Here is a 144,179-nt window from a genome sequence, read left to right on the forward strand (position 1 = left end):
TTGGCAATGTTACTATTTGGTAGTTACACAGGTAATAACTGACATGCCCCTGTCCTTTTCTAGCCTCTTCTCTACTATTGCCAAACAGCCCATTACAGTCCCTTTACATTAAGTATTGTTCTTCAATATCCAATCTTTTCTTTCAGTGTATCTGCAGCAGCACTAGATGTAATTACGCCCCAGTCTCACAGCTCTGTTCTTTTCAGTCACATCTTCCCTCTCCTTTTTCTCCTTCCTGCAGACATTTCCATGTGTAATAATTCCTCCAAAGAATTTTCTTCTCCACTGCGCTCCTTTAAAGTTGGTTTTCCCCTCCATTTTTGTTGAGAGGAATTTAAATTGATGCTAGCTGGGTGGAGAGAACATGTTTGAACATAAATACCAGGTGCCATGAATAGCTAAGAGACTTTCTATTTTGTTGTATCATATGTTTAGTACCTGAGAGTAACTGTCTGGCCACAGGCTAAAACCATTTAAGAATGGCTGAGAAACGGTGCAAGAAAGTTCCTGATTAATTAAGAAGTACTTGGATTAGTTTTGTTTCTAATCGGCTGAAATGAAAGGCTAGGCAGTTTCGCTGAAGGCAACAGGTAAATGAGTAAAGGAAAGGTCAAAGTGAACAGGAAATGAGTACAATATAGAGTGAACTGTTGGAGCTGCATGACTGTTACGCTGAACTGGTCACTGTAAGCTCAACCCTCAGCTGAGCATTGTCCATAACTGAATTCTGTGCTTCTCATTCTTTGCCACTAAAGATTAATTAATTTGCTGCATCCATTGGATGTGGTGCCACCAGCATGCCAGGAAGACTGGAAATGTGTGAGTTCTGTGAGATCCATGAAATCTGTTTGGAGAGGAGGTAGAACTGAGGGAAAAGTGGAGAAGTCAGAGGCTGTGATTGAGAGAGACATGCAGTGAAGGTCTGTTGCCTTCACAGCGATGACTAAAAAGTTAACAACCTATAGTACCTGGAGGTTTTACAGGGAGTAGCCTCATGAAGGTATCCCTCATGATTTCTGGCTTTTTGCATGAGAGAACATGTTTCAGCTGGTTTTGTAATGGTGGTTTGCCGGGCTCTGTTCCCATCCTTTGCTCTCACAGGAGCTGTGCAAGAGAACAAGATCTGAAGTAGAAAACGATGGCCAGGCTCAAATATTAGTCCTTCCTTTTTCTGTCAGCATCAAATGTAAATACTCTGCAGTTTCTCAGACAGGAATTGAACACCCTTTGTTGATGGTGAAGGTCGCCACGAGTGGATTCCTGGGCCAGGTCGTTACGATGGGCAGGAATGTAAAACATCAGAAATTCTAATGATGTGTCTTGGCTCAGCCTTGAACCAGCCCTTTGCAAGGCGATTGCTAGTGAGTAGCAGTGGGAACACAGGCATTCTGCACCCTGCCAGACCATCTACATAGTCATGGACCATTAAAGATGCTTCATCACCAACAATTTGAGGGATAATAAGGATAATGCTGAAACACTTTATATTTTTTAAAAATGGAAGATTTTGGCTGTGGGAAGGAGAGGGGTGTATGTTGTCTACACTCCCATGACTCCCTTTGCACCCAGTATCCATTTTTAGCTTGGGCCATCTACTCTCCGTCTGGCCTCAAACACATCCTGAATTGCAGTAGCAATACTTTTTTTTCCTCCTCCAGTCCTAACTTGTGTAGTAATGGAGTCATGGGAATAGGTGGCTTCAAGTTTCCAAATGCCACAAACTGTCCTTTTCTCATCTCCCAGTGACTGAATGCTCATGATGTAAGCTGGGCACAGATCACCAAGAATCCTGTATTTTCCAGTTTGATTTTTTTTCTTTTATGTATTTGCTGCACAAAACTTTGCCACACACTGTCACAGGCCTAACTGAATGGGGTATGCTACTATTGATTTCTTTGTGTTTTTCAGCATCTACAAATTACTTTGGTGCTAAAGTCTGTGTACTGTATGTTATATGCTTACATCTTCTATTCCTGAATGCATGCTAATAAGAATCTAATGCCATTCTTGGGGCAGGGAGTTAGTGTATGGCTTCATTTCCACCAGGTAGGAGTGACTTGTCTAAAGACATTGCTCCATGATCCGCATTGTAGTGATAACAGAAAATCAAGTGGCAAAACAGGAAGTGCTTTCTGGCAGCAGCCTAGTGTATTTTCTAGGGCGGGGACTGAGCTTCAAAGCAGAAGGTTGCTTCTGCTCCCTCCCCGGTTGCATTGGTTGACATAAATAACATATCTCATACCCTGGTTGTCTTTACAAATATAAAGGCATGTTGGATACATGCACATTTTCCAGGCAACAGTTGTAGTGCCAGGCGTTCTGGTAACACGTCTGACATCTGAAATGTATGGCAATATGTCAGGGATATCTGCATGAGGACAGTGAAGGCCTTTTCCTGCTTTGGTTTTCCTTCCCCAGGAGAAAAGTAACACGATATGCTCTTAAAGTTTGAGTGCTTGCATTGAAGATCTTGGGCAGAACCATACTTTAATCCCTGTATCTGAGGGGTCGGCAGGGAAGTGAAGAGAAACTGTCAAATTCAAAAGCTGTTTGGAGATCTGTAGCTGGAAGCAAGGTAGACTCACATTTGTGTCACCTAGTCTGCCTTTTACCTGGTTGGACTGCACCACATGCCAGCGAGCTTTGGACTTGCAGCTTTTAAAGAACTTACCGACCTAACAGAGCTGTTTGTTTCTATAATTCTGAATATATTTATTTGTCTGTTTTTTCCTTTCTGTTCTTTTCTCTTCCTTTGGAAGACATTTAAAGGACATGCAGACTACATGTCTCTCCTCCAGACAAAATCCTCTCTCTCATGGTATAAAAAGTAGTCGCCTTTCCCACTGGGAGTTCCTATTGCTATAGTCTCTCTTATTTAATCCTTTTTATTTTCTTTCTGCTTAATTATGTTAAGCTTCAAAACAAATAAGACTTGCTCTGGCCTCGGAGTTAGAGGTCACAGCACTGAAGTGTTAAAAGAAAATCTTTTCTAGAGCCTGGGCATTCAGAACTTCAGTAAAGTACTAGGAAGGCATGTCTAGTGCAGCAGCAAGGGAGCACACAAAGTACGGTGATTTGTTATTGCCTCACAAAAGACTAAGCATTTTGCTCTACTGCTGCATCCTTTTTTTTAACACCCCAGCCCTCCCATTATCCCCCGTGTTTCTTAGCACAGGCAAGAAAGGGCTGTTGAAAGAGCTGTTGGCCGTGGAGGGCGCGTTGCAGGCACGGCATATGGCATACCAATGGCTCCATTGTCAGTAGGCCCAAGGCCACAGAGGAATGAAACATTGCTGACTTTAACTGAATAGTGGTCCTGGCTAATGAGAAGGAATCCAGGGTAATTTATTCTCTCATCCCAGGGAGGGGGGGTGGGAAACAAACAACAAAATCAGAGAACTATTTATTACATATGCTATTTTTAACCATTTGCAGAATAAGACAGAAAAATTAGTTTTAGTCTGATATTGATTCTATAACATAAAGCAGAATAATCATCTAGAGTTTTTAGAGCAATAATGGTAGAACTAATTTAAATTCCGGCTCTTTTTCATATAGTAAGAAAGATTAAGTGTCAGCTGAATTAGCATTTAAACTAACCGTTGTAGTCAATATAGTAGGATTAACTGCAAATTACAGTCTTCAGTTCACTTTTTCATTGTAATTCATCCATTGTGAGATTTTGTCCAGTTCAATAGATGTTTTGTTTAATACAAACAAGATCCTTTTCATCTAGAATACAGCTAAATTCTGCTGTAAGAGACATGGTTAGCTGGTGTAAAGCTGTAACGGCTAAATCCATGCTTGAACATATATAACAGAGACTTAAAATACATTGGAATGTATTTTTCAGTGGGAATAATTGGACATAATTTTAATAAAGTTATTAAAACATGATGACACACATCAGTTGTGCTGCTTTTGTCTTTTAAAGAACTGTATTTAATTTTGTGATTTGCATCTGGAAGACATCAAAAGTGTCCAGTCAAATGTGCTTAAGTGCACATACGTGCTCTCCTAAATACAATTAAGAGCAACAGAGGAAGGAGAATAATAATTATTGAACGCTGCATGGGGGTCTTTCTTTTAAAAAAAAAGTTAGGTGGTCTTTGGTAAACCAAGACTGAGAAACTATTCTAAAACATATGGCTGCAGCTGCTTTCTCCCATCACTAGGTCGAGCTATTACCTCAGAATGAAAACCCAGCACCCTGCTGGTATTATTGTTACCAGAAACAGATGCGTAGAACAAATACAACAACGGTCTGCAACCAAATAACTGGACTGGCAAATGTAACACTTTGCAGTGTGGAAAATAGACAACCGCACTGTCACATACTCTAAGCCAATTACTTTCTGTAAAAGAAAAAAAATTCATAGTGAAAGTAATTTTTTCCTGTTTTCTCACAGAAGCACACACTAAAATAGAGCTCACTTCACAGTATGTATTGGCCTCTTACTGATTCTGTTATATTGAGCAGTATTAATCCCTTCAAATGATTGCCTTGTTTCTTCATTATAGCTCTTACTCTGCTTTTTTCCTGGGAATTAACTCTGTACAGAGGCAAACTTCTGTTGCTGCTACTGCTATCAGAGAAACAGTAACATGGAACGTCTCTCCTCCCTATTCTTCCCTAGCTAGAAACTTTAACAACGGACTTTGTAAAAATAGCTTTGTCTCTTTACATATAAAGAGGAAAGAGAATACTTCCTGATTAGAAAAAGAGAAGAAAACCCCGAAGAGAAGAAAACCAATTCTAAAGGAACTCAAAATGCAGTATCAATTCAAAAGGATTAAAATAATTAAACAATTAATGATTGCAAAGTAGAAGAGTTAGTTCTGCATTCTAATTCTTACTGAACAATGCCTCACCTCTTATCACAGATGCCAGATAATAATGTGGGTATTTCTACTAATTTAACAGGATTATTTTCCATACTAATTCCAACATGTTTATTAAGCTTTATTTTAGGGGTTTCTTTTTTTTTTGTTAAAGAAAAGTAAAGAAACATGAGCCAACTGAAATCTTCTATCAACTCTCATAGAAATACAATGACACAAGAATAATGTTTCATAGCAGCATTTCTTTGAATCTCATTTTGGCTGACAAGAGTCCCCTGAACCTCTTTGCTTTTGCCAGGAACAGGTATGAGATAGGCAAACAGAAGCATGTACCCGCAAGTGTTGGCTACACCTCAAGCTGTTCTGAAATGCATCTCTTTTATTAGAGATTTTATTATGAGAGAATTTATTTTACTGTTATTGTAGGATTTGACAGAGAAAATACTTGTACTCGCCCTGGCTAACTCTTAAGTTGCATGCATATGTAAAATAAACGTAAATATATTTATCTATACAGAAATATATCAGTAACAAGAATAAAGAGATATATATTTTTCTTAAGTGCTTGAAGTAGGTTTTCCAAGGCCATGTCTACAAACAAATTGAGGCCAGAAAGTAAATTTAGGTATGGGAGGTTGACTAATTATTAGCGCACTCATCGGTGTGATTTATGTTCTGGCCAAGTAGCATTCCTTGAGAAAAACTCTGGGCAATGTTTACAGAGTAACACTTGCCAAGAGCTATTTCTAAAGAGCAGTACAGACAGCACTGAGGTTTCAGTCCATCCACAGTGCAGCCCTCCAAGGGAATCCCAGCAGAATTCCTAACCCATCAGTGCTCCTGCCTGCCTTCCCACCACATCCCACAGCGCTGAAAATGAGTGTCGTTTTCTCAGTTTCATGATAGGAAAATCTCATTCCGGTGGGCTCTGACACAGCCCTTAACTTACTTTGAACTCAAAAATTGTAAAATAATTACGCCAAAGAATGGTCCCTGGCACTGTTTCATCCATAGAAATATGGATGTAGCCCTGAGGAATCTGAAGTCGCCTTTGGGGCACATCTGTAAGCAGGATAGAAACATCATGGGCAGTGCTTTTCTTGCAGAATTTACAGATAGCTTATTACATTTTGTCTGATATTTCCAATCAAAATACAAAGACATTTAATATTCTTTAATCTCAGTAATGAACAAACCCCCTTTACTTCAAATTGTTTTAAAGTGCTATTTAAAATATTACATTTTTAGCAAACTCCAGTAATTAATTTCTGATTCTGCCACTCAAAATGTATTACTCAAGTTTTTGGCATACGCTGAGAACTAATCTGCAAGATATCAATGGCTTAAGTTGATTATTTGTTTCAAGCAGATCTTATTAACAGAAGTGTAGAGACGGTACATTGATTAAACGCAGACAGTACTTCTAACTTCACAGATCAGGAATGTGTATTCTTACGTGGCAATTCCACTATTGTTTGTGCAAGACATACAGTGGGGAAAGTTCCGTATCGTAACAGGATGTCAGACTTTCAGCCAGTTGGTGTTCTTACCAGTAAAAGGAAGGTGGGGTACTTCTTTATTATATTATAATCTGCTTCATCTCACAGAGTCATCAAACAGATTAGATTAAATAAGGTAAATTAGCTCTACAGCTCTGTATATGGTTCTGACTGTTCCAGGACACCACAGCACCACATCAGTGTGTTCTGTCCCGCGTTAAGTGGGCAAAGGTGTGGTGGTAAATTGAAATTCCATTCACTTTCCTAAAGGCCTTTGCTCTACTCTAGGAATTAGGGTAGGCATGGGTAATACTCGTGCTTGACCTGGTCCAGCGGTCCAGCGTGCAATTTGTGGACCCACCAGGTGACACAGAATGGGTAATAAGTTCTTTGGAGATGAATGGTCTCACTGAATCTGAGCAGTCAAGTCAGTGGGACTTTTTTATAAATCATATTAAGCAAATAAGGCGTTACATTTAACCTGGTTGTCTGTTTGAACAAACAGGAGTGAACAGAGAACAAAAAGTAGCTTTCAGTCCAAATATATGGAAATTACTGAGATATATTTTCACAGTCTTGCTGATGATCCCTGAAAGTAATGGCATAAACAGAGTCAAGATAAGACAATCTGAACAAAATTTTAAGAAAACAAAATAATTATGAATGGAAGTATCTAGAATTTGATATGGTAAAGCTGGTTCCTGGTCAGCTATTAGCATGTAGAAAGCTGCTTACAGAAGGAAATCACAGTTTCAACGCAGATATTTATTAGATACCCAATGACATATTTAAATGTTATGTGTGTAGTTGATGACTTGCCAAATCACACAGCCTCACAACAGCTGTAGCATTTGACCTTCTGCCTTAACTTTATATCAGCGTTCTTCTTTAGAAACCTGTATTCTCAGACTCCCTTGCATGGAAATGGAGAGCTGAGAGCAGTAGCTGATCTGTGGGTGGGCTTTTATGGCAGGCACGTACTCTGGAGTGCTGTCCCGAAGGCTTAGGGGTGAAGATACCCAGCCAGGTAGCTCATGAAGACCTTCTTAGTGACAATTAAAGGGATTAGGGGCCTGCTACCCTGCTTTTGCCCTGCACCTTTTGGAAGCATGTGGGAAACAGCCTTTATGTCAAATATGGCTAGTCTTCCTTGGTAGGGAATGATCTTATTCTTTCGTATAGACCAAATTGATTTATTTTTAAATTAAATTTCTAACAATTTAATTTCGCTCTCATTTGTTCCCAGCCACACATGCCAGAAGGTAAGTGATGTGACTCTCATTGCCATATTACCACAGTGTCCTCCATCACTGCTGGTCTTTCTCAGTGGCACAGGAGAGTCTCCTGTGGAAGCAGCACATTTCTATAGAGAGGGACTGTGGTCAAGCAGATCTGCACGCCCTACAAGCAAGAGAGTGCACGAGGCCTGCCCCCCTTCCCGACCCAAGCAAGAGAATGGTTTTCCCTCTGCATAACCACCCAGAGGCAGTTATTGAAAGCAGCACTGCACAGCAGGAGGTGTGGAAGTGTAGTTGCTACCGCTGCACATGCAGGGCAGCCTCTTGGATGGGCACGTCCCCTTACTCCGAACTGACAGGGATTGCTCATCTCTCCCCAAGTAAAACAAAACCTGCTTGTACATGTGGTATGTAAATATCTCCATAAAACATTAAACAGCCATTATGACATGGCCAAACCAGTCACATTTGTTAAAGCAAACACCATGTACGCCAATACTAATAAGCAAGCCATGAGTGACTTTTACTAAATTACAGTACCTTCCACTTTCTCTCTTTGACATTTTCCTTTCAAACTAGCCTAAGAAAGAGTGAAACAGCTCAACAAACATGTCAGTATGTAACACTGTAGCACTTCATGCATACATATACATGTATGCAATATACACGGGCCAGTCCTTGACAGTAGAACTGCCACGATGCAAGACCAGGCCTTAGAGTCGGCCCAGCAAAATGAAGTCTCACATTCAACTCAATCACACTGCGTTATCTGCAATACAAGGCATTTAAAAAAACTTCACTTAACCTATTTCAGAATTTTAAGGTATGCCCTGGACACAGGTAGGCAGAGTCCTACCAAAATTAGGGGGGGGAAGGTAGGAAATAAGAAGGCAGATAGCTGTTTTTTCAGCCACCTTTACAGTTTCCATTGTCTTTGTTGTTGTTTATAGTTTAATTTCTTAATGCCAAAGCTTCACCCGTACAACAAATGTGCTCACCTCGCTTCTGCCCTTTCTTCTATGGTGAAACTAGCTCAAGGAGGTACCGTTGACCAGGTTGCTTGTAATTTTTATTTTAAGGGGGCAGCAAACTGTGTGACAGGGCAGGAATGAAAAACTATGACCTGGAACCATATGGAACACAGGAGCTTCTTAAACCAGTACAAAAGCAAGTGTCTCCTGAATGACCAGTCATCCAGAAAAAAAATAACTAAAAACAGAGGAGGAAAAGGCACATCTCCAAAGGGGTAATTGTTTCAGAGCGAGAAGAGGCAGAAAGCAAATGTACAGCTCTGTAGCCATGAAGAGGCAAAACTATGGTTTGGACTGAATCCCTGGACAGGCTGGGGAAAGGACTGAGAACCACAGGGCAGGAGGAGATACGGTGGGACATCAGGAGCAGTGTGTCCAATGGCCTCCATGTACAGAAACACTAGCAGCTCGCAGCACGGACCAGTTCTTGTTTCCACACATCTGCACCCCAGTTCTTTTAAAAAAAACCCCAAACCCCTCTGTTAACTGCAAAGCTTTGTTAACTACCCACTGTTTGCAAAATGCCATCCTTCGATTACATTGTAATGTAAAACACCTTTTACATCTATAATCCCTCTTCACATTTAATAGATTTTTCCTAAGGAAAGATATTAAGCCAGAAACGTCACAGATGTTAAAAAGGTAGGCAGCATTAGCACGGGGAGATAAGGAATGATTTCGGAGGGCTCTGTTACCTAGCAACGTCCCTTGCAGTTGCCTAATGGTATTTTGGAAGTGCAGAGGCTCCAGACGGGCTGAAGCGAAGGGAGTGAGGCGCTGGAAGGTAGCGGAGCTCCGCGGCCCGCCCTGAGCACACGGCGCAGCTGCCTTCAGGCAACATCGGGCGGACAAGAGCAAGGTAACGCGATGAAGGGGCGGAGGGGCAGTCCTGCCCGCCGCATTGCTTTCCCAAACGTCCCCGAAGAAGAGGCAGCACCGCCAAAATACCTCACCGCTTACGAGCCTTTAGGTGGTCAAGGGGAGGCGATGCTCGCCCCTCTCCGGCCTGAGCCATTTCCACCCCACCTCCGCCCGCTATGCCTCACAGCCCTGTGCGGCAGCCGAGCCGGCCCCAACCCCCTCCACCGCACTGCAGCTCCAGCCCAGGGCACCGGCCTTCGCCTGCCACCGCCGCGCCGGCCGCCTCCCCACACGGGGGGCGCGGGCTCCACTCGCGGCCTGCCTGGCGTCGTGACAGTGTTCCCGGCGGGCAAGCGGGGGGAGGAAATGAAGGGCAGGGTAGAGTCCCATCCCCACGCGTGGTTCCGCGCTGGGGATGCCACGGCCGCCTCCCCTCCCCCGTTCCCGGGAGCGCGCGGGGATAAGAGAGCTGCCACGCGGCGGGCGAGGGTTAAAGGCGCGTGCCAGGCCGGTCACGCCCCCCGGCGCTCGCCACCCAATGAGCAGGCGGCGGGGCGGGGCGCGGCGGCGGGATGGTGGCGCCGGCGGTGGTGGCGTGGGGCGGGGCGATGGCCTCCCCTGCGCGCGGCCCAGGGCTGCTTGCGGGCCGCGCGGCTGAGCGCGCGCCGGGCCCTGCCGGCCGCTGAGTTGAGCTGAGCTGAGCTGAGCTGAGGTGAGGCGGTGAGGGGCGGGCGGCGGCGGCGGCGGCGGCAGCAGCAGCAGTGCTGAGGGGGCGGCGGCGGCGGGCCCCGGGCCCCGATCCGGCCCGGCCCGGCCAGTCGCTGGGGGCGAGGAGAGAGTCCCGAAAGCAGCCCCTCGTCTGGGGAGGCGACGTGAAGGAAGGTGCCTCCCTGCGGTAACGGGGCAGGAGGAGGTGGCCGGGGCGGTGTGTGTGTCCCCGGTGGCGAGAAGGGTGCCCGCGGGAGCCGCGGTTGAGGGGGCAGCAGGTGCCTGGCTGCCCGCCTGGGGAGGAAGGAGGGGCTCGGGGAAGGGTCTGCTTGGAAGGCGGCGAGTCTCTCGGAGCCCCGGCGGAGGGAGCAAGGTGCCTCCTGGGGGCGGGGCGGGGGGGCTGGGTGGGGGTGAGGATGTTGCTCGCTGCTCCCTACTCATCCGCCTTCAGTGCCTTGTAACGGGGACTTCCTGGACTGACGTCGCAGTTCCCTTTAGTAAGAACTAGGTTAGCAGAGGTCAAGAAAGCCACGCTTTGGATATGGTAACTTGTTGCTGAAAGAGGGTGTCAGCCTTTGGAATGAGGAAGGAGATTACTAAAATCTTTTTTCCCTCTCACCTGCGCTGTGGATTGTTGCACATCTCGCTTCAGTGCTGTTGTTGTCCACCTGTACCAAAATACCTTGCTTTTGTTGTCTGTATTTTTGGGTAGAACAAGAGTTTTTTATGGAAAAAGTTCCTCTCCAAGGAAATGCTTATAACGTTAGATTTTTTTTCTTGTAAAAAGTAAAATATTTTTGAAAGTGAAAAATATAATCTGTGCTTAGTTGATAGGAAACTGCAGCAGTTCAAAGTAATCCTTGGTGCAGGCGACATTGGCAAGTGTACAACTGTTTTGCATATAGCTTCATTTTAGAAGCATTTGAATATGTATGTATAAAGCTTCTAGAAATAATGGGCCTTAGTAAGCAGAAGACCTTTCTCGGGTGTTGCACAACTAACTACGTCTTCTACATTTTGACTTTAATTATTCTGATGTTATTTGACTGTTAAGGACACGGTAGTAGAGATCAATTTCATTGCTAATTATGTAGCCCTCAATTGACATTTACATTCTGTTTTGTTCTGAGACCCCAGAGCTTCCCCCTCACTTTGTAAGTAAGGGATGCAGGGAAGAGCCAGCTGTGTGTGTAGGCTAGCCATATTTCTCATTATGAGAAATAATGAATTATTCTTATTTCTCATAATCTTAAAGTGATTATGGTGGGATGAAACACCTACAAAAATACCTAGGGGTATATCCTGCATTCTGTAAATTGCAAAATCCCAGATTTGATTTTTTTTTTTGTTGAATGTGTTTCCTTTTGAAACACGTTCAAGAAGTTATATGGTCCGAGTTTCCTTAGAAACATTAATTTGAAATGTGGTTGGGTTTTGGTTTGTTGTTTTTTTTTTTTTTTGAGGGGTGGGGATGGGGCAAGCTGCAGTATCATATGTTCCTAGTACATGGGAATTCCCTAAATTTGCTTTGGCTTAGGAAGGTGACCTTTACCCTTGTTGGAACAGGTAGTAGAGTGAGAAAGTATTTTAGATTAATGTGTCAAAAGGCTCATCATGAGGACCGCACAGAGGCACAGCGGAGGCGGGAGGGGGGGACGGACACCCTGTTAATCTCATCAGAGGAAGCAGCCCCTGGTTCTGCCACTGGAGAGCCGTTAGCCCCATCGCTCAGGTGTGACACACGTTAAGATAAGTCAACAGAAAGGCTCTCTGGAACAGCTAACAGGATTGAGGGGGGTAACTCCCTACGGAGTATGGGACATATTATGGGATGAAGGAGAAGAGCATCTTCTGACTGTACAAAACTACTTATGGGATGCTTAGGGGAGGGACTAAAGGGAGGGAACAAGGTGGTTTGAGGAGGAACAAGTGTGGAAAAATAGAAGGATAAGGGATAAAGGGCCTGGTCAATTGTAAACAAGTGGCTGATCAGCATGTTTGGCCACGCCCTGTGCCAGATTACCTCAGTCTGATGTCTTTTCTCATTAATTTCCATTTCTAAATGTTTTCCTGGATGAGAGGACTCTATGCTCTATTCATTCATGTGTGCATACTGAGGTCAAAGTGCCAGCTACTGGAGCAGCAGCAGAAGTTATAGGGACCTCTGTGTCTGGTGTACCAGCAACTGGAGAGACTGGAGCGAGTGAGGATCTAAATGCCAGCAACTGGAGTGGAGACCGTAAGTCATAGAGTCTTGTGTGTCTGGAGTGCTGGTAACTGGGGAGACCAGAGTGCATGCAGAGTGCATGTTGTCTTGACAAGTATGCCAGAGTGTGGTTGCTAGTGAATGTCATGCAGGGCTAGCGAGTGAGTAGGGTCGGAGGCTTGGGAGCTAGGTTTTGAGGCAGCTGTAAGTGTGGGACAGGTACTAGTGAGATCAGAGGGTCTTCAGTTTGGCAGTATGAGAGTCCAGGAGGTCCGAGCCAGCTGCTAGAGGGACTGTAAGATCTGGGGGTTGTTTTGGAGGCTCATTTGCATGTGTCTCTGAGCAAGGCAACTGGAGACAAAAGGATTCAAGTTACTGAGCAGGCTGAATGTCTAAGGCCATTTCCTGGGGATCAGGGTATGACTGTGGGGAGCTTGGGTCTGTACCAGCAGCTGGAGTGGGGCTCTGGGGAGGCGGAGGACTTGGGGTTCGTTCCCAGTCAGACTGAGTGTTTGAGGCCAGCTACTGGAGGGACCCACATTGCATCTTTGTGTATATTCCCCACTAATGGACTTTTGTCCTGGTCAGCCAGGGAGAGGAGCAGCATAAGGCCAGACCAAGTTTGTGTTCGCATGAACACTGTTTTTAGCTGTATTGATCTATATGGTCAGCCATGTGTATATGCACATTTGCGTGTGCAAGTATTGCGGAATACATCCTCAGCCTTGTCGCTGGCTGGACCTCAGGATGTGGAGTTGCAGCACCCTTCTCCCCATTGGGCTGCCAGGTTCACAGAAAGTGATCTTGGGCACAGTTAGTGGGCAGCCACTAACAGAAAAAGTAAATTTTCTGTGTAAGTTTGAAGACGCAGAAAACATTGGGTCACAAAACTTAAATTTGGAGCCAGGTCTACAATGACTGCTAAGTTGTGACAGAATTTTAAAGCATTTGTTGGACTGGTTGATGTGAGTAGGACTACCTACATGAATATCAAAATGGATATATTTGTTTAAGCTGCCATGATAGAGCAGTAGAGCATAAATTAAATTTAAACCTAGGCTTCTGTTGTAGGTGGCTTTTAAAATAATGTCATTTTTTGAACTAGAGAAGTAAAAACAGAAATCGAAATAAAAATGGGAATCTTTTAGTGACCTGGTAGGTTTTGCACTTATCTTTTTCCTCTCTGTATGTCACAGAATCGTAGCTTCACAGAATAGTTTGGGTTGGAAGAGACCTTTAAAGATCATCTAGTCCAAACACCTGCCATGGGCAGGGGCATCTTTCACTAGGTCAGGTTGCTCAAAGCCCCATCCAGCCTGACCTTGACCACTTAAATGTTTTACATGTCTTGCCCTGTATAGAAAAGAATGTCAGCAGAGTCTGAGTGGGCATGCTTATCATAAGTCCTGTTTACTGATGGAGTTGATAAACATATGGTTACACACAGATGTATACAGTGGTCCAGTCTGTTGATATAAAATTGATAAATGATGAGCAGATTATTTCAGATTGAAAACAGTAACTAGAGGCATTTCCTATCAAGTATGAAGTACAGCTTCAGCATCTGTCCCTACCTGCTCCCAGAAATCCTCTTTGCTTGTGGAATACTGCTGAATCAACTCCTGATTTCCAAATGTGATGAATGTACTTTTTTATCTTTTAACATTTCCAGTACACTTAAAGTTTTTGCTAAAAAATCTAACTTAACATAATTCCCTAATAAGCAGCAGTTATTTCCAAGTGATTTTCTTTTTTTCTCTCCAAGCAAGAGTAATTTTAACAGCTGCTAGAGCAGATAATGGAAATTGTATGGCAAAGAGACACCTAATATTGAAAAGTGGAACAATGGAGACTTTCTTCTAGAACATGCTGTAGCTATGCGGTGTGCATGTATGAAGTTTTATTTTTCCCCTTTTTAATATGCTTAAGGAAGGTATTGTTTTATTCTGGCCCTTTCCCTTTGTGTATTGCAAATTTTGAGGGGAGTTTGTGGTGATAGATGGGGAAAGTGAAAACTAACAAAAAAATATAGTATATTTAGTACAGTACTTTGTACTGAAAAGTCTCTTTTCACTGTCATGGGCTGCTTGGGCGTATTGGCTTTAAATGTTTGGGTTTTTTTGCCTTTTTTTTGTATTTCTCCTTTATCAATTTTATACTTTAATATGTGATTTCTAAAGGCAATTGTTAGTCTTCATCAAGATGTAGCACTGAATTGAGGGAAGACAGGCTGTGGACATTATCTGCCTGCACTATAGCAAAGCCTTTGACACTGTCTCCCACAGCATCCTCCTAGAGAAGGTGGCGGCTCGTGGCTTGGACTGGTGTACTCTTTGCTGGGTAAAAAACTGGCTGCATGGCCAAGCCCAGAGAGTTGTGGTGGATGGAGATAAATCCAGTTGGTGGACGGTCATGAGCGGGGTTCCTCAGGTCTCAGCGTTGGGGCTGGTCTTGTTTAATATCTTTATCAATGATCTGGATGAGGGGATTGAGTGCACCCTCAGTAAGTTTGCAGATGACACCAAGTTGGGCAGGAGTGTTGATCCACTGGAGGGCAGGAAGGCTCTGCAGAGGGATCTGGACAGGCTGGATCGATGGGCCAAGGCCAGTTGTATGATATTTAACAAGGCCAAGTGCTGGGTCCTGCACTTGTGTCACATCAACCCCCATGCAACACTACAGGCTTGGGGAGGAGTGGCTGGAGAGCTGCCTAGAGGAAAAGGACCTGGGGGTGCTGGTTGACAGCCGGCTGAACGTGAGCCATCAGTGTGCCCAGGTGGCCAAGAAGGCCAACAGCATCCTGGCTTGTATCAGGAATAGTGTGGCCAGCAGGGGCAGGGAAGTGATGGTGCCCCTGTACTGGGCACTGGTGAGGCCACACCTCAAATACTGTGTTTGGTTTTGGGCCCCTCAGTACAAGAAGGACATTGAGTTGCTGGAGTGTGTCCAGAGAAGGTCAACAAAGCTGGTGAAGGGTCTGGAGAACGTGTCTTACAAGGAGTGGCTGTGGAAACTGGGTTTGTTTGGTCTGGAGAAGAGGAGGCTGAGGGGAGACTTTGTCACTCTCCACAACTACCTGAAAGGAGGTTGTGGCAAGGTGGGTGTTTGTCTCTTTTCCCAAGTAAGAAGCCATAGAACAAGGGGAAACAGCTTCAAGTTGTGTCAGGGGAGGTTTAGATTGTATATTAGGAAAAATTTCTTTACTGACAGAGTGGTCAGGCGTTGGAACAGGCTGCCCAGGGAGGTGGTAGAGTCACCATCCCTGGAGGTATTTAGAAGACGTGTAGATGTGGCACTTCAGGGCATGGTTTAGGAGGCATGGTAGTGTTGGGTTGATGGTTGGACTTGATGATCCAAGAGCTCTTTTCCAATCTTAATGATTCTATGATTAAAAATCATGTGATTTTTTTCATATTAAAGAACTACAGCTCCTTATCATCCACAGTTATAATTATGTGAATTTTATACAACCTTTAAGTTTCTTGATTTTTATTTTGGTGCTTCGTATTTCCAGTTTTCTTTCCTTTTCCTAGCAATGTGGAAAGAAAACCATATCACGTTAGAGCTGTTTTGCTCTCAAATGATCTCGACCTGCATGCGTGCAGTAAGTTTGATGATTTCTGAGAGTGCCAGCCTAACAATGTGTATACTTGCTTTCTGTCCTCTCTGCTCTCCCTTCAGGAGAGCGCTCAGTCAGACAGAAAGCTGGTGGTTGGAGCACATGATGCTGCAGAGTGATTCATGCAGCTTGTTTGGGGACAGTCTTTTTCCAACAGGCTCTGCACAGCCAATGGGAGAATTGGGTGCAGGCTAAATGAGTTGTTCTGGTGGTTGCAGCTCTTTTCTGATCGATGGTTTTCATCACTGCTCTGTTCATTCCATAATTTTCTTTCTTTGTCTCCCTAACTAAATTGGGTTCTGCCCATTGACATTAAGAATGACCCTAATGGAGGGAACATCATTGACTTGTTTATAAGGCTCTGCTTTGAATCCAGTATATGTTTAACAGTCAATATTTTTATAGTTTATTCATGAAATATTAGAAAATATCTCAACCCTTTGCAAAGATGAAAAGGCCTCTGGCCTCAACAGCCTGAAATTGGTTTGCAGGTGTTTAACATATGAAAATTCACACTTGTTTTGGATGTATAAAGCTCATTTTATGCAGGCGTAGATGCTGGTTTTGTTTAGTTTTATAAAAACAGTCAGCCAAGTCCTTTAGCCTTTGAGGACCAAGGGTATGGCTGAAGTGAAGAGATTTATTACTGAAATACAAGGTTTTTGATACGTAAAAGAAAGCTTGAGGCTGATGCATTTTCTTCTCCTCTTCCTCCAAATGCCTTTTAAAAACAGAGGTTTCTTTATGAAAATTCAAATGTTGTCCTATTCTTTCTTCTGAAAGTTGCTCAGCGCTTCCTAAGAGCGGAAGGAAAACTGCCCTACTTTGAGAGTAGATTTTCTTTATAACTCTTCTAGAATCTGCTTGTGTTTGACATTTTTAAAAGAATTCCTGTAATATACCTACTCCTGGAGTTTAAGTACATCTCATGACTATATTCTATCTTAGGCTGTAGATTGCCTTTGATCATCATCTTTTAGCTCCATAAAAGACTTCAGTATTACATTTTGATGTACATCTGGGATGAAGAGAATAAAGAAGTGACCATATCTTACAATTTTAGAATTAAGATATTAATCTTTAAATGTATACATTCTTGTATAAATATTGTATATATAAAATTAATTTTTTTTAATGTACAGTCACTATTCTGAGTTATGACTGCCCTTTATAATTTTAAGCTAGAGAATATATGATAGGCCTTTTGCACTAAATTTGTCAATGGTTGTACAATTTTATATGAATATTTGCATTGCTCTTGTACTTAAACTTCCACGCAAGCCCAGGGGAGCTGAATCTGAGCTAGAACCAAGATCTCTACTTTGATAGATTTGGTCATTGATTTCTTCCTGTAGTTTTAGATTAATTTCTGTGCTAAGAGGCTTTAAGCTTAATGTATTTTTCATTTGGTTTTGACAGTGTATTACCTTCAGGAGATGGCCACTTCTAAGTCCTTGATGAACCTTCTAACCTTCACTTTTGGATCAGCAATAGGATTTTTCGTATGCTATCTTCTGTTTAGCCTTATACTAGAAGAACAGGTTAAGATCCAGCCTCATATCCTTCACAATGATCCACATGGTCAACACTTGGCAGATACCGATAACAATCAGCTGCAAGGACAAATGAATTTCAATGCAGACTCTGGACAGCATAAAGGTATTTTGTTACGCCTGACTAATTATGCAATGTCCTTTTCATGCATTGCTAAATGTTGCTTTCCTCTGGCAAGAGTTGGTATGAACCCTTTCCTTTTGCTTTCCCCACGTTCAGGTTGTATCTAAGTAAACTTTGTTGTCCTGAGCTTACTGAATGGTGGTTTTCTTTGTTTACATTTTTATTACAGTAGTGATTTTTTTACTTAGACCCAACTGGTCATCCAGTTCTGTATCCAGACTTGTTTGGAGCAGGAACTTCTCAAAATAACTAATGACAGTGCTATTAGCAAATGGTGGTTTTGCTAAGCAGATATATTTACTAGCATTGTAGATGTGGCTGAATTGATTTTTAGCTTTAGAAAGCTATTTTTGTACCACTTCTAGCTTTCCTATCTAACCTCTTAGATAAAGCTGAAAAAAACAAAAGAAATTCACTTTTTGACATGATTAGTAAAACTTCGAATCGGGGCGAGCTGGGGGGCAGAGGAGTTCACTGTGGGCATTGGTGGCCAAGCTGATCATGCAGCAGTCCAAACTGCCGTTCGCAGTCCAAACCAGAGAAATTCTCTTGCACTCTGATTTTTTTTTTTTTTATTTGTTGTTATTTTTTTTCCAAAGAAGTTAGACCCTCCTAATATTTCAGGCATACTTTTAAATTTGACCCATCTCATTGCATAGTCCATTCTAAATCCTAAATACAGATAGTGTCCGAGTTGGGACAGTTTGGATGAGAAAAAATGCACATTAATGCATTTTCTGAAGAAGTTAATAAGTAATTCACTATTTAAATGTATTTAAACTGTAAACTTTGTAAGACAAGTTTGTGAATGTTTCACAGATAATTGTAGAAAATGTTACAAAGAAATCTGATCTGTTGTTGCCTAAAGTGTAAGGAATATTTTAGGACCAGTTATGCAGATCTCACTCTCCATGGAATATTCTTGTACATGAGTTAAAATCACTCCATATGTATCAGGTGAAAAATGTTTCTTTGAGGGAAGAATGCTTTGGCAGCTTGGCAAACGTTATATTACATGCCTCAGATAAATTTATCTTATTTATTATCTTGGATTGTCTGCAAACAAAAATATTTTAGCACAACAATAAGACTAGTTTCATAGTATCCTAACTTAATCTGATTTTTTTTTTTTACAGATAAGATTTAACTTGATTTGGTGATAAATTCTTTCTTTCTGGCTTACCATCTGCTTTTTCCTTCAAAAATATGTTGCCATTTAGAAATATTTATTAGGTTTTGTTAGTTAACATGAATATATATAACAGAGCTTATTAGCTTTTTGACCTTTCTCTGTTGTAATCATTAAGTTATGTTCATTGTGAATGGTGAAAATCAGCTTTTTAATTTTCATTGGTTCTCCAATACCATAAAGAAGTTGCCTCCAAACAGTTTTTATGTACAAATCAAGGTTTTTTATAAAGCCACACTTCCCTGAGCAGATATCCATTTTGATACGGCTCTTGTGCTCGCCTTTATCCTGTGAAGTTGAAGTAGCTTTAAGAATTTTAGTTTCCTGGTTTTGGGAGTCTTGTTTGTTTTTCTTCCTAAATCTAACATTAATTTCATTAACTGGTACATGTGGAAGCAGATACCTCTTCTCCCTCTGCATGTCTTTTCTGATCTAGAAACAGAATGTCTGGGGGGAGGTTGCTCTTATGTTTGTTTTGCAATCAAGTCTAATATTGTTTTGGAACTTTCCTCTTTTTTTAGATGAGAATAAAAATATCGCAGAGGGCTTGTATCAGAAGGTGAAAATACTGTGTTGGGTCATGACTGGACCTCAAAATCTAGAAAAGAAAGCCAAGCATGTTAAGGCCACTTGGGCCCAACGTTGTAATAAAATACTTTTTATGAGCTCTGAGGAAAACAAAGACTTCCCGACTGTGGGCCTAGAAACCAAAGAAGGCAGGGACCAACTGTACTGGAAGACTATTAAAGCTTTTCAATACGTATATGACCATTATTTTGATGATGCTGATTGGTTTATGAAAGCAGATGATGATACGTATGTTATATTGGACAATTTGAGATGGCTTCTTTCAAAATACAGTCCTGAACAACCAATATACTTTGGAAGAAGGTTTAAACCTTATGTAAAACAGGGCTACATGAGCGGAGGAGCAGGATACGTTCTGAGCAAAGAAGCTCTGAAGAGATTTGTTGCTGCATTTAAAACAAACAAGTGCTCTCACAGTTCCTCAATTGAAGACCTGGCATTAGGAAAATGCATGGAGATCATTAATGTAGAAGCAGGAGATTCTAGGGATACAAGTGGTAGAGAAACCTTTCATCCCTTCGTTCCAGAACATCACTTAATCAGGGGATACCTACCAAAAACATTCTGGTATTGGAATTACAATTATTATCCTGCTGTAGAGGTAAGTCCTTAGGATTCTGGTACCCATTTTTTGAAGCATATCTAATGATGTGTAAGTTAGAAGCAGCTCAGTATATTTTAGAAAAGACAATTTTTTTGTGCTGTCCCGTGATATACCTGTGCTTAGATGTGTTAAATACAATAGTCATCAACTATATGTTGATGCTAAGACCTTAATATTCCAGAAGAGCTAATGAGTTTTAAATTACTGTTGTGGTTTTGCTATGTTCTGTGGACAGCAAAAACTGATGAAACCTTTTTGACATGTTTGTCTAGTGTCACCAGTACTACCTTCATTGCTGAGTTATCATCCTGTTTTGTTCCCTCGTATCTCACAGACAGTGTCCCTAGCTTCTCCAGCCACCCAAGTTCCCGTGTGCAGTGAGAAGCGAGACCAGCGTGGTTCATTCCAAGCTGTGTGTGCCGACTGTACAGAGCTGGGTCGAACAGTATGGCTTAGTTACAGTACAGCCCAGTGAAAGGGAAGGTGGTGCTGATACATCTTTATCTTCTATTCAACAGCAAACTTTGCATAAAACCTAAGAAATAGAAGTAGTTTTGAGACTTGCTCATGATTGTAGTTGGTTACCATTGGCTAAGAGATTCCTAGGTTATTTGGAGGGGCTGGTGGGTAACGGCATGCGTGAGTGTACTGCCCGCTAGTCCTTTTCCTATCAAATGGAGATGTGCTGCGATAGACTTATCACTGATAGCTGTGTGCAACGTCACCTTGCTCGAGCGCTGGTAGCTGCCCTGCCCTGCCCTCGCTTTTTCATCGAAGGATGTTAAAACATACATGTAAATGAATTGCATTGAAAAGATTATAGAAGAATAAATGTCACCTAGAAGTGAAATAAAAGCATGACCCAAACAAGGAAATATGATCAGATTTCCTTGCGTAGTTGTACTGGACTCTTGTCTACCTTCTGCAGAAGTGGAGGCAAGCATGAGAGCTCGCAAAGCTATTTTTAAATTTTTTTTTTTTATCGTAGCAACAAAAATAACATTTACAAGCTGGAACGTTCTTACTGCAAGAACTTCAGGTTGTCCTTGATGTTCCACATCTGAAATCTCCTGTTTAACAAAAAAAAAAAAAAAAAAGGGGGGGCAGGAGCAGAGCGCTACTTGAAATTAAAGCAATCTGAAGGTATTCTGCATTGTAAACTTGAATGATCATGTAATCTGTGATGTGTCTTCTTTCTTAGGATTATAATCTCACTTTTAAAGGTATTATTTTTCAGCAAGCTTTGAGATCAGCATAAGTGGCCAAAATCAAGGATAGGATGTGGGATTTTTTACACAGTAAAGCTGGAAAAATAAAAAGCCTAGTTCTTCAGTAGACTTTTTTCATTGCAAAGCCTCTATGTTTTTATATTTGTATTCAGTGACTAGAGCATTTATGTATCTTAAAACAGCTATGATACTGTGTTTAGTGTGTCAGGATGCAGCACCTTTAGCTATGGCTGCAGTTCATGGGTGGCTGAGCTGTGGACAGTTACATCTGTAACTGACACAGTGGTGGCGGGGGTCCAGAATGGAAATGGCATATTTGATCGTGTGTTTGGATAGAGACTGCTTCGTCTAGTATCAAAACCGAACTATATTAGTCAAACCTAGTAAGTATTGAAAGAATAACAATTATATAACAATTGTTCTCTTCAGTGTCTTTAAATGTTGACTCTTAGTTCCAATTAGAGATGGAATATTAGCAGCTCTGCAGTCAAGTCTGATGAATTCCACCCTCTCACCCCCCCAGCCAAACTACCTTCCAAACAATTGCTTTGAGAGCTGAATTTGAGCTGTAACGAATATGTTAACAATGATCTTTTAGCTGTTAAAAACGCTTAATAATGTCAATGAAATTAATAAACTAAAAAAAAAAGTTACAAAATGATTTATTACAATTTTCTACATGTCGGAAGTTAGATACCGAGAGTTTTGCCAAAATGTATGATGTGTGAATGCGCACACACATATACTCTGGCATATATACTCTGGACGGATGCTGTTATGGATAACAAGCATGTATTGTTCATATATAAATATAATGCATTTAGACCTGCTTGCTGCTTCTTGGTTTTATTTAAACACCAACATGAAAAAGAATGGAAAAGCAAAAAACCTCTGACATTAATCACTGGCATGATTACAGAAGCAAAAGACTTTGTCTAGCTTTATTTTGGAAAGATGCTTTGGCAGATATGTCTGATACATCTTGCTTGCCTAACATCAAGTTTTGAAGTATATGAATGACTGATGATAGTGAATTTCTTACCATGAAGTCAAGTATGTGTTTGAATTCTCCCTGGATCTTTAATCCAGGGCATGCTTTGCAATTCTTGCTGATATTTTGACTTATTTCATATTGTAGGGTCCTGGATGCTGCTCCGATCTAGCAGTTTCATTCCACTACGTTGATTCCGTGACTATGTATCATTTGGAATATTTGATTTATCATCTCCGTCCATATGGGTATTTGTATCGGTACAATCCTGATTCGGCAAAGAATCCAGAAGAGCAGAGCAAAAATGAAGCACTGGAGGATAATCAAAAGTTAACGCAAAAGATTTCCGAGAATTAATTGGACTTTGAAGAAAACTAAAAGAAGCCAGTGCAATGAATAAGACTCTCCTCGAATTCCTGCATGAAGCTTGTGGACTGAAATTTCTCTTGGTGATTCTTATTTCAGAAATCACGTTGGCGGTTCCTTTCACTGTCTGTGTACAACAGAGTCTGGTGCTGGCTCTGACTGTTTGGGATGGCGTGACCTTGCAGCCCTACTCGTGAAGATTTGGGGCCCTAAAGCTGTGAAATAGGAGGTTGTTCTGGCACACTAATATCTGGAAGGATTTGTGTAAAAACACCATAGTAGATGGGTTCAGAGATAATCATACAGTATTTTTGTTCCTTTTTTGGTCTCTGTTTTCTTCCAGATGTTTTGTTAAGTCAATTCTAATATTAGAGATTGGATGTTGCACAGCCACATACTTCATGATGGCTTTCTCTTGTATTCTTAATGTCTTGAAGTTACTGTGTGTAACTTCCCCTATAAGGAAGGGAGAGGGGTGAAAATAGTCTCAAGTCTGCTTTGCCTTAACGACAGACTGGTTATTATGAATAGGCAGAGATCCACCCCAGAGAGTAATCTGAATTGTTTCAGAAATGGAATTCACTGCTATGAATTATTTTTAAAATTTTTAAGTCTCTGTTGTACAAAACAATATGAAGTTGGATCACTACTGGTTTAGGGAGAAACCCAGAAGTAGTTAGTATTGTTTAAATTGCTGAGGTGATGCAAGCTGCTTACAGATTTGCCTGTGGCTTTTTTTTTTTAATTATCCTATTGGTTGAAAGGATATAAAAATTAATCTCAGAATTTCTCAGCAAAAGGTAGATGCTTTTTGAAATAGAAGTCTCTCTTCCATCACATCTTCCATGTAAACCAGAAAGAGTAGTATCTTAGCAAAGTTAAAATGGCATTATAACAACTTGGGTTCAGCCAGTATTATAATTAGTTTGTTTCCATTTAATTTTCACACCACTATACTTTGAGATTGTGGAGTTAATTTATTCATTAAAATTTTACAGCTACAAACAAATCTGATTTTAAAACTGCAGCAAAGCCAGTTTGATGGCATCCCTGCACATTAGCTTATTTGGCTCAGGTACTTCGTTTCACTTTTCTGAACACTCTTCCCTCACTTTTAAAATTTTTTCTGTATTTGCTTCTTGTTACCTTTTTCAGAAGAAAGTGTTAAATACTCCTTATTTCACTCTTTTTGAAGCTGAAGTATATAGTTATTCAGGTAAGCCAGCCTGAATGCAGGAACCTTTCAAAGTGCATTAACTTTCTCCACTACTTTATGAGTATCTCTGCCTCTTAACTGAAAACACTTTCTTGGTGTGGGACAAAAATAGGTGTTTTAATTACTGAAAAATTTTCAGAGGCCAAGCCTATGTTTTATATAGTTACCATAAAACTTTCTTGTTTTCTCTTTTTCAAGTTGAGTGAGTAGCAGTATGGGGGATAGGGTTAAGCTTGACATGTAGTGCGCCTATTCCACGCTTGAACAAGAGTTTCTTCATCTTTTTGTCACTTTTCACCTTCATCATATTGATGAATTTGGACATAACCTAATTACCTCCAGTCATTGCTTTGGAAAGGGCACATACTGGTAGCAGACAGCCTTATTTACTGCTGCTGTCCTTCAGGATGTTCCTGGAAGAGGATGTTACCATGTAGTACTGGAATTTTTTTTCCAAAGGTAGTTCTTGTACAGATTGGGTTTCTATCTGTTGTCCAACCATAGAGTCTTGACTTTCTTTCTGACCATTGCTCTGCAGCATGATGGCAATTACTGAAATAGCTCATGGGCTTGAAATATTACATACATCTTGTCTGCCTGAATGTAGGCAGGGTTCATATATCGAGTGTTGGTTAAACAAATAGTTCCTGCAGGGTTAAATCTGTTGGTCTTTTATGAGCAAGACTGCCTCTGAAGTACTGAAAGGGACATGAGCTTTAGTTTATGTTGATTGACGTAAGTAGAAAATTATAACTGTATTTGTTTAAAAAAGGAAAAGGTCTCTAGTTTGCTCTAGTCAGACAGATGCTTGTCCAGAGGAGAATACGTGGTACCATGCTGGGAGGTGCTTCCTTCTGTGAGCTAAATATTTACCCCATGTGCAACAAAAACCAAGAATATTGTGAAATCCGTATGGTACTGATAACTCCAGTGGCATTGTTCGAACATGGAATTAAAATTTTCTGGAATACTTAAGGAAGTTATAAAATGAGATCAAGGTCCCAACTTAATCTCTTTGTAAATTCAGCCCATGTAGAAGACCTGCTGAACTACTGTACTGCTCCTTTATTACTGCGTTCTTCAGCAGTTCGTCTGTGGGGATTTAAAGATTTTTCTTCCGCAATGGGCAGAACTAATCTTGCCTGTTTTCTGCAGAATTGTGTCCTATGTTTGCTCTGTGCTGCCCTGTGAAGTAACATAATTTTCTCTTCATGTTCCTGACTATCCTGTCTTTGGGTTTTCAATTCTATCGTGCGTAAGTCTCAGCTGGACAAGAGGAGGCAGGTAGAGGTGCCTGAGCTCTGCACAGCTGTGGTTGCTGAGGTGGCAAGTCAAACCAGCCACTGCTGGGCTTGCAGTGAACCCTTTTCTCAGCAGCAGTTTTAATTCTCATCTGCTGCCCAGCTGTGCCTTGTGGGTTTAGCAGAGTGGGGCAGGAATGTCCCTTTCCACAAAACTTGCAGGACCTCAGAGGGAATGGAGAAAACCAGGAACAAGTTCCATTTCTTGAGGAAATAAGGCTAAGAACGTAGTACTTTGATAAATAGGTGGCCTATCTGGAGAAATCAGAGCAGCCTTGTCTTCAAACATCCATTCTTGCTTTGTTTTTAAGTGTCCTTGCTCTTAGGCCTCTGAATCTGTTTCTTTTGCCTTTCTAACAGCACTGCAAAGAGATTATTTTTTTCCTTCCAGACAAGCTAGAGAAGTATTGGCTTTTACATTCTGTGATTTTAAGAGGACTGCAGTTCTCTGTGGAATTGTATTGCCATAACAATGAGCTGAAATAATTGGTTTGTATCTCACTCCCTTCAAAAGCTTCAGTGGACGAGGTTGGAATGTGAACAGTTAGTATAATTTTCATGTACAATATTACACTACTATTGGTCGTTTGTTATTTCACTCTCAGGTCTTTGTGCTTTGAGAAAGTATTTATTGAGTTTGAGTATTTCTGCAGCCCAAGAAGACTGCTGTGTTTCAGGTGGAAAGACCTTTGTGAAGCACAGCAGCGTAGGCTCTCGTAGGCTGTCCCGATTATTGCTCTGTGGCTTGACTTTGGTTTGTTTCTAAAAGAGGTTTCTTAATTTTACAAAACCTAAAAGCTTCTATTGGCACCGTAGTGATTCAAATGACCCACCTAAAATTTTTGAACTGGTTTTCTGGAAATTACTAGGCAGCAATTGTTTGCACTTGGATGTGGGAATGTCACTTAGTGTAACTGAGTAACGTTTTAGCCTGTGTTAAGTGGTTTTTAGCTCAGAATGAGAATGCCAAAAGTTACCTTCTGATCACCGTTCTTAATCAGAGGATGGTATTAATCTGTGTCTGCAGAAGACGACCGATTTTAATCTTTCATCCCCAGATAGTTCTGGTAGTCTATATTGGTCTTGTTGAAGAGGTTAAATGCTGGTCATGTTGGTGCCATCTCTCATTTCGTGGAAGCTCTTTTCCCAGTACGTTTTAACTTTAAGGACGCTTTCTCTGTTTTGCTTTGGTGGGCTATATATTAAAAATTGCTTTTTCTTCACATGTTGCCATTTGTTCTGTTACATTTCCAGAAGTATAAATTTTAGTGAATAGCTGAGAGACCTCTTAGAAGCAGTTTGCTACTAGAGCAAGGGGTTTTGTCCTGTACAACAGGAAGGTGCAGGTTATTTCTGTGATGTACCCGCTACTGATGTTGGCAGCGCACGCACAGGCGAATTTAGATCCCTCAATCCAGGACCACTTGGAAAGGCAATTTTGTCCTTTTTCTGTCAAGAAAAACTTCTGTGGAACTCCAAAAGTGTAATTTGCTTTGTTTTACCATATTGTATTTAAAATACTCCACAAATGTTATCAGTGCTCTAAAAGAACTGAAGATTGCTGCTGGACAGTATGACCCGCTTGAATCCTGTGAATGTTTCACTCTGCAACTATAGGTAGTCATGTCCCTAATGACAGGTGTAAGTTGGTGACTTGTCTGGAATGATCTCACCATAAGGATTTGTTTCTTAAATACCTTTTTTGAAGTGCCTTTGACCAATTTTTAGCATCAAAATTAAGTTGAGAATTGAATAAATAAGTTATCTCGTACATGGTGCATGTTTGTCTTCATTTACCTCTCCCATATGCGAGTAGCAGAGCACAGCTAATAAAAACATTCTTCCTGTTTTTTCTTGGGTGGGTACAGGAAAGTCATTCTGCTATTGTATGCATGCTATTAAGAGATAGCAAAATACCTTGAAAACAAAGATGATTTTTCTTTTGAAGTGTAAAATTAATCATAATTGCTAGTGTTAGATTCACATAAGCGGGCTGTTGTTTCTGCGTTGTCCTGATTTTTCAGTGTCTCCACCTTGTTACAGAGTTCTGAGCGAACTGGCTGTAGCTGGTACCTCAAAGATAAAGCAAAACTGTTCAAAATTAACCACTTTTTTTTTAAAAGGATTTCTTCTTTCAGTGAATCTCTTTCTTCTGAAAAGAAAAACAAACCCCAAACCAGTTAAAATTTCAGTGTCGTGCTTTCTAACGTAGCTTTCATGCAGCATAATAATGCTCAGCAGTGAAGAATGTTCCACTTACGCAGATGGAAGTGTCTTTACGTGCGAAGTGCTGGTTGTTGGACGTGGTAGGCACAAGCAGGGTGCAGCTGTTCCATTACCTTCAGTACTGTAACAGACCCTGCTAATACTATTAACCTGGATTAATTAACTGTTCCATTGCTTTTGACCGGAGTGCAGTCATGTCTGCGAAGCGCAGGAAGTGTGCGAGGACCAATTTAACTGTGCTCGAAAGCTGGAGTATTTTAGCTAAGGAGCAAGAGCCAATTGAACAGATGATAAAAGCTCCTCTCTGAAGTTCAGAGATAGGTTATGCCTTTATGTGATGACGCTGCTCTGACTTCCAATTGTCAGGATCAAATTAGACTCGGCAAATGGCAGGGCGATGCGAGTGCTGGAGCAGAACAAACTGCAGCTACTACTCTGGAGAAGAACTGTTTTGTAAGCGTGTGTTTGCTTTTTTGATAAGTAACCGACTCTGCCTATTTCATGACCAGAAGTTCTAGACACAAGTGAAGCGTCACTTGTTGAAGATGAAGGTAAGGTCTCGTAACCTGCTCGCGTACGGAAAGCTTCACTGGCTCCAGGGAATTTTCCTGGGTTCTCTCTGCACTAGTATGAACTAAAAAGAAATTTAAGTAAATGTCTTACACCTTGGGCCTGCTAACGTTTTTCTAAGCTGTGGGGAAGATAAGCCTGCATGTGGCTGGTTCCAGCTCTCGCTGCAAAATGTTCAGCAGTCTTTCCTCTGCTTTGACAACGTCTCACCTTAACGAGGCCCTCCTGTGTCTTCCAGAAGCTTGGTAGCGAGGGACTGATTCTGACAACTATTATGAGGAGTAAGTGGGAAAATCGCGGCCCTGCAGCGAATGTTTTCACTGCTCCACATGTAAAGTAATTGATCATAGATGGGAAAACAGCCGCATCGTGGGATCATGCTTCTAGGCGTTACGGTGGTATTTGGCAAAGCATTTGGAAAAGTGGTTCTTTAATTCAGAACTGTAGCCTGAGCTCTCAGTTTTTTCAGCTTTCTAATATACATTCCTGCAAGACTGTTTGAAGTGCCAATAAAAATAAATCGTAGAGATGCCCTCAACACTGGTTAGCCAGCAAAATGTGGCAGGGAAGTCTTCTGGGTATGAGATTGTTAGCACTGGAGTTTGGATCTGATGTGGTTTTGAGCTGCAACCTGCACATTTTCATTCTAACTCTTCCTTGCAGACTCCCTCAGCCCCCTGTGCCATGGTGTGTAACGCTCCCCTTTTGTGGTGAAACTCCAAGCCAAGTCAAGGTCTTGACTCTTTCTCCTCTGCCGAAGAACTGATCAAAAGGACTTAAAAATTAAAGTGTGTTAGTACCCTGCACCTTTAAACCCTTAGTTTATGATTTTTTCCTTTCGCTGTCCCCCATGAATCCTTAACTAGGAATCACACCAGCAGTGCGCCGTTAAGGGTTGTCTTCCTGCTCCTGGAGATGGAGAGCGTAACACTTAAGACAAATGCTCGCTTAGGGCCGAATCCCAAGTACTTCTTAGAAAGCAAAACAAATAGATGTCGCTGTAATAAATTTTAAAAATTTTGTCTCCAAACTTGTAGCTCTACTAAATTTGGGAGTATGGCAACATTGTTAAATGCCTGTTCTCTGGCTATTCTGCCACAAGTGGAGGAGGTGGCTGTAAACTGGGGTCCAAATCCTTCCTAGATTTATAGCCCAGGTGAGCACCCTGCGGAGATTAAGCGCGAATCATGTGAAGATCACACCTGAGGGTCCGAAACGTTCCCAGCACAGAAGAGTGCTTCACCAGCACCACTAGTTCAAACATTTACCGTTGAAAACAGCGGGTTTCACATGTTCTGCTGTGGATTCTGTTCAAATCATAGCTGAAATGTGATTAGTGTTTCAAGGATGGGTGGGGTAACCATGTCTAAAACCAATTTTCAAACACTGTTTAGAAAAGCAAACTCCTGTTCAGGAGCTGGCAGTGCTTCAGCACGAATGATGGAGCCTGTGTGCCCATTTGTCTCTGTTACCCCATTATGTAGCAGAGCATGAGCAGTGTCTCTTTACCCAGATGAGAGCGTCATCTGTCAGTCTAATCAACAGCATCCTACTTTTAAAGTATTCCCCTCTCCGCTGGCTTGGGCTTTATGAGCTTTATCAGCTTCGAAAGCTGTGTTTCATGCATCTTGTTCAGACTGACTCAAGAAGGTATTTCTCAAAATGCATTGGGCATGTTTTCATTTTAGGTAAACTTTGTGATGTCTAAATGCAGAATTCGTCCTATCAAACGTAGATCTGAATGTTCACGAATTCACACCAATCCCAGAGAGAGAAGTCTCATGCATCGGCTGTATCCTCTTGCTTTAAAACCATCATTATAAAAGTAGCATTTGGGTCTTATTAGTCACTGTACAACTACTAATACTTTCTCCAGGATATTGAGTTAGATTCGTGGATGCTTTATTGTTTTACATAATCCTATTGTAACTGCAGAAAAATCCCACTGTAAACGCAGGTGCGCCAGTCCACGCTTTGGCAGCGCTTCTTGCGCAAGGAGCTGTCAGTGATACCGACTGAAAAGCAAAACCATATAGGTGTGTGGTGGCTCTCTGGTTTGATCCGGTCTTTGCCAAGCCATCAGTCCTGCAGGAAAGAGTTTCAGTATTGCCAAACGTATTTTCGGGGAGTCAGTCATGAATTTCATGTGCTTTTTCAGCAATGCTTTTCCGAAGATCCATATGTGCTGGTGCCAAGCTGCCACCCTGGATGCTCCGCCCTCCTGAGCCCCAGAGAAGTGGAGGGAGCATGAGTTACCCATACGTGTAGCCTCTGGGAATTTTATTCCTGACATCACTGTAAAATGAGGAAACTGTTACAAATGTTTAACAGCATGAAAAAAAAAATTAAAGGGTGGTTGGAAAAGGGATGTATTTGTTGTGTCCTATTACCTCAATATACTTGTGGGCTAGATGTCTGGCCCAGGAGCATGAGAAAACTACTGCAGCACATAAATGAACCAAAAATTTTGGGTGGCCCTATGGCTTTTGCGATTAAATAGAGGTTAATTACATACATTCAGCAGGACCGCCTAGTACTTTGACTTCTAAATATGAAATTGTGTACTGTAGAGGTAGCATCTCTAAGATGAGCATAAAAAAAGAAAATGCTGGTATGAGGAATGTGGATGTCCCACTCTAATATATCAATCAGTAGCTGTAGAGATGTTCTAACATGACTGAAGAGAGGACAAACCTTTCTGATTTTCCACTTTCTTATTATGCTGCTGCCTGGATTGCTGAATTCCAACAGATGTTGGAATTTTAGCTGGAGCATCTCATCAAGGGAACACCTTCACAATGGGTTTTCTGTGTCCAGCTGCAATGCTTCGTACTTCCTGCTGCCAGGCAGCACCTTCTCTATTTAACAGCCCAGGTCTTTCCATCTGACTGCCCTCAGGAGCTTTGGGCTGTTCAAGATAGCCAGGTTTGAGGATGAGGCTCACTTTCATAAGATACTTGCCTGTATGCAGCACTGTAGGGGCTTGCCAGTCAACCTTGTAGTTGAATTGCCTTTGAGCGGGAATCCGGGATGGACTAGATAACTTCTGCGGTCTTTTCCTACCCAAGTTTCCTACCTACAATCCTAAAACGTTTTGTCAGCTTTGTGGGGAGATGTTTTGGCACCTGCATGTTTTCCCTTTAGCTCTCCGGGTCCTGTCAGTCCCTGCTGCTGCTTTGTGGTCCGTTCCCTTCTGCAGCCCGGAGAGCCCCTGCCTGACCACTGGCAGGGCTCCGTCGTGCCCATCTCATCCTTCACGCGTTTTCGCTTTCTCCCTTTCCTTCCAGAGGAACGTCGGTGTTGTGGAAATTCTGCTTATCGTTCTGAATAGTACTATGCAAAACGTCTCTTTTATGTCCCATTTTATAGACAGGTGGTTAGACTATTCTGTTTCATCTCAATGCTAATGTGTACTATTTCTCTCACGTGGGGAAGGGACTGTGCTGCACCATATAAGTGACTAACTATAGGCTGAGTTTGCCCTCCTTCCAATCTCGTATCCTGGTTAATGTGCAATGGGCTTTATCAGCGTGGAGGTTCCCTTTTCTCTCTCTTCCTGTACAGTAGTCGTGCCTCTTCCCTTGCTGGCTGAACTCAGAGATCTCATTTCCTTGGTATGCAGAGCTAGAAGGTAAACGCTGATATTGGCACCGTTCCTTTCTCTGTTACAAAAGCTTCTAATTTCTGATAGCTGGCAGGTAGGTGCTATTAAAATGCCATAAAAAATGGTTATAGGCCAGGTGAGAACAGGATGCAAATGAGTTCTTCCCACATGGAAGTAATAAAGGGGAGCCTGCACTACCTGCAGCACCTGTGCCTGACTTAAGCACAGCGCTTAAGAATTACTTGTAATTCTTAAAAAGCAAATATGTGAAGAACAGGAAACAAGTGGAACAAGGCAGGGAACACTTTTCCTTGATGTTCAGTTCAGCATTACGCTGATAATTAGCGTTTCACTGCTGTTTCACAAATACATCTGTTCTGTGTTAGAGGAGGAAGCAAGCTGGTTAAAGAAACACAGCCAGTATCCAAAAACTTTACGCCAAGACCCACAGGAGGAAATGTCCAACCAAATGCTTGTCACCCCACTATAACCAGCTGGCAAGTAGAGTGCCTGAGAACTGGCAGGGGTGGAGACAAGGAGGGGCTACGAGCATGTCAGGAGAGTGAAAGGTCGACATACACCTGAGAGTGAGAAAGATCCTGATGCAATGGTTAGAATGAGTTTTACGTCACAAATAACTTCTAGATCCGATGTTACTGCTGCCCTCTCCCATTGTGGCTCTTTGATTAACAGGCGCTGCTCTTCTGAAAGCTGGAAGGGGCTGTCATTACAGAACAGGATGCTACAGAAAACAGTGTAAGATACATAAAAGTAAAAAGATATCCTTGTGCAAAGTATACCAATTAAAAAAAAAAGGAATTTAGTGAAATGATGTTCCCAGAATGAAGTCTTGTTCTCAGGGCTGTAACGTGAGAAAGCTTTGCAGAGAATGGCTGTGTTGGGGCATTGCTAGTTTGAGCTGACTGGAGGGGTAGGAAGGTCATTCAGCTTGTATCCCACGTTGTAGCCAGGAAGGGTCTTGCTGGGTGCATCGAGGCACCATCCAAGGCGGAGACCAAAGTCTTTACTCCGGTCTCAGACCTCCTGCACCTCCCTGCACACCAGCTCACGAGCTTGGGAGCCCTTAACCTCGGATCACCGGGATGAGTAATCTGGCAAAGTAAACGTCCCTCCTGTGTAACAGCTTCATTTCTGGCATGACATGTTCTCCTGGCTTTGTACTGGAGATACAGCTGGGGGCCAGGGACTCTTGTTGGCTACCACTGCTATTACACTGAGCCCTGCCTTCCCTGGGCACTTCCAGAAAGTGCTCCTGGGCTTGTCCTTACCTCTAGATGTACATTTGATAGATTCAGCAGTATCGCAGTGGTTATATATGAGGTGGGGTGCTGCAAGGGGATCTGTGATGTGATTACGGGGTATGTTGCCCTTTGGCTTTCATACTATGGTATAGTGTGCATATGGGCCCTTTTTATAGCTGTGTTTCTGCTTTAGTGTAGTACCATGTAAGACTTGTCCCTGCAATTCTCAGTATCTGGTTTGCTCACCATCGTTTTCCCACAATGTCCAGTTTAAACATCAGTGATAAGACAATTTATACATTTGTCAGAGACTGAGGAATATAAGGTAGCTACAATGGCCAGTAGAAAAAGTAATTTTGTGAGGTGAATTGAGAGGTGATTTAAAAAGTCCTCACCCAGCTACTGCTGCTGAACTGAGTTTTGGCAGTTGTGACTTCAATATGATTTGTAAAAACCTGTTGATGTCTTGCTATGTTTGTTTTATAGAGGCATTTTGTTGCTTTCCTCCTGGTGGCACTGTAGGAGAAGCTGGGGTCATTCGGGCCCCGTACTGCAGCTGCATCATTTAAGATGCTGGGATTTCTTCTCATTGACATGACAAGTTTTGTAATGCTTGACTTCAGGACCAGTACAACATCCTTACTGCATGTTAACCTAAATTACTGATGTGGACTTTAACTTATCTAAGGGAAATTTTGTTGGGTGATTTTCTCTTCTTAAAAAGGAAAGTTTCAACCAACTTGTGAATTGTAAACAAATCCAACTGAGTGTGTCAAAAAAATCTCAAAAAAGCCTGACATCTGACTACCAAATTCTCAAGGATCCTGCTCAAAGAGTGGTGTTCACTCCCCCAAGTTCACCTGTACGCTCTAGAATATCGGCGAGTACCGTGACTTCTGGTTGACTGTATTGTACAGTTCATCCAGAACAGAAATGGAAGCTTTCTGTTTGCAGGCACGACACTCCCTTCAGGCAGAGCGCCGTTCTGCCTCCAGCACCGCCCTTGTCAGTACGCTTTCTGCTTATTACAGCGACTTGTGTATTTTGGCAGCCTGTGCCTCAAGTAACTTATGATCTGCAGTTACGTGGCGTGCAGCCTGATGGAGTCCCAGTCGTAGCTCTCTGAGGGTCGCTGCAATGCAAATATTCATTTTCAAACCTGGATTTTATATGTGAATCTCATTATGCTTTAATTAACTGAGAAATACGGCCTTTCTGGTCAGCAGAGATATATTATACCTATTAATTCACAATGTAGTTAAAACTGATAGAAGCTATCCTTTGAGAACACACGCTGCCCTAGGGAGTTGCCCTGAATGAAATCAGAGGTAGCTGAAATTGCCAATGATGTCACGATGGTAATTCAGAAGAAATTCTCACTATTTTCTTTCCATGGAGAAATCGCTTCTAACTGTCCCCAGCCTCCCTCCCCTGCCCTGCTCTCTGCACCCGGGCCTGTGTGCTCAGCGAGCCTGGGGCACCGCTGGGCCAGCAGGCAGCAACCAGGCCACAAAATCCCTGAAATCCTCCTCCAAATCGGTGCTTTCCATGCACTGACCGTCTCTCCCCTGCAGCCCCTCTTCCCCAGCCCTGCTACTGAAGGGGACGTACCCAAGCCCATCCTGGGCCTGGCGCTGTTTTGAATTGTTTCTCATGTATTTACTGCTCTGACAGGTATTTTTTTAAGCATCCTGAAAGCTTCAAGCCGCTGAGAGAGGAGCACCAGCCCAAACACTTCCAGCAGCACCTGGGACTGGCTGAGTTTGCAACAATTTTAAAGCTAATCCAAAACCCTTTGCGGGGCTTTACTTGCATGTTGAGTCTTGTGGTTGCTAGATTTATTCTTGTCAAAACTCTTATCTACCATTATTTTTACAATAAGAAATGTTTTTCTTTGTGTCCCAGGGTCAACCGTGCCAGATGTTGGACAGATCCCTTTTGTCATGCCAATAAAATGCAAAAATCTCTCTTCTCCCTCCCTGGCGGCACAGAGGGAGGTTACAGCTGCTGAAAGCAGAGATTGTGAGATGAGGGGAGCCCATGTGTTCTTCCTTTTGTCTTAGAAATTGCTCTAAAATAGGTCTTATGGTTAGAAAGCCAAAATAGAAGGTCTTTATGGATGACATTTTAGAGCCTTACATTTGGCTGAATTTCTACATGTTCCTGGTTAGAAAAAAAAGCCAAGCTTAAGTAAAATTTGGCTCAAAATCTGGGTTTTGTTTATCCCTGAATCATAGACCTGATTCTGTCCCTACTAAAAGATGCGATAATACTCCTGATAGTAAAGACACTTTATCTAAGGCCATCTCAGGTAAAAATCTAGTAACTAAATATAATTTATACCTCTGTGTCTAGCTGCCAAGTATGATAGCTGAGATGCCTGCTTATGTCTGCCTGTGTGGTTTCAAAACCTTGACCTGCTGCAGATTCAGCTTCAGCAGCAGCTGGAAGAGCTCTGCAACTGGGGAGGTAAAAAGTAAGTCTGAGGAGACTGAAATTATTATAAAGGGTGATTGATAAGAAGCTGTGGGGGGAATAACAGTAGATAATGGGGATGTCAAAGATCTCAGTGCTGGACCTACAGTATCTCGTGTCAGGAGACCTTAGAACAGTCGCTCTGCTCACAGGTAGAGCTGGGGTGTCCCAGCCCACACACCGGCCCATGAAGACTCTGGCCCTTTTGCTGAGAGGTGGAGGAAGAGGAGTTATTTGTTTTTAATAAAAGTTCTTTTTTAAAAATTCACCAAGTTGCCTGTGAGAACTTGCTTTATACTATGTGCTGGGTGCGGGATGCTTTTGCAAGCTTCGAGAAGGGTGTGCTCTGTGTAAAAATGGCACCAGAAGAGCTAAGAAAGCAGCTAAACAAGAGAAGTGCGGGAATGCTGTGATAGATCTGCACTGTCTGTAAAATTTTTCCATATAAAAAGTGGATGCTGGTCTGTAAAGTGTTCCTTTTTTTTTTTTAATCCTCCCCCCTCCCAAGGAATGTCTTTGACAGCAACTTCCAAATGAGGAAACGTGGTCATCAGTTTTCTGAGGGTGTTTGAAACTGCAGTGCAGGAAATGTTGAATATCTTCCATCAATTTAGGGTAACAGAGAGGAAATGTGAGGATGTAGAAGAGACGGAGGAGTGCAGACAGCAGGAGAGGCGATGAGCAGGCAGCGTTATTAAACAGTCTGAATGGGCCGTAGGGACAGACAGCGACCGAACCGGGCTAGGCAGAAGATTAATTCAATTTGCTAGTTGTTAGCAAGAGACTGGTAGAGTTTCTCAAAGTGAAAAGCTGCTGCTGTTCTCCGATGAGCAGATGGGGTTGTATTTTCTTGTTAATTTTCCGAGTCTTTTTCTGAATTGTTAGAAGCAAGGATGTCAGAAAAAGAATTCATCTTAGAATGATCAATTCTATAGAAAAGAAAAGCCTGTGTTATTCTCAACCATTTTTAGCTTTTACGGTTTATAGCATTTGGCCTCGTCTACCAGAAGACTTAAGGATTTCATGATTAAGGTATTCTTGCTTTTAAAATTTCCCTGTGATGTAAATAAAGGGTTTGTTTGTTTGCCGGTGGAAACTGTAATGATTTCAGTTAGTAATGATGTTTTATGATTTTATACAACTTGAGAATGAAGCAGTGGACGTTTGGCAAGAGGTGCCCTCTCCTGGCTTATTGACCCATGGCACCCCTGAGGATGCAGAGCTGGGTGAGGAGACGCAGGCGCCAATGCCGCTAGTCAGTGCTGGTGCAGATTTGGAGAAGAGCTGTCCTTTCAGCAGGGGCTTATGTGCTTTTTCGTGGCTTACTAAATAACAAAGCATACGTTCAGAGTTTGCAGTCTGGGGAGTCACAGAAAGACCTGAACAGACAAGGATGCTTGTCTCAGGATAATCTGATTTGAACAGCATACGACTTCTAAAAAAAACCTTTCTAGCCTTCACTTTTGCTTCTTTGCTACAACAGGTTTAGTCAACCCTACATGCAAGTGGGAAAGAAAGTGACCTTCTGGATCACACCGGTTTAACAGCATTAAGAATATTCTTTGTCCACATGTTAAAGAGTAACTGCTTCTTTTTAGCATTGATATGTAGCAAATGGTGTCGCTATTTGTACTTATTAAAACTTGTCAACTTTACCAGAAAGATTTGCATTAAACTTTATAGATGATATCATTGCAAACCCGTAACTTTATTCCCAAATTCATTATCCCCAGTATTTCTTAGACAAGACGTACTCTTTGTCTGGAGCTCTGGAGCTGACCACAACAGCCAGGCCCATCCCTGAAGCAATTGCCCAGGCACAGAAGATTAGAACAGATTTGACAGATCCTGCAAATTCCTAGGCTTCCTTGCAATTCCAGTGGGCTTTGCTGCTGTGGGTTTCCAGGAGCGGCTAAACTTAAAATAGTCCTGGTAGGTGGGAAATGAACTGGATCTTGGAACCTGCTGCTCAGAGGGTTTTCACAGCTATCCATAAGGTAATCTACGGTAGAGTTTAACCGTGCAAATTTTACATCTTTTCTGGATAAAAAGATCTTTCCTCTAGATCTTCATCTGGATATGTATTCTTTATCCCTGGACCTCTCTCTCTAGCTGTCCTTATCTATCTGTGTCTCCAACTTAAATAACTTGCTTGCCTGTATCGGTGCGAGGAACCATTCCCACTGAAGTGCAGGATATCACGCTTGCCGTTACTGACCCCAGGCTGCCTTGGGGTGAGAGTCCTTTTGGGGTGGGGGCGATGCTGGTGGGTTTTTTTTTCTTCTTTTGGGGGTCATATTTTGTGCTAATCTTTTTCTTAAATATGTTTCAACTGCCTCTTTGTTTTAATATTCCTTACATTGCCTTTGTCCTCTAACTGAAGTGAATTCTGAATACTGGATTTGAGTCTAGAAAAAGTGTCTCTCAATACATCTTTCAAGTTTGACATTGTGTTAGCATTGCATTTTAGTATGTTTTAAGCTTTGAATCTATGGTTTCCAGCTTATTTGAAAGCATCATTGTCTCTATCCCTCTTGCCCTTCTTTTTCCCTAAACTTTTGTGTTTATTCCTCTCTTGTTTTGGACATCTGCTCACTGTTAAAGGTCTTCAGCACATTGATCTTCTTGGTATGGTGGCACTGACTTTATTACTGAACAGTAGTTTGATTCTTTCCATGATCTTTTTGCACCACTAGTAGGCAGTTTGATTGCCTAAAAGAAGCAATTTATTTTTCTGATGCAAAAACCTTAACAGACTTATTAAAATTTGTGTCAAATTTTACTTTCTGATTTTTTTTTTTTCTGTGAAAGGAAGCTAGTTCTTGATTTCAACAGTTTGACTTTTGTTCTTCACCGAGTCCATTCATTTTCAGGATATCACAGGACACATAGTACAAGGTAACGTCCTTGAGTTTTACTGTTTCATGTCACACAGAAATTAATTGTGCCCTCAGGTGTTTTTTTTTTTTTCAGTGATCATCATATTAGTGCTGAGTATAATAAGAGCAGGATGGGTTTTTCGGGGCTGCTGTCAGTTTTTTCTAATTTGAAACTAACAAGGCCAAATTTTTTTTTGGAAAAAATATTTTAAACTGTACTTGAAGCACACCTTTCCATAGAATTAGGTTTGCATCCTATCTGCTGCAAGTAAGTTCATTTTTCATTTATCTGGTTACATGGTGGGGGATGGAAATTGTGCAAGCAATTGTTAAACATATTCAGAATTGTCCATGCTGTCTGTGTAAATACTAGTTTTTTGTTTGCAAAGAAATAACAATGCAGACTCTTTATCAAGTATTGCTTTCCATTTTAATCACATGCTCATCATCTTCAGTTTTAACAATATGTTTATACAGGATTATGGGTAAAAGTAGAAAGGATATAAGGAAACATGTATATACATCTCTCAGTGCTTTTCCCTTTTTAAATTTAATAGCATATATTAGAGAGAAATCACTTTCTTTTTTAAACACAGAGGCCCTGAGAAATTGAAATGTGCTGACTAAAGGACATGAAGAATCCTGTTTTTAGAATAATTCTGAATTGAAGTCCTACCTTTATAACTGAAAATATTATATTGATGTTAATCTGAATGTGCTTGGATGGAGGGAAAAAACTTCCCTCTAATTGCCTCTACCTGTGGTATTTACATTCCAAAGAGGTACTCTAACGAATGGAAATCTTAGTTTATGTGTCTAAATGCTGTATGAAGAGTGCTAATTTCAGGAACAACCTACTCCTGTTTAAAACTAGAGCATATTTTATTCTTCCACAAGACCGAGACCTCTGTCATTAAATGCCAAGTGTAAACACTTTTGACATTTTAATCCTAAAAATAGAATCTCATCATTGCTGTGTGTGGTAGTAACAAGTTAATATAAATTTGGAGGGAAAAGGTATGTTCGCGTGTGTGTGTATGTGTGATTTTAAGTTATTGCTATGGTGTTGCAGATAACATACGTTATACAGGAATCTAGTCAATGTGAATACCATAGTGGAGAAAGCAGTAGAGTGTGGTAGTAATATATTAATGTTAACACATCATTTTGGATTCTTCTCAGTCAATTCTTCCTCAATACACATGAACTTCCAGCTTTAAAAGCTCCACACAGAGCCATTTCTAGAAAAAATAAGGAATTGATTAATTTTCCTGAAACATTTAGTTCAATAGAATTTTCCTGTACTGAAAGATGAAATAGAGTATTTAATGCAATTTACTGGGGATGAGCTATATGGCTTTTGTAAAGGAAGTTATGCACTACTGATAAGCAACCTCTTCAAAGTCCATACCTCAGTCACTGAGCATGTGGCCCTAAGGCAGTTAGAATAGTCTGCATGGACTTCCAAAACATAAAGTCGCTCCCCAAAGGAAAGTTATGCTGGTTTGAGAGGGACAGTCTTCTAATTTGTAAGTGGTGAAAAGAATAAAACAAAGAAAAGGGGATAAATGGTGGAAAAGGAAAACTGAGTTTTGATAAATGTGAAATAATATGCAAGGGGAAAAAAGATAATAAATTCACATATAATATGATGGTCAAAAAATCAAATACAGTGTAAGATAAGGAACAGAGAACGAAGTAGAAAACCTCACTGTTTTACTGTAGAAATCCATGACTACCAAGTGCACTTCTGGTCCCACCATCTCAAAAAGGTTCAGACAAACATACCAAGGTTGATCAAAGGTGTAAAAGATGATATAATATGCATGCATAGCATGGAAGACATCTAAACAGACTAAATCTTTTTACCCTGCAAAAGAGGTAATCGAAGTAGGACCTGATGGAGGCAACTTACTTATCCATCAATCAACGCAGGCTTCTTGACATTCTTTTTCTGTTTCAAATCTATTGTTGCTACCATTACAACCTCCGTACCAGAACCGGCCACAAGAATTGCCATTCTTGTCATAATACCATTTCACCACGTAGTCCCGACAGTCCCCTGGTTTCATAGGTTCCAAGCACCTTGGATCTGAAAGTATATCAGTAAAAGTTAGCTTGGATTCTGGGGATAAGTTTTGTTGTTCTAGAAGTGGCTCCCTCAGTAAGAAGAGCACCCCTTTTTTTATTTCATTGTAGTGCCTGGGAGTATATATGCCTTTCTAAAATTTGTAGCCAAATTCCATTTCTATTAATGAGTTACCTGAACGGGCCTAAACAAATACAGGATCAGTTTGAAATGAGACTGCCTAAATCCTGATGTAAGGACCAAACTTCTGTTTAAGCACCTAAGCACACAGTTGGTACACAAGGGTTGTTTGTCATCTAGGTTTGAAAATCTGGCTTTCATCGTGTGTGATGTCTGCAAACAGAGCACCCAGAAAAACAAAAGGGGATAAAATCTAGTAACTATATTTGGGGATGGAGTAGGGTTTGCTCGCTGGGGTTTTTTGGTGCAGACTTGCTACCCAATATCTGAGGACAGTATTTATTACTTACCTTTTTGGGTTGCTGGTAACTGTGTTTGCAACACAGTTAGGTGGTGATCTTCAGTAGCAGTTACATTGAACAAAGGATTGACAACTGGACTCTGAGGTCTGATTTCAGATATGTCATAAAGCAGGGGAAATCTCGATTCTTTGTGAGGAGAGGAGGTCACAGTGTGATCCTGAGCAGATGGCACTGGCTCAGTGTATCTGGTCCTCGGCGGACTAAGCTGCGAAAGGAGTCAAAATCTTATATTGTAAAATGCTGTCTGGCCTCAGATGCTGAGGAAAAAAATTGAGAGAATGATATAGGAAACTTTTGCTAAATAACATGTGAAAAAATGCCATGAACAGCAGGTGGGTTTGGACCTCGTTCTAGTGATTACTCACTACATGACCATAATTTTCTGACACTGAGAGCTGAATGAAAAGGCAAAGTAATGCCTTCACTTTAGTTCCTAAGCTGAATCCATTCTATTGAAGCAAAATTTGAGTCACCACTTATTCTGTAATGTACATAAAACAAAAAATGGAAGGAACTCTGGGGTAAATCACTGCTTCTTAACATTTAGTGTACTCACTGAGAATGATCTGACATTTTCAATCTGTCAAGAAATGGAAAATGGCAGGCAGGAGGAACAGGGTACTTGTTATTGATAGAAAAACACATGTACATTATGCTCCTCCAAAGATCTTTTTAGTTGTGGAATCCCTTGAGTACATAAAAAATTTTCAAAATTTGTGTTATGGGGACCATGTCCTATTAATAAGGTTGTCTCATAGATGTGTCCTTGCCTGTATCAAGCCAAGTGACAAATCACCTATTTTCCTGTTTCTAGCTAACAGCCAGTTCCTAATAATTAGATTTTAGTTTACCTTGATAGAAGTGTTAAGAAGCCAACCCTGCTCTGCTCTTCAAATCAAGACTATCATATAAAAATTTGCCTCTCTAGAATTTCAGTATATTCAAGAAGATTTACAAGGATCTTAGTACAGTATAATACAAATGACTGCATTAATCCCACACATTGATTACCTACAGAGAACAGGAAGGAATTTGATACTATTCAATGTCTTCCCATTTACAGGCCACTACTGACAAACTCAGTCAGTTTAAGAAAACTCTTCAGAGTCATTGGCACTCTGACAATTGAAGTCTAGGTGAAATGTAAATGTGCAGACAATTCATCAAATCCTTTGCATACTGCATTTCTTCTCCAGGTCTACAAAAAGGTGTTTATTTCTGATAGTAATTCAACAGTTTTGAAGATTTAGCTATAACCATGAACGTAGTGTGTGTGCATGTAATCACTTAGAACTAATCCTACCTGTGATCTTTATCACGTGCTTCATAAAGTCCACCTGTCCTGTCTACCTGTGCAGCAGCACTGTGTTGGAGGGCAGAACCCTATTGTAAGGCAGGAGGAATTTAAAGCTGGAGAATGAAGATTTAAGACGACTGAGGAGACCTACAAGTACAGTCTAATATGGAAAGCAAAGCAATACTGAAGGCTTAATAACACCTGGGAAGTGTGTGACCACAATAAGAAGCCCTGTACTCACAATCAGCTTGCACGTAAATAAATGCCTTATACACTATGTATCTGCCTCAACAGAGACAGATCTGTAAGATTTCTGACTCACTTCCAAGATGAATAAGAACTACAAAAAATACGAGCATTGCTGGCATTTATTGCAACTAAGAAACAGTATTACCCTCTTTCTTCTGTAAGCTGCATTTCTCAACAAACAAGTTTAACTTTAAAAGTTTTGTTCAAATCTTTTGGTCTAGCCAATGACATATTATTTGTATATTAAAAGACTGATGAATGGTGAAATGAAGAGTATTTGAATTCAAATAAAGACACACATCCTTTAAAAACTTTTGATAACTGTTACTTCTTTACTTACTGGGTAACTGATTCCTTCTGTAGGGAGCGTATAAATCTCTGAAGTAGTAATTTCAGGGAACTGGCTATTAGTATTTTCACGAGCAATTTCATATTCCGGACTTGGGGATGGAGAGAAAACATTATCTTTTCTGATGACTTCAGACACATTCGCACAGATTTTTGTGATCAGTTTACTTTCAAGAGCTGAAAAGATTCAAAGGATGATGAAATTTCTTAAGGGTAATGAAAAGTCCTAATAATTCACCACAAGCTTTTAGTGCAGTATTAACCCTAAATTGTTGATGATAGTGACTTGTGAAAGACCATCTTCTAAAGTTATGTCAAAGTGCAAATGAGAAGTAATGAAGTGACACACTCTCTGAATTATTTGATGTTAAGGCCCTTTTGTTCTCTTAAGAATAAACAGATAAAAATACCAAGACCCTTTTTTAAGCAGAAGTCATAGCTCAACAGTGAAGACAAACAAAACCAGAATGAAGGAAAGAAAGTGTTTATGTGTAAGAAGGAAAAACAAAAACTGGGTGACACATTCTACTTATTTGCACATAAAAAACTCAGTGACTGGGAATATGTTCATGTTGAATGCTGGAGCCTCAGTCAGAGCCTTCTGTTTAATCCCAGCTGGGACCAGAACCTTAGCTTGGACTCTCTTCTCACTGTTAACACCTTAAATCCAGACTTAACTCCATCCACAGGCTCAGCATAGCAAAATAAGTTTATGCTCAGGAAAAATACACTTCATAGGGCTAGTCTGCAGTTAGTCTAAATCAATGTACTTTTTTTTTCATGGGTCATTGTAGGTTGCCTCTGGATTTTCTCCTGATTCCAGCTGTGGCCATATGATTTTTTTCAAGCCACAGTTTGAAATATACAGTGTACTATCAGACCCCATTCCCTTGTGTGTTGTTCCGCCACTTTTCCTCTAGAATCAGGATGAAAGCGTATGTTTCCCTAAGGCTTTCAGAAAAAAAAAAAGCCAGAAGAGAGCTTGCAGGAGATGGTAGAGGGACTCCAATACTGTCAAGAACCATATGAGAGAGAGAGATATGTTGCATCAAGGTGGAAGGAAACATGCACCTCTCTGCGATGAAATCATGGCCAAGCACAAAAGGACTGTGAGGGAGGGCTGACGCAAGCACTGGCAAGAAAGGAGTGCCCCAAAGAAGGCCTCTGCGCAGAAAACTGATGTTCATTGTGTTTTATTGTTTCCGCAAGAGGTAAAAATTTGGCAAAGGTTTCATTTGGCCAAAGAAGAAAAGAAACAGAAGAAAGAGCTGCAACCGAAAGAGAAACATAAGCTGCCATTCAGCAGGCTGTCTTGCCTTGCTATGGGAAAGGCCAAACTCTCTTATATGCTTATTTCAAGTTTCCTCTTACCAAAATAGTTTCTTTTACCTGAAAGCGTCATGAAGTCATCTATCTGGTAAACATGTTCTTCATGAGGGTCTGTTGCAATAAGCTGCATTTCTTTCAGAAAATCATCATAATGAGGATCGGTCCTTTGAACAATCCCAATGACAAATATCTCAATATTCATAGCGTGGGCCTCTCTTACTACAGTATCCAGTTGTACTTTATCACGAGAGTCTGCTTGTCCATCTGTTATTACAACAGCCACTTTTCTTACTGCCGGGCGTGCTGCCTGAAATAACTGAATGGCTTCTTGGATAGCAGAAGCTGTGTATGTGCCTTCTCCTAAGTACAGCATTTTATCAACAGCTGATTTCAGGTATTCTTTGGTTGCGTGTTGCTTCAGAGAAGACACCAACTCTACTTTATGGCTGAAGTTGATAATGCCAATGCGGGTTGTAGCATTGTTGGCCAATACCTTGTCAAGGACTGTTTTCATAAAAGTTTTGATAATATTGAAGTTATCTGGTCCGACGCTTTCTGAACTGTCAATGACAAACACTAGTTCCAGTGGTGTTACTCTACAGCTGATACCACAACCTAGAAGGATAACCATTTCAGACATTTTATGAGAAACCATCTTCACAAAAACAAATTGAACCCATATATCAGATTTACAGTCAGTTAAAGCTCAATTAGTGAATTAATCTATAGTTACTGATAAATAGAAACAGACCTGGACCAAATTACTTCCAGTATAGCTCTGGCAACAGAGTGAGCATTGTTTTCACATCAGTGGTATCCTCCCAAACAAACATGCAGAGGACAAACCCATTCAGTCAATATAAATTCAGTGTGTTTTATTAGAACTATTATTTTTCCATACAGGGATGCTTACCACATATTTCACTGATAAGCCTGATAACTTCTTCTCTCTGAAAAAAGAGTATTAATTAATTTGCCGTGTGTTCTAGTTTTAAGAATGCTGAAATCCACCTACCTATTTATTTGCTTATAAAAATACAGGCAATGCAATGTCCTATAAACAACCTTGCATAACATCACAGAACCTGTAAATATTTCTCCAAAATAAACTTCTATCTTTTACATTAATTCATGTACATACTTACTGAAAGACCAGGTTCACCTTTTCTTCCCCAAATTCCCTGAAAACATGTAGAGTGAGATAATTAACAAAGACAAAATTGTCTAAATTCTATTATGCAAAGTTAAGTAATACGAAAACGTGTTTTACCTTTGGTCCTGGAGGTCCTGGGTCTCCAATCTCTCCTTTGGCACCTTTGCTCCCTGGGTCACCCTTATCTCCATAATCTCCCTAATTTAAAACAACTGTATTAAACACAGTCAGTAACTCAAGTTTTGTTGATAGTCAGAGCTGGAGTTATGGTTCAATGAGCTTTCAAGATAAATGTTATGGGTTTTTTTGTGTGTGTGGCTGGTTTATCCTGTAGGTATTATGAAGAGAACGTCTCAAAGCAGACTCCTAGAAAAAGCAAGATGGGCACTAAAAACATCTTTAACAAATTTCTATGAAAAATTACCTCAGGAGTGAGGGGTAAAGACATTTTCATGCAAGTGTCGAGAATATATAATTTTTTACTCCTCTTTGATTTTCTTGAACTCTAAACCAATGTTTATACAGGACCTATGTTAATTCAGACCTATGGAGAGACGTAACTGCCACAGATCAGCCAACGTACTGAAACTCACACAGCTTTGTATAAAACCCACACAAAAAACTGGGAGCTTGTAAAGAAAAGAGGAAAAGTCTTGCTTGGACTATTACATCCATTGGAAAATAGGTGGTTTCACATTCAGAAGCAATTCTGCACTTTTTTCCTCAAGTGTCTAGACCTTTTGATTTACAAAAAGAGAATGTGTTCAGCATTATGGTATTTCAAGAGACAGTTTTCACATAATGCAGGTATGAAACATACTCTCAAAAGATTCAGGTTCTAAATTAGACATTTCTTCAAGGAGATTGTGCAGGACAGTTTTTCACTTCTCTCTGGAAGTTACTGACCACCTTACATTTCACTTGAATGCTTAGAAATGTATCTAGATTACTGGCCATTTTTATTATTCCTCATTATTACTGTGCTGGTTTTGGCTGGGATAGAGTTAATATTCTTCACAGTAGCTAGTATGGGGCTGTGTTTTGGATTTGTGATGAAAACAGTGTTGGTAACATGGAAATGTTTAGTTCCTGCTGAGCAGCGCTTACACAGAGTCAAGGCCTTTCCTGCCTCTCACCCCACCCCACCAGCGAGCAGGCTGAGGGGCACAAGGAGCTGGGAGGGGACACAGCCAGGACAGCTGACCCCAACTGACCCCAGGGATATCCCACACCATATGGCATTATGCTCAGCAATAAAACTAGGGGTAAGGTTGGCTTGCGGGGCTACTGCTCGGGGACTGGATGGGCATTGGTCAGTTGATGGTGAGCAATTGTTTTAATTTGCATCACTCATCTTTCTTGTGTTTTATTTCTCTGTCTTCGTTATTTTCCTTTTCATTACAAATTATTATTATTACAATATTTCCATTAGTAAACTGTTCTTATCTCAACCCATGAGTTTTCTTACTTTTACTCTTCCAGTTCTCTTTGTCCCCACCCTACTGGTGGGGCGCAGTGAGCAAGTGGCTGTGTGGTGCTTAGCTGCTGCTTAGGGTTAAACCACGACAATTACCCAGCCAATAGAATCACATAGATACCTCCTGTGTTACAGCATTCACTGTGGTGACTATTATAAATTTTAAGGAACCCTTTTGACTCTCTCAGTCTGATTCTTATCTTATTGAAACTGGTATAAACCTGAAAATCGTGCATAGCTCCTCCACAGCATTAAGTAAACCAGTCTCCACTAAGTAAGCTCTTGGAAGACAGTTTCTATTCTATTTCACAAAATCATAGTATCTAACAAAGGATATTACTTCCCATTACCTGTCCATGAATTGGCCCTGTCCTCATCAAAGTTAATGTCAGCATAAGGGAGAGCAAATATGATCTACTGACTGCGGTGGTGCTGCTACTCTCTTACACATAAATATAGTAAAACCTGATCTTTTTGGTATTTGCACTAATACGAAATTCCTACTGAACTAAACCATTCCTCTTCATGTGTGACAAATCTGCTGTATTAACACTAAACAGAAAAATTGTGAGTAGTTGGAGAGATTTACACTGGGTCATGAAGATTAGTCAAGATACAAGATGAAGAACAGCAAAAATATTGAAGTCAGTTATTATTATAGTATGTAGCATTTGGCATCTGAGAGAAAACAGAATTAGGTGGCAGAAATTTGAGTCTGTGTGAAAGAGCTTAATATTCACTGATGCATAAAAGCTGCAAGCTGTAGTAGCTTGAATAATACAGAAGTCTGAGAAAGTGCTATATAATGTGAGCTAGCGTAGACCATAGTACCATGAGCATTATTAGTGCAGGCAACAAAATGGCTGGGGCTCTGGATGGCTACCACCTACATCAGGTGACTGCAGAGGAGATTGAACTGGTTTTTGGGTAACTTCTTAAAGTTAGGGAGCCTGGTCATCTCTGCTCTCCCATGAAGACCGCCATGGGTTTTTTCCTCAGGCTTCCCTCAGGCCTTCACAATAAATTAAATATTTCAGCTATGTTGTAATTATTGCAGGGGGGCTGCCCAGCTGGCCCAAGCACATGCTGTGAATTAAAGGTGGTGTAATGCATCATGGCATCGTGCATTTACATCAACACTCATTCTGCCTGGGCACACTGTTCTCATGTGTACACACATAGTTGGTCTACACATCCGCATTGACCACGAGCCTTCGTTTCCTTTGGCTACACTGCTCCTATCAGAAGGCGCACATCTGAAAATCACTAATACATAGCCAAAGTATTTAAATTCTCTTTGTGCAAATGTTTTAGACGGGAATAGGTATGTGTAGGAAATTCTTAGAATTTTTATACCAACCAAGATATTGTTCAGTAAGGAGAGATTCAAGCTTGGGCTTTAATAATTGTAAAAAAAAAAGGTCAAATAAAACAAAGCCCTTAAAAGACATTAGTCAAAAAGCAAAAGCAATTCTTTTTTTTTTTTTTGTCAAAGCTTGGCAAATAAAAGGATGTTTTGTAATACCTGAAAAAATATCTAAGATAACTGAATACATAATTTGACTAATATTCTCCTGCTAACAGGTATGATCTCATTCTAGATCCTACTTCAGAGCCTGGTCCTTAATGACAACTGGGATTTTCACAGACTCCAAAGCTGACAATAAGTAGTAGGCACTTACCTTGCCAGCTATATAAGGCAATGTCTTTGCCTTCTGTTTATCTTCAAAGACCCATCACACCAAATAACCAATAAAGGAATAAAAAATTACCTTTTTTTTTCTTACCGCAAACCTAGGATTTACCTTTGGTCCAGGAAGGCCAATTCCTATTGATCCCTTTAGTCCAGGTAAACCTTGATTTCCTTTTTCTCCCTGAACAGAATATGGATAGTAAGTGTACTGAAAATTGAAGTAAAATCTATGCTGCATCCATTCACTTCATAACATTCTGCATCACAGAGAAAGCCAGGCATTTGTATTATGCAGTGAAGCACATAATTTTCAAGACAGAAGTGGTCTGAAGCTGGAGAAATAACCAGTTGGGTATAATTCAGAACACACATGAAGCCTTTATAAAGTATATAATGAAGAATTTTTTCCTGATTAATTAAATGACATATTGTCATTTCACTGAAACAGATGAAAGACAAAAGTAACCTCACTGGGGCTCAGAGAGAGTTATTCATCCAGTCTATAAGCAGTAAAATGAGGTCCAACACAAAGGTTCGCTAGAAATACACATCCAGAATCTCTGCAGGGTTGACTCAGGTTTTTTGATCTTAAGTAATTAAAAAGACATCTCTTTTTCACAATGTGGAGAGCAGAACATCCTTCTGCTGATACTTCAAAAGACAGTATCAGTCTAGCTACAAAGTTCAAATTTGTTTATAATGATTGCTACACATGCCCTGCTGCATGCTCACAGACTTGAAAAGCATGTTCATGCTAGCAGTGTAGGCATACAACATGTTATAAAGCACAGCTATTATAAAATACATACAGAAAATTCTTCACAGCATCTGGCTTCCAGAAACTTTCCTGCTTTATTTAATAGGGTGACACAAATATTTTTTTCAGATCCACCACCGTATACATTTTAAACCCAGCTAGAGGTGATTATATTCCCTGGCACATGAATGCTCCACTGTAATTCACATTACATACATAATTCACGTAACAGCAGTGCCCAGTGCAGATACCAAAACCAGGTCCAGAGACTGTCAATGAGATCAGGAGCAGTCATCACCTGTACCAAACCTAGCCCAGGAGACACAGTACTAGGTTAGTTAGTTTTATCTTTCAGTCAGGAGCTCTCAGACTGTCTCAGTAAAGCATCTTTTACTAATAGTTGTATAGCTGCTGACAAATGAATCTAAATGGGATATATTCCTCATAATGAGGAAAGAAATACAAAAATGTTTCCAAATTTATCAAGACTCCAGCCTTCACCAAAGGCACACTAGTGCGGAAGGACTGACCACTGACCATTCCTGCTGTGCTGAATAGGGGCTTATGTGCTGGACAGGCGGAGAAGCAGCTGCACAGTGCACAGCCAAGTCAACCTTCTCTTCCTTGTACTCAAGGCTCCTGAATCCCATGAGCTGGGAGATCATCCAGGAATTAGACAATGAGATGCAGCTCCTAGAAGAGGCAGCATACTACGAGTCATGGTCCATGGATGGTTTTCCCTGTCCAAATCCCAGATTTGACTGAGATCCTGCTGAGGTGGGAGCTTCTGCTTGCACATGGGTGCGTTGTGGTCTTGCCCGCTGCACTCCACCATTCACATCTCCACTGGAGCAGTGCCTTTACAGCTCTTCCATGCAGGAGCCTCTTGGTCCACTAGGCCTATCTTGGGGAGCTTAAAATACTCTGCTCGTCTTCAGGGCTACCTGTCACTGACCTGCTAACTGGTAGCCTCTTGCCTCTGTAAGCAGAACTTCTCCCCTTCCCTTCTCCCCAGTTTCTCACAGCAGCAAAAATTCAGACACTGTTACATAGACTCTGGAGTCTGGAAAAGAAACTGTGACGCACCAAGTTACATAGCTGATGCACCAGGGAGAAAGATATCCTGCAAATAAGAAATATTCCTGAGACAATGGGATGCACAAAGCAATTTATTTTGCACTGTTGTAGGAACGCACAGTAACTATTTAGTCTCATTTACTTTAAGTCACTTTTTAGCCAGGTTGTGCTTCCTGGGTCCTTCCTGTAGGTTATTAATGCAAATGGCTTCTAAACATAGTGGAACACTATGCCAGCTTGTTTCAATGCTTGCTGTCCGGCACTGGGACTGACTATCCTCCCTGACTAGGGTCATCACACAGCTTCCTGATTAACACCTTTGCAGACCTGTAGAACGCATACATATGAACCAGAATTAGGATATGCTGTGTATTCCAGTGGTCCTTCAATAATAATAAACATCAGATCTGACAAAACTTTAGATTTATTGCTGCCGTTTGTTACAGCCCATTTGACATTGTTAGGATGGTGTTCAGGCAATGAAAACTGAATAAGATGTACTGCTCTAAAAACTTCGTACCTGTACAGTTGACATTTCTCACAGGCACACATGTGAGTTTTATCCTTTAAAATGTCAAATGCAGAACCAAATCCTGCTTCCTCTACTTGTGCAATCAACATAAGAAGGATTTATCATAGGTACCATAACTGAACATTTAGTAAAAACCAAGAAGTATGCTGTATTAATTTAAAAATATTTATTGCCTTGCCAGTTCAATCCAGGTACATAATTAAATTCAAATCTGACCACCAGTCTTATCATAAAAAACAAAGTGGTATGCATGTAAAAATGCAGACCCTTGGGTCTCTGACCCTAATATCCTGCTAGATTATTGATCAATAAGCAGAATTCTATGTAAAAATGTCATTCTGTGAACTGAGTGCAGATCTGAGAATGTCTAGACTGTGGTTTTGAAAGGAAACCAAGCATAAAAAAGAAGACCTGTGAATGTAGCTATCAACATAAAGTTACTCGAAAACCTTCTCATTTTTGACGTTCCATTCTTACCATTTGCAGACTGAGCTCTCTCTATACATATAAAAAAATACTTAGAGAGATATTGATAGTTCAAATGTAGGAGTATAGTAGCTTTAGGATGATGAAGAGTGGCCAAAAAGAATGCAGCTTGACATGGCTGTGAAGTGACAGAAGGACAGAAGAGACAGACAGAAGCTCAACAAGTGTAAGTGTATGGATGCAACAGGTACTACAGGAGCAAGACAGTTACCAAAGCTGTTCAGAAGGAAGTTGTTCCTAAGAATTATATAAAAATAATTGCATATTAAAAAAGCAATTGTTACTGGAAGAAAATTTAAATGACAAGACTGTACTACACAACTTGTGGAATGCTATAGAAATAACACCAGCTGAGTTTGATCCACCACATCATTACAGTTTTGGTTTCCAACCCAAAGACAAAGACCTTTCATAACCAGAGAGCATGTTACTTTCCTACATCCCTAAATTTTACATCCCTACATTACAAATATGCCTTAGTCTGACAGCATGTGTCAGTGCACTGTGTTCTTCCACTGGAAATCTTTCATGATGAAACTGAGCTCTCTACACTTCTAAAATATGCCTTAGATATTTATTCATAGCAGTGCAAACATAACATCTGAAACTCTGTGCAGATATATATATATATATATATAGATAGATAGATAGATAGATAGATAGATAGATGGATGGATGGATGTATATGTATACGCTGAGCATATTTTGACTAACCTTTACCTTTTTCAGGAACAGAAAAAATATTATATGATCTGTATATTTTTTCATGCATCATCAGATTTTAATTTCATTCAGCATTTGATTGCCGAAACATTTATGTTCAGAATGGCAATTGTGCTTTTCTAAATAACCTCACATACCCATAGAATTAACAAAGATATATCCCAAGTATTAGATTCTGGAAATATATCAGAAATGTCTGTTAAAGCCAGGCAGGAAATAGTTTTCCCATACCATAAAGCCATAAAGAGATGGCAGAAATTCTTCTATTTTCCACAAGGATAGAACAAAGAGCCTTCAGAGATTCAGCAAACAAAGGAAGAAGAGAAAAGAAAAGAAGTTCCTTATTCTCTCACATTAAAATACATAATAGCTTTGTGGTTACTGATAATTAATTCAGAAGAAAACTGCAAACAGATCAGAACCAAAGGTTTACACAGTCATGACTCTAACCATGTAGACATCTCTGTCTAGGAAAGTCAAGAGATGAGATAAATCAGAAGCTGTTAAAGAGAGTTATACAATAAGGAGGAAAGAAAGAACATAGTAAAAGTATGTTTTTATGCTATGAAACACCTCACAGTGAAAAAAGGAAGGGCTCTCTGCAGTCTAAAAAGGGAAATTATTGAACATGCATATAAAAATAGAAGACATTGAAGCTGCAATCAGAGCAAGTATTGAACAAAACAAATTCAGAAGGAACTGGTAAAGCTTATATGAAGTAATTCCATGGTGAACCAAAGAAAGGTTCTCCTCTGAAACATTTTGCCAACAAGGTGCATTTTAATGATTTTTTTTTTTGTTGCTGCTATTGTTTTGGCATGTCACTATTTTCCAACAGAAACCTATTTTATCAATGAATTCCCTGGTGGCTTTAGTGTCTACAGCCAACCACAGTATAGAGAGGCATCCTTCCTAACCCAACTAAAACAGTGCTCCTCTTACTGGTTGTGTGACAACCTTGAGCTGGAGAGCTGAGCATAATCCTCCTGATCTAGGGAAATATTCAATCATATGCTCAACTTTAGGCACACTGATTTAAGAGAAATAGGAGAAATTTGCGGTGTTCTCCACTAGACCCTCCAGTTTTAATAATTTTCTTCCCCACATTTATGACAAAGCAATTTACTAACTTCCAATGTTCAGAGTATGTTATCATGTTTGTGTTTATCCTTATAAGGAGAAAAGTTGTGGTTATGGCTGGAACTGGGTGAGTAAAAACCTGATGAAGACTATATGGGAGACCGGCTAATTTCTTTCATATTCCTATATGTGGTGTTTGACTTATTTTGATGTGGTAGATCTCTGTAACCGTCTTTTACAAGGGCATCCGGAAAAAACTCTGGTTGTTTTCTCTGGAGTATTCTTTAAATATATGTGAATCAGTAAGATGTAGCAGAGATGAGACATTTTTCCAGGTTAAATATATTTGTAACGACAAGAATAATAGGAGAGCAACCGGGTGCCACCAATACTGAAAACTCAACAGTTAAAGTAAATATTACATACCTTATGAACAAGAAACTTAAATATACAATGAAAATTTGCAGGAGTTTGGTGACTCAGTGGCAAAGAGAAAAACAGATATTGAATCTCCTTAAGAGACAGTTTTGAGAAGAAACTGGACAGATATCACATTAAACTGGATTACCTTGCTTCCTTGTATGCTGTTGCCAGGGGGCCCGGGTGGACCAGGCAAGCCTTTCTGTCCCATAATGCCCTATAACAGTCAGTGGGGCAAAACAAGAAGAATTAGGAGGTAAACTGTATTCTTGGTAACACTAAGGAAGTCATCTCAAAGTCAGGGTGAGCAAAAAATAAAACCATGTCAAAGACTCTAGTTCTGATTCTTCTTTGATTTATGGTTTCTCACTGTGGGCCTTAGTAATTATCCTTGGCAAATTCCCAGGAAAGCAAAGGAACAAAGAAGCTGAAAATAATTTAAGAATAAAATTTGCCCATGACACATTGTGACATTTTCCCCAGTTTTTCCCACATAGACACCAACAGAAACCATCTTTATACAACAGCTTTGTGCAATCGCTCCACACAAGGGAGGCACAACAGTTGAGCCACAAAGGACCAGAGCAACAAAACCCAATGTGAGTAAATCTGCCAGGCATGTTAGCTAGTTCTTGTGCACCATGTATATATTGCAACCCCCTGTGGTGCCACAGTCTCTGGGAGCACCAGTCACTCAGAAAATTGTTAAGTGGTAGAGGAAAAGAGAAAAGCCAAAGCAGCACCTGCTGATTTGTGTCGATACAGTCAGCGCCAGGTAAAAACCCTTCTGCTTTGGAGCCAGGCTAATCTAACATTTCAAATGACAAAGTGAAACATATCCCTTTGATTACATCAAAATTAAATGTCTGTTTTTCCTTTTTTGTTCTTTATTTTTAGTTGGAAAAAGCTTTTGAAATTTAACCAAGCTTCATAAAAGTTTCTGTAGATTTCAGGTTGGATTTTTGATTACTGTCTTATAATAAATAATCGCTGTGCTCTAATACAGTAAATGGAATTCATTCAGTGGTATGTAAACTACCGACATTTTGCATATGTTGAATATTTAGGCAGAAGTATATCAAAACTTGATCATCATTAAATAGAAATATAAGGTCTAAATATTTAACTTCTAGATATTGGTGATACTTGAAAAGTCATCATTCTCATGTGCATAGATAAAAAATTTGCCACAAACTTTGACAGAATCTCAAGTGAAAAATACTGTTAATCTATATATTTATAAGCAGGGACTCACAAAAAACCACTGTGCTAAATAGCTCATCTCAAGAACTAGATGCTACAAGCAGGTCCTCACCCATGAAAACAAAGCATTGTTTCCCCACAGAGAACATATTTTTTTATTCTCAAAGGCTTTGTGGAAGCAGCACAAAGTGTCACACATTTTTAGGATTTTGACACTCAGTCCAAACTTAGTTTTTTTAAACAGACACCGTCTGTGTGATTTACCAAGGTACTGATATTGCTGCAGCTTTCAGAAAGCAAGGCAGTCAGATATAAGTCCTAAGAAAATATTCATGCTCTGTCACTCATTGCATTTCTGTAACAGGTTGGTAATAGCAATGTTTCTTTATTCAGATACTAGTTTATTCAAAATGGCAGTGGAGACTTCTGCTAATCTCTGCTAAGGAAATCACAGAAAAAGTTACAAAGGCATATTTGTTTTTAACTTGAAGTGGAGAAATGTACACTATGTTTCTCCTCATGGCCTTTGTAAAAATAATTGATGGGTACACCTATAATAAAGAAATCCAGGCATGCCCTCAATTTCTTTTCTTACCAGTATGTCTTTTTTGAATTTTAAATCACTTTAGTGGAGGGAGGAAAAAATTGCCCAGGTGTCACATGCTGGCTGCCTATAGAATTAACTTTTTTTTTTCATGTTTCTTTCCTAATGGCTTTACTAATGAAATAAATTGGATTCAATTTCATTGAGCAAAAATTGCACACATAAACATTTAACATATTTTCCACCACAAAAGAATCTCTTGGAAATAGAATAGATAGTAACAGGAGAAATGCATCATTTAACTAATTTATCAGCCTGATAGATCTGTTCAATTTCCAGCTGTAATCTCATAAAGTTTAGTTGCAAATGCAATTTTCATCCAGTTAGCATTCCTTCCTAATCCAGTTGGTAGAAGCACATGGTCAGTGCCCATGTTTTTGTGCTTGATTTCTCCTGCAGTTGCACCAATGTAAATCATAATGGAAGAAGATATTTTGGTGTCTGAGAGATCAGAGCCTGGTAGCCGGCTTCACAAAAGACCACAAAAACATCAACATGGCATCATACCAACCTTGGGACCAATCATTCCGCTTCCCCGTGGCCCCGGGGGCCCAGGATAGCCTTTCATTCCACGGTCTCCCTGAAAATAGTCACAGAAATGCCAGTAATTTATTACCTATTAAGTGTTAAACCTTTCATCCACTTACAAGGCAGTCAAACTACTGAGTTTAAAAAACAAAACAAACAGATGTTACATTCATAAACATTTGCTTTACAGATAGATAAAGAGCCCCAAATGCAGACACCCATATTATTTAAACTCTAGGTGAAGAACATTATTCCCCAAGCAAAGGTACATGTAATCAAAATCACCAACAGACTTCGGACTCTAATTTGCAAACTCATCAGCTACAGAAGAAAAAGAAAAGCAAACTCATTTGGAAACACCACCATTTTCCCATCATTTTCTGCAGGGGCTTACTAGGATGGACAGGGGGCACAACAGTGGGACTAGAGGGAGACAACAGTGATGGTACCCTTTCCTGAAACTGTGCTTGTTCTGAAACTAGTCATTTAATTTCTGGAACTGTCAAACTAATGTGTTTATGAAAACTAAGTGAATTTTATTAGCATTGATGTAGACGAACAAAAAGAACAGCTCTTTCTTTGCTTTTGTGGGTTTTTTGGTGTTTGGGGTTTTTTTTTTAAGCCTTAATGCATATATGTTTAGCTTGATTTCTTAAGGGAATGAGGCTTAAGTGATACTCTGCCTGCATTTCTGCTTGTGTGTGCTAGTCCTCTTTTTTCTCCCAGTATATTTGGAACTCATCTGTTGATTTCAGCCAAATTAATCAGAAATGTAGAGGCCTTGAGCATATTAATTTTCAACAGTTTTGCTGTTATTTGGACGCTGGGTAAGGAAGAGAGATTCAATTTATGCTTTTAGTGGGGAAAAAACCCAGAGAGGGCTCATCCCTTAACCATCAGGCAGACAGAAGGCAGCAGCTGGCTGACCAGGGGAACGCAGGTAATGCTGAGGCTGGTGCTGCCCCTCGTGTTGCAGATGAGCCCAGCGAAGAAGATGGGGGTCAGGGGACATTACTGGCAGGGGGAAGGCACGGGGACAAAAGAGGCAGTTTTGTTTTCCTCAGTCCATAATTGTACAAATGAGGGAATAGGCACCCATTCAGCACATGACACTAGAAAACTCCCATCAGGTTTGAAAAGAAAAAAAAAAATCTATAACTGATAAGATGCAGAAAAGAGATGCAGATAGTTGCAGAAAATTCTGAATCAGGTTTAGCAAATGTCCTTAAACCTATGCCTGTGCAGGCAAGTGCACAAGAAAGAAATGTTCTGATAAGCTATTGATCATCCAATACATTAACAACAGAGCCAAGAAGAAATTGTATTTCTTTACAAAATAAAAAATTTCATTATAAAAACTCTTCATTGTACTTGTTTTTGCACTCGGAAAAGCTGTAGAAATGGCTGTGCCTGAAGAGGGAGCATTCTAACTAGGAGAGAGCTGCAAGTATGAATCACACAAATCACAGATGACGCTTGAGTTGTATGTGAAAAGCAACAACACATCAAACTGATTAAAAAGGAAGGAAACAGAAGTACAGAATCTTTCACTGACTTCCTTCACTTTCTGGGAGGAATGAGTGCAGTCATTATAACGACTGCTTTTAGGTGAAACACCCAAGGTTCAATCGTGAGCAGGAGATCACTCCAGTCTGTGTTTTTTATGGTATCTTAGCTATAACACTCTCGTGCTAAGCCCCAACATATGTGCTATGTATGTAAATATATTAGGGTACAAACTATGCTCAGGTTTGACAGATCTGGAGACGTGGGAACTCTGAATCCAAAGGCTAAGACTTAGACTGAGCTTATAATGATTTCCTTCTTGATGTAACATGTGGCTTTGGAATTTATTTTCAGTTCCTCTTTCTTCCAAAGCACTGGAGACAGTCGGGACGTAGGCATAGTGTCTGGATTCTCTTAGCTTTAAATTGGTGTGCCAAGCTGATTGGGTTAAACTGATTGCCATGTTCAGTCGGGAGGAAATTTCTCAGTCAGATTTGATCAGAGAGTGGAGTTTGTTGGTTTTGCCTAGTCTGGTTCGGAAAAGGGAACTAAAGAAAGAGCCACTCTCTTTAGTACTGTTCTTCAGACGACCTGAAGCTTTTATATCACACCTTCCCTATGAATGGAAAGAGCCAAGATATTGGCAATGTCCTTGAACTTTTTGCCTTTTTTCCCCCACAAATTCTAGCTACAAACTGTTAAAGATTACAGTCTTAAGTACGTACAGATTGCAGCACTTTGGTACATGGTGCTGGGAAATGTCCCCTGCAGTGGGATGAATGGGAGATATTCCTGAGCCTTTTAAAACATGCCCAGTTTCTCAATTCTTCCTTCAATGCATTTTCTTACAATTAGCTTGAGAATACTAGGAAATCCTGAGAGCCTAGGCAAATGTAGTTATCTTCCTATTTAGTACCATCTATTATCAAAGGAATAATTGTTGGTCCTCAATGTCCTTGTAAACCATAATACTAACTTAAGCTGTTTGTAGGAGCGCTCTTCATGAGCAGAGCAGCCAAAGCTGTCCCTGCCCAAGGCTCCCTCTGAAACCTGTCAGAGGTGTTAGAGTTAGAGGTGGATATACAAGTAAGACTTTGCATTTTAAGTTTTTTTTTTAGGAGATCCTGGGCTGCTGTGGCCTGTGAAACAGCCTGTAAGCTGCTGTGATGGAAGCTGAACAGGAGGTTAGCAAAGTAAATGATTCCTTATGGTCCAGTATCCAATATACCTACAACCTGCTCTTAGACCAGCCCTGACCAAAAAGAGCGTGAGGGTGACTTGAAGTCATCTGCCTCTTCCTCCCATGGGTAACACATTCTTACACAGGGTCGTTGCAGGTGAAGGATCGAGTTTTAGCCTCACATGTTTAGTTAATACCAGATGTCTCACTGAAAAGCTCTTTTGTAGAGCTTTATCATAATCCTTAAAGTTTCTGTATTTCTTGGCTTAGAGAAAGAGACTTTTATTTTGCTTTATGAGTTGCGAAGTGAGGCAGTTCTTTTTTCTAAGGTATGACACTAAACTGTCCTCCAGGGAATTAATTTCAAGAAGGATTAGTACTGTTCTTTGATGAGGTTTAATTTATTTCCTGTATTGTGCTTGTAGACAAGTTTGTCACCATCAGCAAAACAGTGAAGTAGAAAAACACCACTGAAATAAGAAATAAAGACCCTAGTCAAGACAGTGTGAAGTATGGGATTCCAATGTCTATTCCATACCCTTTGTCCAAGAAAATTCATTAAATGACCTAATGGTCACCTGAAAAATAAATCTTGCCTTCCAAATACATACACCTCATATACTGTGAAGCATGTATATTTGATACTGAAACATACAACAGACACTGCAATACTCTTTTTAGTAAGAGATAGTGGATGTAACAGTATTTATAAGAAGAACATATTAAAAAAAAATAATTTCATCTCTACTTTCCATATTTTAGTTCAAACAGACAGGGTCGAAGCTGCAAAAGTTATTTATATTGCAACTGGACCGAGCCCAAATGTTCATGCACTAGGGAGTATGCTAGGGGTTTTAATAATCCTTCTGCTATCCAGTTACTGAGAATGAAGCTTGCTTTATTTCTAGTGCTGGACTCTTGCTCTTGAATGTCTGTAACCCACCTCCTAGTTGGCAACAGTGCTTTTAAATCAATTTTTTATTATATTCTGACATTATATGCTTCTGTTTTAATGCTACAGAAAACAGGGTGCTGCCAGGATTGAATGCATCCCACATGTTCCAATTTTGTTTTCATGTCAATTTGACCTCTGTTACATAAAATTCCTATCTAGCAGCGTGCACATATGTGAGCCATTTCTGAAAGTGGGGAGAACAGAGCTCTGATTCAGCTGAGTGGAACATTCCTATATAATGATACTCACAGGAATTTCAAATTAACAAGTGTGTAAATTTATGAGTCTCTTTTATCAAATACATGTTCTTTTTTATATGCAGACATTGTTGTTGTTCTTATTTTCTTTTATGTGGAAGGGATGAGAGGTAGCCAGTGCACTTAGGTTTTATTTGAAAAAAAAGAGAAGATTGCCCATTTTATGAACTGAGTTCTGGGGGAATTCTTGCAATTCAAGTGAATTGTTTTCCCTTGTGGCACCTTTGCTACCAGGAAGTTGTGTAGAGACTAATGATTCAAAACTTTGTATAAGCAAAGAGTAACAAAAAATCAGACAGGGAGAAGAGTTGTTTATATACTTTGTTTCTTTTTTCCCAGTGTACCCTACACCATGCCTAGTGTGATGCATGGAACTAAATCACAGATGTGACTATCTATTCAGATAATGCATGCTTCGATGCAGCAGTCACACACTGCAAAAGCTACAGATGCTCACTGTTTACAGAAGCAATATGCATCTTTCCCACCAGGGTTAACGCACCAGTCTAGGTGCATCATAAAAAAGAAACTTACCTGTTTTAAAGTAAAAAATACAAATTAAATTTTTATCAGATGTTTTTAACTCTTAGGGTCTTTTTTTAATTTTCTGACAGAGACTGTTAGATAAGCACCACTGTGAGAAGCCAGATTTGATGGGCAATATCACACTGCAGCACAATCAAACCTGTAGATCCACACAAAACTTTTCATACAAAATTTGATATGAGCATGATTTGCCCTAATTGTGTTGTGTTACCTGCAAAGACAGCTACTCTGCAGGGTTCTTTGTAATACAGCTCTTCCTAGAGCAAGATGCCACTACTCCATAACCCATGGATATGGTGTGTTCTGAATCTACCCCACGACTGGTTATTACGAGTAGAAACCTCTGCTTGATAGGCAGCTTCTAACTCTACCTGTCCATCAACGAATAGTGCCCAATAGCAGTGATTTGCAGCCTGATGTTTCCACTGTATGCAATATGAGGAGACCTGCCTGGTCTGCTCCTGTGGACTGATCCCCCTCTGGGGGTAGAGGTACATTAAGGGCACTTCCAGATCAGATCATGAAGTTTAGCTTCATCTGAAGGAAATCCATTTCCTGGGTTGTGGGACCGCTCAGACCTCTTTTTGGTCTGGAACCCAAGGAACAGTAAATGGGTTCACTGGGAGGTTCGCTCCGACAGCACATTTCTGATCCGGCCTAAAACACCCATGCAGATCACCCCAGAAGCCCCTGTGTTTGAATGTGGCTGCCTGAACTAGACTGGCTGCACATGCTGAGTTCTTGCTCCTTAGGCTGTATCATACCCAGCTGCCACAACCACAGGAGGCCTTGTTCTATTAACCTGAAAACACAGCCTCCTTTGTATCCATATTTTTCAACAGTTTGGTTCTTAGAATCAAGCTACCTAATTCTGACAATTTTTGTGACAATAGAGATGGCTTGATGGAAATGAGGAAGATGCTTTTAATTTACATGACAACCCTGATCTGACCTGAAATTGTCAGAAAACACATGAGAATAGTGATAACAACTTATCAGTTTGCTTTTGGCTAATCATTTGCTGACTTCTTTATAGATAATTAGTTAGGATAAGAGTTTCTATCACTAGATATTCCATTACACTATTTCCTGTTGTAATTAAATACTATTAAGTTATAAGAGCCTCACCTCTCGGTCACAGCTATTTCACTTTTGCTCAGTCAAATTCAGGTTGAAGTAATGGGCTTACTGCCAAATTTGTTATTAATTGGTAATGTTCAACTAATACAACACAGGTCACTTGTGTATAATGTGTATATTTGTGATACTTTTCAGAAACACAACCACAATCATTGATTTTAAAAATTCCAGTTGTGAGAAATTTCACTGCAATTATTGTAGTGGTTTCCTTTCACTTAAAATATTTTATTTCCATTTTTTATTTAACTCAGATTTCTTTATATTAAACCCCTATATTCCCACTGAAATTCTGAGTTATATTTCTGGGGTTTGTAATTTTTCAACCATGGCATCACAGTGGGAGATCATCTTATTTGATCACCTGACATGACCTTCCAATTTCTTTTTTTTGGGAAACACTACTTTCCAGAATTACGCATTTAGGAAGCGATAGGGAATTCCAGACATAATGATGCCCCAAGATATTCTTTAGTCATAAGTTACATTTTTATCAATATCTGCCTTAATAATTTAATACAAGATTCTAGGGTTTTAATGAAATGTTTTTCTGTCGTACTGTCATGGTTTTAGCTGGGATTGAGTTAATTTTCTTCACTGCAGCTGGCGTAGTGCTGTGCTTTGGACTTAGTACGAAAACAATGTTGATGATAACGATGTTTTAGTTGTTGCTGGGTAGTGCTTATACTAGTGAAGGATTTTTCTAGCTTCCCATGCTCTGCCGGGTGCACAAGCAGCCAGAAGGGGGCACAGCTAAGAAAGAGGATTGAAACTGGCCAAAGGGATATTCCATATCATGTAACGTCATGCCCAGGATGTTAACTGGGAGGCGGCAATTGCAGCTTGGGGACGGGCAGCATCTGTCAGTGGGTGGTGAGCGGTTGTACCGTTTGTGTTTCTGTTTTTTTCCCTTTTTTCCCTTTTCCTTTTTATTATATTATTTTTATTTTTATTATAATCATTATTATTTAATTCTAATTATTAAACTGTTCTTATCTCAACCCACAAGTTTTTTTTTTTACTTTTGCTCTTCCAGTTCTCTCCCCCATCCCACAGGGGTGGGGGGAGTAAGCGAGCGGCTGCGTGGTGTTTAGTTGCTGACTGGGGCTGAACCACGAGAAGTACCAAGAAAAATGTCTTATAAGACTCTATGACATCAAGTCTCTTATCTCTATTTGGAAAGATATAATCTCATCTAAAAAAATCTAATTGGTTTAGCCATATATATGAATAACATAATTGAAATTACTTTTAGTTCTTCAGTAGTTTGTGTCATGGGCCAGACCTTGTATTACTTTATGTGAAATCTTTTAGATTGATAAGTAGTAATTCAGAATAGGAGGACAAAGCCAGGTTTCCTAGACCCCGCTGTCAGGCCATTCTATGCTCATTCTAAGGTCAGGTCATTCTAAGGATGAATGTCCTTCAGTTTCTCCCTTATTGTGGGTATGTTTTTAAGAGGTTATTGTTGTTTATTTTGAATGGGAATTCTCATGTCTGGGAACTGAAGTTGAAAGTTCCTTCTGTTTGGGAAAAAACTTGTTTGGGCAATGTTTATTTTGCTTTCTCCTGCAACAGGCTGCCTGTTTCCTATTTCACATATGTAACAAGGAAATCATTAATAAAACTACCCAGCTGGATATTTTAATTTCTTGTGTGATTTTAGTCTTAAGTCTCTTTTTTCCAACTTTTTATAACATAATTACAATGCAACTTTTTAGGTGAATTACATACTGCTTAAAATTTTATAACACTTTAGCTATTCTGTGTTTTATGAAAAAAACTTGGAAGTGTTTCAGTTTTGTATTTATAATCCCTTTATCAGTTTTGGTTTGGGGTTTTTTTTTGCTGCCAAGTTTTGCCTCTAAACTAGTATTAATTTTCGATGAAAGTTTACAGTCTTCTCTTAGGAACTTAAAAAATATCTCACTAGCCCCAGGTAACCACCATTCCCCTGACTCCTTTGGGGCCTCGTCCCTTGCACTTCTGTAGGAGAAAGGAAGTGCATAATTATTAGGCAATACTCTGCCTGTGTTGGATTCTGACTTCCACATGAAACTCCAGCATCTAGAAACATCCTGGGTCTTTGGATATATGGAAAACCTGCAGATTTGCATCAAATCTGGGGATAAAGCAAGAACTGATTTGTACCTGTCATGGCAGAAAAGTCTATTGCAAGCTTTTCTTCTAACTGAAATAGGAAGTGGGAGATGAGATCACAGCATTTTGTCATATATATGCCATTCTAACCTAATGCATTTTTCAAAAGATGTTTGTCTACCTTGTCTGCTGGTCAGATGCATGTACTACCATTGTAAAAGTACCTTTGGTCCAGCATCTCCCACGCCTTTTGGGCCTGCTGGTCCTGGGGGGCCTGCTGGTCCTGGAGGTCCCTGGTACAGCAGAGGAATAAAGCATGTCAGTAGTTGTCCTAAAGGAAGAGTACTGTGTTCTTCAACAAAGAAAAGAATTTCAGCAATAGTAACTAATCTCTTGGGTTTGCTGTATTTTGTCAAACTCTTCATATTTCCGATGTGTGCTGAGCAACAGTCATCCTCAGTCCCAGGTGAAAACCTGAAAAGACTACCAGAGTGGTGGAAAAAAAAGTCCAGCTCCTGACTTAAGAACACTGGAGCTGTTCTTAGCTCAGAGAAGCCAGTGAGAAAGCAGACATTGTTCCATGATCATATACTGTGGACATTACATATCTGGGATACTAGAGCTAACCCATCTAAATTTGGGGGTTGGGTAACCCCAATATACTTTGGTGTATTGGTGTTTGATGGTCTGTTCTTCTGAACTCCCCACTCAAACTGTCACAGCCCCTTGAGCTGCCATTCATATAGTTGGAGGCATCCCCAGCTTTCCTTTCAGCATTCATTCATAGGGCAGATGTCTTTGTCCCATCGTGCTACAGAGACATAGCTACATAAATCTTGTCCATGTCTGCCAGTGGTTTATGAAGTTGGTCTTCCCAGATCATGTGGCATGGAAAGGTGGCCTGAGAAGGGGAGACATGCATGCTACAGCAGAACAGAACCTTCACACATTTCAAGGGCATGTACTCATGTGGCAGGGAGAAACACAGCCAGCTTTTACTGAAGCCTGAGATTGAGTTGCAGAGCACCATTACTCTTATGGCAGTTGCAGACGGGAATCCTAGAACAGACATGATTTCAGGACTACTACTGCAGAGCAAAGCCTTTTCTTTTTCCTGTTGTGTAGTCACAAATAGATATGCAGGAAGTGCATACACGTAAGTTTGTCATCCTGTGACTGGGCAGACTACAACCGGCATTTGTACAGCTTTATTACTGTATCTACCAGTACTTCACAGAGTTTAAACAGATATCTTAACTTGTGAAGCTAAAAGCTCCAGTTCCTATGAGGCATTCTAAGGTTTGTCATCTGTTTGCATCACTGCCTTCTTCATGATTGCCTTTGCATTTGCTTTTCATTTTTATTTGGGATGACAGTAGGCTTTCTTTAATTTGTTTGCATTTCCTCTATTTAATGGGTCTGGGTCGGTTACTGGCACTCCTTGACCCTCCAAGGAGTCTTGCGCTGGTCTAGTGTCCCTATGTGCTGTGAAATGTGTCAGGTACATAGCATTATACCAGGAATTCTGAGTGAATGCCCTCTGAACTAATTCTGATCCCAAAGGATCTTCCCAGGATCAGCTTGAATGCTAGGAAATTGGAGCTCAGCTGTGACTTATTTGGAAGCACTCAGGTCCCACCTCAGTGTATTTGGGAGTGCCTTTGTGGTTTTAGTTTGAAATAAAGGTGGATTACAGACATAAAGGAAATAGTGGTAATGGAAGTTTGACATGGTGGTTGAAGGATGGCAAGGGTATTTTCACCTTCTAGTGAAAGCTTGGTCAAACATGTCTGCGTGGCTTTGGATGACTGAAATTTAGGATGATATGCCCTTGTAATGGAATGTGCCAGCTGGAATACTTAGGCATTAACCCCCTCTGGAGCTAACCATCAGAGAAACGAGGTGGGGGAAAATCTGCAGAAAAAAGGATTTATCCCCCCGGTATGAAAAACAGCTGAAAAACCAAGGAATTGAAGGCTGCAGTATTTGGCCAAGCAAATGTTATTAGATATCCTGAACAAAGAATAGCAAAGAAAAGGGAGGGAGGGAAGAAGGCAAGGAAAAGAATTCAAAGCAGTGATTGTATTAAACACGTATGAGCAGCCACGAAGATTTTTATGGAATTACAGGGTATCCCTTTCATGATGCTGAAATGAGAACAGTTTATACCTGGTTCTGACTGCCCGTAGAACTGGCACTGTATCTAGGACAGGAAAGGACTTTAAAATACATTTATATATTTAATGTATATACTTAAAATATATTTTATAAACTACATATTATATTATTGTATATACTATATAATTATATTCTAGAAAATCATTAATTATTTGTATTTAAATATTTATATATTTAATATATTTAAATTAGCTAAAGGATGAAAGAGAACATTAATCGCACTTAGTTAAGTAGCTAAATATTGAGTTATTGCACAGTAATTTTTTTTTTCCTTTGGAGAACACAAAATACAGAATTAAAATCATACTTACAGCTTCACCTTTGTGGCCATCGCCTTTTGCTCCACGGGGTCCAGGTAGTCCAGGTAGTCCCCGGTTACCCTAAATACAAAATCGTAAGTTAGGCATCATGCCAGTAACCTGATAACCATAATGTAACAAATATTAACAAATATGTAAGGAAAATATTTAATACCCCTTTGGAAATACAGAATAGCAGTTATGAGCTCTTGCAAATTGTTCCCAAAGCTCAGAAATTTTTGTGCTTTTTTGTTGTTGCTTCTAATGAAACTAACATTTCAGACGGATAAGAGTTCTCATTAGGAAATTATTAATTTCTAGATTTGTAGTTGCAGAGAGAAGTCTTCAAAACATTGACTTTAGCCAATAGAGAGTTAAATTTATGTTTTAAATTTATGTTTTAAAAGTTAAACTTTTATGACTTTGGGAGTAAGTCCTGACATTTGAACAATGAATTTAAACAATACTGAAACATAATATGTCAGGCTTAAGTTATCATATGTTGCACATTTTGTGCTTCCAGGTAATCACATTGGTTCTCTCATACAGTAAAGCAAAACTGCATTCTGCAAGGGAAAGAAGTAAAAGAAAGAAATACAACTGGTTATAAGAAATACATAATTTCTCTTAGTGTAGCCTGAAATGTTCTGTATTAGGATAGTCACCCCTTCTGTTGACTCTTCCACTGACTCCCACTAAAGATTTCTGCATTTGCAAAACCTCAATGCTTCCTTTCATGACCAGAAGAGAAGCAAAGAGCAATCTTTTCCTCTTCCCTCATTGCAGTGATTGCTTTCCTAACATTGAATAAGAAAATTAACTGAGCTTGCAATAGACTGTTATTCACAGAACCAAGAAATAAAATATACTGCTTTGAGATATCCCTCAAGATACGCTGGCAGTCTGTACTGTAGCTGTTCACATGACAGCACCGCCAACCAGAAATTCTTACTGATACTTGCAGGTCATACATCCACCCCACTCCTAAGCATGGTATGTATATGGCCACACAGGGAGAAGTGTACACCCTTCACTCAGTCCCACAAAACCAATAAATGTAAATGGAGTCTCCTGTAGAGTGTTGGAGGGTCAGTTGTCAATATACATACAGATAACATGTCCTGAAGAATAATTACATACAGTAGCAAGTATTTCCCTGTCTATTCCAGTAAAAATAAATAGGTAGAAAAAAGAAACTACAAATGACTGAAAACTGCTGTTTCACCAGTGCATTGTTTCTGGCAATTTCTGCAATAACATAATGTTTCAAGAAACCACAAATGGAGTCCTGATAGCAGCTCAGATCTCAGCAGCTGGTCTGTCCAAACACAGTGTCTGTGGCTGGAGAACCACCCAACTCATATTCTAGTTACATATCCAACTAAAACAGACTTCTGGTCCAAAGTTCCTGTCCCATAAATGTCTCTACCAGAGACACAAGCAATCAGATCTTTTTAACCAATTTAGCCCTGTCAAGGACAAATGAAAGAGCTGCTTTGGCTCTCCTAAAGATATACATGAAAGGTTTAAGTTATGAGATAAGTGAATGAAGAAAGACAAGGTAGACTCAATGTTCTGGTTAAGATGAAACCCTGAAACAACTTCAAGGTGGAATTTGGGATGGGGATGCAAGCATGCCTTATGCTTAAAGAAAACTGTGCATCATAGAACACTCCTGTATGAATTTCTTCTATTCTCCAGGCCAAAGGGATAGTTTCACTGCAAGACTTAAACACAACCTGATCATCAGACTCAAACTGCATCAGCCCAGGAGAACCTTTCTTCAGGTTTCCTAATTTTCAAATGATGGAATTCTGATCCAGTTCTGTGAAAATCTAACCAACAAGTGCGCTTCAGGTTCATGAATAGCTTTATAATGAAAAGCCAATTTTACCTCTTCCTCATTCTTAATATCCATAGTTCTTAAATTGTGGATCAAATGAGAAATGTTTTAGAAATATTTAGTAACAAGAAAGGTTATCAATTTTTTAACAAGAAAGGTTACACTTTTTTAACAAGAAAGGAAATCATGGATCATGAGTTCATCTCTACTTTTACTTCTAATTCCTCTACAGTAAAAAACAGCCAAACAGGTGTTTTCATCTAATCTTAGCAGACCATCGTAAATACCAAACACATTTTAACATGTTCTTCTCTGTAAAAATTGGGACTTTGTCAAGTGGCTGGTTTTGCCATTAGTAACACAGCTATAAATCTACTTAAGTCAAATCTACAGCCAAATCTGCTACAAGAAACAGTTCTCTAGTCCAGATTATTCAGTTTTAATTTTTTTTAATAGCTGCATCCAAAATAAACAGGAGATGGCCCAGGAGCAATTCTGTGATTGCTGCTTCCCACAGTTTTGTGGGGTCTGGAAAAGTCAATCACAGTGACTCTAAGTCAGGGCACTGGCAACAAGGCAAGTGCCACTGAAGTCACAGATGGCATGCTGAATTAATTCATCTACTTTTCCAACCTTTCCAGGGCAGGTTTTAAAGTGATTTTCTGAAGCAGTAATATAGAGATAGCTGCTTCTACACTCTTTCAAATAAGGAAAAAACAAAACCACCAGAAAATAAGCATAAATCTTGTGACCATGGTCATTGTTAAGAAGAAAAACAACTGCCATCACCAAAGCCTAAATGATTAACTATAGGACTGGACAATAAGTCATGTTAATCAATTATTTTTATAAGAAAAACAGAGTGAAGTAGCATTCTAGACAAAGTAAAGAAATTTAGAGTTTTTGAAAATTCAAAAATACAAGCTACCACATGCATGTGGATCAATGTGCTCTCCAGCATCCTCTCGTAGGTGTACTTGTAGAAATCTCTCAAGCCAGGAGTAAAGCATTATTGGTATTCCTAATATGTTATCACACAAAAGTTACTGCATTAAGTTGCTTTATTTTGAACGACATTGTTTTAGGTACACATAAGCTAACTGGTCTCTGAATTTGGGTCTATCAACTATACTCCCAAGAAGTGAAACAGTGGAATTGAGTGGAACATTTTATGTGCAGATATAGTAAATGCAATTAAAAAAAAAAAAAGAGGTTTACTAAGAAGGTTCCTGATTTCAGCCTGGAAAGGAGATGACACGAATGGTACCTTTCCTAAACACTGAAGGAAGTCTTCTGGAACTATTCCCTTATCATAAGTGGCAGAAGGCTTATAGAAAGTTTCAACCCAGATCATGACTGACAGAAGTATAATATGATGTCATAAAATGCATTAGAGGGGAGGAAGTGAAAACTACCAAGTAAAAGGAGATATATCCAGTTTTTGCAGTAGAGGACATGGAATCTGTTCTAGGGACTGCGCTTTTCAGTTTGTTCTTAAATAGTGTAGAAAGGTGAGTGGTGCTGTTTTCTAATGATGCCATATTATTCAGGTTAGTTAAATGAAAGGGAATTCCAAGGAGTTGGGAAAAACCCCTACTAAAGTGTTTGACTAATTTGGTGATAAAATATCAGACAAAATTTCATGCTGATAACTGTAATGCATCATGCAAGGAGAAATAGCCGTCATAACTTTATGTACCTAACAGTCATCCTGAACTACTATTACCACTTAAGAAACAGGAGACATAGAACCATTCTTTGAAAAAGTCACTTCGCTGTTCAGCAGTGGTAAAATCCCATTAATTTGCAAATTAATCTATATCATTTTTCTCTAACTTAATTCACACTGGCAAGACTACAGTCCTTGGTCTTACCTTATTCTTTGAGCAGCCTTATGTCAACTCATGTGTACTCCTTCTTTGTGTTGAAGTTAAAAATGTAAAGGATATTATCAAGTAAATCCTATTCTGTAACTTATATGCAAATAAGTACTTCCAAAAGATCTATTTTTAAAAGTCTTTATTTTGGGTCTTACATTTTAGAATGTGCAAGGTTGGTAATACTGAAACACCACTGTTAAAATAACTAATACCTCTCAATTTATACTCAGTAAAGAGCATATTGACCTTATAGAGGTATAAAAGACCACATGAGATAATGAAAGGTGGAGATAAACTTGAAGAGCTACCTTCCTAATGAAGACTTCCTGAGGGAAGTTTGCAGGGTGAGGTACACTGGACTAGTTATTTAATCTATTTTGTGTTTCTTCTTTGAAAAGATAGTAAGATTATTTTAAAAAACACACTTAACCTGGAATGATGGAAAAATTGAAGAATAGGCCAGTTACTTTCCTGAAAAAGTTGTTCAAGTCGTTTTTACATTTTCACAACAGTTTTGCATATGTCTCATTTTTATTTATTTTCCATCTTTTGCCTAAAAACTCCTACCGTTGGTCCCATTATTGAATTTCCAGGAAGTCCATCATCTCCCGGTGGCCCCTTGGGTCCTGGATCCCCCTATCCAGAAAGAAAAAAATCCAAACATATATTAATTATTTTAATTTTTAATTTCCAAAGTTTTACAGAAAAGAACGAGTATTCAGTTCCTTCTGACAGTGACAATTATTGAGCTAGGTAATACGAAATCAGTATTTCTAGAGGAAGCTTTTACTACCTTGATCCTGAACTCTTTTATACTTTTGCGTCTCCACAACTGTGTTGAAGACTTTGTTGTGCCTTGGTGAATAACTTGATGGCTTTAGTTTTCAACTGAAGGTTGAATATCATAACTCAGTTTCAGTGGCCAGATTCACCTCTGGCTTCTGCCTGCTTTTGCCCACACAGGTAAGGCTGCATTACCTTGCTTCTGCCAGAGCACATAGAGAATGCCAAAAAAATTTGAAGACAAGTGCTGACAGAGTATGTTTGGAAAGGCTACGGATGCAATGGCACAACACTTCAAAACTGCAAGCTCCACAGTCTGAAGACCCAGGAAGAAACTTGAGTTTCTCCTCAAATATTACCCAGTCCAACTCTTTGGTAAACTTAGCTCTGTCGGTGGCTTTCCTGGAAAGCAATCAGGCTTAGAATTCAAGTTTGTCATGTTATCCCTTCACAGAAGAAAACTTGACTCCTTCTAGTGTTTAATCTATGCCAACAGATGTTTTATTTTATGTTAAGGATCTTAAACAGAAAATTTTAATTTTCAGTTCAACTTTTGCAATTTTTACATTAGTGATAAGGACAGGCAGTATTTCTGGAAACATTCACTCGGGAATGAAGATCAAATGTTCTATCAAAACCACTGAGCAGCTGTGACCATGAGAAAGGAATATGAGAAAAACAAGCTATCTAATGTTACTGTCTCCATATTAGTAAAAGCATAATGGTTATCAAGGGAAATAAAACTAGTCCCCAAACGTGGGTGTAGCTTAAAATAAATAAATTTCCAGTGGACACAACCATGGCTGTCTAGGAGTTAAGACCTCCAGCAATCAGCCACTGCTACATCAAATACTTAAGAGATGTAGTGAACAGACCTCAGACCGTGATAACTCCCAGCTTTGAAAAACATACAGATTCCCTGCATTAGATATTTTTGATGTCTGGCTTTGCTACTGCAGATACCAGGATGTTCCAAGAACACAATTACTAGTAATCACTGTACTTTTAACAATGGAGAGAGAAAATGGACTTGTGCAGCCTGTTACATTCTTGAGCAATTGTCAGAAACATAGCAGATATTTGTTTAAACAAAGACATTGTTATGGAGTTTAAAAGTTTTTTATATTTTCTGACAATCAAGTTGCATTTTATAATAATGAAAAATACTTGTTTTCTTGCATCAGCCACTGCACATAAAAAGCCCTGATCTAAAATTTAGTAAAGGGTTTGGAAAAACTGCTACAGACTCCACTGGATTTTTGATCATGGCCAGGCTGCTATGAAAGTGATATAGACTGTACTGAACAGAATAAAATCAGAATGAGAAAGGCAATAAAGTCTACAAAGTTCTTATTTTTCAGCATGAATTTTATCAAAAAGTAATCTTGACTCACTTACTGGTATATTAAAAAATGTCACAGTAACCAGGAAATTGTGAAGAAGGGAGATCAGTATAGTGAAACCTGTCTTCATAGAAGTTGTGCCTTATAGCATGCCACTTAGATTTTCCTGACATAAAGTTTGGCACGTTATTATGGTTTTAAACCACTATAAGAAATATGAGCACCCCTCTACCCCCTCCTTCCTTTCTTTCTTTGTGGTCGCATTTTTACTTCAGGTGTACCCTGAGCTTCTTCCATTCCCTTCTTCCTTCCTCCTCCATGCACAAACAACTCCAAGCCTCATCCTAGCCCTCTGTGATGTCCCATTGCCAGGCTGACGAGTACATTGTACGTACAATACCTGCATGCGCTTGTGTGTGGGGGCACACATATTTTTAAGGAAGAAGAAAAACAGGGATGAAATTACTTCAGAATGATAGGATGTACATTAGTGATTTCTCTACCCTAAAAACTATCACCAAAGCTGAAAAGCATCATTTAAAGTCGAAGAAAACTGACATATTATAAAAAGAGCAACTATTTTATTTTTAAAATAAAAATGGGGTAGTAATGAATTTTCAAATTTTTTTAAAAACCTTTGATGTTAGCTTTACTGTTGCCGAATCTGCTGGTTTTACTCAGTGGGACAAGTCCCACTCGTTTCAGGTACGTTTTCCCTGAGAATGAGCAAATGGGGTGGATGTAGATCTAGCTATCTTGTATATAACATTTCATTTAGAGTACTATCTACAGGCCAGCTGTTCACTTGGAAGTGACATACAAATATTCATCTCCAAAAAATCATCTAGTTCAGCATATAACCCCCTAGAACTTCACATAGACACATTTCTGCAGGGATTTACTGCCACGTTCAGGAAACCTTTAGTCTAAGAAACAAAATGCATCGTAAATTTGAAAAAAAAAAAATTACTCCAAAGTGATTAATTTCACAGGAGGGGGCAAAGAACAACAGAAATGTAATAAAGATTTTTTTTTTTAATAAATGGCTTCAGGAGGCAATAACACGCACTAAGTTCAGCATCCCATTAAAGGGCCCCCAACACTCTGTTAATTTTCAGTACTTTTCAGTCCTTATTTCTAAAATTCAGTCATATTTGTTACTACAATAAGAAATTTTAACTTCTTTAACTTTTATTCTTTTAATTTTGACAGAAGTGTGCAGTAGACATTTTCCAATCTCTGGTCCCCAGCAAACACATATCAGATAGTCACCTTCGGTCCAGCAGGTCCCTGAATAGATGATCCAGCGACACCAGGTGGTCCTCTCTCTCCTGGTTCACCCTGTTAGAAAATGGTATCACAGTAGCAAAAAGTTTTTTCAATACTATATTGTAAAAGTATCTACAATATAGATCTATCTACAATATAGACAATATTTGGGAAAAATCATAAATCAACTTATTGTTCTTGTGAAACCTGGTCCCAGTTTCATGTTTTAAATAACTACTGGTTGAACCGTGTATTCAATTTTTCAACTTTAATTTTTTGTGTCCAGCTTACAAAGCCAACGGAATAACCAGAACACTTGTATTATTTCAATTTCCATATCATTCAGAGTGACACTTAAAAATATTGTAATAGAGAGTTAATGTTTCAAAGTAATAATTTGTGAAATGCTTATGGTTAGTATCATTTGGACAACTTTAATTTAGCTTCTCAGTACTCACACATAACTATAAGGTCTGTAATTATATGTTTACCTATTCTTTTTCTCCTTGGGACTTTTGTGTCATTCAGGACCGAGGATGGAAATATTTCTGCTTTTCCTTTGTTCTTTTAAGTCTCCGAGCATCAGATGCTTGAGAAATTTCTACATTACATAAATTCCATAGATCCTTTTATAAAACACAAAGTGAAGGGTTACCCTGGAGCAACAAGCTTACTTTTGGTCCAGCTGGGCCTTGTACTCCTTTATGACCGGTCAGTCCTTGGGATCCTTTTTCTCCGGGGTCACCCTGACAAAACCAAACCTTTATTTTCAATCACAGCAAAGATTCATTCACCACTGGGAGATACACAAATAACCAAACCCATGACAATTATGATGCCCATAATTAGAAGGGTATTTAGAAGCTCCACTCCAACAGAAGTCCCATTCAGTTCTGGAATCTGACCCAAATGTCCTAAATTTAACCAGGTGGGAGATAAAAGCTCTGACTACTAATGCATCTTTCCAGCCTTCTAATTTAATATTTGGATGTCTAACTAGTCACCTAATTTCTCTTTGCTCCTTCTCTCTCCCTATCAGCATACTGAGATAATTTACTTCCTCCTAACTTTAATGAAAATGCTGTACTGAATTTTTAGGAAATCTCTACTGCCCAATTAACTTTAGGGTCTATGTTTATATTCTGACTTTGCTGCACTTGTTCAGGCTAAGGAACACATCGCTCTCTCTTAAATCCTTTTAAATCATCAGTTAAAATACAGTTTCTACTTAAGATATAATGAATGAAAAAAACAGGCCAGAATCTGAACCCTTATAAAATGGGTCATTCTAAAGTCTATAGTATTTCTCCAGTGTGCATGCCAAGCCATACCTTTTGGCCTACATCTCCTCTGCCAGGGGGTCCTTCTGGGCCTCTTGGACCTTGATCTCCCTTTTCCCCCTAACAAAGATTAAATGGTTAATTAATTTTCCTGTAGCTAATTTTATTGAATCAACAGACTTATGAGAAACAATGCTTGCACAAACCCTTCTCCCAAAAATGTCAGTAAATATCTGGTTAAGTTTTTTTTGCTGCAAAACCCAAAGTATTCTGTCTTCTTAAAACCCTTCCACCCTCCTGCATTCATATTCCTTATTTTCACAGACATTTGTAATAGTGCCATTTGCAATTGCATCAACATTTTGTAGGAAGAATTGCATGCATATCCTCATATGAGGAAGAGAAATGCTTGCAAAGTTATCCGAAAAGGTCTTGGTTGACCAATTCTGAGAAAAAGAACTTTCAGGAAGCAAAAATTTTAGGCAACTCTGTAGCCAAAGGCCAATCCAGGCTGCAAATATTTGCCAGAAACATTGCTTCAAATAATTCACAAATAATCCACATAAAACATTCCATTAAGGAACATTATCTACAAAGTACTTATGCATAATAGAAGCCAGATCAGTATATCAGGATGCCTGTAGGTAATTTAGAAAGTGAAAAATAGATTAAAATGAAGTTTAAAAATCCATTTGTGATTTGAGCTGTTGATGGAAGTGGCATTACAGACCCTGCTGTTGATAGGCATCAGTCTGTATCTCACTTCTGTGAGACAGCTTCACACCTGCAAATAACTGCCGTAACATCACTGTACTACTCACTGCAGGCATCAAGCTGTTCTTTGCACTCTCCTGAATACCCAAAGTAGCTGCTTGGTACTATTATTTTAACTTATAAAAAATTATGACAGTTAAGATGACAGCACCAAGTTGATCATCAGAATAAAGGCAATATGCAAGAGAAAAAAGACCCCGGCGTTCCCAAATACAAAAGCAACCTGTAACTTTAACCCAACATTTACTCTTAATTCTGATGTTTCTCTTCTGATACATTGGGATCTTCATTTCTGAGCACTTACATAGTAGACAATTTTTTTTTTTTTTTTTAATAATTAGGTAGCATCAGGAATGCTACATATTTTTCTACAGCGGAAGGCTTACTGCCTCAGGCTGTAGCTTGTCAAAATGGTATTTGCACTGCCCTTGTAAATGAAAAATTGTGAAGCTGCATTGTTAATAGAATTACAGCCATTCAGATATTTTCTGATTAAAGACCTGCAGTCAAAAAATGCTGATTTGCTTACTCCGAAGCCTGTTCAGTTTATCGATTCTACATGCTGGCCAGCTGCTACCCTCATTTAAGAGCTGCACAGTATCAGAGTTTGGAGGCACCCACCTGGATTCTTAGCAGCAATTCAACAATCAGCCAAAGCACTGAATTTTGCTCACTCAGCAACTCATTCTATTTGGAAAGACTAATATTAAAAGCCACCATTTAACCTACTCTAAATTGACTGGTTTTGGCACTCTGCTTCTACTTTGCACCCCTCTAAATTCCGTTCCACCATTTTGAATTTATGCTTCTTTTTCCAGGTGTGGCAGAGTTTCTCTTAAAATCTCAGAATTTCCCTTGGAAAGAAGCAGCCCTGGTTTCAGCTGTTTGTGATGATTTCTGTACCAGACTGACAGGTTTCAGCCACAACTCACCACCCTGCTAGATGCCCTAAGTCACAGTAATTTGATCATGACTTCTCGGTGTCAGGAAAAATCTGAACAGGCTGTAAGAAACATGCTAAAGACACAAGCTATCTGTTCTCCAGTAAGATCGTGATGTTTAACAGGAGTCAATAGCCCACAAAAGGCAGGGCAGCTAAATCAAATGCAGATTCAGATGGTAGCCACTATTAGTAAATTTTGTTGGAAACATCTCAACTAGCCTAGGCCCTTTTCTCTGGCAAAAGTATTGGCACATGCCGTCCTCTGGAATGAACCCCCTGCCCTTGCATACCTGCAAAAAATGGTTTGTTCTTTTTTCATCTACACCTTTTACATGCGGTAAAGTATATTTCCTTACCTTTTCCCCTGACTTCCCAGGATCTCCCTGCACCCCTTTTGCTCCTGGGAGTCCTGGTAGACCTATATCTCCCTTAAAGAAGAATAAAAAATGATATCTACATACGTCAATAAATAATTTATTCTGCAAAATTGATCTAACAGTGTGTTAATATATTAATGACACACGATATTTTTGCTCAAATAAAGGTTGTTACTGCCAGTAAGTTAAATATTCTAAATTTTTCTACTCATTCAATCTAAAATAAGTAATTTAAATTTCTTTCCAAGCTCCCCACCTGCTTCTTAAATCTTGATTTTGTATTAAATAAATTTACATTTATTCAGTGAGTAAAAACATGATTGAATGCTGTTTGTTATTCTGTGCACAAGAACAATACGATACAAATGTAATTTACTTGCAAAGTCAAACATCTGGGTCTTAAGGAATGGTCAGCCAAAAATGCCTAAGTGGAGTTGTTGACTGGAGACTAACACCTCACTGGCTGTACAAACTGGTCTAGGCATTACTTTTAAGACTTGCCACAAGGAGTTGAAACTATCCATAGGAACTAGTGTTGCCAAGTGCTTCTTCCATGATCCTGGGAAAAATCACCAAACCCAAGATGTCTCTGTCATCTTACCCAAGATTTTGGAATCCCTACTTAAATCATTAAGAACATGGTATACAGTCTTCAAAATGGCAGCTGATGGCAAAGCTTTAAGTGTTTAACAACTGTCCTAACATGTAGGCAGTATGACCACCACTGTCACATAGACTGTTTTGGTTTTTTTTTCAAATCATTGCAGGGGAACAGAGGTAGTAATAGTGAATATCTGTCATTGAAATTCCTTCTTATTTTGATCATAGTCAATTTATACCAAAAAATCTTCTACTTAGTTCATCAGCAACTAATGAAAGAATTAGAAGGCCCTGTAATAAGCAGTTAAAAATAAAACCACACTCACTTTAAGTCCTCGTACACCAATTCCTGGAAGTCCTGGTTCTCCTTTTTGCCCAGGTTCACCTGGCTGACCCTAGTAACAAAAAGTCTTTTAACAGAGGAACACAATTTAGCTTCATTCATTACTTGCACTATTTCACTAACTGCTTTACACATATAAGTAGACTTGATGATCCATACAGGTCCCTTCCAACTTGAGATATTCTACGATTCTATGATTCTAAGTGGACAAGCTTTCAACCAAGCAGTTTCAACTGGAAAATTCTGTTCTTTAAAAAACCTAGTAACTCGTAGGACTGCATCTATTTTATTTAACCTTGCAGTGGTCAGAAAGTCAAAGTGAATAATCCCAACTTTCTCCTTTTTGTTTTAATACATTTTATTTTTTACTTTATACCACTATATCAAAACCTCTTCGGTCACTGAATGAAAAGTGAGTCCAAATAAAGAAAATCCAGAACTTCTGTTTAAAAGTTTTACCCTTATGATTCTTCCTCCCAGTAGTTCTAAAATAGTTTAAAAAATGGAAATTCCAATTTTCAATTTTGCCTTTTAAAATACTTTTTCAAGCTAGGAGAATTGCCCTCAATCGTAACGTGTCACAGCTACCTATACATTAATATTAAACATTGCTGCTGTAACAGCTACTTACATGCCAAAGTAATGCCCAGAAAAAAACTATTGGAGTTCTCCCTGCTTTTGCTACAGTGACTAACGTCTTCCTGTTGTAAATCAAGGTGATTACAAAGCACACTTCCGCTTTACAGTTCATCACTTGATTCCACTTGCTCTCCTTAGTATTTCCGCAGTTCCCTTTTTCTCCTCTTACAGTGCTCACCTGACACTGTATCACTAGAGGCTTGGGCTTTGACAGAAGTGGTGGTTTACCCCACACTCCTGTTCTCTTCCTGCCTTCCCGACTTCTGCTGTGCAGTGTCAGCTACTAAGTACACTTAAGCTCTTTTTTCTCTCCTAATGTTTCTATCTTTGGTTTTGGTTCTTTCTCATGATGACCATGGAAGGATGAAGAACAGGTTGAAGGCATGGTGGGACTAGACTTAAGACTCAAAACCATTGCTGGTTTACAGCTAAGTTGTTTGGTAAAATGCTATACTTGAACACGATGTGTGTGTGGCATCAAACTCACTCGATATAAACATGCCTGAAAGATAAATTGTTCATAAATTTTTGTTTATTTAGAACCTAAAATCCACATTCATACAGGTGAAGGGCCGATGCCATACGCTGCATTTTGGGAACACCTTGATAACGTGGGTGATTTCCCTCAAGGATTCAAAAACAAATTGTTATCTCCAATGAAGAGTTATATTTTCATCTCATCAAACACGCTCTTGAAAAGCCTGGCAAAGATACATTACTTGTTGTTTCTTGTTTGTGCTGTTTTTGAAAAATAATGTTTGAACCATTACCTTTGGACCTGGCAGACCAAAACCTTTAGATCCTTTTGGCCCAGGGTTTCCTTGTGGACCCTGTATACCCTACAAAGCAAAATGAGTTAGTGCATTACACTCTTTCCACATTTGAAATTCACCATGTGCCCATCTTTCAGCTAATAATGAATTTATCTTATCTTTAAAAGACAACAATTTGCTTGCCTGTCCTCAGGCTTAGTTCTGAGATCTTTATTTTATTTTCCTTTGTCACCATCCTGTGGATTTCACTGATGTACCGAAGTGTAATGACAATTACTGTTTAGGGAGAAAACAAATGGGAAGTGTCTCTGTATCTGCATCTAAGCCCTGATTGTGGTGGAAGCATGAACCCTTATCTTCTTTCCAAAAAAAAAAACCCAAAAACCAGAAGATCCTTTGGGATGTTGCAGTTTTTCTGTATCCAGTTGTTAAAGGCTTCAAAGTTTCAAAGGGCTTGAAATTCAGAAGTGATGGATTCTAACCTTGTGAAACTCTTACCTACAATATGTTATCATCCAAGCAATGCATCTGATTTATCTCCTACACAGATTATCATGCAGATTAGACCAAACTTCTGTTTGTTTGATTCTAAGAGCATGCAAATCAGTTGGAATCACTTATAGTTACAAGCTTTGCCTAAAGACTACCTTGATATTTTTTAAAATTGAAAGTCACTGCGAGATTTTTAATGTCTTCACATCAAAATTAGAGCTCTGATAAAGTATAAAATGAAAACTACATGCAAATGCTCATTATGTGTCCAAAATATAGACTTACCTGGCTTCCTGGACTGCCTATTCCTGGTGGTCCTGCTGGGCCCTGTGGTCCTACCTGGCCTTGTTCACCCTATACAAAAAGTAATCCCAAGAGCTAAATTGCAATAATCCATGCTAGCTGATTAACATATTTAACGAAACACAGAGCAAGAGACCCCAAGCTGTATTATTTTGAAGTTTGCTGCTTCTATTTGAGTTAAATGTGTTTGGAATACCTGAAAGTTTGCCTAAGGCAATTGATCTAATAAAAAGAATACCCCTTCCTACCTAGAAACTCTCTCTCATTTATAACATTAGATGATCACAGCTGTAACCTTACTATTAGAAGGATCCATAGCTTATCTTTACACACTGAGATTAATTTTACAGATTTCCTTGTACAGAAGTATAAACAGTTTCTTGCACAACAGACTAAAAACTTGCAATGGTAAACATTGCAGCTAGAGAGTATTTTTGAAAAATCTTTGTCACATGGTATTGTAATGGTATTTTACATCACTTGGGGAGGGAATAGAGGATTTATGGCAAAGGGAATTACAGGAATAGAGTAATATGGGGAGGTCGTGTGGGTACTGAAAGTGGCACAGACCCATGAAGGTGTCAAGAATGTGTGACACCAGTCCCTAGAAAACAAAAAACCATTAGTTTCACTTATGCCAGGAACACGTATTTACTGAAACAGTCCCAGACACTTACTGTCCTGGCCATCACTGCATTCTTCCTATACAGTCATGGGAATAAGATGACACATTTCCTGCGCAGACAACCAATCTTCCTCTAACTAAGGCCTTGAGCAAGTTGGTCTGACAGGCGCTCACCAAGTCTCACAAGACAGGCCAAATCAGACGACACCACACCACCTAGGTTGCTCTGAAGATTTTGAAGAGCAATTTGACTGGACAGTGAGATGAGTAAGTTCGAGTTAAACTTCCCACATCTGTGAAGCACTCCCTACTGAGCTGTCAATGACTTTGGATGGGAGTGCTGCCTTCTCCTCTCACTGAAGCTGAGTGTGGGGCAATGAAGAGAACAGGAGTTGTGGGGACAGGAGGGAAGGGAAACAATGGAGAGTAGGAAGAGGGCTATGGCGCTAAACCATGAGAAGGAGGATCTGGAATCACTGCCTCTGTTCTATAGGACCTCTGGGTGTGTTGCATCAGTCACTCTCTGGGGATGCACAAGATACAGGCTGGAATTTCATCAGGCCAAGGGAATCAAAATTTTTCTGGATCCATCTTTGGGGGACTGGGCACCAAAAAGCTAATAAATTTCAAAAGTCAGAGTGTTCCTTTGACTGTTCCAGGTCCACTAGATTAGATGACTCAGATATTTAAATAGTTAAAATAATTGAATAAAATGTAAAATATTTTAAATACAATATTTGTGAAATAAATTTAGGAGGAAAAAAGTCCATTTCTTCACTCATACTCCCAGCTGCACAGAATACAGTCTTTAGCACTCTCAGTTAATATGAACAGGCTCAGCTACTTGTATAGATGAGTGCAGACTATGGAGCTGCATGGAATATTGTAGTATAGTTCCTCAGATTTCAGGTAAAACATACCTTTGTATTGTGATAGTGTGTGAATCATTCATCTTTAATTTAACTACAAATATAAGTAACTATAGATACGATTAGGAAAATACTCTGTACCTCACCTTGACACCTTTGATTTCCTGACCTGGTGGCCCAGGAGGACCAGCTGTACCTGTAGAGCCTTTTTCACCCTAGAAATATGGGACAGATTTGTAACTGTGTTTGGAAATTTACAATGAAAAACATCCTAGACAAACTGGTCATCACAATGTGGATAATGAGGAAAAAAATACACAAACAAACAAGACAAATAGTCAATGGAATTATCAGTATTAGAGAAAAGCAATTCAGTTAAAATTCATAACATGCTTCATCTGCATTTATTCTGTTGTTGAACACAGGAGGTCAAAAGGAGAAAATGCAATACTAGGAGAAGGAAGCTACATTTTGAAAATGCAATAAAATGTTCATTAGTCAGAGAGAACAATTCAGAACCTGGTGCAAGGACAGGATTAACATCTTTTCCATAAAAGGAAGAAAAATCTTCTTTGCTTAATAGTTCAATGCTTTAGAGAATCTTGAAGCCACTGAAAAAAGAGGGATACATTTTGATGGGAAGCCCAGTTGCGATTTAATCATAGATCTTTGCTTGTTCGTACTTATTTTTAGAAAAAGGAATGTTCACGTATATTAACCTAGCAAGTGCCCTTAATGAGGCAACTGTCCATAGAGACTCACATCTTTTAGTTTCTCAAAATGGTAAGACAAAATGAGAACAGTTCCTGAATGTTTTCTTCTAATACAGAACATAAATAGCTAAGTAGTCTTTCAGAAGAGAATTTATCTAATTAATGCTACCAAAATAAGGTATCTTATTAAACACATAAATAAAAGAATCATTAACTAACTAATCTTAGAGGGACTGTACGACTTTGTTGTAATTATCTTGGTAGAGTTTCTGAACTTGGAGGGATATTCAGAGAGCACTTGAGCAGTCTTCAGAAGACCAAGATCCGTCAGCTGACATTTTATACCAGTGGAATGATCAGCGATCTTAGATGACTTAGACACTACTGCAAATTTGGCCTACATTACAATAATTTCCATAAAAATACCTTTTGGCCTTGAATGCCCTCTCCTGGTAGACCTTTCTCACCTGGCAGACCATCAGGGCCACGTGGTCCCTTTAAGAAAAGAAAAATATGTTGAGACTATATTAGCAATTCCATTTTTATTGACATTTTGTCTAACCTGCAAGTATAGGTTCTTGCAACTGTTATGACACTGGTAAGTAAAAATGCTTCCATAACAGTTGGCTCAGCCCAGGCAATTAAAATGAAGTCTAGCAATGCTTAATTGGAGGATTTAGGTTAGAATAAGCTAATGCTGAAATGGTGTGAATTATGTAATTAATGTCTAAAGATTGTACCTTTGAAAGTCAAAGGAACCCATAGATTAATTTATAATAAATACGTTTACCACTGTGAAATTTATTCCCTATAATTTCAAATAATTTCATTATTTACATAATGAAAATTATTAATTTGAACACAAGTTTTTTTCATACAAAATGGCAGATTAAACACAAAATTAGCGAAGACAATTTTTTTTAAACAAGTAGAGAGATTATAATTTTTTAAATACTTTCTATTCTTCCATAAAATCCAGCTATCTTTCATTATTTAAAGCTATTAAGGAGTTTTTAAGGATGATTTTGATTAAGCAAAAACTTTCTACTTTTTTTTTCCCTCCCCAGAAAAATAGTCTTTTACAACCCCAAAGTGACTACCCCAAAGTGACTTTCAAAAATACTATTAGAATTAATCTAATGCCCATCCACATTCATGGCTTCCTAATTAACGATATCCTTGACATTTTTAATGTAGTACACAAGAAAATCATACATTTTATACATTTCAGGAAGAAAAAGCAGTCAGCACTAACTCAACATTACAAAAACCTTGCTAAAGTTCTGTAATTCAGAATAAGCATAAAATTACAAGCACATAATTGGGGTCTTCATTTTTGATGCAATCCAAATTACACACAGGAGTTGAGGAATGTCTGAGCTCTTGGATTTTCATCTTAAAATTTGATTTTAGACAATTTTTGAAGATTATCTTCAACTCAAACAAGTAGGGGTACAGCTATTTATATACAACTCCATGTCTTTCTGAAAACTGGATACTGCAGTACTGCTCCCACGGGCCAAGCAATTTTTTATTTCCCCAAGACTTGACTGGACACGGCTTTATTCTCCCACTTGGGCAAGCCACATGCAGTTACTGCCACAACACTAGGCTGTCATAGCTGAACACAATTCTGCTGCTCCAGACTAGGTGCAAGGTCGTTTATGGAATCAGTAGCCAAAACAGATGCTGTCAATCAATTACACTCACTAAGACTTATATTATTATATGCCCACTTCCAACGTATATATCACTGACTTACAGGTAATCCTGGCTCACCAATTCCAGGAGGTCCTGGGAATCCAATTCTACCTTCTTGACCTTGAGCACCCTTGTGAAAGAGAATATTAGGAAGGTCAGTCCTAATCCCACTTGATGTTTTTGAAAAGTGTAACATTTATATACAGATGACTTAATGATGTCACCAGAAAGGTCTGAAATCAAATGTGTAACATCTCCTGATGTAAAAAAAGCATAAATAACAATTTAGAAACATTTGAAAGTACCTTTCAGTTAATACTTGGACCACTAGATCGCATTCCAGCCCTCATGCCAACAGCAAAGGGGGGTTATCACTTTGCACAGGGGCAACTGCTTAAAAGTGCAGGACACAGGGATGAGGGAATGAAGTCAGGCAGCAGGAATGCTCAGGTGTGAGGGATCCTTCTATTTATAAGGTGTCATAATCTTCACAATTCCTCCAGTTTACTGAGGGCTGTGTGGTTCCACGATAAAAGCACAGAGGATTTTTATCCCTCCCCAGAGTAGCACAGAGACTGGGAGTGACATTCCTTCTCCATAAACTGTTTTCCTTTCTGGAATGACCAGAAGTTGTTCCTTTTACATGGCAAATAGTTTCTGAGCTATATAAACCCCTCTATATTCTGGGGTCTGCCCCACTGTGCAGAAAACATGCAGGAGTTCAATGAATGTACAAGTTAGAACAGTAAAAGAAAAAAAAATGCAGGTATTTTAGACACTGGCACTTATCTCAAAAAAATAGGGAAAAAATGGCATAAAGCAACACCAAAGACTTAGCAGCCAGAAGAACCAGGGTGAGATCTAGTTCTGCCCAATTTAGATATCTTGTTTGAGTCTGAGCTGTAGGTCTCTGACAAAACTCTCATAAACTAAGTAGTCATGTTTCCTATGTAGATGCTTTTGTAGTTTTCCAAGAGGAGATTTGGCTGGCCAGCATAGGCAGACAAGACATTTCCAACTTTGCGAGACTTCTAGTCTTTTGCAATAAAATAAGATGGAGGAAATAAATGCTGCATGACAGAGAGAATTTTATAACCTATAAGAATATCTGTTCCCTAGTGAAGAAATCTGTCACTTGACTGTGTATCACAGTGACTGAGATGTATTTCCATGCCTTGAAGTACGGCTTACTCATTAGTGCAAGCATCTGCTACTACTTGAAAATTATCTCATATATTTAAGACCTATTTAAATGGCATCATTTCTGACTTCTATTATATCAATGGGATCATCATAAAAACTTAGAGTTGCTGGAAAGGCATGTCTGTTATCTCCATCCGAATACAAAAACCTGTCAATATGGTATCCATTTTACATTTAGATTATAAGAGTTTGAGTCTGATAAAAGTGCACATGAGAACTTTCATCCAGAAAATGACTGTCCACACTTAGCACTGTAGCAGACGTATTACTGAGAATTACCTTGGGTCCTGGCTTTCCAACACCAGGGAGTCCTGGAGGACCATAGGGACCTAAAGGGCCTTGCTCTCCCTAAAGGAAAAAAAATAAAAACGGAAAGAAACTATTAATGAAAATGGAACCTTAACCAAATTCCACCACAGTGTCTTTCCACAGCCTCATTTACAGCTATGGAAATATGTTTTTAACGTTAAAAAAAAAAAACAACCAAAAAAAAAACCACACCCCAAAACAAAGAAAGAAACAACCAACACAAAATACCCCACCCCCCTGTCTTAAATATAAATGTTGAAATTAGGAGCAGGGTCAATATCCTGGCCGTACAAGTTGCTGGGATAGATAATAATGATATATAGTAATTTTTTCATATGCATTGGGAAAGATAAGAAATATATTTTTCTTTGTCATATCTTTGGTCCTGACATTATTGAATAATTTGGTGCTTCCTCAGCTTTTTTCTTCCTAGAAAGATGGGCATTTGGAAATTAAGCAGTGTTTATGCTTTTAAACATTGCACTCAAGGTTCTTCCCATAGCAACATCTGCATATCACAACTGTTGTTCCTACTGCTGTGTTTGACTGCATCTCCTAATTCTCTTGAATGTTTAGTATGTTACTAACAAAGCAAATGTAGCCACACAATTATTAAAAAGGCTTTTTATCAAAATGTGTTTATTTTCTGAGGAGCTATTCATATTTGGGGAGTTGAAATTTTGTATAAACTGAGACATTTTATATGCTGAGTTCTGAAACCTTTCAGTGAGATTTTTGCCATTGAGAAGCCAATGGAAGTGTAAAAAATGACTCCAAAGTCAGATATTTCTCCAGAAATCTACCAGTCTGTAATCTGCCAAAGCATGAAGCTCAGATGCAGGAATGGGATTATACAGTGAAAATAAATAAACAGATTATCCTTGAAGCTTAATTTCCAAAAAATATGCACTTGGAGCACTACTACTGCAGCTTTAAACCAAGAATAAAGTGGAACTTGATCCCCAGTCTTAAATTAATTCCATTACAGGACAACATGATAATTTGAAGAGAAGCTATGAAATGTAATGCTTATTCAAAATATAAGATTTTATAGCATACCCTCATAATCTAATAAATTAATACAGCACCAATAGGAGATAAGTCTTAAAAGGCAGAGGAAAATCAGAGAAAGCTGGTGTAACTCAGGAAAACTGCACATTTATCTCCACATAGCACACTGATAGGGTATTAGCAACATTGGCATTGCTTTAATACGGGTTCTGTGCATGTAGCTGTTGCCAAAATACAGAATATAGCAGGGTTGGAACTAGATGATCTTTAAGGTCCCTTCCAACCCAAACCATTCTATGATTCTATGGAAGAGGTTTACTGTATTCCTAGGTAGACCTTATTGTTTGGGTTTCCTAATCATATTTTCATGAAGCCTTTGGACCAGAGTAACAACTCGGTTGATGTGTATCCAGATTATTGTAAATTATGCAATTTTTGCTGGTATAAAGCCAATTAGAAATTGACCCTTTTTGTTCATAGATGTTTTCTTCTCCTGTGTTTGTTTTGAAACTGATTGAACAACAACAACAACATAAATTCCTCAAATGGCCCATCTTTTAGACTTCCAGTTCCTCCATGCGATTAATTTGGCATTGAACAAACTGTCCTTTTAAAATCAGCTGATCAAAAATAATTTTTAAGCATTTCCCATCAGCAGGAAATTTAGGGAAGGCCAAGAATAATACAGCCACAGCTCGTACTTGTCTCCTCTTCAATTCTCTTTATAAACTCTCTGTTTTGAGTACTGTTGTCTTTTAAGCTGAATTTCAGTGCTTCTTGGGCTGATTCTGTTTAGACAAGAAGTAAGGGAAATATGTAAGGAAATGTTATATCCTATTTCTTTAGAAAATAATATATACTAAAAGCAACATTTTCAGAAGGGTTTTAGTGACTTAGAAACCTCCATTTTATTTTCAGTGGTAGTAATTTAGGTTACTGAATTTCATTCATGCCAACAGGTCACAAGCATCTAAGCATCAATGGAAGTTCACCTTCTGATTGTGCATCAGTATGTAGAAGTGCACTGGCAAAATAGTATCAGCAAAGCCACAGTGCTGTAGTTACACACACCCAGCCCCCTAGTGCGCTCTGCTTCCAGGACAAAATCATCCCCATGGGAGCTAAGTAAGTAAAACTGTGGTACTGAGGTTTCAGTAGAAAGTTTTGCAAGCAAATTTCCATGCATAGATGCTCCCTCAAGGGCAGAGTTCTGCGACTTTTACTCACAGTTGTGCTTCTTGCAAAGGTGGTCAAGACGCACAAAGCACAGGTTTTGGAAGAACATAAAGCCAAAATCACCACCCTAGCATGCAAGCAGCTTTGTCTTTCAGCCCATACCTCCCTTACCTCACCACCAACTCTTATTTCAATAGCTCTCCACTTGACAAGCAACATTAATCGACACAGCTCCATGTAGCTTCAGAGCCTGGAGACAGTCTAGTTAGGGATGGACTTCCCCACTTCCAGGAAGAGGTGCCTCAGTAAGAAAAACTAAGCACAGGCTGCTGTGAGGCCAGGCAGTATACTAAATATTAGCTGTTCACACTCACAGTCCTCATTTCTTTCATGGAGATGGAAGCCTGGGATCTCTGTTGTGCCACGTTGTATTAGCATGCCCCACAAAATGAATGTAAAAGATATGCAAAGTTGAAAGTGTGTTTTAAAAAATATAAAAGATAAAAAATAATAATTATTCAGCACCATGCAGCACCACTATGTGTAAGTAGCCTACTCTGGCCACAGCAAGCACCACTAAACATGTTGGCTCCATCTGTCGAAACTAAACCTCTAAAATGGTATAGGAACTTGTTCCATTCTGAAAAATGACATTTGATAAATACAGGCTCATCTCTCAGCTGAAACAATAAACCAAACCCCTTTGTTGTGTTTGGAAAGTGTCTTCCAATTTTTTTGTCCTGTTGTCCAAACAGACATTGTGTTTTGCATCTATTTCTGACAGTGCCTGGCAGAACTTCCCAAGGACAGTAACTCTGAGGGATGCTTCCTATTGCAAATCATTTGCTCCTTCGCAAGTTCACCCATATGATTTAGCTGTGCTATACATGTGCTGCCTTGAATGCAGATGGGATTCCTACTGAAGTTAATGTTTTTCCAGAAGCTCTTTTTTTAACTGTGATGACAACATTACACAGTTTTCTTTCCAGTGACTGGTGTCATGTAATCTGCCTCACAGCAGCTGTACTAGTGGGTACTGGTGTAGGCAGCTTAAACAGCCCTTATGATAAAAAGCATGTAAAGTAGTATGAAAACTTTGTCCTGTTGAATGCTTTCTCACCGATGGCAAAGGATGACTGAATATTAACAGAGAAAGAACCCCCACCTTCTACCAGACAACATGCAAAACTTGGAAACTTAAACTATTCAATCTGTTTTAAGGACTGTATATTTCAAACTTCATATAGCTATTAGTAAGCCTGAATTTTATCTTCTATGGTCTTGGTGCTACAAGTAATGTGGAATTTATTAAAACCATAAAGTGCTGGCAATAATATCAGTATCTCTACATGTAGAAGGAAAAGTCTGCTTTTCAAAGCAGCTTCTTTGTAATTATTTTCTTTGTCTAACACTCTGCTCAAATTCTATTTTCTCTCCCTACTGGGATTTTCCTTCAGGTGGCATCTAAAATCAGCTAGAGCAATTATACTTGATCTGAGCTAAATATTTTTATATATTAAAAATGTACCATTTTAAGCTTGGAACATACTTAACAGTTTACACTCCCACCCCCACCCCCAAAATAGTTTGCTATGTTACCATGAATACCAGTTAGTGCCAATATAAATAATTTCTTTACTTTTAAGAAAGCACATACATACTGCAAAGACACAAAGAGTCTGTATTTCAGTCTATAATGCAATAATGATTAGCTACAGCAAAAAATAATCTTACAAATATAATTATTTTATCTTATAAGTAAACACTGGCAACAACAATGCAAGTAGATACAGATATTTTAACAGATATTACTGATATTTTGTATTTCTAAGCTAGTTGAGGTACCTAGGACCTATATTTCTTTACAGGGAAATTGGATTTTGCAGTCTCCTGGGAAAGATGTAACTTGCCACATAAGTAAGGAAAGAATTTGTAAGTCATCAGAGAATAGCAGCATTGCTTCTTCTGGGAAACATTTTGAGACACATTTTCAGGGAACCATGCAACGATGGATTTTTCAAGGATTATCCCAATATGTTTTTATGGGAATAACTGCTTTGCATATTCAAACTTAACTGTTTCCTTAAAAGTTTGAATACCCATCTGTTCATACAACTTTAGACTCTAATTCAGAATCTTACTACGCATATGAAATTTTCCAGAGAGGTTCTTACTATAGCAGTGGCTTTTAAGAATGTGTTGTTTTCAGTCTTTCCATGAATTTATCATGGTTTCTAGAAATGTGTACTTTATTTCTAGTAACTGGTCTAAGCGTTTAAACAAACAAACCCAATGTCACTTCTGAAATGATAACCATAAGTACTCCCTCTTCATCACTTCTTTATGAGTGGAACACAAGTCATGCCCACTTCCTGATTTTATTCCCCAGTTTTATCATCTGTAACCATATTATTCTGTCTGTAAAATGTCCACTGAAATTTGCCAATAGTCACTATTATTCCCCTCACTTACAAACACATTTTCAAAATTACCTTGAATATAAACACTCTTACGGAACCTCACTGGTGCCATTGAATAGAATACATTGTTGGGATTTTTTAAAAGAAATATTACTTAAGCATTTTTAAATAAATTAATGGAAACAGAAAAAATAATGCATACTATTTAAAATAAATTAATAGATGCTGAAAATTAATCTTTTATTTAACACCAAGAATACAAAGGGAAAGCGGATGTGCACATTTTACATTGTTGGCCCCAACGAGGTGCTTTAGCTTTACAAAAGTGTAAGCAGCAGAACCTTAGGGCTGAGCAGTTTGCTTGACCAAAATAGAGGGCATTACGTTCATTCTTAGAACTCTGTTTCCAGAAAAATCATAGTTATTCTGTTTTCTTTTAAGAGAGGAAACTAAGATGCATGAGGTCCTTTTGTGTTAGTATATTTGTATTTTTCCTGATTTTATTGCTCTTGAAGGGCAAAGCTGTCTTCTAATAGGAACATAACCACATAATATATGTGGTAATAAACAAATTCAACAAAAGTAAATGCAGTAGCCAGTTAGGATGCTATTTTATTGTATTAACCAATGCAGTTAAGGACATGTAGTATCCTAAATATGAAAATTACAGAAAACGGGTTACCAGGAATGTTGGAAGAGAGATGGCATTCTCACTGGATAATGTTTCTGGACACTACTGCTTATGATAGAATATATTGTATTTATAGAGCAAGCAAATATTTTGTTTCTGCTAACAGAGTATACTGACTCTATGTCTTGTGTCCCCTTTTGAAAGCCTATGGCTTCCTATAATAACATCAATGTGAGCTTTGTGAATTAAACCAAGCAGAAGTGACCACAACTAACTGAATCCCCAAACCCCCTATTAATCAGTTATCCAGCCAATACCTGGTCATCTATGCAGGAATAAGGGATGTTACTGGAGCAGAACCAAGAGTGGCATGGCTTTTCTCTTTGCTGACCTTACATTTCTGGTACTTTTTGTCTTTCTCTAAGTGAGACAGTGTTTTCTGGGTTCTTGGAAACGGTTACATCAGCCAGCAAAATTGTATTGTGGGCCACCCTCGCATCCTTAGTGAGACACGGAACGCAAAACCTGAGTTCCTTGCTCCTATAAGCTGCAGTTTGACAAGAGTTGAGTGTCTCTACCTTAGACCTAGGGTTAAATATTGATGTTCTGCAAATTAAATTAAGTTGCGTGCGATAACTTAAAAGAAACACACAATTTTTTCCTATGTGGTTTTTGTAATTTTCTTCATGTTTTATAGCTGAATGAAGCATATGGTATTCTTTGATTCAAGTTTTTATTTTACATTACAATGCAGATAATATGTGGTGGCTGATGAAGCTAAAGAATGCCTTCTAGTGAAGCAAACGCCTAAGAAAATATAAAGCCCAGCTGTGAATGGTATTTTTCCTTTGTATTTTAAGTTAGAGAAAGAAAGTAACGTAGAATTTGGCTTTAACAATATAATTTTTCTTTTGTAAATTTAACATCTTTCTGTTGAAACACTGCCAATAGGCAATAGAAAGTCAGTAAAAGAGAAAACAAACAGAACAATCCTGGTCCTTTGCTCAGGACGTGCTTGGGGAACAGGACCAAGATGACTGCTTCAGAAGACAGCAGATAGATAGTGAAAATAGCCAGTCCCTAACACCTAACTGTGCCTGAGTGCAACGTCCGTTACTTACCAATGTTTTTCTCTTAAAGTTATTACGTTTTATACTGTATTGTAGGTTAACTGTTAACATGCAAGCTCAGCATTTGGTTAAATGGAAATATATTTAGTCAGGTAAGTTAATAATAATCTAAGTTAATATGTATTTTTCCTTTTATAGAAGCAGAGTTCAAATTTGTCATTCTAAATGCCTCAGCCTCTTTATGGAGAAGGTTTGTATATATGGCAATAAAATCAGATGTTTCTGAGATGTTATAACTTTGCAGAAATGCAAATAGAGAAAACTTTTTTTAAAGTTTGCTTAATAGCAAGAACTGATTTTTGTTAATGCCACACTGAGCTGCAATACGTGCAGGATATAGGTTGTTCGACATATTCATATATGACTTGAAAGGAAGGTGAAAGCTGGGTGCTAGATTGGGGCAGACAAGGGGGTTCCCAGAGCCAGGGTGGCCTGAAGAAGAGCAGAGCAGCCTGCAGGGTCCCAGCAGTTCTCACAAGCCACGCTGACGTACTTGAATGCCAGGAACGCCCGCAGGATATTTAAACAGCTCAAGTGAGCACGAGCGACCAGGGCATAGCACATCATCCAGGGCATGGCATGGAAGTTTGTGCAGGAAGGGCGCTGCACCCTGCTCATAGGCCCGCAGCCCAGGGAAGTGCGCTAGCTCTCTGCCAAAGTGGTGGGCACTCGCCTCAGAGCTAAAACCAGTGTTGCTGTGGAGAAAGCCCCAGAGATGTCTGATGCATCCACCCAGAGGGATGTGGTAAGGAAGGAGGCTTCAGTACAGGTAGTAGGTTGCAGTGAGTGCCCAGAACGTTCTCCTGGTGAAACGGTAAGTACTTGTCAGGTGGCTGAGCTGCAGAAAACAGTTAAAAGGCTGTGCAGTATAAGGGTAGCCGAGGCGGACATAGACAGGTGGTTTCAGAACCACATTCCTATGCAGACACCACTGAGAATGAGGCACCTTGGACCCCGGTGAGCCACAAAAGCAGGGCTCTGCTTCAGTCTCGACCCTCCACCATCACTACCAACAACAGATATGAAGTTTTAACATCTGTAGACACTCACAAACAAGATCTGCAAGGTGCAGCTGTACCAGCAGCACAAAGTGGATACCGTAAGAAGGAGAGACAAGTGCTCGTAGTGGGTGACTCTCTGTTAAAAGGCACTGAGGCGCCCATCTGCCGACCTGACAGGGAGTCACGAGAGGTTCGCTCCCTTCTGGGAGCTATGATCCAAGACATCGCTGAGAGGGTGCCACAACTTCTCAAGAGTACAGATTACTATGTACTGTTACTCCTCCATGGGGGCACAAAGGGTGCTATAAGCCAGAGCCTGGGCACAACCAAGGAAGACTATAAAGCCCTGGGGGTGCAAGTGAAAAAATATTGGTGCCCAAGTCATTGTCTCCTTCATTTTACCAGTTGGAGAAAAATGGGCAGCTGATAACAGACCAGTCAGGGAAATCAACTCTTGGCTATGTGGCTGGTACTGTAGTGAGGGTTTTGGCTTTTATGACAATAGGGCTTTCCCCAGCAACCATAGCCTGTTAGGGAAGGATGGAATCCACCTCTATAGAAGGGGCAAGGGAATCTTTGGCAGCAGGCTGGCCAGCTTGGTGAGGCAGGCTTTAAACTGAAGGACTCAGGGAGGCGGCGTCCAAAGTGGCAGTGCTGATGCCATCACATCCAATGGGGGAATAAGCCAGCCCAGCCAGAGCAGCAATAAAGGTGCCTTAGCTGCCTCATAACATAGATGACAATCAGAAGACCAACCGCCTCAAGGGTGTGCATGGCTCTAGTGGGTCCTCGTGCACCCCTCCAGGGAAACCTGCATGCTCAGTTACCTCTCTGAAATGCCTGTACACCAATGCATGCAGCATGGGGAACAAACAGGAGGAACTAGTGGCCTGGTCACAGGATCACGATCTCATTGCAATTACAGAGACATAGAGACATAGTGGGATAGTTCGCATGGCTGGAACACTGTCATGGGTGGCTACATACTTTCTAGGAAAGAAAGGCCAGCAAGGCGAGGTGGGGGAGTTGCTCTTTATGTGAGGGAGCAACTGGAATGCATCGAGCTCTGCCTAGGGGTGGAGGAAGAATGAGTCAAGAGCTTATGTGTAAAAATTAAGGGGCAGGCAAATATGGGTGACACTGTTGTGGGTGTTTGCTACAGGCCACCTGATCAGGAAGAAGTCATCTGTAGAGGCAGCCTTCTGCAGACAGCTGGAATTAGCCTCACAATCAGAGGCCCTGGTTCTCACAAGGGACTTCAACCACACTGATATTTGCTGGAAATACAACATGGAAAGGTGGCACAATCCAGGAGGTTCCTGCAGAGCACCAAGGATAACTTTTTGACACAAGTGGTAGAGGAGCCAACAAGGTGGGATATGCTGCTGGACCTTATACTAACAAACAAAGAAGGTCTGGTTGAGGATGTGAGGCTTGGGGTAGCCTTGGCTGCAGCGACCATGAGATGGTGGAGTTCAGGATCCTATGTGGTAGAAGCACGGCGACAAGTAGGATTACAACCATAGACTTCAGGAGAGCCAACTTTGGCCTCTTCAAGGACCTACTTGGAGGAATCCCATAGGTAGGGCTCTAAAAGGTAGCAGTGTCCAAGATATAACTACAATATGCAAGTACCACTTCCTCCAAGCTCAAGATTGGTGCATCTCTACAAGGAAGAAGTCAGGCAGAAGAGCCAGAAGACCCACATGAATAAGCGAAGAGCTTCTAGAGAAACTGAAATAGAAGGAGGTTTACAGTATGTGGAAAAAGGGACTGACCACTTGGGAGGAATATAGGAACATTGTCAGGGTAGGCAGAGATGCAATGAAGAAGGCCAAGGTCCTCTTGGAACTAAATCTGGCAAGGGATGTCAAGGATAACAAGAAGGGCTTCTTCAAATACATCAGTAATAAAAGAAAGACTGGGAACACTGTGGGCTTGCTGCTGAACGAGGTGGGTGCCCTGGTGACGCAGGATGCAGAGAAGGCAGAGCTACTGGATGCCGCCTTTGGTTCAGTCTTTACTGCTAAGGCTGGCCCTCAGGCATCCCAGCCCCCAGAGGTGAGAGAGAAAAGCTGGAGAAAGGAAGACTTCCCCTTTGTTGAGGAGGATTGGGTTAGAGATCATTTAAGGCAAACTGGATCCTCACAGATCCATGGGCCTCGATGGGATGCACCCATGAGTGCTGAGGGAGCTGGCAGATGCTGTCGCTAAGCCACTCTCCATCATCTTTGAAAGGTCAAGAAGGACAGGAGAGGTGCCCGAGGAGGAAAGAAAATGTCACTCCAGTCTTCAAAAATGGCAAGAAGGACCACCTGGGGAACTACAGGTCAGTCAGCCTCATCTGCATCCCCAGAAAGGTGATGGAACAGTTAATCCTGGAGGTCATCGCCAGGCATGTAGAGAAAAAGAAGGTTATCAGAAGTGGTCAACATGGATTCACCAAGGGGAGATCATACTTGACCAACCTGATAGCTTTCTATGATGGCATGACTGGCTGGGTAGATGGAGGGAGAGCAATGGATGTTGTTTATCTCAACTTCAACAAGGCTTTTGACACTGTCTCCCATAATATCCTCATAGGTAAGCTTAGGAAGTGTGGGTTAGATGAGAGGACAGTGAGGTGGATTGAGAACTGGCTGAATGGCAGAGCTTAGACGGTCGTGATCAACGAGGCAGAGTCTGGTTGGAGGCCTGTAACTAGCGGTGTTCCCCAGGGGTCTGTGCTGGGTCCGGTCCTGGTCAACTTACTCATCAATGACATGGACAAAGAGCCAGAGTGTAACCTCATCAAGTTTGCTGATGATACCAAGCTGGGAGGAGTGGCTGATACACCAGAAGGCTGTGCTGCCATCCAACGAGACCTGGACAGGCTGGAGAGCTGGGCTGAGGGGAACCTCATGAAATTCAACAAAAGCAAGTGCAAGGTTCTGCACCTGGGGAGGAACAACCCCATGCACCAGTACAGGTTGCGGGCTGACCTGCTGGAAAGCAGCTCTGCTGAGAAGGACCTGGGAGTGCTGGTGGACAGCAGGTTGACCGTGAGCCAGCACTGTGCCCTTGTGGCCAAGAAGGCAAAAGATATCCTGGCCTGCATTAAAAGCAGTGTGGCCAGCAGGACAAGGAGGGGTTATCCTCCCCCTCTATTCTACCTTAGTGAGGCCACATCTGGAGTAGTGTGTCCAGTTCTGGGCTCCCCAGTTCAAGAAAGACAGGGAACTACTACTGGAGAGAGTCCAGCAGAGAGCTACAGAGATGTTCAGGGGACTGCAGCATCTCCCTTATGAGGAAAGGCTGAGAGACCTGGGTTTGTTCAGCCTGGACAAGAGAAGACTGAGGGGGTGTGTCTTATCAATGCTTATGAACATCTGAAGGGCAGGTTTCAAGAGGATGGGACTGGACTCTTTTCAGTGGTGCCACAATGATAGAACAAGGGCCAATGGGCACAAGTTGGAAGACAGGAAGTTCCACCTGAATATGAGGAAAAACTTCTTTACTGTGAGGGTAACAGAGCAGTGGTACAGGCTGCCCAGAGATGGTGGAGTCTCCTTCTATGAAAATATTCAAAACCCACCTGGACACGGTCCTGTGCCCCCTGCTCTGGGTGTCCCTGCTCAAGCAGGGGAGTTAGACGAGATGATTTCCAGAGGTCCCTTCCAACCTCCACCATTCTGTGATTTTGTGAAACTTTGCTTGTATGTTAAAGAGTTTATTAAAGATAAGGACTGATTGCAGAGTGCATCAGAAAGACTTTAAGAGGTTAAGGATGTGATTCAGCTCCATATGATCACTCCTAAACATAGGTGTCTACATGGAAACACGTTAGCTGAGTTCTTGTTGTAGTCAGTGGAAAGCTGGTCAATGCAGGCAGTGGGACTTAGAGAGATCCGACTCATTACTGGCAACATGATAAATCAATATCATGAAAAGGATGGAAGTAGAGTAGTATGCAGCCAGTGAAACTTCACACTGATGAATTAGCCAGCAGCTTAAGAATAAGAAAATGCATATGAATAACTAAAGTAAGGTATGAAAAGTTCTTTAAAGTAATTTCTTAGACAATGTTTCAGGACTCCATGCTACCTTGCTTCAGACAAGTCAAAATAAATTAGCTGAAGTTGCAATGCCACCAGCCCTCTCCTGCTGGTGGCAGCCAGAGCCAGTGGCATCCGGACAGCACACAGCAGACACTGTCTCCGGCTTTGTCCGCTGCCTGGCACTGCAAAGCAAGAACACAGGTATGGCACTGCGTGGCAGAGGTATGGGATGGACTAAGCTGACCAGATATATGAGTGAACTATAGACTTCACAAATGAGACCCAAAACATCTGTAGGCTGAGCTTGATGCAGAGTTTATATTTCAAGGAACTGAATCCCCTCTCTCACACCTCAACATGGCCCACTAACAATTAATAAAAGTGTTTAACAGTGGTGTTCTGCATTATGTCACAGTGGTACTAATGCCATGCAACTTCTCTGCTAAACAGGGGTGAAGTCACTAGTTCAGCTCAAAAAGCAGAACGTATTAGCATGGAAAAGCCATGGGTATTAGGAACTGCACTAAGAATAGTCATTTATTTATCAAAAGGCATTTATAAATAACTGCCACTTTTCAGAGATATTGTATTATGTGTCATGAAGACTAATTTTAAAAGAGCAATTGAATAATCCTCTCTAAGGACAAAAGATATTGGAAAGACTGTTATGCGTCTGAACCAAAAAAGGCCTTGACCTTTACTAGCTGAATGGGTGTTTATTAAGCTGTAAACAACCACTGATTTTCTGTACTGATCATTAAAAAAAATCTTTCACTCATCTCAAATGCCAAAAGTTAGCTTTGGTGCTAGGTACGGAGAAGAGAGAACCTCTAAGCATACATATGTTTCTGCTATACTCTTTAAGTATAATTACCTAAGCATATTAATTAAACTTGCCTGGTAATATTTTTGATAGATGTCTGAGCCTGGCAAAAACCTTGGCTATAGACTTTAAACAGCATGTTGCAGGGTTGGAAGCTGAAAAAAGAGGTAACTTCCTTTTTATTCATACTGAAAATCTGCAGCTAAAATATAACAAGAGACCATAAATATTATATCCAGGTAGACAATTTCTAGAGAGCTGTATGTATTTTACAGACATGAAAGTGCTAAGAGACTGACAGGAGGACAAACAACATTCAGCAAGTATGGTTTAGTGTATAATAAAAGCATCTGGTAGTACTATCTTGGACTCATCAGTGTGAAATGATGGTTTTAAAAAAATTACTGTCATTTGCTGTGCTGAAGTTAGAGAGGCATGACTTCTCCACATGTATGAATAGCTTCTTTCAGACCCATCATCCTCTTTCTTTCCTGACTTCTGAAATATTCTGTAGCAGCTTTCCTAATCAAGCATTTTGTTGAGAAGATGAAGAAATAAGAAGTATGAAAAAGCATTTGTCAGGAAAAAGAAAATTGTGATGGATGCCAGTATTCTAAACTTTTTACCACAAACATCTCCCATATCCAAATTTACTTCTGTGAATCTTCAAATGAAATTGTTGCCCAAGAAACAAAACATGAGTGTTTAAATATTGCATCTTGGGCAAATCACTTTGTGTGAATTTAGTTGCCTTGTATGACTTAGATATGGCATTGCATTAATCAGGCTGTCAGTCCTGTGGTAGAAAGTCTTTGTCATTAGACCCTACATTTTCAAACTGATACATGAAAGGTCTTTCTGTACTGAACAATGATGTTAACAGCTGTCCCAAAGGCAAGATAACTGTATTCACATAAAGCAATTTCCCAAAGGTTTGCAAAGCAGAAGACTGCCTAAATTAATCAGATACTTTATCCAACTGATTTTGCTTGACAAGCTGTAGTCATTAACTCTAAATAATATATTTTAAATATAACTAAGACATTAATCATCATAAAATCTTGCACCTCTACCAATTTCAAAGTTGCCTTGAGTTTTCATGCTATATAAGCAATTAAAAATTATTTCAAAAACTCAGTCTAAAGATTTTATAACCACTCTTTAGAATTCCTAAAATCTTTAAGCACAAGGCATTTCAGTCAAAGATAGTCTAGGAAAAACTTCTCAAGTGATGGCAGAATCCAAGAAACATGTGCAGGTGATTTAAATTCCAACCTAAGTGCTGTGGCTCTAGGCAGGTCCTTGGTAGCACCCTATTGTGGCCCTACAAAAAGCTCTCCCAAGCTCTGATGGTTGGACTTGGAGACCCAGCGGGAGAACCAGCTCTATGCGCCAATGATACAAAGCCTTCATAACATGATGACACTATGGTGCACCAAGCAGGTGATGTACGTTATTGTACAAAGGACACCACTAAAAAGAAACTACTGAGGAAAAAGGATAGTAGAATACAAAGATTCTACACAGAGTTTCTGCATCCTCCCTCTCTATATAAATAACATCTACACATACACGACTACATCTTACCTTGCTTCCTTGAATGCCTTTTGGGCCTGGCTCTCCTGGAGGTCCACTGATACCCTGCACAAAAGTCAAAGTGTAGAATGAGTTGCCTTTGAAGATGCATGTAATTCTTTTGAATTTCTTTTGAATTTAGCCTGAACAGGGTACAATAAAACAGCACAATGCTAAGCTCTAAAGCACAAGACTTTTCTGTGTCATATTCTGTCAAGTGCCCAACACATTGAATATTTTTGATATTCAATAACCAGTGCTGGCATAAAGGATATCTTACTACTCCATGTGAGTTGCATCTGTTTTATCTGAAGCTTTCTGTTCCTTTTTTCTCCTGCTCCTGTCTATGCCATATTTTCATATTCTCTCTTCTGCCCAAGCAAATCAATTAAGCTGTCACGTCCTATTTAGCTCCATTTGTAAGAAATCACGTCTACATCTCTCTCTGATGATGAGCTGAGGTTAATCTTAATTCCCTCACATTACTACAACCATTGTGTCCCATCACACAAGGAAATAATTAATGGCTTTTGGAAGAGACGGAGCAGATAAGCTACTCTGTCTGGAGTGATGACATTTGAGGAGGTCTCTTCACCAACACTTGTGGCTCATAAAATAGCTGGAAAAAAAGTAGGTCTGATAATTATGAAGAGCAATAAGATCACAGGATGAATAGATTACACCGAAGTCTGGCGTTAAAGCTTTAACTCTTACTGAAACCCTCCAGTTCACTGACTTGTGAGTTAGTGAACATCCCACTGGCTTCTGCTGGGCTGCCCAGTTGGGTCAGATCGGTCAATGTTGTTCTAACTCCTACTAACAGAGGTGATAAAATGAAGGGGAAATCTTATGAAGTTTTTTAAGTGACTGGAGAAAAACAAATCATGAGCTATCAAAAGAATAATATCACGAAATTACAGTTTATTTTAGTAATAATGCTGGGTCAAACATTGCTAATTTTATGCTTATAAAAAGACACAAACTGGCCCAAATCTAAATGTATTGGTTTCATTGTTGACACAAAAATGTGCTCAGAGAGTGTTTATTCCCTTTATTAAATATGATAAACTACAGGAAACACATGACTATCCACAAAGAAACAAAAATAATCCCTTTCAGCTACCATCATTAATAGCTATAGTAAATCCTCCAAAATATTGCATTTTGGCTCACAAACAGATGTGAGAATTTTGGCATATCTGTGGGTTTGTATCTCCCATGAATGTCCAGTCAGAAAAAAAGTATTTATTATTCTCTCCTTTCCTTTTGCAGCTTTTGCACAAAGCATACAGAAATGCAGTCACAAACCTAATTAAGTTATACAACCACAAATCAAATATTGGGGGAAAAACAGTGAATGAAACTGATACAGTTAGTGTTCCAAATTATGCTCAAGTCATAACTTTACAAACTAGGGAGTAATTGTCTCATAAGAGTAGAGTGATGTTCCAAGTGTTGTATTGTGCACAAACACACAGTTATATGGCCTTACTCCTTGGTTTATGCATTTTAATTGAGCACTATTTACTAAAAGGAATCTTGCAGTTTTGTTTGTTTTAAAAGAAGCAAACTCTACTTTATTCTCTTATTATCTGTGTCATATACAGAAACAAAATATTTCTTTAAAATCTCTTAGTACTTGAAAAGCATTTCCAAAAGAGACTCTGAAAAATCTCATTTTTATAAGCTATTCTTCCTGAGGAAATATTATGATTATGAAGTGAGATGGACAAATGTCCCAGCAGTAAAATGGCAAAGTGGTTGAGGCAGGTGTGCTAAGAAAAATACATAATATAATCTGTTAATATAAATATGTATGTTCAGATAAATAATTCTCAAGCTCATTGCATGCTCTTTTCCTTTTAGTCATTAAGCGGGTTGTACTTCCCATGATAATTACTCTTAGAGGAGAGCTCTGCAGTTGGAGAGCCCAAGTGGGCCACACACCTCTAAGTAGCTTTAAGCAGCAGCAGCAGCTGCCAAGATGTTTTCTTTGAAAATTATTTCCAAAAGACAAAGATTTGCCAGACTCCACTGTCTTCATGCCTCATGCACCAAACGTGCTACTCTCCACAGAGTTGACAGGTTGTAGGTAGAAGAAACTTACAGAATATAATGTGTTTCCTTTTTATTTGGTAGCATTTAGTTCCCTTACCTGAGGTCCCCGAGGTCCCCTAGGGCCAGAAGGACCTTCCAAACCCTGAGGAAAAATAAGATTCAATTATCAGATTAATAGGAAATTGCAAAGATCTGCTTTGAAGTATTGAAAACCACAGCGCACATGTAATGACTCATATCTCTCTTCAAGGGAGTTTATTCTCTCTCCAGAGTACTGCTGTTCTCATTCCGTGTTCAGTAATTGCCTGTTACATTCCATCCTCAATATTTGGTTAAAATACTTCTCATACATAACAAACATTGTGGATGGCTACTTAACATCTTAGCTATTTGATTAGTAGTTGTTATTTGGTACAGCTCTTTAAATTCAATTTCTAGAAGTATATTAGATATAGACTTCTTAAAACAATGCTGCAGTGCTTATTCCAGAATAACTTCAGGTAACTTCATCTCACTAACTCAAACTGCTGATCAGTACCATGGCAGAATCACACTAATAGTTCACAAAACCCATTAAAAAGTACAACCAAAGAAAGTAAAATGCCATAATTTTTTATTCCATTAGCTGACATTCCTCATTTAATGAGTGCTTACCAGTTACTGCCACTGTAGATTGTTCAGAAATCTTTCTGCTGCACTGTTTTTCCTTCGGTCATCAGAATGCATATTCTATGGGATTTAACTTCCAGTTGACTCAATACTCAGCTATAATTTATTTCTAAAGCAAAAATAGCTTTCAGCAAAGAATTTACTGGGCTTTTCTTTCTTTCTTCTCTTTTAATTAGAAACATCTCCACACACTGCTGCATTTTTCAAGCATGTGTCACATTTTGAACTTCTAATAGCATTGACAAATATAGCAGTGATACCTACGTATCCACACTCATAGAATCATAGAATTATAGTATCGCTTAGGTTGGAACAGATCTTTAAGATCATCAAGTCCAACTGTTAACCTAGCACTACCAAGTCTACCAATAAACTGTGCCCCTAAGTACCACATCTACATCTCTTTTAAATACCTCCAGGGATGGCGACTCTACCACCTCTCCGGGCAGCCTGTTCCAATGCCTGACCACTCTGTCAGTAAAGAAGTTTTTCCTAATATCCAATCTAAATCTCTCCTGATGCAGCTTGAAGCCATTTCCTCTCATTCTCTCACTAGTGACCTGGGAGAAGAGACTGACTACAACCTCCTTGCAGTAGTTGTGGAGAGTGATGAGGTCTCCCATCAGCTTTAAATCAATTCCACTGTCAGCAGTATTTCTCAAACAGAAAATAAAACAAAAAAAAAAAACACCCCACGCATCCTTTTGCTTGAAGCAGAAAACCAAACAAAGCTAACAGAAGTACCTCCTAAGCTCACACCTCAAGTTCTTATGCTGTTAAAACCACTGGTCCACAAGTAAGAAAATGGCATTTGTTGTATTTTGTGTCTGTGAACGTTGGGAAGGTGGTGAGGAATCCACATACTAAAAGGCTAACGTGATTAGTGAGGCTGTTTCCTTCTCTGGGTGTTCACCACTTAGAAACAAAACTTGTGCTTGTAGGTCTCCGGTCTGCATAACTGATGTGGAGGAAGGAGCTCGCCAGCTACTTCTTGCAGCACTTCAGTACCTTTGCTGAACCCAATATTAAGTTTAAACTAAATAACAAAGAACGACTAACAAAACAGAACGGGGACACAGAAACAAAAAGTAGAGCTGAATACAGAATGGCATGAGTAAAGGAAAAGCTGCAGACAGGCAGTGCTGGGACATTTGTGATATTTGCTCTCGTAAGAATTTTATCAGCTGTGGTACCTCAAAAGTAAACGTAAATCTCTCCAGCAACGGGAAATGCAACCACTAAATTTCTTTAATTACATGTTAAAAACAGAACAAAGCCCCTGTCCAACAAAGAAACAGAGAGCTGAATGGAAACACTCATGCTCTTGAAGATAAGAACACAGTTTAAGCACTTGCAGAATCGGGCTGGAGTTTTACTACTTGTAGATAAGGTGAGGTTTCAGTTAACAAAAGTTGAGAACAACCAGTTTCCGCACAAGTTGCATTTCAGAGTAAAAATTAAATTTGAAGTTTCTGGACCTGGGCGCACGGTCACACAGACTAGAGGAAAAAAAAAAAAAACATGAGTCGTGGTTTTTTTTTTCCAAAGCTGTCAGCACAAAATCACAGAAAATACAGCCACCATTCAGAGATAGTACCACGTACCTGCAGTAATTTCTCCTATAGAGCACAGCACTTTTCCCTTCCAGATGGGATTAATTTTATTTCTATCGGAGACTTGAAATTGAATTCACTGCCTAAAGATAAAAATCTCCCTTGGTAGGAATATGCAATTCCCTTCTCCTCGTGTTTCCCCCTCACCAAAAAGCGAACACAATTTTTTCTTTCTCCAATCTCAATCGCTGAGAGTTAAGAATAATGCTTTTGGCACCGCTTCAGTCATTAGCAAGTAATAAACTGTGAACTATAGCTATTCTGGGAGGCTGCAAAAAATATTTTGCCTTTCTGTGAGTCTCTGAGAACATACGTGGGACTGGACAAAGATGACTTACGGAGTTGCACAAAGGGGTTAATTTATTCCTCCTGCAGTTTGTCAGTCTCCTTTGACAAGAAGTACGGGTGACCTTTGAGCCAAACCAATACGTTAAATCCAATCAAATTTGTCTATACAATGAAGATTCTAGCGTATTTAGCATCACTTTTCAGCCCTTTCAGACATGTTCACAAGTGACAGGAGGAGAAAGGCAATTTAATATTAAAAACACCAAAGATGCAAACTAAGATAAAGAGAGGATGCCCAGGAACAGAGCAAAGCAGAATTGCAGTGGCACTGCCGGTAATTATGTAAATGATGAGGTCAGAACAAGATACAAAACTGACCTTAAAGAAAGAACCAGAATAACTTCATGCCTAGTAGTTTAAGCTATACAATATGTGGAAGGAGAAAACAGAAAGCATCAGAGCAATTCGCTCTTGCATATTAGCGTGTGCTGAGATTCACCAATAAAGTAGCAATTACAAAAAGGAGCAAGGCATTTACAGCCCTTTACAGCCCTGCTTACGACATGAAAACAACCAGTTTAAGAGTCAAGATCATGCACGTCAAAAAGATTTCTCTGTGACACCAAAATAACAGTTTAAAAGCTTTTGGCCTAGTGTAAGCTACTATGTGAAAACAACAACAACAACAAAAGACATATAATTCCTTTTATCTGGCATTAACATTAGCTGTATTCCTTTACTTTGTGCTTCTGCAAAACAGAAGGAAGGAAAGTGTCATGAGAAAGACAAATACAAAAAAGGGATACACATACAACAAAACACTAACAAGACTTTGTTACTTACATAAAATGTGAATATTTACTTCTGAAGTTCTCATTAAATTTAAGGGAAGCAGAAATACTAAGAGGTAGGCAACCCAAATTATCATAGTATAAAACCACTCAAAGATGCTGAATCATTAAAAAAATCAACCACAATCAAGTCAGGCGATAAAAGCACAGGTGACACAGGCAAAACCAGGAGTGAAGTAGCAGTACTCAAACCGATCTCAACATTCAAAGCCCTGAAGAAGATAGAAAATGCTAAAATAGAAAGCTGGGTGTTTATTAGATACAACACTCAATATTGTATTAACTGAGTAATTTGAGTAATTGAGTTAAACTGCTAAGCAGGATACAGACACATATTTGTAAGAACTTCTACAATGTGTTTTTCTAACAGCTCACCCTTCAAAGGTGGCAGACAAATAGCCTTACAAGAGCCATGTTGCAGCAGCCTGCTGCATTGTGCTTCACCTGTTACATATAGAATCATTAAGGTTGGAAAAGACCTCTAGGATCATCAAGTCCAACCATCAACCCAACACTACCACGTCTCCTAAACCATGCCCTGAAGTGCCACGTCTACACATCTTCTAAATACCTCCAGGGATGGTGAATCTACCACCTCTCTGGGCAGCCTGTTCCAATGCCTGACCACTCTGTCAGTAAAGAAGTTTTTCCTAATATCCAATCTAAAACTCCCCTGATGCAGCTTGAGGCCATTTCCTCTCGTTCTGTCGCTAGTGACCTGGGAGAAGAGTCCAATCCCCACCTCACTACAACCTCCTTTCAGGTAGTTGTAGAGAGCAATAAGGTCTCCCCTCAGCCTCCTCTTCTCCAGACTAAACCACCCCAGTTCTCTCAACCTCTCCTCATAAGACACATCCTCCAGACCCTTCACCAGCTTCGTTGACCTTCTCTGGACACACTCCAGCAACTCAATGTCCTTCTTGTACTGAGGGGCCCAAAACCGAACACAGTATTCAAGGTGCAGCCTCACCAGTGCCCAGTACAGGGGCACGATCACTTCCCTACTCAAGCTGGCCACGCTATTCCTGATACAAGCCAGGATGCTGTTGGCCTTCTTGGCCACCTGGGCACACTGATGGCTCACGTTCAGCCGGCTGTCAACCAGCACCCCCAGGTCCTTTTCCTCCAGGCAGCTCTCCAGCCACTCTTCCCTGAGCCTTTAGCAGTGCATGGGGGTTGATGTGACCCAACTGCAGGACCCAGCACTTGCCTTTGTTAAACCTCATACAACTGGCCTCGGCCCATCGATCCAGCCTGTCCAGATCCCTCTGCAGAGCCTTCCTGCCCTCCGGCAGATCAACACTCCTGCCCAACTTGGTGTCATCTGCAAAGTTACTAAGGATGCAATCGATCACCTCATCCAGATCACTGACGAAGACATTAAACAGAACTGGCCCAAACACTGAGACCTGGGGAACACCACCTGTGACCTGTCATCAACCGGATTTAACTCCATTCATCAAAACTCTCTGGGCTTGGCCATGCAGCCAGTTTTTTACCCAGCAAAGAGTACGTCCATCCAAGCCATAAGCTGCTAGTTTCTCCAGGAGAATGCGGTGGGAAACAGTGTCAAAGGCTTTACTAAAGTCTAGGTAAACAATACCCACAGCCTTCCCCTCATTCACTCAGTGGGTCAGCTCGTCATAGAAGGAGATCAGGTTAGTCAAGCAGGACCTGCCTTTCATAAACCCTTGCTGACTGGGGCAGATCGCCTGGTTGTCCTGTATGTGCTGCATGATGGCACTCAGGATGATCTGCTCCATAACCTTCCCCAGCGCTTAGGTCAGACTGACACGCTTATAGTTCCCCAGATCCTCCTTCTTGTAGACGGGCATCACATTTGCTAACCTCCAGTCAACTGGGACCTTCCTGGTTAGGCATGACTGCTGATAAATGATGGAAAGTGGCTTGCTGAGCACTTCCACCAGCTTCCTCAGTATACTTGGGTGGATCCCATCCAGCCCCATAGACTTGTGTGTGTCTAAGTGGTGTAGCAGGTGACTAACCATTTGCCTTTCGATTATGGGGCCTTCATTCTGCTCCCCATCCCTGTCTTCCAGCTCAGCGGGCTGGGTACCCAGAGAACAACTAGTCTTACTATTAAAGACTGAGGCAAAGAAGGCCTTTTCCTCATCCTATGTCACTGGTTCCCCCTGCATTCAATAAAGGATGGAGATTCTCCTTAGCCCTCCTTTTGTTGCTAATGTATTTACAGAAATATTTTTTTATTGTCTTTTATGGCAGTAGCCAGATTAAGTTCTAGCTAGCCTTTGGCCCTTCTAATTTTCTCCCTGCATAACCTCACGACACCCTTGTAGTCCTCCTGATCTGCCAGCCCCTTCTTCCAAATGCCATAAAATCTCCTTTTATCCTTAATTTCCAGCCAAAGACCTCCATTCAGCTAGGCCAGACTTATTCCCTGCTGACTCATCTTTCAGCACATGGGGATGGCCTGCTCTTGTGCCTTTCAGATTTCCTCCTTGAAGAATGCCCAGCCTTTCTGAACTCCTTGGTCCTTCAGGACTGCCTTCAAGGGAACTCTGTCAATCAGTCTCCTAAACAGGCCAAAGTCTGCCCTCCAGAATTCCAAGGTAGCAGATCTGCTGACCCTCCTCCTTACTTCTCCAAGTATCAAAAACTCTGTCATTTTGTGACCACTATGCCCAAGATGGCCTCCAACCATCACATCGCCCACAAGTCCTTCTCTGTTCGCAAACAACAGGTCCAGCGGGGCACCCACTCCTGGATCACTCACCAGTTTTGTCAGGAAGTTATCTTCCAAACACCCCAGGAACCTCCTAGACTGCTTCCTCTCTGCTGTGCTGTATTTCTAGCAGACATCTGGTAAGTTGATGTTTCCTATGAGAACAAGGGCTAGTGATTGCGAGACTTCTCCCAGCTGCTTACAGAATATTTCATCTGCCTCTTCATCCTGCTTGGGTGGTCTATAACAGACTCCTGCCATGATATCTGCCTTGATTGCCCTCCCCCTGCCTCTTACCCATAAACGCTCAACCCTATCGTCACCATCATTAAGCTCTAGATAATCAAAACACTCCCTAACATACAGGGCTACCCCACCCCTTCTCCTTCCTTGCCTATCCCTTATGAAGGGTTTAAAGCCATGCATTGCAGTGCTCCAGTTGTGTGAGTCATGCCACCATGTTTCTGTGATGGCAACTATGTCATAGTTTTCCTGCTGCACAATGGCTCCCAGCTTCTCCCGTTTGTTGCCCATTCTGCGTGCATTAGTGTAGATACACTTCAGTTGGCCTATTGATCCTGCCACCTTTTTGGGGGAAGAACCCTAATTCCTACGTGACTATTCTTAGGCACTTCCATGGTTTCTAATGCAACAATAACCCTTGCATCTTTGCTGCTGCATGGATCTCCATCCCCTGCCTCCACTGAGACGGCAGACCAAAGGACCTCACTAGCACACTACCCCTCAAACATTGGTGTGTCACCTTCAGGCTTATCTCCAGCAAGCCACTCCATTCATTTACTGTCTTCCCCTACAGATTCAGACTCAGAATTTTTTAACAATTCTCTGCTCCCTGGCATTTGCTCCCAGGCCAAGCATCAGCCACCACAGGCAGCAGATAACCCCACTGAGTTCTAGCCCATTTACAAAACTACACAAGCAATGGATGGCAGAAACAACAATATGCTGATGGGATGATAGCTACTTCTGGTAGAATACACACATATGATTGGAGTCAGTTTTGATTTCAAAGCCGAACACACACTTTCTGAATTTCAAGCCTGATTAGCTTTTGAGGAAACTCAGATTCACAGCATCAAAACTGCTGCTGAAGTCAGCCTGATTAGCGAGACTGGAAAGCAGCAGGGGAAAAATGGAACACTTTCAAATCAGACAACATTACTGCCAATTATGCTTCAATACTCATCCCTGCAGTTAAAGATCCACCTTAGAATACTGAATCTACATTTGCCCATGCCATGTATGTTCAGTTTCTGATGATTTTGTCCAGCCTAGACTACTTTAATTAAAAAAAATTTTTTTTGTTCTATCTTCTGCATTTGTAAATGTGAAGCTGGGAATTCTGGAAGTGACTGTGATTTTCATTTGTTCACTACATTCTTGAAGTCCATAATCCATTATAATCTCTGATCCTTTGCAGATGTCAAACTTATTTTTTTCATCACTGTCCACAACAGAAATGAAACAAGCAAATTTCCAGCAGCCCTGGCATATGTTTTCTACATCCAGATTCCTTGGCTGCTTTGATAATGTTCTTTGCCAGCTTCTGAACAGCTTCCCTTTATCCTAGTAGACATTTCACATAACCTCATGCTATTTCTCATGTATTGCCTGGACAAAGAAGTTATGATCTTTCTTTATTCCTCTGAGAGATGCAGCTCTTTCTCCTTTTTCATTGATATTTCAGCCTTCTCTGACTCTCTGTCATTTTGAACACCAGTATCTCACAAGATATACTCAGTCTTTAGATTTTTATTATAGTATAATGCCCTTTTCTCTTTGTGACAAATACTGCTGATTTAGAATATTTCCTAATTTGTACCAGAAATTCATCATTAAATAACAGGTTCCAGGAACTACGTACTTTTCAAGTTGGTCTTTGATAAAGATAAGAATAATATGGATGTTAAAACTGAAGAAGTGTGCTTTAATAGAATGATCAATTGCAATCCAGTTGGTAGCACTTAACAACTCTATAAATCAGTGGTTTGTAGTACTCATACAAACCTGCTTACATGAACTCAAGATACATGATTATCACATTCAGGAGCAGATTATCCTTCCATCTGTCAGAGGGTAAAAACCAGGTAAAATCTACATGAACTTTTATCACTTCTGCACTTCAGGTTAAAAGAAGAGGAGGACTAGATAGAAGTGTATATCAGCACATATGGGCTGGTAGACCTGAAAGTCATCCAGGTTGTGTAAGAACCTGCTTGTAATATAACACTATACACTTGAATTAAAATTAACACTTTAGGGGAAAAAAAATCCTGTGAACTCTGTAACACCCTCACAGTCCTTTGTAAGCAGGACCTGCTATTGGTCAGGACAGCTTTTGTTTTAGGTATGTGACTACATTTCTTCTCTCACTGCAGGTAAACTGTGGGTTCAGTTTCTACAAATTGTATTTCTACTATGAATGCATCTCTACTACCAGGGAATTACAAGATGTTCCAAATTCACAATAATCTTTACAAGCTATGTTTATGAATATGCTACCTGATTTTCTAGTATCTTCACCAACATGAAAGAGTTAAAAATAAAAACAATACTTACTCTTTCCCCTTTTATTCCTGGGGATCCACATTCTCCTCTTTCACCCTTCATAAGAAATCAAAAGGTTAACAGCTAAGCAAGATGTTTTGATTACACTACATGCAATAAAGACTGTGCAAGCCGTTCAGTAGCACAAGAGGTTTAGTAGATTCTGAAGACCTGAGAGTAGCATCATCAGATATGGTCTGTAGAAGATATGGTCTGCTCTACACAAGACATACACTTTTTCTCTTTAAGAATGCCTACAAAATTTCCAATCTACATCATAAGAAGATAATACACTTAATATCTAATAAATTTTTCTGTGTTTTTCCACCTCACTGTGCTGCGTCCAGAGATCCTCTCTATGTTCTGATTTCATTACTGTGGTGTCTGAGATTTTCCTGAATAACAATTGTGAGATTGTACAAATGGTATGAAGAAAGAGAATTACTAATGTGTTCCACTGATGATTTAACATATTAATAGACATATGAAAAGTAGACATATGAGTCTGTTTTTCCCATTTCTATGAAATGTTTCCATAAAATTGACTGAAGCATTTTTCTAATGAATACAAAGATTCAGAGAGGCATTGCTTTTATTAACAATCCTTGTAGGGAGATAAGTGTCCAAACCAAGTCAAAAAGGGATTATCTCTATTTCTGTTCTGGCTGCGATGGTCCAGTTTGCAACATAAATTTCAGCTCTAGACTCTTGCAAGTTACTGAAGTGTAAAATATTTTTAGCTTCTTGGAGAGCCTATCTCAAGATTTTTTTTTTGATCAAGCATTAGCCTTTGCAAGTTATAATTAGCTTAGAAGTAAAATTCCTTGTGGTAAGGTTTTTAAAAGCTAATGATTGCCATATCTATTTGTGTTTGTAGCAAACAATTTCACATCCTTTCTATTTAACCTCTTATTCAACCCTCAACTTTCTTTTTCCTTGCAGCAGCTTTATTTCTGATCCTTGACATTTTTCTTTTTATATTTAGATTACATTTTCTGATTTTTTTTCTTTTTTTTTTTTTAATTCCAACAAGACATTCTGCAAGCATTTACATAAATGATGAATTTCTATCCAAGGATTGCATTAGGAGCTATCATGACAAAAAGATAAGATAGGCTCTTCTTTCCATTCTTTTACATACTCTGTCAGCAAGTGACAATTTATTTTTAGACTACTTCTATTCTATGAAAATCTTACCTTGTCTCCCTTGTAGCCAGGAGGTCCCTATTCAAAAATTGAAAAAAAAAAAGAAAAGGGGGGGGAAGATCATAAAAGAGAAAGCAAAGGCATAACATACTGCTAATTTAAGTAGGGAAAAAGGCAGTAAATAATTATGTTTCAGAAGTCTAACTATTCACAACAATAAAAGATCTCTCTGGAATCATTTAGCATACAATTCTCTGCAAATTTAGACGTGTATTTTTTCCACATAGCATTAGTTGTAAATATGCCACTCAGTTTGCCAGCCTCTAGGCAGATATACGCTACCATTCAAACGGGACCTTTAAACTGAATTGATCTTATGCATGGAGTAGTGTTAGTCTTTCTACTGTGAATCAACAGGAAATCAAGCTGAAAAAAATCAGACGTCAGACGACAGTGGAGTACTATCTAGATGGTTTTAGTGATGACATTTTCAATTCTATCTTTGGGATAAGTCTAATGCAAGTCACTACAAAACCACATTGCTTCAAAAACTCCTTTTGCCAGTAGCATCCCATCTCTATACTTAAGCACGTGGTTAGACTGTTTCTCTCGGTACGGGTGCTTCTCCAGAACTAAGTTCCAGAACTTAGTTGAGGTGCTCTAAATAATTTAATAAAGTAGATGTGTGAGAAACGGAAAACACATTTTCAGTTCAGTGGAACTAAACTGTAAATCAGGATCTGCAAGATAACCTGAAAAAAACCAAATGTGAGTTAACACTGTGGTAGTCACATACCTCTTCACCTTTTTCTCCATGATCTCCTTTTTGAGCATCACCCTATTAGAAGCAAAGGAATACAACTGAAATATATACTGCTCTCTCATTTATCACTATTACACTAAAACCAAGAACACTGTTTAAGGAGCCAAAGTTGCTTTTCCTATTTACAAATATCCACACTTCTTCCTCCCACAATGAAGGACACACAATTCCTGAACATTAACATAGAAAACTCAACTACTCTTATTAGATGACTGAAATCGTAGTCATCAAAGCAATCCACTCTGCTCAAGAGATTTGTGTACTCTTAGAAAGCTCTGTGGAGTTTAGACAGCCTTCAGCTAGATTCAGAGATGCCTGCTGTCAGAGTAAAACTGGAATGACAGGCATTGTTAACTTGGTAGCAGTTTAGTTTCAGATTTTTCTCTCTCACTTCTAAGGCAGCTAACTATCAACCTCTGATAGTAAAAGGTAATCTTTTGAATCATATTTTAATCTACTGTCCTTTGTTGCATTCACTTCTATGGTTTGAATAAAACTAGATAGAAATTTGCTTTATTTTTTTAAATTCACTTTACCTTGTTTCCTTTTGGTCCCGGCTCACCTTTTTCCCCTCTGTTACCAGCACTGCCCTGAAACAAAGCAGGAAAATTTTATTATCACTGTGAGGATAAAAGTCTCCGGTTTCTCTAAGACTGCACCTTGGGGGCAGGCCAAAAATCATTCTGGAGTAAGCTTAGGTAAAAACCCACACTGATTTAGGTATGGCACATGTAAGACTACTTTCACTCAGCTAAAAGAAATCTGGTATTATAAGTTACCTGTGATTTTTTTTTATTAATCAATATTCAATGATAAATACATTTTCTACGGAGCAATTGAAAATCTAACCAGGAAGGTGTCACAAAAACCATACACAGTTCCTCCTCCCCATATTTCAGAGTTACCCACCACTATCTGATCTCTGCTTAAACCCCACCTATGCACAGAACAGCTTAGTGGCAATATTCAGCAGCCCCAAAATAAAAACTGACTACACCATTATTCCTGTCTGTCTGGAGGTTCATGAAGGTGGAGACTAGACAGCTTGGTGTGTATGTGTATATATATAAAAATACATATATAATAGGTTACATGTAATATTTTTGGATATAATAACTTAAAATTCTTGGATCTTAAATTTTAAATTGGAAACGGGGTTTAGTTCCACATGCACATTATCCAGAACCAAGGGACTGGATGATAGGCCCTCCTGTCATAAGCTGCTACACATATGATTGACCAGTTGCTTAGTGTCTAGGGAGAAAGGCAAAATCCTCTGTGTGCACCTTGGTTGTCTCTGGGGTAGCTACTAAAGATACAACGGGATCAAAGAGGTCACACCCTGTCTGAACTCTCATTTCGCTCTTCTTTACCAGAGCCGAGAAACAGTTATGTGTTGAGATATCAAAGAGAAAAGAGAGTGTTGAAGGCAGAGTTTTAGACTTTTCTTCATATATGCCATCACCCTCACTCTTTTGAACCTTTATCCCTTACACAAATAGAAGCTGCTGGTGGAAGTAAACCTTTGTCTAATGGACCTTTCCTTCCCCACTATAAGATTCAAGAATAACTTTTTAATTTGGGCTTCAAAATCATGTACTTCTTAATCCCCAGTGTTTTGTTAGCCAATAATATAAATATATTTCCAAGATAGCATGTTATTATGGATTGATTTTGTTCTGAGCTCTTTTAAGTGTGGCCTTTCACAGGGACATGCTGATACATCGCTTCTTTTTGCAGTACATGCACAGCTAATATCTTGATTTTTACAGGCATAGTAACCCATTAAAATACTGTGCAACATTGATTTCAAGGATTAAAATTCAAATTCAGGAGGCTTTTCAAATGAATGCATACTTACAGAATCACCTTTGTCTCCTTTTACTCCCTTTTCACACTCGCAGTTCTTCCACATACACTAAAAAGTTAATAGAAACATTAAGGAGCACATTTTTCAAATGTATTATTTCAAACTTTTAAAGCAAAAACTCTGTTTTTGCCTAGCCACAGACTAGAAAAAATAGAAGTGGAATAACAGGAAAGAAATGATTCTTCTAATATATATATTTCTTATAAAATCAACATTACTGTTGATTATATCCTGTATACACCTTATTTATAAGAAAAGCAAATACATCTGTTACTACTGCAACTACAAATGTTTATGGTAGGATATATGTAGTAAATAGTACTGTGAAATCTTACATAATTTTTGGAGAATTTTGACATTGCTATTGTTTTCTAATGAGACCACTAATGAACTTGCATGTGTTATATGAGTCCTATTCCACTCTGGTAGGAAGAGTTCTTTATATCTTACTGTTGATACTACCCACTAATGAACACAAGTCGTAGATTTCTCAGAAGGCATGGAAGAAATGGATGAAAGTTAAAATAAAAGCAAACACGACTGGAAACTTTACTCAGGGAAGGAAGGCTGTTTAATCCTGGAGTATTGTTGCATTATAGAAGAAGCAGGCATCAGGAGATCTAGTATGAATAAAAGTAATCGAAACACACAAAACTCAAAACACCTACCTGCTTCTGAAGCAAGGCTTCCTGAAAAGAAGAAAAAAAAATTACTTTCATATAGATAAAGGGGGAAGCTCCCTCCATCCTGACTCCTCATGTAGAAGAGACATGCACCACAGAAACATTCCTCACAACAGCACCATTCCCTGAGATCTCACAGAAGACTTTCTCTTTTGTAAATATACACCTTCACAGGTACAAAAAATAGATCTATAACAACAAGAATTATTTCAGAAATGCCTTTCACTTACTGCATCTGTGAGAACTCTAGCCATGTGCTTAGTTGCAAAACTTAACTTATTTTCATGAATAACTACCAAGTTTCCATTTCTGATTTTAAATTTTCCAAATTAGATTTCTACCACCTTTAAGAGACTACAAAAATGTTGCATAAATTCTGTATGGACTACTCCCTAATTAAAGCTATTGCATTTTCTAATAACTATTTTCCTCCAAACTGTCTTAATTTATTATTTGGAAAGTCTTCTCTTACTTGAAAATATTTTCTAGGATTTTAAACCCCAAACACTTCCTAGACCACGCCAACACGTTGCACATTATTGCCCAGAAGCAAGAAAGGTCAAGTCCAGCCGAAATCTCTCTCACAGCAACACTTTTTTCTACTCTAAACTAAGAAATTAATTAAGGAGTATTCCCTACCTTTTCTTATGTGTGCCTTATGCTGCACTAGAAGGGCAGAAAGCTAAGTGCCCTTAGCTAATAACTACAGTGGCAGTACTTACCGCACTTTGGAAACCTGACCCCACTTAGGTCAATTAAAAAAATTCTACTAGCTTCATCAGACTTCCTTGAAGTTAATTCTTAAGCTCAGAGTTACTGACCTTCTCTGCTACCAACGCTGGAGCCCAGCTCTTGCAGATGTCCCACATGTTCTTTACAACCTTCCTGAACTTCCAAATCTGAGGCCAACTCCAGCCCTGGTTCACCTGCAAACCTCTGCACTGCCTTCAGGACTTACCTATCAAAGTTAAATGAAATATGCCACGGACAGATGGGTGTCAAGATTAATTAACATCAGCGTTACTTACCAGTTCCAATGTTACATCAGCTATCAGGTTGTCATCATCCAGGCATGAGACACGCTTAGAGGATGAATTACCAGATATCATGCGCAATTTTTCTTCTTGGACTTTTTTCTTAGAAAGGCCAATGGTAAAAAAATGTATTCCAAGACTCCTAGCGGCTGCAGCTATACCCTGGACATTAGGGCTGTTTGGATGATCCACACCATCAGTCATCAAAAAAGCCACTTTCACACTTGTTTTACGACCTTCAGTTTTAAACAGCTGAGTGGCATTGGAAATTGCATAATAGGAGTAGGTGCCGTGGCCAATAAAGCCCAGAGACTTGATTTTCTCTTTAAAATTCTGCACATTTCTCCAGACTCTAAAGGAATGATCGATGCTGACAGTGCTGCTGAACTGCATACTTGCTAGTTTGACATTATACTTCTGAGACTTAACTGGCTTCATCTGGAAAATGCTGTCACTTAAGTTTTGAGCAAAATTCTTCTGTAAATCAAATAACTGATTTTTGGCACTTTCTGAACTGTCCAAGATAAAGACTATATCAACAAGACACATATCACCTGTAATGGAACAAGAAAGTTAAATCTATGAATGATGGGCACACCTGCACAACAGATTTCAGATAATTCTCTGCAACAATCCCAATCCTCAGATCATTTCCCCAAGGATTCCACTGTCTTCCCAGTAAAAATTCTAAGGATAAATTTCACTGTAAATGCCAAAAATTCTACTGAAGTCAAGTAACTAAATTTAAGTTACTTTAATTCATCAGTATTATTAAATACAGTCTACAGACAAAAACTTATAAATTAGGGTCTTGATTAAATTGTTTTAGCATTTTAGTTATTTTGTATACAAAATTTCCCACATGCAACTTCAAACTGAAAATCAGGCTTGTTATGATTTATCTTGATAGAGGTATGCATGTCAATGGAAATCATAGATCAAACAGGAGTTCATGATCAAGTAAATCTCACCACAGTATTTTCCAGGCCTGATAATCAGAATAAATCACATTTTATAAATGCATAAATAAGTTGTCAATTACTAGCTAATTATCCTGAAACATGCGGAGACATACAGCATAGTCAATTAGAAATTTTAAGAAAATGGTTTTACCTTCATCTTTTTGCATGTGAGAAGAAGAATGCTTTCCTTTTTTTCTGTTTTGCCCATATCCTATCTCGTATGTTGTCAAAGCCAAAAGCAAAAAGCAAAAGAAAGAGTGTTTTTTCCACATAGTGACTTTGATCCCAAATCAGATGACTTTTCCTTTCTGTTAAAAGCAAAAAAATCACCTGTGAACACTTCATTAATAGATGCAAATAAATAAATACAGATACTTTACATACAGAATACACATTTGTGGGAAGCACAATTCTAGAGACCACATATAAAAAACAATTATAAAAAGTTACTCGGTAGGTGATTTAAGCAGAGCAGCCAGTACAGTCCCAACTGTAGCTCACATGTATGTTAGAACCTGCTTTATTAGACAAGAAATACAGGTAGAACAATCTCAGTGCTCTCTTTTCTTTCTTAAAAAAACCCAGTGCTGTCTTTGGCTTTCATTTGAACATCTATCAAAGGGTAAAAGGAATTGTCACTAATGCATACTGCTATTAACATACTTTGTTATTAAACTAATTATATTACCAGAAATATTACAGAAAACATAGAATATAGTTTGTTTCTAGAAATCCCTAATTGTTAGGAATAAACGAAGATCTGGGTGTTTTGGGATGCAGCTATGTTACCTAGACCTGGAGCAGCAGTATGAACAACTTATATTTCTAAGAAACAATGGCTTAGTAATGAAATTCAGTACATTAATGTATTATGAATGCTACATGGCTGTAACAGAATGTGTGTAATATTTTCCATAAAGACAATATTTTATTATAATAACAATATACACTAATAAAATGAGCATTACAACAATTAAGTCAGCGAGTCAACATATTCTAGAGAAGACAGAACTCCATTAAAACTGATTTACAAAATACACCTGTAATTTACAATAATTCATTTTTAAATATCATTAATAACAGGGTTAATATATTAAATATAAATATCCTTCATAAATCCTCTTTTCAAGTCTATCAAGCAGTTACATATTCAGAAACCATCAGTGCAGTCCTCTAAAAATAGAAAGGAAATAACTCTCTTACCTTCGAAGGCATTCAAAAAACAAATGGTGGACTAAATAAGATGTCAGTGTAGAAAATATCTCCAGTAGGTCATACTGGAAAATGTGGGGTTTTTTTACGAAAGTAAGGCAACCTGTAAATAAACAGCCTATCCACTTGTAAATGGATCTACCTTGCATCTAGATCATTTATGGTCTATTATTGCTGTTCAGCTGGCCAAAGTTTAAATGAAGATAGTCGGGCACTTAGCCAGGGCTGAGTGGGAGACCAAGCCATTCTATTAAAGGGACAGTGTCAGTCTGGGAACATGAGTGTTTTCCCATTTTAAATAACTGAACTTACATTTAAAAGCTCACTTCTAGACAATCTGCATTTTTACCCATCACTTTGCCAGCCACACCTCTTCAGCTTGTCCATGCTAATGTTGCAGCATTGGCTAGATCAGATGTGAGATTAGCACGTTATCGTTTGTAGGCTAGAACTTAATTCTGACCCAAGGATTTATGGGTCTGCCAGGACCATGAGCATGTCTCAAAGGGGTAACTGCATTAGCAATTACAATAATAAAAGACAATTTAAAAAAAAAATAATAATCCGGAGCTGTTTTTCTCAGAAATTCTTTCTGCTCTTTAAATCTTCTGAACAGTCAGACACAGACAGCATATCTAAAAGGGAGCTGTCATTTAAGTAGCTCTCAGCATGCTGCATGCAAATTATATTAGCTCTGTATAATGGCAGACTGCGGAGTAAAATTGTAATGTTACAGTGTTAAGTAAAAAACTATGCTAATGGTAAGTCTCACGGAACCATGACACGCCTTGAGGGAGTTCTGTGCAGATGCCCAGCTAAAGGTCAGTGTTCAGCCTCCAGATAGGCATTGCCTATGAGGCAAGACATCCCTTGGCAATTTGGTGGCAGGACAGAGAGCTCCTTCTCATGGCGCTGCAGAAGGGAGGATTTAGGCTTCATCACTGGGATGCATCACGTCCCTGAACTGCAATGTGATTAAGCATTGAAATGTGTCAGCTGTCAGTAAAAAATTCAAGTCATATATGAATAATCTGGGCATTTCAAATACAGATGATAAAGAGATGTTTTGAGTGAAGCAGATTTTTTGGCAGAGGTCCACTCTTTCATCAAAAACTTAGGCTTGAAAATTTATAAACATTTGGCTATTAACCCTTTAACTATACCAAATAGCTTTAAAAAAAATCTGCCTAAATACTATATAAGTTGCACTCCTTAACATTTCTCAAGACAGATTTTCTAGACTTGAGACCACCTTCGTAGCTTATGTCTTGGACACTGTTTTTAAACATATACTCCAAAACCTGACTCAGTATCTAAATTCTATAGGACAGTAATGTTGTCTATTAATTGCTTTTTTGTGTTTCCAAACCCAATGACTGTGTGTGCTCTTTTTGTTCCAGCACCTGATTGAAGTTTCACAGTGAAATGGATACCTCCCATCACCCAGAAAACACTTTCAGCACGGCAAGTAGTGGGCAAAGCTTAGGAATAGTTGTCTTACCAAAAAAATATGAATGTTGAGGCTTTGCATTCTCTGTAAGTTATTTCTGCTTTTTTAGTTCTGTAGGAAAAACACATCTGAAAAATGAAAAGGCAGAGAATATATGTTCTAAACTTTGTTTTTGATATTGCAGATTTAATCATGTTATTTAATAGAAACAGAGTGAATGCCATGTATATCAATTGCCATTGATATGTCTTACTCGAAGGCATTCAACTTTCCAAAAGTGCTAAAGCACATCTGTTTATTCTGCTTCAAGCACAGCTCTTTCACAGCATGCCCCTTAGAAAGCTATTAGAGCACAACACAGCAGAGAACAAATACTTGCTCTCAGAGAATTCCCAGTCTCCTGTTCAAGAACCGTCATTAACAAGGCTGATGATTTGCTATGATCCAGATTTTAATATGCATAGAATGGAGAAACGGAAAGAAAAAGAGAGTTAACCATAAATCAAATTATTAACTTATGTTGTTTCATATGATAAATTAAAAATGCAAAATGGAAAATATTAAAGCCATTTAGTGATTCCCAAAGCCTAAGGCAACAAGAAGGGCTTCTATAAGTACACAAGTAGCACAGATTATAAATCCACTGAAGTGCACCTGCAGCAGTCTATCTGCTACACACATATAAAACAAAATCTGTTAAAATTAATGGGGCATATTTTCCCTATGGCAGACTAAATAAGGCGGGGAAAACCTTCTTCCCCCTCCTGCAAAATTCTGAGAGCCTCTTTTCCATGCAGCCAGCCTGTGAGTTCTTTGACTACTTTCTACCTGATTTAAAACAGAGATGCTAAGTTTGTGCACCTTTAATAAGAAACAGCAGCCACGTAATGAATGCAGCACTTGGTGGCATCTACCACCCCTGCCCCCTGACACACACAGGACAAAGAGAGGTCAGCCCCCACTTGAGATTCCTCCACCGGCTGTTCAGTCCAGATGAACTCATGAACTTGGCAATCAGAGCCCAAGGCTGCAGACCAGACACATCATTTGCTAACTCTTACCAGAACAGAGGGAAAAAACGTGGGTGGCTGGTAGGGGTGGTAGGAGCAGTGAGGACAGGGAAGGGGAATGAAGACAAGGAATTTAATACGGAAAGGGAGCAAAAGTATTGCAAAAGAGGACTCCAAGCATGGGAGGAGTACCTGGGTGCATTGCAATAAGCAGAACTATTGGGAAATCTGAGGTTACCGTTGTGTGGCTGGGAGTGTAGGTGATAAAGGACTCAAAGAAAACCAGCATTAGTTTCATTGTTTAGCAAACAACTTGCTGTACTACAAGGCACATTTCATAAATCTGGATACAAATATTCTTCCTGAAGGAAGCTAAAACAGTTATGAACAGGGAGGGAAAGAAGCAATCCACTCAGGAGGGTAATATTCTAAAACACAGATTACCTTCAAATTCTGCAATATGAAAAAACTACAAGGAAGAAAGAATTAATTACTTATTAATTACTTAAACTTCACTAATCAAATCCTTGGGGAGGGTGGGGCACAGTTACAGACCCAATAGCAATGTATTTGAATGTCTTATAGGCAAGGTTTTCTCCTAAACCTTCAACAGTTATTGCAACATTTGATCTCCCTGGACACTGAAGCAAGTGAATTTTGACAAAACATTGCCATTATAAAATGGTGTCAATAATCACACTTTCTTGTCTCTTTTCAGTTCCCTTGTAGAAAAGCGCACAGAAACCATGCCTGCTTTGTGTTTAAATAACAGCAATGGAATACGCTAACTAGGAGCTTTTAAGTAAGCAGAGTACCTTTGTTGCTGATATCATTAAAATTTTCGTGAAGGGGAAAGAACAGGGGGAAGGGAATAGGGTATCACTTACCAGTGAGCATAAAAAAAGTCTCTGCCTTCATTCCGGTTAGTAGAAGCACCCTTCATCCAGCCTGGGAGCAACGCCTCCTCTTTGCTAGAGCATACACTTTCAGAAGTACCTACCTTCTGCTTCTCCAATGGTAGATCCCTTTTTTAAAAGACATTCAGCTAGAAATTACATCTTGGCGAACACCCATAACCTATTCATGTGTGCTGCAAGCCACAAGTATGAGAGCATATGTAACTTTAACTCATTTAAAAGATGAGACAATACATACTAAGTAACTCAGGGAGGTGTTAGCAAAGATGGAGATAACCCTAATCTGGTTGCATGGGAGAGCTGTACATCTGCGATACGACTGCACATAGTGCCATTCCTACACAGAACTGTCAGTCTGTGCATGCTCTGTTAACATGAAATGTGCTGGAGGAACATGATGCTACCAGAAAAAAAAACATACATGCACTGCTGCTCACACTCTTTCCCCAGTGCGGACGAGGAAGAATTAGCTGTCCCAGCAGCTGCAGCCTGCTCCTGAAAGGCCTCCTTCCTAGAACCCTCTACATCATCTCCTGTCAGATGACGAATGAGCACGTGTCACTTCAATTGAGGTTAATTGTCTTAATTAAATAAACTTTGCCTTCATTATACAAACTGAGACTGAAGAGTTTCAATGGAACACAATCTTTTACACTAAATATCTCTTAATGCTATATATAAATGATAATTACTGGCAGCATCCAGCATCTGCTGGATCAGATACAACTGTGACAATTAAACATTTCATTAATAACAAATTAGTCACATAGATTACTCATACTCTTAACTTTATGCATGCTTAGATCAAGACTTGTAAACAGCCTATCCATCCAGACACAGATTATCAGCTACAGAAGAATGCTTTTTCCAGCAGTTGTCAAGGTTTATCTGCACTATATGCCAAAACAGAAATGAGTGAATCGATTTTCAGCTCTGTTCAAAGATTTCTCACTTTTCTTGGACCTGCAAGCACGACTCTCATCTGGCAGAGATCAGAAAATGTTAACATTTATGATTTTTAGACATAACAATCCCTACTGGTCAAATACACATGTGCCCTGGTAGTGGTCACAAACAGCTGGCGTTCAGATAGCAATGGGATTAAGTTTGGTTGTACTTTTCTGTCTAGAAAATCTGTAGACCTGTTACATGTTGTGTGTAATTGGTCTCTGGAAACAGCCTAAGCTGTTCTTCACTATTTACTCTGCTTTGGAAGTACAGGAGGGAAGTATAGGAAGGACCTTGACAGTTCTGTTATGGGATTGTAGACTGGCAATTCAGAGCTTTATTTTTTCACTAGTCTTGCCAGTATATAGTTTCATAGCTTTATATTCACTTAGTAATCAAATCTGGTGGAAGTAATGCCTCCAGAATTACAGGGTTTTTTTTTAACACTAGTTATACTTCTTGCTAAGCTGTTTAGTACAGCAGTGTTTCAATGGCTGCTCTTTATCTGTAGAGCTTATCTTATGTTGCTAGTGTATTTTGAGGTAAAAAGCCTTTCATTCCTGCATTCATTCTAAGTCACTTCTTCTAATGGAAAAAATGATGTATCAGCTTTCTTTCCTGGTACAATACCTATCCTCTTTGAATACTTCTTGCTATTCTTGTTACTGCAACTCAAAAATGGTGAAGAAATTAAAAGAAACAGAGAGAGCTGACAAAGATAAGAGAGAGCTTCTGTATGAAGGCAGAAAAAAGTAAATTATGATTCTGAAGCTTGGAAAGCCACAACTGTATGCAAATGTGATACAGATCTATAAAAGTATGAAAGACGGTAACTATTCTATAGTACATGAATGTATTATGTCAAAGGACTTAGACTTTGGATCAGTTTGGTTGATGATATTAGCCAATACTGACTGCCCTGAATTCACATTTTTTCCCCAGTATGCTCTTCACTCAGTAGGAATGACAATAGTTACTATAAAGAACGGTAGATCTTTTTTCTGGCTAGGAGATGTAGCTAATGGATGCAATCTGAAACATGTCTTTTATACAGTTTTTAAAAACCACTGTTCCTAATACTAGATATATCTTAATTCAGTGCCATTGTTATTCATTCACTATGTAAGTAAAGGCATGATTCTATGCCTTTTAAAAATCAGGTTGCAATAAATGTATCAAAAGGATCATTTAGTTGCTGAACTCAATTTATGTAAGCTATAAAGATATTTATGCTATCTAAAACCTGCCCTCTGGTGTACCTACAAGATAATGCATAACGATAGTATTTCATACTGGGTGACTTATTCAGTGTTTAATCAGGACACAGCCAGTAAATGAGGCTACTGTCTGAGCAAAACATGTCCCCTTGTAATAGAAGGTGGAAGATAAAGACTAAGATATTAAAAGACTAAGATACAATGCTTCAAGGAGGGAGGATCTCACCTGGAAGAACCCATTTTACTCCTTAGTTCCTATCTGATCCTGAGAAACTAAATACTCATTTCACTCATTCCTTTCTTTTAGATAGGGAGTGCCAGTACCTGATATATGAATCTTCTGAGCACTACAAAGTCAGCAAGGGAATATGATCTGCTGAAGTGCAGTTCTGGGTTTTCAGAGAATTCAAATGTCAGTCTTGTTCTGTCACTCTGGAACACATGTAATACTGGCCTTAGAAATGTTCCTCTTTACTCTCACAGTAAATTATTACTTACAACTCTAAGAAAACAGAGCAAGGATTAAAACAGTAACTGTTCCAAAACAGACTTTACTTCCCGGTAGTCCAGTTCCTGAAATTCCACAATCCCCTTTTGGATGAGGCTGACCTTGTCGTCCCTAAATGAAAAAAAAAAAAAAAAAAAAAACAAAACCCCAAACCCCCAAATTTATATTTAGATTAATATTTATAAAATGTTTTACTTCACTGACAGCTTAAAGCAAAGATGGCCAAAGTTTTCATGTGCAGCAATCACATCATCTGTTGTGTAGCCACTTCTTGACAACAAAAAATTCTTAGTTTGAAAGTGCTTTGGTCAGCCTCAGCAATGAGGAACCTGAGAATACAGCACATTTCATCTTCAGATCCTTTAAATAACCCTTTGTAAAGCCTGTACACTTCAATTTATTTTTGTAAGCAATATGATATAGTTCAAGAGGAGTTGTCTCAATAACAGTCAACTATTGATAATGATCCAAACCTTTTCTTTCATGAGTTTCCCTAGAAGAAGAGGAGCTCTAAATGTATAAAAATGTTTGCCATCAGTCACATATATCCCTTGCTCTATCCTTTTAAAATCGTGGTTTTTATTCACAGGTTACCTTTGAACCTTGAACACCCAAGCCTTGGGATCCCTTTGGTCCAGGTATTCCTTCAGGACTCTGGATATCCTAAAAAGATAAGGTAAGAGATTAATTTCAAAACTTTCACAGATTAGTTTTGCATTTAATAAAATGAAATAATTACCTTCAGAAGGAAATAAATGTGTCTCTGAAAGTCTTGTTGTCTTTATTTCAGTTCCCCTTACTCACATTTCTATGTATCTCAGTGAATGACAAGGACAGCAACAACAATAATGGATACTAATGGAACAAGTGAAGTTGAGGGGTTCTTTCACTCTTATCCAATCCTATGCAGTGGCATAGGATGCTCTGCCACCTAAAAAGTCACCTTCCTTACTCAGAAGGCTTATTATTTTGGATGCCTGAGAGATGTAAAAATCACCAACATCTTATGTAAGAGTCTCTTAAACTCAAAAACTTGAAAAGTATTCCAAGTCATCACTCTTTTATGAGGCATTTATTTTTCTTTATGCAATAATGGAACTTACTAATACGTAATTGTCTATAAATACATTAATATAAGTTGCTACATTATTTATTGCATGGCATATTCATTTATTCATTTTTATATATTCATTGGGGTTTGGGCTAGATGACATTTACAGGTCCCTTCCAACCCAAACTATTCTATGATTTATATGCTCATTAGTAAGTAATTCATTCCCATATTTGCTCTTACAGTAAATTATTGGATCAATCCTGTGTTTTAACAGAATATTCGTCTGCTTTTACTTTTCAGTAGTTGTTCTGTTTGGTATGAGAAGTCTGTCAAATATAAACAGAATGTAGGCTATGACATTATGCAGCATTAACGCAAGGTGTGAAATAAAGAGATTACAGAAGTAATAATCCAAGTAACTAGTACATACTTGAAAGAAAAAAGTAATTCAATCTGGCCTGCTTCCACCTTAAAAAATTAGTTTAATAGAAGTCAGTTGTGACTTCACCTGGAAGACCAGCTAACATTTTAAAGTTTACAGATTGAATATTGCAGTAACAGCTTAATTGCTGCAAGGAAATGCTGACTCCTTTGTTTCTCTTGTTAATCCCCTTCATGGCAGTTCTTAAATGTCCCAAACCTGAATGTTCTTCTTTCTTAATTAGCAAGTATAACAAATGTTGCTTATTCTTAGACAGCAAAAATTTGGTTTTGCTAAAAATACTAATTTTGCATAGTATCATAGTAATGACACTGTCCACTACAGGGAAAACGGAGTAATATTGCTTTAAACTATGCAGAATGGAATTTACAACTAAAGGCTCATGTTCTGACCCAAGTAAATCCTCCTTAACTCCTTACTCTCTTTCCCAACCTCAACCATTCTGTGAATCTGTGATAGTCCGTATTTGCTGTACCGTTCCATGTACTCCAGGGATGCTCGTGTCCAGGCAGTCGCACTTAAGTGGAGTAGTAAAATTCTGTCCTCTCTTTGTCGACATATGGACCTAGCAACATACAACAAAGTTTATGAGATCCCTGTCACAGTAAGCAACCCTCTACACATTTCTGTCTTCCCTCCAAAAAGACTGCAGAAGTTTAAAAAAACCCAAAAGCTGTTGCTATCAAGGGCACTCTTTGTTTCGATTTTTCTCTGATTCAGCACAGAGTTATTTAACAATCACGGCATTTTTGAGGCTGCTTGATCAGTTTCAGTGTCTTCGGCTATTGGAGGTTTTACTTTGCCAGTCATCCTGGGACACTGTGGAAGCTGCCACTTTGGCTACTTGAGTAGCTCGCCAGAAATTTCAGCAGCAGGGAAAACGAACTGGCAGGTCCTCAGTGAAAGGAAAAAAGTATCACAGAACATACAGAGGGCCAGCTGACTGCACCAACACAGCTCTGTGCCCCGTGCCAGATATGCAGCAAATTCTTGACTTTACCAAACTATTATTTTTTGCCTCCAAATGTGTACCATTTGGCAACAAAATTAGAATGTGTATGAAATACACAATGAATTCTCAAAAAACTGTGCAAGACCATTTCTACACCTTATGTTTCACTTACCTGAGGTCCCCAAGGTCCTTCAGGGCCAAAAGGACCTTCCAGTCCCTACGTATAAAAAAGGGAAAGACAAAAATAAAGTTTTTTTATTTATTAACATCTCTTAATAACTACTAATAATTTGGTTGGATTATAAAAAATTTAAAAATGTTTAAAACATATTCAGTATTAATCCTTAAACATTAACTGGACAAAACATTTCCTTTTAAACATTATGTCAATGTTCTGCATTGAAATATCCTGAACCATGCTCCTTCATACCAAACCAAGTCTTTTGTTGCCTTTTACAGCCCTTCTTAGTCCATCATCATTTCTGATACTTTATAGCTTACAAATGGCTTGTTTCATCATTATCTTTTACAAGTTACCTAAAAAAGTTTTATAATCCACCCCAAGAGATTCTAAGTACAGTTTTCTTGGCTGCTTTTTTTATGTTCAGGCAGCCTTCAAAACATGCCTGGAATAATTTCCTGTTATCTGATAAAAAAGTTTCCTTAGCCTCCCAACAGCTTCTTAAAAGGTTGTTTAAGACATTTTTTGTCTTTCTTATATCAGATATTAAATACTTCCTCCCTTGACTGATGTTTCAACTTTTTTTTTTTTAATTCCCTTATTCCTGAAGAGATGCTACAAACCCCAGGGGAGACACAAAATTTCCTGTGCCTTCAGAACATTATCATGTCACAGATTACTTTTTCTTTCTTTTGACAAAATTTTTTGCTTTCCTTTGAGCTCTTTTAAAAAATATTTTGCTTAATGATCCCTCTCTAGGAATTGACAAACATTTCCATTTTGTCTTTGATATAATATATAGATTGTAAGGAAAAATACTCAGAATTTCCACTGACAGGATTGAATTATGATCCATGTGATAAATCTGAGCAATTGCAATAATACCAATTTTTCATTATTTTTTACTTACATAAGTGAGATGATTTTGAGTTTATCCTACATGTCTAGGCAATAAGGCTTCAACTGTTCTTCCCCTGGGTGTGTTTCTGAGCCCACAAAGTCAAAGGAGGACTCCTGTTCCCATCACAAAGCACTTTTGAGAATAGGGATGAAACAAAGAACACAACCAGAGAGCCTGCACAGAACACTTCTGCGTAATTACCGACAGGCTGGGTACCACACCCTTTTGTTAAGGTTGCCCAATATTTCCTATTTAAGGCTCTGGTTTTCTGTCATTTATAGCTTTATGTAACTTTAAAGACATAAACTGGAATTATTTGTGCCAGATATCTTTACATCTAAATTTTAGTCAAAGCAATCCAGTCATTTCCAAGAATGAGGCTAACGAAAACCAGGTGGTTTTCTATGGTTGAATAAAACCTGCATCCTCAGTGTTTTAAAGCAGTAAGGTATGCTTTAGAAAGTACAGAGCTTCCGGGAGGAGAAAGAAGGTGAGAGAGGGATGTACTTGCTGGCCTTCTTATGCAAATCTACTGAATTTTGGACAAACCGTAAGCCTTTGCAAAAAAGTAATCTCCACCCAGTCACAAAACACTTGGATTCGAACAGGGACGAGAACTTGGAATGAGAGAGGCTAGAGGGACTAAATGCAAGAAGGGCTGAACACGAAGCTAAGAGAGCTACTGCTACCAGCGCACTGGCACGTCACATCCCACTTCTGTGCGGGGAGGGTTCTGGAAAGCCACTCGGAAGGCAAACAAGGAACAGTGGGCTGCAAACCAAGAGAGACCTCCAGAGGTTTTGTCATCTCAGCTCACACCTGTTGCATTTTCCAAGGTATATAATACCATCTGGTAGCTCCTGCTTACTCATTACTCCCATTTATGTGTAAAAATTAGCACCGTTGCCACTGTTTACCCTTTTCACCTGTCACGCTTATCAACACCAACCTCTTAGCAATGTGCAAGAGTACCTCAGCAAATAAAGCCAGGGCGGGTGCCAGGCCCTGGCGCTGGCTCAGGGGTGAGCCCTGCTCACGCGACCACACGAACTCCTGTATCTTTCACTTAAAAAGCCGCATCTCAACTTTAATGGTCCGCCCGAACCCGAGCGCGGGCTTCGCGCCGCCCAGCCCACGCCCACCCTGCAGCCCGCCCAGGGGCGGTGCCCTGGTCTGATGGATGTGCGGAGCGCGTGACGTCACAGCTCCCTGAGGCGGGGAGGGGCTCCCGCGGACCAATGCAAGAAGGGCAGCCCGAGGCCGGAAGTGAGCGCACGGCTCCGTCCGGTGGAAGGCGCCCTGCGTGTGCTGACGCTCACCTTCCCCTGCAGCCCGGCTGCGCCGGAAGTGCCGCGACTGTTCATTCCCCGCGCGCCGGAAGTGCCTTCGTTTTTCCGTCTCTGCTGCCGTCGCGATCGGAGGTCGCTGTGTGCTTCGCATTCTTTCTCCTCAGACGACGGGGCCGGCCGGCGGCGGGTCGCCGCTCCCCCCCGTCCTCCCTCGGCGGGCCCCGCGGGGCGGGTGAGCAGCTGCCGCGGCCGGGAGGGGCGGCGGGAGGGTCGCGGTCGTCTGCGCTCGGCCCCGGTCCGGTCCCGCTGCCGCGGTCCCCCGGCGGGCCAGGGCAGCCTCCTCGCTCCTGGGCGGGGGGCTGCGGCCGGGGCCCTGCGGCCCATGGAGCGCCCGGGGGCGGCGGGCACGCAGGGGAGGCCCGGGAGAAGCAAGTGAGGCTCTCTTCCCGTGCTTGCCGAGCTGGTGTGTTCCCTCCTCCCGCTGCAGGAGAGGTTAGTAGGGGTCTGCGGGGCCTCTGTTCAGGCACGGGTAGTGACTCTGGGCGTGCAGCTACTGACAGTGTAAATCGGATTTAACAGTAAAGCGCGTTTATGAACGCTGCTGGGCCAAATGTGAGCGAAGGCAAGGTAAAGTTGGGGCAGAAGGTGGGATTAGGAGTGGCAGAATAAGATGAGGAGTAGAAGGTTGTATTTCTATAGAAATCTTCAAAAAGGTCTAGCCTTCCTGAGCAATGGAGCAGACCTCAGACAAAATACACAGACTCTAGTTTTTGTCAATTAGTGCACGTCAATTAGGCAGAGGAATTTTCTTTTACATATTTCAGGGAGTGGCTCCTTACCGGCAGCACACCCACATATCGTGCCACATCACATCCCAGTTAATCCCTTCTTCCTTAATACTGGTGTGGAGTTTGCAAGCACAGCAAATCCTGTTGCCAGTTTACAGATGGCTGTGTTGGCTCTTTGTAGGTACATATTAGCAAAAACACAGTGTGCTGTGGGGAAGGTGCTGTAAGGCAGAGGATGCTTAAGGTCTTGGCCTGACATGTATGTGTGTTAAACCCTTGGGCTAAAAGTCATTCAGAACCATATTTCTGTTTCTTTAAAGATGATCTCACATTACAAAGGAATTTGGGTTTTGATAATATTCCTACAAATTATTTTCTCAACAGTTTCGATGTGCATGGATATCACCTGAATCTTCTTACAAGGGCTTAAATTGTGCGTAAACCTACCCTAAACATGAGTGGCTCCAAACCTGATATTCTCTGGGCCCCGCACCACGTTGACAGATTTGTTGTATGCGATTCGGAATTGAGCCTTTATCACATTGACTCTGCTGTAAGTTCAGAACTCAAGGCAGGGTCCTTGCGGTTATCAGAAGAAACTACAGCTACACTATTGTCAATAAATTCAGATACACCATATATGAAATGTGTGGCCTGGTATCCAAAGTACGATCCTGAATGTCTCCTCGCTGTTGGACAGGCCAATGGTCGAGTGGTACTTACAAGCCTTGGTCAAGATCACAACTCAAAATCTAAAGATTTGATAGGCAAAGAGTTTGTTCCCAAACACGCACGGCAATGCAACACCCTTGCGTGGAACCCACTAGACAGTAATTGGCTTGCTGCTGGGTTAGATAAACATCGGGCTGACTTTTCAGTATTGATCTGGGATATCAGTAGCAAATATGCCCCGGAGACTGCAGTTGCTACAGAGAAAGTAAGACTTTCAGCAGGAGATCCAGAAGCAGGACTGGTAGTAACAAAGCCACTGTATGAATTAGGACAGAATGACGCTTGTCTCTCTCTCTGTTGGCTTCCACGGGATCAGAAGCTCCTTTTAGCTGGAATGCATCGAAATCTGGCTATCTTTGATCTGAGGAACACCAGCCAAAAAATATTTGTAAACACCAAGGCTGTCCAAGGAGTGACTGTTGATCCATATTTCCACGATCGTGTAGCTTCCTTCTATGAAGGTCAGGTTGCCATATGGGATCTAAGGAAGTTTGAAAAGCCTGTTTTGACTTTGACAGAGCAACCAAAACCCTTAACAAAAGTTGCGTGGTGTCCAACAAGAACGGGACTGTTAGCTACTTTAACAAGGGATAGTAACATCATTAGACTGTATGACATGCAGCATACTCCCACCCCTATTGGAGATGAAACTGAGCCAACAATAATTGAAAGAAGTGTCCAACCATGTGAAAACTACATTGCTTCATTTGCCTGGCATCCCACAAGTCAAAATCGAATGGTAGTAGTGACTCCCAACAGGGCTATGTCTGACTTCACAGTTTTTGAAAGAATTTCTCTTGCATGGAGTCCAGTGACATCCCTAATGTGGGCTTGTGGACGTCATTTGTATGAGTGTACGGAAGAAGGAAAGGCTAGTTCCTTGGAAAAAGACATAGCGACCAAAATGCGGCTCAGAGCTCTGTCAAGGTATGGTCTTGATACTGAACAAGTTTGGAGAAATCACCTCCTAGCTGGGAATGAAGATCCTCAGCTGAAATCGCTTTGGTACACTCTGCATTATATCCTTTATTTTACTGTCGTTTATATTCTAAAGACGTAATGTACCTTTATATGTAACCAGTTATATGAAATGCATGAAAATCTTTATACATAATGCAACATCCTGTAAATACTTTGCATATGTTAATAGGATGTGTCTTTAAAAGAAAATAGTTTCTCAAAACACTCAGGAAAAATTAAGCTTCCTATACATGAAAATACTTATGAAGCAGTATACTGAAGATATGGATCAAAAACTTACAGGAAACAAAGGTCCCTTAGTTTATGCTGGCATTAAATCAATTGTGAAGTCATCTTTGGGTAAGAACGTTCCAACTTTGATAAGTTCTGTTGTAGTATGTTTACAGAATGATGTGCTTATGGGTTTGTCTTTAAAAACTGTTGAAAGAGGCTATTTAAAAAATAAAGAAACAAAGTATCTCTGTGTTTTAGTATAAGTAAGTTAACAGTTTATATTACAGTAATTTCCAAAATTTTCAGTGTTCTTGGGAAATCAGTAATCATAAAAGCAAAGTATCCTCAGAGGTAGATCTTCAACTGGGCTATTTCAAACGTTTGGGTTTTGACTAAGGTGCTGCAAATTCTTGCTCCCCACATAACTATTCAATTTTTCAAAGTTCCACATATGGGTGTAGTTCTATGGAACTGACATTACTGTAGCCACTGGTAATGTGCTAAGTACATTTGTATAACTATGTTTAAATAAGCTGTCTTGTTCTGAAGTGGTAATCACGTTGGTGCATCACATTATGCCTCTCATGATCAGTGAAGTTTTTATTAGTCTAATCTATTATTTGAATCTTTCCTTCTCTATTCATTATGTGCCTTATTAATATTTATGCTCCTTGGAGTACAAAATAACTCTTCAGTGCTGGGAAAGTTAGCGTGTTGATGCCTGCTAAGAAGAGGAGAACCGGTAGAGCAGGTGCTTGACTGTGTATTATGTATTTTAAAATTGAACAGCCTGATAACTCCTGTCAACTGTAACGAGAACCTCCAAAATCATCAGAGGTAGAGGAAAGAAAAACAACTTAGTGGGAAATATGTGTCAAATTTAGATGCATGATATTTAGCAGATCAAAATAATTTTGTGTATGCTGCTCCTTACCATGGAGTTTTTAGTGATGTTAATTTAATGTACTTGTGGTTTCACTGGGCACACAGCTAAATGCTACGCAGCTGTTCGCTCACTTTCTCCCCTGATGGGATGGGGGAGAGAATCAGAAAAAAAAAACCAACCTTAAAATTCATGGGTTGGGATAAAGGCAGTTTAATAGGACAGAAAAGGAAGGGGAAAGAATAAAAATCATGTACTAAATAAGTGATACACGATGCAGTTGCTCATCACTTGCCGACCAATGCCCAGCCAGTTCCTGAGCAGCGATCGCTGCCTCCCAGCTGACTCCCCCCAGTTTATATACTGAGCATGACATCATATGGTATGGAATATCCCTTTGGGCAGTCGGGGTCAGCTGTCCTGGCTGTGCCCCCTCCCAGCTTCTCGCTGTCAGGGCAGTATGAGAAGCTGAAAGTCCTTGATTAGTGTAAGGACTGCTCAGCAACAGCTAAAACATCAGTGTGTTAGCAACATTATTCTCATACTGAATCCAAACCACAGCACTACACCAGCTACTAGGAAGACAATTAACTCTATCCCAGCTGAAACCAGGACAGTACTGAAATATGATACTTAGCTTTTGTACTGTGCTTTGTGGCTGAAATCAATTGTGATTTGAGCGTAATTTAACTTATTTCCCATTTCTAGGAACAACAGAGAACCTCAGGCACAGCAGGAGTGGATCTGATAGACAGGCAGATATTATTCAGTATCTGAGTGAGGAGAGATCCTTGGCTTTACAGCTCTGTGGGTGGATAAAGAAGGGAACGGACTTAGATGTGGAACCTTTTTTAAATTCCTTGGAACAGGAAGGAGACTGGGAGCGAGCTGCTGCTGTAGCACTTTTCAACTTGGACATACGACGAGCAATACAAATTCTAAATAAAGGGGCTTCCTCGGGAAAAGGTGTGTATTGTATTTATATCTTCTATTGTGGCATTATATCACCTTTGTAGATTTTTTTTTTTTCTGTAAACAGAATTATGTAAGATAGTATGTAAAAGATGCCCGTTGTCTTATAAGATAGTTACTTTAAGTGGTTGTATGGGAGTCTGAGAATCTGGGAAATCCTGATCTTTTGCTCCTCAGACTATCATGTGCCTTACTGTCTCATTAAAATAGTTTGTATGTTTCAGAATTTCCTACTGATACATTCCCCAGAAAGTGTTAGACTCAAAACCAGTGGGACTCTTTTATTTTAATGGAATTTCATCTTGGCTAGATGTCATGTATATCTGCTTCCATCAGGCTGTATGCAGCTCTCCGCCAGTACGATGGCTGTGGAATAACTGAAATGTAATATTCAGGGTCTGCAGAAAACATTTGTTTTGGACTTATATTTGGTAAGAGTTGCAATGTATGAGGGAAAAGTTAAGACACTGGAGCCAGGAAATGGAGGGTTTTTTCCCCTGTTTTCTTGCCAGTATTCGTCCTACAACTCCGATTTCTGTCTGTGTTTTCTTACTAAATCTGAAGACTGTCTTGCCACTAAAGTGGGTAGGTAAGACATGGAGGGAGCTGTTAAGGTTCTTTTATTTTTAATATTGCCAGTTCTTGGTGGGGAGAAGTGTGTGTGTGCTTTCCATAGGGAAGATTCAGAGCAGAGACTCGCTATCTTCAAATTCAAAAATAAAATTGACCTTTGTGACAGAATTAATACTTAGATGAAATAGGTTTAATGTTTTTAGGAAACCTGTTAACTTGAACCTGCTATATGCAACAGCTAGCTGTGTTAAGTGATGGCTATATAGACCATCTTATCTTTTCACTTCTTGTAGATATGAACTATGTAATGATGATCTTTTATGGTAGTGATAGGAGCACATCTAGCAGTTCAAAACTATGTCAAAATACCAGAACCAGTATGATGCTGCTTCAGGTATAACTCAGGCTGTCATGTGTGTGGGCTTGTGACTTTCAGGGCTGTTAACTTACCTGAACAGAGGCATTTATAGCAGAAACTAATAAATGCTAGTGTATGCACAATTGTTTTAGCTAGTGTTAATTCTACTGCATTTTGTCTTGCATCCTGACAAAACGTTTCAAACTGATGCTTTCAGTTACCGTTTTAGTTGGGGTTTTTTAATGTCCTTAACCTGAATATTGTTTCACCGATTATTTTTAATAAATCAGGTGATCTGAACCTTAATGTAGTAGCAATGGCTCTATCAGGCTACACAGATGAGAAGAACTCACTTTGGAGAGAAATGTGCAGTACTCTAAGACTGCAACTGAACAATCCCTACTTGTGTGCTATGTTTGCTTTCCTGACAAGTGAGTCTGGTTCATATGATGGGGTTTTGGTGAGTAAATTTCTGTTACGTTAAAATTCCTTTAAGCAATAGGTGCATAGATATACATACACGGAAAAGTCGGAAAAGTGCTATATACTACATGAATTAATCAGATTAGACTGTATTATTTTCTCCTGATGCTGGCAGATTACATTTTTTTCTGCTAAACAGACACCTCATATTAGTAAATGTTACATTAGTGAACGAAACATGCATAAACAGCCAAAATATCCAATATAGTTCACACTTTTTTTAGAGAAATTGTTTTTAGCATGGAGTTATTAAACCACTAGGAATACATTATCAAAATTATTTAAGCGGGGGAAAAAGGGGAGAGAGGTCAGTAATGGAAATCACAAAAGAGTGCAAGGGAGCTTGCAGAACTTTCATCAAGCTATATTTGCATTGAATTGTATTTTATTTTTCCTTCTTTACTTGTTAACATTATTTCATTGTGTTGAAACAGTAAACAGAATAGTTTCATATCCTCTGAAATTGGTATTTAGTTTGCTCTTCACATGGCAATTTTATCTTTAATTATGAGATGCGTTGAGTCTTTGGAGGAGTAACGTACTTGATCCTTGGTGAGAGAACAACAGAAATACTTGATTCAGTAGGCATTATTTAGCCCGAAGAAGGACTCCTGTAATGCAACAGGGTAATTGGCCTAATTCTTTTTAAAACAAAGTTGTTATAATGTGATGCTTTTAGGGTATTGAAAAAAAAAAAAAGTAAGGATCCCAGAGGAGAGAAATCTGAGTCTCTTTCTCTCTCTTCAAGAAAAAATGTTCTCTGGACATTAGGTAGTAGTTTTCTAGTTTCTTTTTATTGTTGAATTGGAAACTGAGAGATCATAAGGTGGGGTGTTTTTTTTTTATTTTAATTTTTACTTCAGTGAGACCTGTTGGAGTTTGTATGGAAAAGATTTTGCCAAGCACATCTTGTTTTGGCAGTGTCAATCACAATTTCTATTCTGAGAGTATCAGGAGGGAAAAATGTGAGCACAGCTAAGTACCAGAATTAATCTACTCAAGTTATTTTTTCCTTTAGTGTTGCATCTAGTAAAAGGATTAAAAAGCAGAAAGTAAATATTATTGCACTGCTGCACCTTGAGTGTCAATATACTTGTGAGAAATCCCGTGTTCTGGGTGTTTGGAGTTAGGTTTTTGGTTGGTTTTTTGGTTTGCTCATTAGTTGTGATTTTAGGAAGGAATTGAGTGGTTAGGCTATTTATTTTGTAAACATGGTAAATGAAAGTTTGTTTGGTTCTCTTCCTCCTGTGACTTGGTGAGACTCTTGGCTATATGTGGTAGAAGCACTAAGCCCAGCTCTACATGACCTGCAAAGTTTCTTTTTCTGGAGCTTCATACACCATGTCAGATGTGTTGTACCAGGCTTCGCTGACATTTGAGTAGATTGCTCTACTAGTCGCAGTCTTGCTCCGATACCTGTATCTGAGTATAAATGATTAACTTGGTATTTAGTGTTAGCTTTCTTCAGAGGTGATGTTTTCTTTGTACATAATCAATTTCCTAGAATTGGTTATACAGTAGTGCAAATTTACAATGTATTGAAAAAGTGGAAACTTGCATGTGATGGTAGCATTCCCATTTTCTCTCTCCAAAGTATGAGAATAATGTTGCTGTACGAGACAGAGTGGCATTTGCTTGCAAGTTCCTCAATGATGCTCAGGTAAGTTTGTGGGTGCACGTTTAAGCAAACTGTTAAGCTGGGCTTTAGAGGTGGAAGAAACTCTGGGGAGGAGGGGTGAACAGTGGATGCAATGAGTTATCAGTGATCTGGTTTTCTCATCACAGTAGGATACAAGTTTTGGTATAATCTGGTCTTCAGTTTGTGCCTTCAGCTTGATTTGGTTTTTTTTTTCCTTGTTTCTTTGCGTTTTTATTAGTATTCACAACATGCTAGTTTGTTCAGTGCTATTGACGTGTATGCCTGTTTCACTGGAGAGTACTTGTACTTACTCAGTATTCATTTTCAGATACTTACTTTCTCTCAAATGAAGGCTTGGTTTTAGAGCAGGAATGTTTTTTTAAATTCACTGAAGTATTTAAAGAATATGTAACCTCCCTCTTTGCACTTCCTATCAGGAGGCTTAAGTTTTGTTGATAAATACTTGAATTCTTGCAATATAGTGGATATAGCCATAAAACTTTTTCTGCATAACATCCAGCAAGCAGCATACTCTCTATTAGCAGCCGAGACTCTTAAAGAAAGCTATTCCAGTCGTGAAAAGTTTTGTCATATACTGACATAAATGAGTTAGGAAGGGATAAACAGACAGCAAAAGTTAAGTATTTTTTTTTCATAGCTGAACAGGTTTATTGAAAAGCTGACGAATGAAATGAAAGATGCTGGGAATTTGGAGGGAATACTGTTAACAGGGCTGACAAAAGATGGAGTTGACTTGATGGAAAGTTACGTTGACAGAACTGGAGATGTCCAGACCGCAAGCTACTGCATGCTACAGGTTAGTGTTTCATTTGGAAGTAAATCTTTATAGAGGGGAACTAAACATAGTTTCTTTAGCAGTATAGTACTGAATCTTATGAACTACAAAGTATTTTCTGTGATAAATTGGGATAATACATGTCCCTGTTTTGTGGAATCTTTTGAACTACTCAGTCTTAACTATAAATGTGTCTTCACTCTCTCTGGTTGAGATAGCTTGAGGAGATAGTAGGGGAAGGAGGCAAAAACATAGTCCTTTTCACTAGCTGAACTGGGAATACCCATTCCCCTGCTTATTGCTGGTGTGTTTCCTGACAGGTTCGTTGTTTTTTGCTTCCAGGATAGAGAACTGAGGTAAGGTTTTTTGTTTGTCTGTAGGCATTGAGTTTGGGTTTTTTTAAGATGGACTTGTCTTGGCCCCTTGCACAGTTGCAGCTATTGCCAGCACTGTTTAACTGCATATCTTATCATAACGATGATATAGACTGTGATATGTGACAGAATTTGGTAAGCCTTCATCTGACAGACATGAGTCTTTAGGAGGACGTGACAGCACAAGTATTTTCAACCAGAGAGGCAGACTGATGGAAATTTCCATCAAACTTGCATTGCAGTTTAACAGAAAATTAATCTTTTTCTAGACAAATTCCACTGTATTATTTCTCAGATCTTGTAGTATGCTTTGTAGAGTCTTTTGAAAAAGTGAATAATACGTATTGTGTATCTTCAGTGTGTCTGACGTTTTTTCCTGCCTGCTTTAGGGTTCTCCATCAGATGTACTTAAGGATGAAAGGGTTCAGTACTGGATCGAGAACTACAGGAATCTTCTAGATGCTTGGAGATTTTGGCATAAACGTGCAGAATTTGATATCCATAGGAGTAAGCTGGATCCCAGTTCAAAACCTTTAGCCCAGGTAAATGTAATCCTTGTATGAAGTATGACCAGTCCAGAAAGGAGGGTGGCATGATACTTCTGTAGAAAAAAGTTGCTGGCTGCACCTTGGCTTTCGTGAGTATTCATGTGCAAAAGAAAGATTTAAGCTAGGGCTGCCCTGAAAAAGTAGGGTTGTTTGTGTTTTGTTTTTTTTTTTTCCTTGTGTTGTTGTTGTTTTTGTTTTGTTTGGGTTCTTTTCCAAAATATTTTTTTAGAAAGGACTTGATAACTGTTTTGATAGAATGAAGAAATGTAGATTTTTTTTTTAAACCATATTTCTGTATATCTAATCTAGGCAATCAGTTTCCTGCCATTTTATTTGTGTTCTTTTTTCCTTTCTTAAACCTTTTTCTTTCAAATAGCAGGTTGTCTTTCAGAAACTGTAACTTTTCAACACTTTTTCTGGGGAAACTGGCTTTTTTTCCTCCCATGTTGAAAAACAAAATCAGAGGTGTATCATCCAGCTGAATTCAGCATCAGGGTGAGGATGATGCTGAAATCAGGGAATGAACCAAGAACTAGTTAACTAGGCTCTGTTTTAATTGGAGTGAACATCAAAGCTATTATGAAGCCCTTGTACTTAACAAAAGTTGCTGCTGTTCATTTTTAATCAGTTCCGAACATAAGCTAGACTAAAAACTAACGCCCTGTCCAAATGCTATCTGCTTAATATCTGGTGGCATTTTTAGCCAATGTGGCCTTACCACAGCACCTTCCGCTCTCTCATGTCTGCTAAGTATGTGCATTACAAGCCTTAGGGCCTGAGGAAGGCTCTTTTTTAATTCATGTATCCATCACAGCTGTTTAAGGAATGCTGCATCCCTCCTGCTCGGAGTGGAAGGGTGTTGAGTTTACTGCTCCTTCCATATGTGATTCACATAAACAGCCCCTAAAGAGTTTAAAATAGGTGCACCTTGGTGTCAAGTCACAACTTGTGGCATAAGTTACACCGATGAAGATTATTAGAGGGTCCACATGAGGATTTTCCTAGGATGGGTCACCTGACAATAAGGAGGGAGAGGCCAGGTTTAATTATACAGTAAGTAGAGTAAGCTTAATGTCTTTCATTACTGCAGGTATAGCTTTATATTATCTAAAATAACACCCTTCCAAGTATTAGCGATTGCGCGTATTTTCATGTGCTTTTGAGGCAAGTGAGCATCACTAAGGCCTACTTCTCAGGACTGTGTGCCACATCTGTAAGCCAAGATGTTAGGAACTCCTTCACAAGCAGCCTTGACTTGCCAGGGCACTCTCTAGAATATCTGGTAAATAAGTGTTTGCTAGCTTCAATGCAAATTCGCTCATAGGTGTAGCAAAAGTGGAACCAAACTGAAAAATTAATGGGCTTTTTTTCTCTCTAGGTGTTTGTGAGTTGCAATTTCTGTGGAAAATCAATCTCGTACAGCTGTTCAGCTATTCCTCATCAGGGACGAGGTTTTAGCCAATATGGAGTTAGTGGTTCACCAACTAAGTCAAAAGTTACAAGCTGTCCGGGTTGCCGTAAACCCCTTCCTCGCTGTGCACTTTGCTTGATAAATATGGGAACACCAGTTTCCAGCTGTCCAGGTATGACACAGAGGGTTTTAGTTATTCAGCTAGAGTACTAGTTAGGGGCCTAACTAGCAGTTCCTGTTGGAAGATCTTCTGTTGTACTTTTTTCTTGCTATTTGTACTCATACTGTAAATATTCATACTTGTCATTTTGAGGGACGAAGACCATAATTGAAAACTTGTTTACATTCTCTCTGATTTTATGATGAAACCTATGTCTCAGTTCTTTGGTGACAGACAGTATGCACAGTTACTTGGTTCTGACAGTTTTCCCAGTGAGATTGTCAGTGAAATTCTGTGGTTAGATGAAAAGATTCAAGTATTGTGGTGGTCAGTATTGTGAGCTTTAAAACTGTAGGAAATGGGAAGTGTGTTTTCTTGAGATGAATTGTAGGGATGCTACAGGAATCTTGGAATGTAAATTCATTTATTTTTAGCTGGAAGAGGAAGAGAGACTAAATTTAATGTGGTATACTTTCTGTCACTAAGTATGAAAGAATGTATGGGTCATGCTGTCACAGCTAAGAAATACCATGACTAGAATCTTTTGGTTCTAAACGTCTTGGGCTCAGCATTATACGAGGTCTAAGTGAAACTGATTTTGTCCATATTTTTAGGTCAGTCTTGTTACAGAGCCTTGAGCAGCTGTGCAGTTGTCACCTATTTATATATCTCTTCTCATTCTTTTCACTGATCTGTGTTGCGACTTCTATATTGTAATTGTTCCAATTGGTAACTTAGATTTTGTTGATTTTTCTAAAGCAGAACACTTCATGTGCAGTAAAACAGGGCCGTAATTCACTGGAACATGATCACTGGAACATAAATCACTGTTGAAAGAGATTCTGTCTGTAAAATTTGTTTAACAGGCAAGTTTAGCATGTCCATGAGATGTGAAACAGCAGCTCAGCAATATAATTCTTGTTTTGGTATTCCGCCGGGTCCTAATAATTTCACTGACTTCTACTTTAGAATTAGGCTGCTTCTTCACATGATGTTCCTAATTTCAAAATTATTATAACAGTGTTACTGGGACTGAAATGTAAAAGAAGCATAATGATTTACAAGCGTATTTGTGGGGGTGGGTTTGCCTCTGCACAGGAGGATCCAAGTCAGATGAAAAAGTGGATCTTAGCAAAGACAAGAAGTTAGCCCAGTTCAACAACTGGTTTACTTGGTGTCACAACTGTAGGCATGGCGGACATGCTGGGCATATGCTTAGCTGGTTCAGGTAAGCTGATGTGAAAACCTTTCTTATTTCACATATGTATGCTGCACTGAGCAGGACATGCCTCCTTTGCTGTATCTATAATTACAATGTTTTGTTGGTTTAGAACATACACAAAACTTAACTCTGATGCTGAGTTTTTCTGAGATACTATGTCCATGCATGTACTTAAATGTAGAGTTTACAAAATTCTTTAGTTTTATTTTACCTTTTTTAAATTTTTTTTCTGCTATTGCTATCTAGGGACCATAGCGAGTGCCCGGTTTCTGCCTGCTCTTGTAAGTGTATGCAGCTGGATACAACGGGGAATCTCATCCCAGCAGAGACTGTCCAGGCATAAATACTGTTTGAAAATGTGGGGTGCTCTAATGGATGTCCATCATAGGCCAAGCATATATTTTAGACAAAGGTTGTTTGTGACTTACAAACTGTGGAAAAAATAAATTGCGTCAGATTGGTAAAATGATGCGTGACTGTGCTTGGTACGAACAGGTACTCCTGAAATGAGCCTCTGGGTGTAGTATGTGGTCCTTGTTCAGAGGATTGAAGCAGTTCAGTTCAAAAGCACTCCTGGAATTGTGGACTCGTTGGATTTGCCAAAATTCAAAGAAGTTTTAATAAAGTTTTCAGGGTAATGCTCATCGGCCTTCTTATTTGTTTTCCAAACAAAGCAGTGTTTATATGCTGTGAAAGAGGGCTTTCAAAATAAACACCTGGCAAGTGTTCAGAAGATGGCAGAGTGATGCTGTGGACTCCTCTCTTCATTGTCTGATCGCTCTTTCTTGTATGCAAACGACTGTTTCTTTGTAAGTTCGTTCAAAGTGCCACTGTTAATTGTATGCTAAAGATTTTTATTTTAAAGAAAAATCCATTTCTTTTTGTTCCCAAGTTTTGTTAATGGTAAACCAGTATCTTTGCAATTCGAGGTTTTATTTAATTTATCTACATACCTAGCAGATGTGAATTTTAATGCTAAAGATCTTGGGGGTTTTGTCTCCTAGCGATGCCTGTATCCTAGGGAAGAGTTCCCTGAAAAGTCATGTGCCTGGGTGCAGAGTGCAGGTAAACTATGGGAGGTTTCATCTGATTGATCAATTTTTAAGGTAGTATTGCGAAGTTCTGAAGTCTCAAGGACTAGAGACTTGGAAATATTTAAGTTCTAAACTACATCCTGAGTTTTGACTACAAACATATTTGAAGACACTTGGATAATCAGCATTCCCCTGTACTTCTGAAATATGCTGGGAAGTGTGGAGACAACCTGTATCAGTCCTGCTTCTGGTCACTAGCAGACACCAGTCTGCTCCCAAAAGGCTGCACAATTTCAGGTCATTGATCAGAAGTAGTTCTAGATATGTTACCAGCTGGAATTAAGATTATTTATTGACTTGAGAGTCAATGATATTTTGCTAATACTGTGCTCAGAGCTAATCGGTATTGTTGTCCTTGATTTTGTAGGCAACAAAATTCACACAAATTAAGGGAAAAAAAACCAAACCTGTTTTAAGGTATGTGGTAATAACATCAGTTTACTTGGTGTGTGTTTATTTACTAGTAGAAACAGTATGAGTTACTTAACACTTGTGTGCTATGAAATACTAAATGGAATGCTAGCAATAAACTGGTACTGTACTGCCAGGACTGTGAAAATGGGTGTTTTAAAAGAGAACGTGTTGTAATATACCACTAGTTCTAAGTGCTCTAGTGTAGTTGCAACAAGATAGAATGTGGAAATGCTTTCTGTAGATGTACATGATCACATTCGGGACTTTGGGTTGTGTTTTCTGGTTTAGCATTAATGTTGTAATACATCTGCTACATTTATTCTGATCTCAAATTCTTGCCTAATTGACAAAGACCTCTTTTAAGTTAAAAATCTAAGAGGTACTTGATATTTGTAGGCCTGGGAAAGCAGTTACTTTTTTCTTGTTAGAATATTTATTTCTCTTTCCAGTATTTTTGCACACTTCATTTTGCTGTTGAAGAGCTCTTCAAAATGTTCCCATTTATAAATGTAAAGTGGGGTTTAGTGTATGATACCCTATTTATATAAATACAGGCAATAAAACTTTTGCTTTATGGAAATGAGGATTTTTAAGTGTCAGTGTTTAGTAGATTTTTGTGATAAATTCCATGTCCAGGTGAATGCAACTACTAACTTACAGCGTCTCATTTTCTTATGTAAAGAAACCTCATTTATAATGTTTTCGACTTGACTATACCTGTTTCTGTCAAATTCTATCACATCATTAAATTAGATGCTTACTTTGATACTCAGCATGTCTTTGAAATGTTTTGGATTATGAATGTGTGCATATTCTGGCACAGTGTAACTGTCAGTTCTGGCTGTTGTAATTGGTAATCAGGCTTTCGGGCCCTTAATGACCTGATCTGCAACACTTACAAAGAGGTGTATGTTTTTAATGATCAGATTTTTTTGTTGTTTTGCTTTTAAATTAATAAAGCTGTGATTTTGGGTGCTGATTTGTAGTCTTTTAACAAGAGTATAGCTACAGACATTTTATTAGCTGCAGTTACTTCTACTCTTTTCTGCTATCTGCTCAGCCCTCATAGAGCTAACTAGATGAAGGTGGGCCTGCATGCTGAAATGTTCTGACTATGGTTCATGCTGATTGCATTTATTTTCATTTCGTTACTTGCTCAAGCCTTGCCTTCCTTCCCTGACTAAGCAAGAGCACTTTCTCATCATATGCACAGGCCACTTGCATGCGAGCGCAGCACGGGGTGTGTGCGTGTCAGCGCCCCAGCAACGACAGCAGAGCAGGTCTGGTGATGGTGACCTGGCCAGCCGGGAGTCCAGCGATGGCCAGGCATACCTGCCAAGGCTTCCCCCCACCTCCGGTGTGCAGCCTGAGGCTCCTGCACGGCGTTCCACTGCAAGGCTGCATTCTGGTGCCCGCCCTCGGCATCCCTGCTAGAACTGAATTTCCCTGGGAGCATTTGACAAGTTTTAGTCTGTTCCTCCATTTCAGACCAACAGATGGCTTTCTGTACCTTAACCAGATGGGACATAAAACCATGCCCACCGTGAGCTGTCAGGGCGGAGAGGGAAGTCTCAGTAGCTTGCTGGCCTACAAGCAGGGCTGCTCCCAGCTGGGTGTCCTTCTGCCCCACTGCTCTGGGACTTTGAGCAGGAGTGACTCTTAACTACTAAGTGATGACTTCTGTGTCCACCACATATGCCAAGGAGAGGTTTGGCTGGAGAAAGTGGGGACACATGGTTGCAGCATGGCCCTTGTTACAGTGGCAATCTTGTGACTCCACACAAGGGCTGGTGGGCTGCAGCTGTGCTGTTGCCCTCCCAAAGTGCAGAGACTCTTTCATGCTAAGTAAGGATCTCCATCATGGCTGTTCCCTAATTTTTTATTTGCAGTTTATTCTGCTGGACAGGTAAAATAGACTGATGGTTTAAGAATTGTTTCTCAAAACATAGCTCTCTGACTTCAAAAATTCATGAAGACTGGGCCACCTAGCAGCCCCTGTGACAAGACAGGCAGCCTTAAGCTGCCTCTCATTTTTTAAGTGCTTAGTACCCAGCATCTGCTAAAGCCTGACCTCTGCTGCAGCCAAGGCAGCCGGGTCTGGGACCTGCTCAATCATCTCTCCACCTTTCCCACAGCTATCTTGCCCAGTCTGGGCTTCCTCTGTGCCTCTGGCAGACACCCCTTCTGTACCAGATTTGTTTTTTCCAGTTATGCTTACTTTGATCAGGATCTTGCCAGCTATGCCAGGTGTTACAGGAGAAGGCAAAGTTTATCCTGCCCGTGCCCCCATGCCCGTGTTAGGGAGCTCCAAACATTCCCTTAGTGGGGGCAGGGAAACAGGTGCCAGCCCTCAGCAGTCAGTCCCAAGTGTGGCGGTAGCAGCCCCTCACTGTCCTGCTCCAAAGGACGGGAACCTCCCCGAGTCAGCCCTGGTGCCATCACTCACTTCGTACCGC

General features: G+C 39.6%; 3 protein-coding genes across 5 annotated transcripts; 2 read left to right on the forward strand and 1 right to left on the reverse strand.

The window, feature by feature from the left end:
* The first annotated feature begins 9,358 nt into the window (after positions 1–9,358).
* On the forward strand, positions 9,359–26,936 carry C1GALT1 (core 1 synthase, glycoprotein-N-acetylgalactosamine 3-beta-galactosyltransferase 1). 3 transcript variants are annotated; one of them, XM_075082899.1, is made up of 5 exons: positions 10,217–10,353; positions 12,261–12,418; positions 17,424–17,663; positions 19,392–20,059; positions 22,430–26,936. In XM_075082899.1, exons 3-5 carry the CDS (start codon positions 17,441–17,443, stop codon positions 22,637–22,639), a joined length of 1,101 nt encoding a protein of 366 aa, XP_074939000.1. In that variant the 5' UTR covers positions 10,217–10,353; positions 12,261–12,418; positions 17,424–17,440; the 3' UTR covers positions 22,640–26,936. The 3 variants fall into 3 exon arrangements, with proteins under 3 accessions (XP_074938999.1, XP_074939000.1, XP_074939001.1); XM_075082898.1 differs by lacking the exons at positions 10,217–10,353; positions 12,261–12,418 and adding an exon at positions 9,359–9,469; XM_075082900.1 differs by lacking the exon at positions 12,261–12,418.
* An 11,655-nt stretch (positions 26,937–38,591) lies between these two features.
* COL28A1 (collagen type XXVIII alpha 1 chain) lies at positions 38,592–118,145 on the reverse strand. Its single transcript, XM_075082901.1, has 36 exons — positions 117,205–118,145; positions 116,153–116,309; positions 115,034–115,593; positions 113,991–114,011; positions 113,314–113,370; positions 111,989–112,042; positions 111,426–111,467; positions 110,681–110,707; positions 109,496–109,540; positions 100,888–100,932; positions 98,745–98,798; positions 84,899–84,967; positions 83,478–83,546; positions 82,142–82,210; positions 81,149–81,217; positions 79,491–79,559; positions 78,711–78,779; positions 77,285–77,353; positions 76,338–76,409; positions 74,316–74,384; positions 73,659–73,730; positions 72,988–73,056; positions 70,157–70,225; positions 65,879–65,947; positions 63,614–63,682; positions 55,692–55,760; positions 53,522–53,590; positions 48,411–48,479; positions 45,246–45,326; positions 45,121–45,156; positions 44,889–44,925; positions 44,036–44,590; positions 42,639–42,823; positions 40,741–40,957; positions 40,097–40,273; positions 38,592–39,422 (listed from the first exon to the last, which is right to left on the reverse strand). Exons 2-35 carry the CDS (start codon positions 116,271–116,273, stop codon positions 40,104–40,106), a joined length of 3,486 nt encoding a protein of 1,161 aa, XP_074939002.1. The 5' UTR covers positions 116,274–116,309; positions 117,205–118,145; the 3' UTR covers positions 38,592–39,422; positions 40,097–40,103.
* Positions 118,146–128,172: 10,027 nt separating this feature from the next.
* MIOS (meiosis regulator for oocyte development) lies at positions 128,173–142,702 on the forward strand. Its single transcript, XM_075082902.1, has 11 exons — positions 128,173–128,314; positions 129,255–130,621; positions 130,824–130,922; positions 132,388–132,645; positions 133,873–134,042; positions 135,660–135,725; positions 136,363–136,521; positions 137,264–137,416; positions 138,801–139,005; positions 140,092–140,221; positions 140,462–142,702. Exons 2-11 carry the CDS (start codon positions 129,325–129,327, stop codon positions 140,556–140,558), a joined length of 2,634 nt encoding a protein of 877 aa, XP_074939003.1. The 5' UTR covers positions 128,173–128,314; positions 129,255–129,324; the 3' UTR covers positions 140,559–142,702.
* Positions 142,703–144,179: the final 1,477 nt, after the last annotated feature.

This window comes from Phalacrocorax aristotelis, chromosome 2 (genome assembly GCF_949628215.1).
Source record: "Phalacrocorax aristotelis chromosome 2, bGulAri2.1, whole genome shotgun sequence".
Taxonomy (NCBI): domain Eukaryota; kingdom Metazoa; phylum Chordata; class Aves; order Suliformes; family Phalacrocoracidae; genus Phalacrocorax; species Phalacrocorax aristotelis.

Excerpts from the sequence above, each read along its gene's own strand:
- COL28A1 (XM_075082901.1), bottom strand. The coding sequence starts at position 116,273 with ATGTGGAAAAAACACTCTTTCTTTTGCTTTTTGCTTTTGGCTTTGACA. Across the intron at positions 84,968-98,744 it reads AAGGCATTCAAGGAAGCAAG|GGAGAGCAAGGCCCTTTAGG; the intron begins GTAAGATGTAGT and ends TTTTTCCTTTAG. Across the intron at positions 53,591-55,691 it reads GCGGAATGATTGGTCCCAAG|GGCATTATGGGACAGAAAGG; the intron begins GTTGGTATGATG and ends TGACTGTTATAG.
- MIOS (XM_075082902.1), top strand. The coding sequence starts at position 129,325 with ATGAGTGGCTCCAAACCTGATATTCTCTGGGCCCCGCACCACGTTGAC. Across the intron at positions 130,923-132,387 it reads AATTGTGAAGTCATCTTTGG|GAACAACAGAGAACCTCAGG; the intron begins GTAAGAACGTTC and ends TCCCATTTCTAG. Across the intron at positions 134,043-135,659 it reads GTTCATATGATGGGGTTTTG|TATGAGAATAATGTTGCTGT; the intron begins GTGAGTAAATTT and ends CTCTCTCCAAAG.
- C1GALT1 (XM_075082898.1), top strand. The coding sequence starts at position 17,441 with ATGGCCACTTCTAAGTCCTTGATGAACCTTCTAACCTTCACTTTTGGA. Across the intron at positions 17,664-19,391 it reads AGACTCTGGACAGCATAAAG|ATGAGAATAAAAATATCGCA; the intron begins GTATTTTGTTAC and ends CTCTTTTTTTAG. Across the intron at positions 20,060-22,429 it reads ATTATTATCCTGCTGTAGAG|GGTCCTGGATGCTGCTCCGA; the intron begins GTAAGTCCTTAG and ends TTCATATTGTAG.